This window comes from Hydra viridissima, unplaced genomic scaffold, assembly GCF_058129835.1.
Source record: "Hydra viridissima isolate aposymbiotic clone 2 unplaced genomic scaffold, HvirCarnegie_v1 scaffold_5, whole genome shotgun sequence".
Taxonomy (NCBI): domain Eukaryota; kingdom Metazoa; phylum Cnidaria; class Hydrozoa; order Anthoathecata; family Hydridae; genus Hydra; species Hydra viridissima.
The window spans coordinates 17,634,594-17,778,772 of record NW_028324304.1 but is presented as its reverse complement, the minus strand read 5'-3'; the positions used below and the strand labels follow the sequence as shown (position 1 = coordinate 17,778,772).

Here is a 144,179-nt window from a genome sequence, read left to right as displayed (position 1 = left end):
GGCTTCTTAAAGAAGTTAACGGCTTGAATGTGTCAGATGGAACAGTGGATATTTTGTTGGATGATAAATAAAACTCCCTTAATGAAGTTAATGGCTTGAATGTGTCAGGTGAAATAGTGGATATTTGGTTATTAGATAAAGAAAGGTATGTTAATGAATTTAATGACTTAAATGCGTCAGTGGAAATATTGGATATTTGGTTGGAAGATAAAGAAAGGTATCTTAATGAATTTAATGGCTTGAATGCGTCAGGTGGAAGACTGGATATTTTGTTGGATGATAAATCAAGGTCTTTTAATGAAGTTAATGGCTTGAATGTGTCAGATGGAATAGTGGATAATTGGTTGGATGATAAATCAATGTAGATCAATGATGTTAATTGTTTAAATGCATCAGATGTAATTGTCGCTATCTCGTTGCCCCTCAAACCAAGTCTTCTTAATGAAGTTAACGACTGGAATGCGTCTGAAGGAAAAGTTGGTATTTTACTTCCACTTAAATGTAGCTCTGTTGTAGTAGATGCAATTTCACTCAGTACATATGTGAAACCACCTCTTTGACAATTTACAACCGTAGAATAGCACGTGCATCGTTGTGGACATCTTGATGCGCAAAACATCGTTAATTGAAACCTTAGGAAAATGCAGATTCTTGAGTTTTATAAAAAAAGTTTCATTAGATTAATTCTCGAGCAAATTTATGCGTTTCATTGCATTGTGAAAAAGAGCTCGTTTACAAAAGGACTAGTTTTTATTTTCTTTTATTTGAGTCATAGAATTTATAATTTATTCGTTTTATCGTTTATGTCAATCCACCACTTTTACAATACACAATCATAAAATAGCGCGTGCATGGTAGTGGGCATCTTGACCCAGCTAACACAAAACGTTCGAGTACGTTCGAAAAACGGTAGAAACGTTCTTAGAACGTTCTTAGAACGTGCCCGACCGTTTCTTACGTTCTACGAACGTTTCTTGAACGTTTTGTGTTAGCTGGGAATGCGCAAAGCATCGGCAATTGAAACCTAGGGAAAATGCAGATTCTTGAATTTCACTTAAAAAGTTTCATTAGAATAATTCTCGAGCAAATTTATGCGTTTCATTCAACTGTGAAAAATAACTCGTTTACAAAAGGACTAGTTTTTACTTTCTTTTATTTGAGTCATAGAATTTATAATTTATTCATTCATTTTATAATTTTTTAAATAGTTATAGAAATTTGTTTAAGTTATAATTCGGATTCTATTTAATAATTTGGATTCTACTTAATAATTTGGATTCTACTTAGTAAATGAGATTTAATTTGGATTCTACTTAGTAAATGAGACAAAAGACTTGTTCAGTTTTATCATCCAGAATTAATGCAAAAAATTTATTCACCTTAAGATTGTAAAATTAAAAGGCATCAAACAAACCAGTTTATCAAGAACAGCGTAATTATAAAACTTTCCTGAAAACGCTTCCTGAAACAACTCCTGTCATGAACCACTTTGTGATTAAGGGTTTAACTTTAGTAGTTAAGGGCTTTATTGTTGAAAAAATCAAAAGCGAAAAGATTTAAATGTTAAATAGAAAAAAAGAAATAAACAAAACTTCGTAGAAAGTTTGTTGAATGAAAAGCTAAATACAGTTCTATATTGTTAATAATTATTTAATACAGAAATATTTTCATTGTAATATATCTTTTCTCAGAAATTACTCAAAAAAAAAAAACTGAAAAATTCCAGAAATCCTTGTTTGTCTTGGTTACCCTTTGGCTCTTCACCACGAGTGGCGCCTGGGGTATGACATACTTCAATTCCTTTTCCTTGCTACGCCACTGTAGTTTTCCATTAAAAGAACTTTCAGAGTTTTCTACTTTTAGAAAGGTTTACATTATTTTTTCCTCATGTTTTATTGATGCAGTTATGTTTAATGAAACCTATTGCTATAATTACTAAGTTTACAGCTAAAGCCAAGTAATTTTAATTGATTTTGATTTCACATTATCGTGAATTCATATAATAACTCATCTGCTATTGATTACAAATTGCGATTTCTTAGATTAAGGAAAAAGTGATGCAATAAATTTAAAGAATCAAAAACAAAACTGCTGCATCAAGTAAAAACATAAAAGAAGAAAATAATCGTTCAGTTTGAAACGTCTGATTATTTTTGTTGAGTTGGTAATATATGCAGTTGCGAGCATATCTCGTATTTTCTCACTAGGTTTAAATTTAGCATTTGATTTCTCGTGAGAAAAGTACAAATATAAAAAATATAAAAGATAGCCCTAAGAAAAAAAGTTTTAATTAACCATCATCCTTCATAACCTAGAAAAAGTTCTTCGTGTTCAAAGTAAAGATTTTAAATTATTATTGTAAATATTTTTTACTTCTTAAGTTGAGTAGAAATCACAAAACTCTATACTCTCTTTTTTTGGGAGGACGTAAATCTTTTTGTAAACAAATATTTAAATATCGTCAAAAATACTTTAACTTGTTCGTAATTGAAAAAGCACAATATCTTTTTTTAACGTACTTTACACTGATTTTTATAGTTTCATATATTTAGATTATTTAGACATTGTAACGTAAATCTAAAGTCTAACTTACATCACGAAACAGAAGGTGTAAAGAAGATTCATCTTTAGATCCAAAGTGAACTATGTCAACTAAGTTGAAGTATATATATACATATATATATATATATATATATATATATATATATATATATATATATATATATATATATATATATATATATATATATAATGTATTTTTAAATATATATTCGACACTTTTGCAAATGAGTATTACACGTTATTTGTTGTATTCAATTCATCTGAACAAACACAGCATTTTCTAATGTTAAGTCTTTTTAACAAACCTCTTGAGTCTTGAGTTGTCAAGTTCTTGAGTTGTGTTTGTCAAAAAGACTTAACATTAGAAGACATTTGAGAATGGAGCAAAGTTTATGTGTTTAGAGATTTTGAAAACAAAAGAACTTAATTCTAGCAACACATGTTCTTAGAATTGACAAATTTATGTTATCCTAAATAATTTTCGTTTCATTCAAAGTATTCTTGATTTTGTAGTTGATGGAGTAGTTCTCTATCCTACGTTCTTTAATCGAGAAAGTAACGTTAGGTTTTTACTCCCATGCAGCATGCTCATGAGGAGCGCAATTTAAGTTTATTTTACGCAAAACTTATTTTAAATTAAACTTCCATTCTGCCTTAACGTTTAAGCTGCTATCTATAATAGCACACTCTAAGGCTTTAGACAAACTTTAACAAATGGCATTCTTTTATATGATGTTTGTGACCAAGCATCGCCTTCGGTCTTCTTATATCACTACAGGTAGATAAATCCCTTGTCAAATATAAAAAGATGTGTGTGACGTGTGGTGCGGTATTGACAACATTATGACATTGCTTTTCGTTGCAAAATCAAGTGCTTCTTAATTTTTTGCGATTCATGATTTTCTAGTATTAAAAGTGCATTATATTCTTCAGTGAATTAGAATTGTCTTCTTTTCCGTTTCTTGAAATAATGCGAGAAAAGCTGTAATTTTATTTCTTCAACTGTGGAAAGATGCAACTATTGCGTTTTCAGGCAAAAGTTTCCGTACTATTTACTATAAACTAGAGGGTTTGTTTTGCTCTTAATGAAAACCCTACTGAGATAAATTAACTCTAAGTTGGCTTGTTTTGATACGGTAACTCCTGGTGAGATTCCTATATTTAAGAAGAAACTAACTTTTCCCCACAAAATATTAAAATATAAGAGGGGTTATAGTTAGTTCAGAACTTTATAATTTCTAAGAAATTCAGAAAAAAGACTAAAAAGTCAACAGAAAGAAACCAATTTTACCAACAAAACTTGGACGAAAAAGAAATTAATTCTACTCTAGCACACAGAATGTGACGCCAAGTTTTCTATAATATACACTGGATCCTTTTTTCACTTCTTTAGACTAATGAAATGTTCCAAGCATGGACGTATAAGAGATGGACGTGCAACGAATTGTTTAATAAGACTGTTCAGGATAAAGCAACTACTTCTCGTGTTTGCAAATTACTCAACAAATTACATCTAGGTAAAGGAAATTAGCTGTCGGCATGAACAGATTTTATCCTTTTTTCAAGAAGAACATTTGTAAATTTGGGAACTTTTTTCGTGAAAACAAAGTCTGTCAATGATAAAATAGATCTGTAAGAATAATTTCAAAATGTCTAAAAAAAGTATAACAAAATATTAAAAAAGTTTAAATAAATGTTTTTGTCAAGACCTGGTATCCATTCAATTCCTTGGTCCTTCATTCACCAGCCTTAATTTTATGTATATTTTTTTGTATTTTTTCCGATATGTCGTCATTTTTTGCCTTGACTGCTCTTTAAACTCCATTATATATATTCCACTATGCATTATTTTTTTAGTTGGTGTATTTTCTAATGGGTTTTTTTATAATTCATTTGATAATGCAAAACCTTAAAAAAGTTATTCAAATTTAAAATTATCTTGCAAAACACGGCCAGATGTATCATGCTTTCGTTTTTCATATTTCATATATTGTTTTATTTATCATAAAAAGCACATAATATCCCATCTGTTTTTTTTCAAATAAAAATTAGTTTATATATAGCTGGTAAACCATATTATGTTAATATTAAATACTTAGTTATTCTTGTTATTTCTTTAAACAATAATGTCTAGCTATATAAAATGAAGTTTAAAACTTGGTTCTATTGCTGTTATCTTTAATAACTAAAAGGAAGTTGATGCGACTGGTTAGACAAGACCAAAAATTTTCGACGAATCCGATAGACTTTAAGAGAACTAAATTTCTATTATTTAAAAGATCAGATTTGTTACAATGCGCAACGAGCATGTTTCTCAAAAAAACAATAACGTTGCTCGTCCATCTTTTATTTTTATGTCCATGTTACAAGCAATAGACAAAAACGTTTTCTTCATCATCAACTGATAAAAAGCATTTCTCGTTATTGTTGTCAATGACAGCGGTGGCGAAATCCGTGTTAAATAATTCGCTAAGAAAACTTAATTCATATTATTATGAAAGTTTTCCTGATAAAAATATTTTAAATTTAATCGTGTTGCTAACAAGTGGCGTAATATGTTGTATAATACTTGGGTGTATCGCACTTTTTTTCTTCCAGGTTTACTAATGCGTACTCTAAAAACTTGAAAAAATACAAAAGTTCGCTAAAATAATGTTTCAACCACAAAATCCGAAAAGTTTGAGCTGCTGGGAATTGTGATTTTGTATTCACCCTTATCTCCGAAAAAACTTTTTAAAAAAACAGTTCGTTTTTCCTTGTGAATTGCATGAACTTTTTTACAAAAAAAATTGAAAATAAAAAACATCAAGCTTAATCAACAGGGTCAACTTTTTTATTATTTACTTTTTTTGTTGTACTCAAGTATTTCACCAGCGGCAAATAAAGTGTTTGGAAATTTTAAACCCTAAGCAAACTCTTAACAGTTTTGTTTGATATTGTTATTGGGGGAAGGGATCGGACAGCCTTTGTGGATTTGTTATGTGTTTCTTTAGAAAATAAATTAAATGTTAATAACCATCTATTTTGAAGTGTATAAAGAAACGATTTTAATGTTATTCAATTATCGGCTCTGTCTGCAAAAACATGTTGGCCTTTGAAAGCTGTATGCTTAACGTCAAACTCTTAATGTGAAAATCCCTCGAGTGTGAAAACACGTCACACACGTGTAAACAAAAAACACACACACACACACACACAAAAAAAATTTTCTCAGACTGTCCTTAAATCACCCGAGTTAAAGCTTTTATGAAAATAAACATACCACCTCTTGATGTTATTGCAGCCTGACTGCGACGGGGCAAACTTTCAATTAGCGATCTAATTGTTTCTTGAGGGATATCTTCCCACACGCGGATAAGTCTTTGTCGCAACTCGTCTAGGGTGTTATGTGGTGGATGTTAGCTTCTTCCATTACGTCCCGAAGATGCTCTATTGGGTTCATACCTGTGCTGCAAGCTGGCCACTCCAAAACTTTAATATTAATGTTATTTCAGCATTCAGAAACAATATGTGCCGTTCGTGGTCTAGCATTATCCTGCATAAGAAGGAATCCATCTCCATTATACGGTGCAAAAGGTACCACAAAAGGTTCTAAAGTGTCTGCTATGTATAATTGAGAAGCCAGACGTTCACCATCAACAATAACAAACACTGTGCGAGCTGTTTAAGATATTCCGCCCCATGCCATTAGTTTCGAAATGAAATAAGGGAAACGGAATACATATATATATATATATATATATATATATATATATATATATATATATATATATATATATATATATATATATATATATATATATATATATATATAACTACTAGGGATTGCCAATTCTGGCTCATTAGCCATAAGTGAGCCATTATTTTTTTATTCTGTGCAGGAAAGCAGTGATCATATATCATGTCACATTTAATTATTTTTTCTTGATATAATTCGTGACGTAAAGAATAGAAAAAGTAAAAAACTATATATTTTATAATTTTTCGCCTCATGACGTCTTTTTTTTTTTTCATGTATCTTTTATATAACTTTCATGTAATTTTTTTCAGTTTGATTCAACTGTTTTATTATCATGCGTATATGCGTTCGCTTTGGCGTCTATTTTCGCAAACTTATCAACTCTTTATTATCAACCCATGAGTTGAATGAATCTGGATATCCATACCATTTTACTAATGACTTGTTCTTTTGTTTACGAATAACCTTTTGAATTCTAAATATTTTTAGATTAGTTTTTTGCATTTCCTAGTCATAAAAAGTACCTTGTATTTTTTCACCATTTTTGTCGGTTATTTTATAAGTTGGTGGATTTGTGTACTGAATTTTTGATACTGTAAAAACCTCCTCAGTCAATCTTGGTGTAAATACTTTTTCAAAATTTGACTTCATTTTAGTTATCCTAATTTTATCACCAATGGTGAATTTTGGGCTGGGTGTCTCTGTTTGTACATTTCCATTTTGGTTAAACCAGACAATATTCTTATTCTTTTTATCGCTACCTTCAACTGGAGTTATTTTAATTGAACAGTGTCTTGTGTTGTTGTAGTTGTTTACCATTTCATCTAAAATGTCTATATGTTTTTAAGTATTATTAGCTGAAAAGTACCTGAACATTTATTCTTTCATCGTTCCTTTTTTTCTTCATTTTCAGTTGAGTATAACTGTATGCCCAACGCTTTTACAAGCTTATTATAAAATTCTTTTCCTTTATCCACCCACATTTTAGTGCACCTTCTTTCTTTGAATATTTTACTTAAAGCACTAGCAACATCAAGACCAGTTTTACTTTTTTATCGAACAGTCCATCCGTACTTTGAAAATACATCTATAACCATGAGTAAGTATTTTATACCGTTTTTGAATTTTGAAAAAGATTGCATGTCAACTAAATCAGCACCCCATATTTCATGGATATCATTTACAATTACTTTTCTTCTAAAATGGTAAATAACTTGTTTGTGAAGTTCGTTTGCAACTTGATCAATCCATTTCAGATTTTCATTCTTGTCTTTTTCACTGATCGCTGGTAGTTTTTTTGAAAACCTAGTTCAAACTTTGCTTTGGCGGATATGGTGGGTTTTATAATCTCTTTCCATTTTTTCACTCTGTTGGATCTTTAATAGAGTTCATTTCTTCAATCGTTTCTCATTTTTCTATCTGTAAAGTATTTGTAGGCAAGGTCGTGATGGTATACGGCATTATCCACTCTGTCAACAGGCTTACTCAAGTCTTTATATGCATCAGTAGAAGTGAGTCTTTCATCTAAGTTGGTACCTGGGCCTGCAAAGTTCATAGCAGGAAGGTGCATTTTTCCAGGGAACTTTGCCCATAGAAGTTTGAGTTTGCTAGTGACAGAGTTGATTGAGTTGACCAAGTTACCTCCTTTCTTACTTTCATGAGAAGCGACTGAAATGAATTTGTTTTTTGCTGTTCCGCAAATGGCGAAAGTTCCTTTAAGCAAATTTCTATTGTTTTTGCTTATAGAATTTCTTAAGTTTTGTGTATCTGTTTTTCTTCCACATTTGGCGCAATACATTTTATTTTATAAATAAAAAAATATTTTTCATGGAATTTAACAGGTGAAATTTTTAAATAAAATTTCTTTTCGTAATAAAAATGGACTAATAGATTTGTCATGGAATGTAAATAAGAGGAAAAGGAATAATAACAAGTTTTTACCTAAAAGTATACGAGGTATTATTGTTGGAAAGTCTTGTTGTGGGAAAACTATTTTGCTATTGAATCTGCTATTAAGACCTAGATGGTTGGACTATAATAATTTACAAGTTTTTGGAAAATCTCTTTTTCAGCAAGAGTATAAAATACTGAAAAATTCTTTTGAGAAAAAATTGCCAAAAGATGTCATTCTTAAACTGTTCAAGTGAAATAGAGAAATTAAATGCAACACCTGAACCAGTAATTGAAGTTATTTAAAAAAATTGGAGCGACAAAACTCATAGAGTGTAGTTTTTTTGAGAATGCTGAAGATGTGCTAGATCCTGAAAAACTTGATCTGAATTAGAATAACTTGATGATATTTGATGATTCGCAATTAGAAAAGCAAAACACGTGTGAAAAATATTATACGAGAGGAAGACCTTCTAATAAAGATTACTTCTATCTTGCTCAAGACCATTTTTTGCTTCCTAGACAGACGATCAGAAGAAATTCAAATTTTATTTGTTTGTTTCCTCAGGATGACAAAAGTGTTGGTCATATTTATAGAGATCATGCTTCATATAATAAGAGTTTAAAAGAGTTTAAAGAGTTTTGTAACAATTGTTGTTCTGAACCTCATGGATTTGCAGTTACAGATTTATCATCTAAAAAGTATAATGGCAAATATAGAAGTGGGTTTGATGATTTTTATTTTCCAGACTCAAAAAATTCACAAGTGATTCGAAGACTTTTAAAAAAATATTTGCAATAAAAAATGTTAGGATTTTATTAGGGATTGCAATCCCGCACACTTTTCAATCCCGCGGGATCCGCGCGGATTTTTTTAATTTTTGTCCGGATCCCGCGGGATCCCGCGCGGGATTAGTAGGTTTCTTATGCACATTATAAAAGGCAAAATAACAATTGTATTTTTCTTTCAAGTATTTTAGAAAAAATATACTCAACTTATTAAATTGATAAGATAAGGTAAATAAAGCCAAAAAACGCAATTCATTTGTAAATCAATATAATTCTTAACATTTAATGTAGGGATTGCAATCCCGCACACTTTTCAATCCCGCGGGATCCGCGCGGATTTTTTTAATTTTTGTGCGGATCCCGCGGGATCCCGCGCGGGATTAGTAGGTTTCTTATGCACATTATAAAAGGCAAAATGACAATTGTATTTTTCTTTCAAGTATTTTAGAAAAAATATACTCAACTTATTAAATTGATAAGATAAGGTAAATAAAGCCAAAAAACGCAATTCATTTGTAAATCAATATAATTCTTAACATTTAATGAACAAAAAGATAAGCCAAAGTACTTAGAACATCTTTTAGCTTTACGTAGAACTATTAGCTTTATTTGTTTTTTGAAATATCAAATTGAGAAAATGATTGTAAGAAATGGGCTCTTTAGAAACAGACCCTACTTAAAGTATCATCACTTAATCTACTCCTCAAAGGACTGCATATGTAACCAGCAGCTGAAAAAGCTTGCTCGGCCTATACGCTTATTGGTGGTATGGTCATCAAGTAACTATGCGCTATATCTAGAAACTTACCTCTTACTCCATTACTTTCATAGACAGACATTTCCAGCTTCAATAATTTATCAAAGTCTAAAGAATCTAAATTTGGTCTCTCCTTTACATTTTCTGTCCAGCTGTTCTTGTCTTTCTGTGTTTGATTTTCCAATTCTTTTTTCAGCGATAGAATTGTAGGAATAAGTATTTGGGAATTGTTAATAAAATCTACAGCTACTTTTTCTTCGAGTTCATTTTCTTCGACGGATTTTTTAAGTAAACTAGTAGTCCATTTAAATTCTTATTACGACGTTGTGTAAACCTCACACGAAGTGCCGCGGCTAAATCTATGCTCAAAAGTGATGATTGCTTTCGCAATTTATTTAGCATAAATTGAAAAGTTGTTTCCACCGTGACAAGGTTCGATTCTCTTCTGCATTAAAGTTCGAGACCAAGTTTTAGTGGTGCCAGGCATATAATTAAGTCATTGATTTGGGACCACTCTTCTTGGGTGAAACGAATTTCTGACCAAACATTAATTAAGGCTTTTTCAATACACACTTTTAGTCTATGAAATCTTTCTAACATATCGAACATACTGTCCCACCTAGTTTTACAATCAAGAATCAACTGAAGCTTTTTCCCGTGTTCTTGTAGGGTATCTTTCTGTAAATATGTATTCTTTTTGACAGGAGAGTTTTTAAATATTTTTACAACCTTTCTCACTTTTTTCATGAGATCTTTGTAATTGCTAACCAATTCAGCTGATGCTCGGTCCAAAATCATTGTCAAACCATATTCTTTATTTATAACTTCATCATCCTCAGTGTTACCACATTCATCTTCTTCTTCACAATTTTCATATGTAGTAAAAAATTCTTCGACTTCTCCGCTGTTTTTCTTGTATAAGATATCAATAACTGCAAGTTGTATTCCATGAGCATAACATAGTTGTTGATAGCAAGACATCATTTTACCGACTTTTACCATCACACTTGCTCTATCAGTGGTCATGGCAATAATGTCTTCTTGGAGGTCAATATCGAAGCTATTTAGCCTTTCTGAAACTTACTTGACGCAATATTCTGCATTACACGATCCATGGATTCGAATCAATCCAAGATTAAAGTGGTTCGCCTTCATATGTACATTTAAGCTTAAGTATCTTTGACTATTTTGTGATGCCCATTCGTCAAACGTTATCTAAAACTTTTGATTTTGCTTTTTTAGTGATGTGAATTTTTGAAACTTTTGATTTTGCTTTTTTAGTGATGTGAATTTTTGATTTTTTAGTGATGTGAATTTTTAAAACTTTTGATTTTGCTTTTTTAGTGATGTGAAAAAATGAGCACTCCTCACAAGTTATTCAAGCATAACGGTGCAGAAATTCCGAATTATAATTTGTTACAAATAATTAAACAATAAGAGACAGAATCGAAGCCAAAAAAGACAGAATTAAAGCCTAAAGATAATAAATCGATTGTTTTTAAACATTTAGCTTTAGAATATCCTCCAGTGTTTGCTAATGGGAGATATGAGATATTCGCACAAAAAAACATTAAACTCAATCAACTATCACATCAGAAATTATCTTTAAGGATTGGTCTTCAAGTAACAAAAGGTGCAGCTTTAGTGACGTTGAGGGAGAAGATAAAATCAAAACCGGATTATTTTAAACATGATATTATGTAGCAGACTCAACTGATAATATTATAATGGAAATTCACAACAACAGCAAGTCAGACGTGATTGTTAAAAAAGGAGAAAGTTTATGCTTTATAAATTTTACATGTTTATTTAGTTCCTTTGGATCCACATAAATTAGATCCTTTGGAACTCTGGAAAAATCATTGATTTTTTTAACTTTTTTCTTTACTTTATAAAATGGAATATAATTGTGATATTAATTTCAATAATAAACTGTATCCAGTTCTTCCGAGCGCTCCGGCAGAAGGTGGGCATGGCTATAGGCTTCAAAAAATCAGTGAAATACAGAAAGAGATAGAGAGTGAGAAAGAGAAGAGGATAATGCTGAGCAAAATGTATCACAGAGCTGTAAGAATTATCTCATCTTTGGATAGCGAATTGCAAGCAGGTGGAACTGCACTTGGTACTATTGGATTGGGATTTTTAACAACAATCATTGCAGCTCCAGTTGTGATTGCATGCGAGAGTGTTGCGTTAGGAGCAGGTTTTTTGTCGATTATTGGAGGACAAAGTAACAAAAAGCTGAGCTTAAAAGCAGAAAAGCACGAAAAGGTAAAAGTACTAGCTGATTCAAAGCTAAATACAATAAGCGATTATATTTCAAAGTCATTAAAAGATGGAGACATAAGCAATAGCGAGTACGAGCTGATACTGGGTGAGCTTCAAAAGTTTAAATCCATGCTTGAAGATATTAGAACAAAAGTGAAAGGTCAGATAGATGAAATTACTAAGGAGTCACAGATCAACCAAGGAAGAGAAGAGGCTATTAAGACGTTTCAAAACATTATAACAAAAAGTGAATATTTTTTCCATGTAATCGAAGAATCTAAAAATGATTATGATTTTCAATGAAATTCACAAGTTAAATTTAGCAAAAAACATAAAACATTGATGTTTTACGTTTACGTTTACGTTTTACCTTCACATTTTTTTATTTTTTTTTTGCGATATTATAAAAAATATCGTTTTTAAAAATTAGCGATCCTAAATTAAAGAGATTAAATTGTTAAAGAGCTTTTAGACGTAAAGAAAAGAATATATCAGAATAGCATAAATGATAATATGGCTGACGCAAGCTTTCAAACAGACATAACGAAGATGTACAAGCCGCTGATTGACAGCAATGACATGATAAAAGATAGCTTGAAAAATATCACTGATAAATTTAGTGAAGGTGTGTTAGCAATTAAAGACTATGCTATTCCAGTTAATTCTAAAGAGATGATTGCTTATGATGACGAGATTGGTTCTTCAGACTCACAACTTATGAATTTAGGTACAATTGCTTTACATTATTTGGCAATGTACACTTTAAGAGGAAATCAAGCTGACAAAACATTTGAAATTCATTCGAAGGATGGAAGGCTTTTTATGGGAAAAGATGAGTTGGTGATTAACAACAATGACATCATTATTTGGAATAAGACATATAATGGACCAAGAGGACTTTGAGAGTTGATAACAAAGTTCAATCCGGATGAGAATGTGTATGATGAAGAAGATCTTAAAAAAATCAAGAGTATACTTTTAGAAACGGATGCAATTGTATCTGAAGCAAATCCAAACAAGCCAAAAGCGTCTAGAAACGTGAAGTATAAAAGAATAATAGCTCCAAATTGGAATAGTGGAAAAAAAGGGTCAGGTGTAATCATTCTTCTTGGAGATCCAAACGCGCTTGTTGATAAGTTATCAATAAGCGTTGCTTCATGGAGAGCTGGAAATTCAGGGTGTAGAAATGAGGCTGTAGCCATATGCGATGAGCTTTTAACACAAGGAGTAATAAATAGAGAGGAATATAAAGCAATTCAAAATATTTTGCGCTAAAATATAAAAATTATATGGTTTATAAAAATGATTATTATTAGCAATAACAGGTATTCAAAGAAACGTGTTATTGGTGGAAGTGGTATAATCGATACGATTAAGAATTTCTTAAGAAGAGCAGCAGCGATAAAAGCGTCTAAACCATCACTAGCTTTACTCAATAAAGTTGCTGCTAGTGAGTTGGGAAGAGAATCAATCACTGCTGCAAAATTAGCAGGAAAATAGCTAGCTTCTTCTCCCACATCAACTGCTAAAGTCGTTGCCCTTGAAAAAGGGAAAAAAAGCGATCAATAAAGTGTATTCAAATCTTACTAAAGAAAATAAAGACACACTTTTAGGAATGGTTAACAGTGAACTTACACAAGCGTCAAACACAGAAGCGTCAAGCACACCAACAGAAAGTGTACAGCTAGATCCAATGGCTCTTTTAACTAAATTAATGATTAATTCTTATAAAGCTAAAGTATTTAAAGGATCATCGATAAAACCGTCAAAAAAGATGTTGAAGGAAAATGTCATTAGGATATAAGACCTTGTAAAAATGGGGAAAGAGATCATGAGAACTTTGTGAAATTCATGAAAATTACCTAAAATAGTCTTTTAAACTTTTTTTATACCTCGTATATAAAAAAATGTCAACTTCTGAGGTAATAAATTTTACAGAAATCCCGACTGTCGATGAGGAAATAGAAAAATTTGAATATCACGAATACGAACCAGTCAGTACAAATTTAATTATTGCTGGAAAAATAAGAATCAATGTTGAGCACAAGACTTATTCATGATTCCATCTGAACCATACATTATGGTTGAAGGAAGGCTAACGGAAAGCTGACGGAACAGACTATGTAGATACAGATGTAGTAGCACTTATAAACAACGGTATAATGGACTTGTTCAGTCAGATATGGTATCAATTGTCAAATCAAGAAGTAGAAACAATATTTAGTCCAGGACAAGCAACAACAATGATAGGAGTTTTTGGATTCTGCAATGATTGTGATAAAGTGATTTACGGATTTAAACTTACGCTTATTCTTGTGAGAAAGAGAGATGATAATGCGATTTTTATAAACAGCGCTGCAGCAGCAGGAAAAGTAAATCTCAGCAAACTATCATTGTTTATACCACACGTCATTTCATTTGATGCGGAAAGACTCAATCTTTACAATACCATTCAATCGAAAGTGACTGCACCTCTAGCATTCAGATCTAGACAGTGTGATACAACCGTTGTACCTCAATCCAATACATTCAGTTGATCATCTAGTGAAAAGCCAAGATAGATTATTGTTGGATTTCAAACAAATAAAGATGGATCACAAACTCTCAATCCGTCAGTATTTGATTATTGCAAATTGAAAAACATGTATGTCAATCTAAATAAGGAAAGATATCCTGCTGTTGACTACGACTTATCATTCGAAAACAACCAATACTCAACAGCCTATAGAGATGCTGTTAAGTTTGATAATAATTTTTATGGAATTGTAGATATAACCGCACAGCCTTGCCTGTCTACAGTAGACTTCAGATTTTTTTACCTACTTATGGTTTTTGATGTGAGCAAGCAGTCAGAGAGGTTAAAATCTATAGTTCTGGATGTACAAGTTAAAGCTACATTCAATTCAAACGTTTCTGCAGATACTCACGCCTTTGCTGTTGTTATCTCTGATAGAATGATGCAGTTTCAATCAGATGGAAACAAAATCTATTAAATTTCGGTAGGGAGTTCTTTCAAATTTCACAAGTGAAACCATGTGAAAATTTAAAAAGTTTTTAAAGTTTCTTTAATTCTTAAAATAAAAAAAATGAATTAAAAAAATTTTTTTCTTGACATAATAAAAATGACATATACGAAAAAGGATTTGAAAAATTTATTAAAAGAAAACGTCATTTCTAAAACGTCAGACAGTTTAGTAGCGCTGTTAGCGATTGCTAATGAAAATAATTTGATAGACAAAACATTGGTGATGGAGGATGTAAAAGAAGAGGAAGAAAAGAGACCTGTTGGAAGACCGAGAAAAGAAAAAACTGAAAAAGTAGATATGGAAAAAACCATTTATCCCAAACATGATAGACTAAAATTTATTAGAAAAAAGCCTGTAACAGTAAGACTGATAAATGTTGAAACAGGAGAAGTTATTGAGTACAACTCTTTGTACGAAGCGATTAAAGAGACTAGAAACGGTTGGAAGTACTTGGAGCTTCGAGATGGAAAGGTGGATAATGGATTTAAAATAGAAATATAAAATTCTGAGAAGCTAAAAAACGCAAAAACACATAAAGAGAATTAAAATTTTCGTCAGGAAATTTCTTTTAAAATTTTTTAACAAGAAAAAGTTAAAAAATTAAAATGACATAAAAAAAAAATCTTGCGCTATAAAAAATGGAAAACAAAAATGTCAGAGTCGCGACAAATCGCAAAAGAGAAGAGAATAAAGAATATTTATAAAATGCGTAAAGATGATTTTGTTAGAGCATTCAACAATACATAATCTCAAAGGAGTATACTTTCATGGGCTGCTCCGCGTCCTGTCACTGTAAAACCGTCTCCTGCTCCTAGACCGATGAGACAAAGCATATTAGATTCTTTGAGCCCACATATCTTAGACGAGCCTGTTCCATCATCAGCTTCATTACCTGTATTAGAACCTACTACTCCTGGATTATTTTCAAAGTTGGTGACAGCTGTAAGAAGTGCATCGTCGTTCGTCGTCAACAGTTATAACGATGTGGCAAATTGGATTAAACCATACATCCCAGAACCAAGAAAGAAGAAAAGAGTAGACGAGGCAGGCGTGGAGATTAACAAAAAAATAGAATCTCTAAAGTCTAAAATACTTCATCTGTACAAGACACAAAATAAGATTGAGTTTAAATTAATAAGGCATGCTGTGGATCGTGTCACTAAACAACTTTCGTATGAAGTAAAAGACGAGCAGCATGACGTCTCTTCATTCTTAAACTTTGCGAGAAAGGGAGCAATAAAAATACTGAGAGAAAATAGAAATAAAAAAGTTCGAATTTCTCTGACATGTAAGATGGAATGTGTTAGCATTGTAACTGGAGAGGTAACACCTCGTATTGTTCCTTTTTCATCCAACTCTAGAATTGTATTAGAGTCGACTGTTTTGGAAAAGTTTTATGACCTATTGCAACGCACACAGTTCTGTTAGAATCGAATTTCCTAAAAAGAATTCAGCTATGCAGTTCAGCCATAAAGAAGGATTGATGAGAGTTCCGTTCGTGGTGTATGCTGATTTTGAGAGTTTTATTACTCCGATCAACACATAAATCCCTGATCCTAACAAGTCTTATACTAAGCAGTACCAAAAACATATGCCAAGTTCATTCTGCTATTACATAAAATGCTTTGACGAAAGAGTTTATAAAAGAAACCCAGTTACGTTTACTGCAAGTAGTGAGAATGATGACGTTGCTAAAGTATTTGAGAGTTGAGATTCGTCGACAGTTTTAGATTTATGGCTCCAGTTTAGACAGCTGATCAAAGAATCTGACAAAAGACTAATGCAAGAACATTAGCAGTTACTATTCTGGCAAGCAGTTTGATTTGTTACTAAGAAAAGGTGTGTACCCCTACGATTGGGTTGACTCGATTGATAAACTCTCTGAAACACAATTACCACCAAAAAAGTGATTCTTCTCTAAACTCAACGATGAAGGAATAAGAGATGAAAACTACTTATACGCCAAAACGGTATGGGATGACTTTTATTGCAAGGCATTTAGAGATTATCATGACTTTTACAATGTGTCTGATGTGCTGATGCTAGCAGATGTGTTTGAGAATTTTAGAGATGTTTGTATTAATAACTATATTGAGATCCTGCTTGGTACTCTACATCTCCAGTAGCGGCATGGGATGCAGCGCTTAAGATGAAAAAAATAAGATTGGAACTGCTTTGCAATTTTGACATGATATTGATGATCAAGAAAGGAATACGCGGAGGATTTAGCATGATATCAAACCGATTAGGAACTTCGAATAATAAATACATGGGAGATTCGTTTGATAAAAGCAAAGAGTCGAAGTACATTCAATACTTGGATGCTAACAACTTGTATGGATGCGTTATGAGCAAACCTCTTTCAACGCACAGTTTTGAGTGGATAAGCGAAAGCGAGTTAACTCATTGGAAATCTGTGTCGTGTATATTAGCAGTGGATTTGGATTATTTTTTGTGCACTTTGGTATTAGTATGTCCACTTTGTCTATTGTCATTCTTTCAGGTCCGTTAGCGCCTGAAAGAATGACAAAAGACAAAGTGGACAAACTAATACCAAACTTGAACGATAAGAAGAATTATGTCATTCACTATTAGAATCTTAAACTAAATGAGCGATTTGGATTAAAAATTGCTAAGATACATAGAGCAATAAAGTTTGAAGAGCAAGATTGGTGGAAAGAGTACATTGATCTTAATACAAATTTAAGAACTAAAGCAACAAACGACTTTGAAAAGGATTTTTTCAAGCTAATGAGCTATTCGGTGTTTGGCAAAACAATGGAGAATATTGAAAAGCGAGTGGACGTGAGATTGATTACAAAAAGGGAAGAAGCCATGAAATTATCTTCTAAACCAAATTACGATAGTCACACGATATTTGATGAAAACTTGATAGCGGTGCACATGAATAGAACAAAATTAATTTATGACAAGCCGATTTATTTAGGATGTGCATATTAGATTTAAACAAAACTTTGTTGTTTGAATTTCATTATGATTACATAAAGAAAATGTATTCTGATCGGGCAAAGTTGTTGCTTACGGATACGGACTCTTTGATTTACGAAATCAAGACATGATTTTTACAAAGACATATCAAAAGATATAGAGAGTAAATTCGACACGAGTGAATTTGATAAAGACCATCCAGCAATCAGCAGTGTTGGGTTTAAGGTAGGTGGAAACAAAAAGGTGATAGTGAATTGAAAAAAAAGGTGATAGTGAAAAAAGATGAATGTTTAAAGGCCACAGGAAAACAGATTGAAGAATTTGTTGGACTCAGATCAAAGTTGTATTCTTACAAACTAAATAAAAAAAAAACTACAAAAAATGCAAAAGGTTGAAAAAAAATGTTGTTGAAAAATTCATAACACATGAAGATTACAAAGATTGTTTACTCAATAAAAAAGAGCAGGTAATGAGCATTAGCATTATAAGATCCAATTTACATGAAGTATACACAGAAGAAATTAACAAGTTAGCACTCAGTGCAGATGATGATAAAAGAGTGATACTAGAGGTTGAAATACACATGTTGGTATATGGACATTACAAATTAAAGAAAAATTAAAAAAAAATAAAAATAAAAATGATTAACAAGTTTGTAAATGTAGAGGGAATTGTCTTGCCGAGCGAGCCTCAAACAAACATTTAATTGATAGAGGCAGCAAAAAAACTAAAAATAAAAAACTTTAAAGGCGTTTTTGTAAGAGATGAGCTTAAAACAAAGGTAAGTAAAAAAGAATGTGGAATAGCCAATACAGGAGATTCAAGCACTAGTGGTTTTCATTGAATATGTTGGAGAAAAGATGGGGATGAAAAGTACAGCTTCGACTCTTACACCTAACCTCCTCCCGTCGAGCTTGTTAAATACTTAAAAAGTCCAGTTTACTACAGTAGCGAAAGAAATCAGTTTGGTGATACTTTTTACTGCAACTACTTGTGTCTATACGTCTTGAAAACGCTTGATGAAGGGTATGACTTTCAAAGCGTTGTCAACACTCTTTGGTGGTTTACAAGTAAAATTTAAAAAAATGCATATATAAAAATGATTGATAAATTCGGTAGAACAGAAATGGAAAGACATTTCTACGATATACTCACACCCACACTGGCTAATGATATGTTTATAAGAACATTTATATATATATATATATATATATATATATATATATATATATATATATATATATATATATATATTGTACGGTGGTTCACTTTATAATAAACAAAATAAAATTTGCTTTTTATCATGAGCATTTTCGTTTTCTACACACATATACATACATTAATGCGTGTTATACAAAGATCAAGTTTATTTGTATTTAACAACACAATTTTTGTCCACTTTAAACTAGTGATCTTATGCAAGTTTAAGACTTTACATTTTCACATATTGCAATGCCATTCACATTTAAACATATTGCAATGTCATTTTTTTTGCACAAATAGTCCTCTAAAAATCAATCTCTAAAATGTGGCATATACGGCCCTGTAATAGTATAATAGTAGGCCATGAATATGTCTACGTTAACGAATTGTATCTTCTCTTAACAAAAGCAAAGTTATTTCTTGAATCTTTTCAGCTGTAACAGAAAAGAATAACGGACGAGTTTTTCGGTTTTTTAAAATGACGTTTAGATACCCAAAATGTATTTTACATGTATTTTTTTCCCGTAAAAATATGAACTTAAAATTATAAAAATTACAATAGTAATATTAACAATACTAAAATGTCTACAAATGGAGATTACCAAAATGCAAGTTTTCTTTCAAACACCCCACAACAATTAACAAAATTGTATCGAAAATTGTTTAACTGAAACAAAATAATTAACAAATCACCATTTAGCACCAAAAATCAACAGAATCCACTAATATCTGCAAAGAGTGTCTAAAGTTGACCAAATGAAGGTGTAAACCATGATACTGCGTTCTTTTCCAACAGATTTATGGTAATCAGCTCATTTAGTAAAACTAACTTCAAAACGGTCATACTAGCATTCACCATAAAATGCAATTCCAAAGATTTAAAATTACAAAAAAGTAGGTTTTCATTTGGTGATCATTAAAACTTTAGGTTTTAAATTACATTTTAAAATTATTATTTAGAAATATTAATTTTCAGAGGAAAACTAACCGCTTCATGTCAAATGTTCATCAGATTTAGAAGTGAGCTTGAATTCCAATCCAGGAAATTGATTCCGGAAAGCGAATCCTCATCAAACTTCAGATACAAAATGTTTGAAAGCAATCAAAAGGTAAATCTCAACAAAGCTTTATCCGAAAATAAAACATTTAGAGCCCAGGTTTTCATCCTATTTGTTATTGCAATTTGTGATGCGTAAAAAAGACATAAAAACTGAGAAAGATTGATAGTTTTTCATCACGCAGAAAAATGATGTCTAATGGTTATGAAGGAGAGGAAGCGTGCTCATACATTTAGTTAATTTTTATGTTTTTGCAGAGACGATGGAGTTTTTGAGGATAAGATTCTTTAGAGTTGGGCAACAAATCTTCTTTCAAAGAACTAAAACAAGCAGCATCAGCATTTAAAGTTGTTAGTAATTCTACCCAGAGGGCAGCCACTTTAATGTTTTAATAAAAATTGTTCTTAAAAAAGAAGAAAAGGAACAAATTCAACTGAGTCAAAAAACCAACTGAGATAAGTTCATCACTACGGAAAGACTTTATTTTTCTTTTCAAAGAACATTCTTTTTAACACATTTTACTTACACTTGTTTGAATAGAATTTAGAAACTCAGAAGCTTTTAAACTTACCTTGAGAAGGTTATTACATCTGTGATGCCCCTTCTTTCACAAGCCGACGTTTTTGCTGAGAAAATTGCATTTCCTAAAACATTTCTTCAAGACTTATCCCTCAAGTATCCCTCTTGATATCTTTGCTACTTCAAATGGGAGTTCAAAAGACCCTAAAATGGACACAATTAAAAGGCGTGCTTAAAATAATGCAATTATTGAAAGTGCTACAAACCGCAAAGAAAAGGTTAAAGCAGCAGCTGAGCAAATACAATTATTTATCATCTCATTGTGATGAAAAGATTGTGGAAGAAATAACTATATGAACAAAAAATCAAACAAGGGCTATTAAAAGAGAATCTTAATCTTAATGGTGAGTTGAGCTATTTTTTAAAAAAGTATGTTCACAATACCCGGTGAAGTTCACAGAGCCTTATTGAAGATCTTAAATGCCATGACATTTAAAAGTAATAACAAACTAGTAAAGATAGAGGACTTTAAGGTATTTGCATTTCTGCAACGAATATTTATGTAAGGGCATCTTCTTTATTTGAACATAGTCTATAGCTTCTGAATGGTATTGACAATTACAAAAAATATGGATGCTGCAGTCTCTGCGACAGGTTTTTTGGACATCTGCAGTATTTATCAGAAGAGTTAGTTGCATTAAATTTTTTTGTCGAAGGGATCATATATGAAACTAATTATATAGTTGTTAAAGCATTAGACACTCCAGGAAATCAATTGAAAATCCTTTGAATCGTTTTTTGAGACAAAACTTACTCAAGATCTAACGTTATTTTTTTAACTAAATTAAATTTAACTAAAAATTTAATTCAAACTAAATTTACTTTAAAAAGTTGCTCTCAAAGAACTTGAAACTGCGGGAGTTTTGTCACCATTATTGGACAATAGACAAACTATAGACAAACAATAGACAAACAATAGACAAACATGGAACATTAGACAAACACGAATTACACAAGTGCACGAAAGCATTTGTAATACATATGAAGGTAGCTAAAAAGATTGTGGGTGGTGCATTCTTGGATTGACAAAAATAATTAGCTCCGTGCCAGCAAGAAAGAATTTAAATACATTCTTTTATAAATTGTCCAACAACAGCAATCCTAATTGAAAAAAATTCGAGAAATAAAAAATACAATATAAACTTCTCTTCAAAAACTCATCAAGTGGCATTTATATTGTTTTAATGGACTTGCAAAGTTTTAATTTAAAGGTTTTGATTTATTCAAGGCATATTTAGACATTTTGTGAACAAAGGTGGAGAGTGAAGGAAGTGTTATAGTTATTTGTTATTTTGTCTCAATAACTGAGGCAGCAGTAAAAACTACTTTTTATCAATGTAGTTCCATAAAGCTTAACCAGTATTTTTTATTTCATATACAAACACTAAAATGTAGAACTCAGCCACAATAACTAAAATGTAGAAACCAGCAACAATAACTTAAAACAAAACCAAATCACTAAATCAAAGTAAAAAATTAAAAATCAAAGTAAAAATAACTGATAACATTAATATAAATAATAAATAACATAAAACCAAATAATAATGAAAGTTTTTTTATATCTATTTAATGGCAGAAAAGAAATAAAAATTTGATTTATATTTTGTTTTGTTATAAATTAGTCTATTTTTTAAATTTGAAAACAAATTCTAAAAACACTTTATAATCATTATGTTACAGTTAAAACTAGAAAGTTTGGTAAAAAAAATATAGATTTCTTATAAAAAACTAATTCCATTGACCTTTTATTGCGTCTTGAAAAATAGTCAAGAAATGGCTTACGTGGTATTTAAATTTACGTGAAAATATATACATATATACATATATAATATATATACATGTAGGGGAGGTAGGGGAGCATTGGGCACTTTTTTACATAAACGTTAATAAAACTGTTATTTTTTATTATAATCAAAATTTTATTTCAAATATATCTAGCACACATATTTGGCAGTAATTATTGCTAAGAAGAGTTTTAGTATTATAATTAGTCGCAAAGTTACAAAAGGCTTTTGAACACATGTCCAAAGTGCCCAAACCTCCCGGTGGTTGGGAGGTTTAAACACCCCTGTGGGGAGGTTTGGGCACTGTATTTAAAATGCACAATATTGTTTTAATATACTGCTATGATTAAGTATTATATAGCATTGATATCAAAAATTATAATACAAACATTTTTTCTTATAGACTTTACGAAAAATTAAACAATGTCACTTGGAATCAATACTGCACGATGTTGGGCTTAATAAGACTTATTTTAAATTTGGTATGACCCAAAGAGGCTTATCAAATTTATATTTTAGGCTGCCACGTTTTATCCATGTTTTTGGTGTTGGCAATTTTGTTTTTTTATCCTCCAGGGGAACGCTGGCTACGTCCTCGATGTCAGGAAACATAAACGTATTTCTTATCTTACTTGCTCTCATAAATTTGACAGTTGCCATGGAGTGAATAACCTCTTTGACTATTCCAACATAATGATAAACAGTTTTTTTGGTGTTAAATTTAACCAACACAAAGTTATTGACCAGGAAATTTCTATCCATAACAATCACGTTGTCTACATCAAAATCTTTTTCCGATGAATCGATTTCAACAAGGGCTTTGTCAGAAACGAATACATTTTCTAATTCATCATTACTGTTAATCTTCCTGCTTTTCTCGTTTTTAGGGCACTTTTGATTTTTGTTTAGCTCTTTGATCTTATTTTCTCTTTGTCTTTCTTTTTCTTCCATTTCAATGAGTCTTTTCTCGGGTGTGTCTGTCAATATTCTTGTTTTTCCTTTCTTCCGTTTTAAGCCATCCAATTTCCTAGGGCCGGCTTTCGGGTATGGTGGTACTAAATCAGGTGTTACATTGATAGCGCCCTTAGTCTGGCTTTTAGATAGAGGTTCCGTTTGAGACTTCCAGTGACTTCCATACTTGAACTTGTACGATCCTCTAGACTCTAGATTTTCTTTTGTTGAAGCCTGTTCCATGATAGGTTGGTCTGAAATCAATTTTTCTGTAGCAACATTATTCTCTTCCGGCAATAGAAGAACAAACAAAATCTTCATCAGAAAAAATGTTTGAGTTGAATGGCCAAATGCCAGGTTTTTCAAATCCCTTTTGAATATTTTGCAACTTGAATGCAAGTGGGATGGCTTTTGCTGTTAATTTTGGGATTTCATAAGTTGTTAAAGTTTTGCCAAGATTGCTTACCATCCAATCTGTTACAACAGTGTTATAATAAGTTTTAAGTGGTCCATAGACAGTCAGGTCTAGGGGTTGCAGTTTATGGATGCAGTGCGGTGGGAAAGTCATTAAAACAATGCCTGATTCTTTGCAAAAATCGAGAACTGGTGCTGAAATATGGCTCTCGTGATTGTCCAGCAGCAATAGAACTGGCGAGGAAGGCGTTGGTTTTGCTTGTTTTGCAAAATGGTGTATATATTTTAAAAACATGGTGCTGTCATCCATTCTGAAGGATGTGCCGCTCCATCTGAAGCAACAGGTGCATCATTTAGCATATATATTTTGAAATTAACCCGTGGGAATATGAAAAAGGGTGGTATTGAGTAACCCAATGCATTAATACCACAGCAAACCGTTACAAGTGTCCCTCTTTCAGCTGACATTACTTGCCTAACTTACTTGGTGCCTCTGAGAGCAATCACTTTCTGGGTTCGTTGTACTGTTGATAATCCAGTTTCGTCTTTATTGTAAATATACTCAGGGCCGAAGCGATCCCGTTCATATACAGTTTTAAGATTTTCAAAAAAATCCCCGACATTTTTCTTATTGAAACTTGTGGCACGTGAGAGACTGGTAGCTTCTGGTGTCCTTATTGAAAGCTGAGGTTGTCTTTTAAAAAATCCCCTAAGCCAATCTTTGGATGCAAGTTTTTTCTCTGTCCAGTTGTCTGGTATTTTTTTATTAATGGCAGTAGCGTATTCGTAAACCAATTCGCGTGCCTTCAGTTTTGACATTCCATGGTTTAGTTTAAACAATGTTACAAGGTATTTTAAAATTTTTTCTTCTTCATCTTTTGTGAATATTTGGGATGATACAAATTTAGAAGAAATATCTTTCACAACGTCACCTTGCTTTATGTATCTTTGATGGTTAGACCTGGGTATATCATATTTAATCGCAGTAGTTTTAATTTTTCCTCCTTTAGAAACCTCTTCCAATGCGCGCAAAATAACATATTTAGGGATTTCACGTCGTTTATTTTTCTTTTTAAATGAAAATGGCATTGTCCTGATAAGAAATGATTAACCATTCAATCCAATGGGCATAGCAAAAAAGTACAAACGTATGACACCAAAACACGCTAAAAAAAGAGGAAGCATTGGGTATGCCCAAACCTCCCTCCTAGATGCGTGCCCAATGCTCCCCGCAACCTCACTTTTCAAATAATTTTGAATAAATTTATTTTCATCAAATGTTGAATCCTAATTGCCAGGTAAATATAATGTTCATTAAACGCAAAAGAAGAAGTTAACACAGATACTTACACTTTCTTGCATATTTCTTTTTTATCTTTCTTCAAATCACAAACAAGATATTTACTTTTGTACGCAACAAACCGTTAAGCGCATGTAACTTGACAACCAAGTGAAATGACAGCTGACACTTTTGATGAGCGGTGTTGCCAGTTATAAACTATAGTGCTATGGTAGAAAACAAAAAATATCTATAATAGATTGTGAGAAATGAGGGGGTGCCCAAACCTCCCGACTGCCCAATACTCCCCTACCTTCCCTACACACAATATATACATATACATATACCAAATATACATATACCAAATATACATATACAAAATATACATATACAAAATATACATATACAAAATATACATATACAAAATATACATATACAAAATATACATATACAAAATATACATATACAAAATATACATATACAAAATATACATATACAAAATATACATATACAAAATATACATATACAATATATACATATGCAATATATGCATATAAAATATATACATATACACAATATATACATATACACACATCATATTTACAAATAGTTATTTTTTAAGAAATTATACTTTAGATTTTGAAATGTCAAGAGTTGCATATAAGTTACTCCAATCAATTAGTCTGCGTACGTTCAAATGCTGTATGAAAATAGGCTTTACAACGTTGTTTCAAATATCCTAAAAAAATATATCCGTTAAATATGTTTATAAAACTTAAAAACAAGTAAAGCAGTTTTAACTCAGATATTACATTATTTTAACCACACTTTCACGTTTATGTGGAGGATAGAATAGCAATTAGGTTGATGAAGTTTTGATTTAGCGAGATTATTCTTAGGAGAGGGGGGGGAGGATTTTAGGAACTGTTCCATATAATCTCATCTAAAAACTCAATGGGAACATTAACTTACATATATTACCTGGTAACTTTATTCTTGCTTACGGAGGGAAAGTCGTTAGTAAGGTTTCTGTTGGATGGAAGGTAGCTGGAGGATAAATGGTTGATGAAGTGCTGGTTAAAGTGATGGTTGAAGTGCTGGTTTCATTTAAACAGAAATCTAAAAAGTTAACGCTTGTATGTTATTTTTGTGGTTATTTTTATTACAGTTGTTGTTCTCATTGTTGCTTTCTTTTTGCTTATTATTTTTTTTAATAACAAATCATAAAAAATATTAAAATCAAATTAAAACTTATATTTAGTGACATTAAAAATTTGTATAAAAAACATTTTAAAAAGTTTTCCATGAATGTTTTATTAATAGTATTTGATAAACTTTAATGTTTAACTCTCTTTTTTAAACAAATCTCAGATTTCAGTCAAATTAGTTTCAAATGCAATTTTAAAATTATACAATGGAAAAAATGAAATAAATTTTTACATCAAAAAGTTTTCAAATAAAATAAGCGAATAAAGGAATATTTAGAAAATTAGAATATGAAAATAAGATTGTTGTTTTAACATTAAAAAGTTTATTTTAAAAATTTATTGTCAATTTATCATAAGCTTAGAAATGAAATCAAATCAGAATCTGAAATGAAAAATCAGAAATGAAAAATCAGAAATGAAAAATCAGAAATGAAAAATCAGAAATGAAAAATCAGAAATGAAAAATCAGAAATGAAAAATCAGAAATGAAAAATCAGAAATGAAAAACCAGAAATGAAAAATCAGAAATGAAAAATCAGAAATGAAAAACCAGAAATGAAAAATCAGAAATGAAAATCAAATCTTAATAAGAAATGAAACTTTAGCTCAAAAAGTTTCGAAGAGCTCTTGAAACTATCTTCCGCATTTTGTTAAAAGAAAATTCAAGAATGAATAAAATCTTAGTTTATATCTTCCGTTTAAAAGATTTCACTCATCATTACTTTCGACAATCAAATGCTGTAAATAGATTTTCCTTCCGATAACTTCATCAGAACAAAAGCCAAAAATTTCCAACCTTTTGATAGCTGTTGCAATACTACAACCACATGTTAGTGGATTTCTATGTAAGTAAAGTTTATCTTAGGATGAAGGTAACAACTTAAATGCGTCGGATTGAATCGTGGATATGTTGTTGTAACTTAAATCAAGGGACTTTAATGAAATTAATGGTTTAAATGAGTCAGATGGAATGATGGATATTTGGTTGTTAGATAAAATAAAAGATGTTAGTGAAGTTAATGGTTGAAATGCGTTAGATGGAATAGTGGATATTTGGTTGAAATTTAAAAAAAGGTGTGCTAATGAAGTAAAAAAAAAAACTCTCCCATCATTACCTTTCACATGCGAATAGTTTAAATGGATTTTCCTTCTGGTTCCTTCATCAGAACAATAACTAAAAATTTTCAAACTTTTGATAATTGTTGCAATACTGCAATCAAATATTAGAGGGTTTCTATCTAAATCAAGAATATTTAATGATGAAGGTAACGAGTTAAATGCGTCTTATGGAATCGTGGATATGTTGTTACTACTATGAATTGCGGATTCTGGCTCATTGATACTTTTCCATACTTAAGGAATTCAAGATGGCGTCGTGTTTTTAATTTTCTGCAATCATGAATTGTGTATTCTGTCACATTGTGATTTATAAAAATACCGCATTAGTATTTTTATAATATAGTGATTTGCTATAGTTAATGAATTCAAGAAGGCGTCGTGTTTTTAATTTTTTAATTTTTAATTTCTGCAATCATTTTTGTTGACTTACCTTTTTTTTGTGTCCTCGTGTTCTAGACCAAAGAGTTGATCATAGTCTATAAATGTAAAGCACGGTTTTAGTTTGTAGTGTCCAATGGCTAAGGTGTGAATTCCATCTTCCAAAATGACTCTTTTGTCATCGTTAGCGCTGAGTGCGACTTTGTTGATCTCTTCGGTGTAAATGTTATGCTGATGAGATCGGATAACGTTCATAGCTGCAAGCTTTTCATTTCCACTGAATAAGCAGTCTTTATAATCTTGATGAGTGATGCGTTTATCAACGACTTTCTTTTTAACCCCTTTGCATCTTTTCTCTTCTTTTTCATAGGTTTTGTAAGAGTAGAGCTTAGGACGAAGTCCTACAAACTCTTTAATTAGTTTTCCACCAGCCTCGTCTTTGAACATGCCGATAATCTTATTATTTAACCCTACTTTAAACCCAACGTTTTCAATAGCAGGATGGTCTTTAGAAAAGTTGCTCGTGTCAAATTTGGTTTCAAGATCGTCAGAAATGTCTTGATAAAAATCATCCGTTTCGATTTCATAGATGAGCGAGTCAGTATCGGTCATGAGTAGTTTCGCGCGATCTCCGTATTTAGGTTTGATATAGTTGTAATTGAAATCAAACATCAAAGTTTTGCTTATGTCTAGAACGCTTAGTCCTAAGTAAACAGGCTTGTTGTAAAAGAGTTTTGTTCTTTTCATATGAACTGCAGTAAGGTTTTCATCAAAAATGGTATTTCTATCATAATTAGGTTTTCTTGACAATTTCAAGACTTCTTTTCTTGTTGTGATGAGTTTAATATCAACATGCTTTCGAATATTCTCCATGGTTTTTCCAAAGACAGAGTTATTCATGAGTTTAAAAAATTCTTTTTCAAACTCGTTTTTAGCTTTTGCTCTTAATCCAGTGTTGAGATCGATGTATTGTTTCATGAAGGGTTCTTCTTCAAAGGTGACACCTCGATGAATTTTAGTAGTGACCAATCCAAGTCGTTCATAGAGCTTTAGGTTTTCATGATGAATGACGTATTTTTCTTTGTTGTTTAAATTGGGAACCAGCTTGTCCACTTTATTAATTTTTAGTCTTTCAGGAGCTAAAGGATAGTCGTTGTGTAAATCGTGTAGGCTTTCGGGATAGGTTAAATCGACTTCGAGAATACAAGGCATGGATTTCCAATTTAAAAGTTCATCTTCAGTCATCCATCTGAATCCTCTAAAAGGAAGAGGCTTACACATAGCCCATCCATATAAATTATTTGCGTCTAAATACTGAATGAATTTCGATGGTTGTGAAGGATCATAATCACTCATGTATTTGTTATTAGCAGTTCCATGTCGTTTGCTGATCATGCAAATCCCACCGCGTATCCCTTTTTCTATCATATTAAGCATATCAATATCAGACAGAAGATCTAACCGAATTCCAGTGAGTTTCAACATACCATCCCAACCCAAACCAGGTGAGGTATAATACCAAGCAGGATCAAGCTTGTAATAGGTACGGCACACGTCTCTGAAATTTTCAAAGATATCAGCAAGTATCAGAACGTCTGACTTGTTGTACAGTTCTTGATAATCTTTAAACGTTTTACATCCAAATACATCCCAAACGTTTTGCGCATGCGCATAGTCTTCACAGCTTATTTCCTCATCATTTAGTTTGGAATAGAATGCTTCAATAGGAGGTAATTGCGTTTCGGAGAACTTTTCAATCGAGTTCACCCAGTCATAAGGGTAAACTCCTTTTTTTCTTAATAAATCAAACTTTTCTCCAGAGTAATATTGAGCAACGTTTTTGCATTGATCGTTGTTTAGATTTTTAGCTAGATCTTCTAACTTGAAACTCATGAACCTGTAGCTGTCAATAAACCTTAATTCTTTCCATACTTCACGAAGTTTACCCTTCTTATCAGTAAATTCTCTCACTTTGATGCTTTTTGTGAAGCTGATATATTTTTCTTCATTGTTGGGTATGCATTTTAATTTCCCACCTAATTTCTTGATGAACAAATGACTGTCATAACCGGACAAATTATGTAAAATAATAGGAATGAATTTTGGAAGTTTATAATTCAAGTTGCATTTGTTATGAGCAGCTCCTCGATACTTTCCAGTTAAATGACAGTGATCCCACACTTTGTCACTGTTAAGATCATCTTCGCAAATATGACACAGGGTTGCAGTCTTAAAATTCTTTTCATCCTCATCCGTTACCACTTTCTTTTTTACTATATCAATCTTGTCAAGAATCTTTATAAGGTCAGCTTCAAGCATGGTTATAAACTTTTGAGCTACGTCATCCTCTTCGCTTTCAGCTGTGTACATGACTGGTTCTCCTTTGTAAAGGCTGTCGTCAAAGCATTTGATATAATAGCAGAAGGAGCTTGGTACGTGTTTTTGGTATTGTTTGGTGTACGACTCTTTAGAATTCGGTGTGCAAGTGTTAAGAGGTTGGATGAAACTTTCAAAGTCAGCATAGACAACGTATGGAACTTTCATACTCCTTTGATAGTTTTTAAACCGAACCGTCGTCCCTTCTTTAGGAAGTTCGATTCTTACTGCATCGTTGTCATAGCAATAAGGTTGATGCTGTTGAAGCTTTTCTTCCTGGTCATAGCCTTGCAAGCAATTTCTGCAATAATGTTGTTTTCTTTTACCTTTTGATGTTTGCGTAGACAATAACCGACTCAAACTTTTAATGAGACAGTAATGGTCAGTGTCGTCGTTTGAAATAAACAACAAATCAACACAGTGCTTTCGATCTGTAAAATCAGATACTCGCAAAGGGTAAAGTTTTTCATTTTCATACCCAAAGACGTTCACGCTAATGTCAGGATTATTTTTCTCAAACTTATCGATTTTATTAAGCTTAACAGGAAACTCTATTCCATCCCAATTCAGCTCTTCTGATTTTAGAACCAAGTCTTCATCGATTCTTTCGTTGTTTTTATTTTTTAAATTCAACGCTCGAGCGACTGACCATTTAAAGCATTGATCATCCTTGTTTTCCATGTTGATGATCGCCTTTTTGTCTTTCAGCTCTTTAGACAGTTCAATATAGGAAGAACCGCTGATAGGTTCGTAATCAGTAAAGTTAATGTCCATCCTTATAATCTTAGACAGGATACTATTAGATCCTAAAGCATTGTATTTAACACTATTTTCCAAGACTTTTCCTTCCATTTCACCCATGAGCTCTCTTACATCCGTAGTCGCTAGAACAATCTCTGATCTTGATGAAAAGCTCGCTTCTCGAGTCACTTCTTCACCAGTCATCATGCTTACAGATTTCATTTCACACGTTAAAATAATTCTTACTCTGGTGTTTCTTTCCCCCTCCATGGTTTGAATGGCAGACTCTCTCACCAAATTAAAAAAGGATGCGAGGTCTTGGTATTGAGAAGAAGGTCTATAAGAAAATTGTCTTACAGAACCCTCTGCTGAATGTTCAGTCATTTTAAACTTTACTTTAATTGGTTTTGGCAAGGGCTGTTTATACTCTGTTTTTAATACAAGCGATTTGATAGACTTTATTTTTTCATCGATTTTGGTCGCTGCTTTGCTTACCTGATTCTTGACTACTTCAGGAACGTAAGGCTCCACCCATTCTTTAACATCATTAAACTTAGTTTTAACATACGACGCCACACTTTTTGCAGCCGACGTCAGACTTGAAAAAAATGAAGGTCTAGGTGGAATGACTGGTTTTGGTGTTATAGCAGGTGTTAAATCTGAAACAGGTTCGTCAAGGATAGGCCTTTGCAAATGAGCTGGTTTTGGAGCAATAGGAGGCTTTACCACAGGTCTTGGTGGAATGATTGCTGGTTTCGGAGCAATAGGAGGTTTTACTACAGGTCTTGAAGGTTGCAAAGTCATTATAAGCTCACCTTTTCTCATTTTAGAATACCCTCTTATTTTTTGCTCTTTAGCAATTTCTTTTAATTCTTTCAACGTTTTGTTTTCCATTTTTTAATAGTGCAAGATTTTTATTTAAGCCATTTTCAATTTTTAAATTTGACATATATCAAATTTAAAATTTTCTACCTCCAGAAATCTCATATTTGTAACCATCTATCACTTTTCCATTTCTGCATTCAAAGTACTGCCAGCTATGTCCTGTCTTTTTATGAGTCTCGTAAGCAGACTTGTACTCAGCCACCTCACCAGTATCCACATGAGTTATTTTCAAATGTAAAGGATTATTTCTAATTAAACCAAGTCTAGCATATTTTGGATCGAGAGGTTTCTTTTCTTTTTTCTCATGTATTCTAGGTCTTCCCACTGGTCTCACCTCTTTTGAGTTTTCCAAAATGACATCTTTATCAATCAAGTTGTTCTCAACAGCAATCATCATGAGCGACATTTTATTGTTTGACGTTTTGGAAACCCCATTTTCTTTTAACAAATTTTTCAAAAGTTTTCTTGTATATTTCATCTTTTTTATTTGTAAAGATTTTTTTTAAATCAAATTCGATTTTTTAAAATTTATGTCATTGATGAAAATTATTCTAAAGTTTTCATACACAATGTCATTGGAACCAAGCGAATGATTTAAAATTGCGCTTTTTAGATTTCCAGAAATCTTTTTCTTCTCCTCGAAATCACAATCCAAACCAAGCACATACTTGTCAATCATTCTTAACTTTTCTTCTTTAGGCAAGCCTTTCCAAGTACTGAGATGATCTTTGATTTTCTTTTCCATTCGTGAATATTCAGTCTCACCACTCCATACAAGTCGGTAAAGCTTGTCTCTCTCTCCATCACTGTACTCTTTTGGAATATTAAAATCTCCGTTTTCAGTGACGTAAACAGATTCGCGAAACACACCTGTTTTTCCAAATGCAAGAAGCTCAAGATGTCTTTTTTTATTTATGTCAGTCTCTTTGATACTACATTCTAGAAAAAATGGAAAAAACTGTATCATTTTATTCTTCTTTTAACAGATTTAGATCCTTTTTCGGTCTACCCACAGGTCGATCTTCCTTCACGTCTTTAATCAATATGTTTTTATCAATCAAGTTGTTTTCAATCGCAAGCATCATGAGAGACATTTTATTGTTTGACGTTTTGGAAATTCCGTTTTCTTTCAGCAATTTTTTCAAATCCTTTTTCGTATATCTCATTTTTTATTTAAAAAAAATATTATTTTGAAAACATTTCAATAAACAACATTCATTCTGCTTCCATCTGATTTAAGTCTGAGCAATTTATCGGAAATGAGAACGGCAAAGGCTTGAGTGTTTGCAGGAACGTTTGCATTGAATGTCGCTTTTATTTGTACATCTATCGCTGAAGTTTTTAACCTCTCAGCTTGCTTGCTTACGTCAAAAACAAAAAGAGGACAAATGTATCTATAATTCATAGCAGATATATTGGGTTGAGCTATAATTTCGTTTGTTCCATAAAGTCTATTGTCAAACTTAGAAGCATCTCTATAAGCTCTTGAGTATTTGTTGTTATTAAAGTCTAAATTGTAATCCACAGCGGGATACCTTTCACTGTTTAAAGTGACATATATGTTCTTCAAGTCGCAGTGATTAAAGACTGCAGGATTCTCTGTTTGACTTCCAGATTTATTGGTTTGAAATCCGACAACAACATACCTAGGCCTTTCACTAGCAGATCTTGCGCTTAGCCTCCAACTAAAGTTGTTGGATACAGGAACAGCGATGGTGTCGCATTGTCTAGATCTGAACGAAAATGGAACATCTACTTTTGATTCAATGATTTTGTAAAGATTGTTGCTAGCTGCGACAGAGGGTGTGACATGAGGCATAAACAAAGATAATTTAGTTAGATCTACTTTTCCTGCAGCTGTTGCTTCTGTTCTAAAAATAACATCACTATCGCTTTTTCTCACAAGAGCAAGTGTATGCTTAAATCCATAGAGCACTTTATCGTAATCGTCGCAAAATCCAAAAATGTGTTTTAAAGGGATGCAAAACGAAAACGTTCCTTTTTCTTCAGTTTGCTTGATGATGTAGTCTTGTCTAGCTTTAAATCCAGAGTTGTTGACAAGATCTGCTAAAGCTGTTGTGTCTCTTTGCCACAGCTGATTCATTCCTTCAGACACTGGGAACTCTACTGGATATTTAAGGTATCCAATCATGGTGGTAGCTTGTCCAGGTTCGTAAACGGTCTCCACCTCTTGATTCGACAACTGATAAGAAATCTGACTGAACATAAACATGATACCGTTGTTAACAAGAGTAACGACATCTGCATCAGCGTAGGAAGTTCCATCCGCTTTTAAAAGTCTTCCTTCAACCAAAAGGTATGCCTCAGATGGAAGCGTGAACAAATCTTGCTGCTCAATATTGATTCTTATTTCTCCATCCACGTTTAGATTCTTATTCACAGGCTCGTATTCGTGAAACTCGAATCTCTCAATTTCTTCATCCACAATAATCTCTTCTGTAAAATTTAAAACATCGGAATTTGCCATTTTTTATACATCAAAGAAAAAAAATTTTTACATCCTCATGCAATCAAAAGCCCATTTCCTCTTTTTACCAAGTCTTGTATTCTAATCACGTTGTTCTTCGACAATCCTGATCCAAACATAGAATATTCATCTATAACTGGTGGTGCTGCTGCCGCTGCTTTGTTAACAATGCTTGAAATAATTTCCTTGCTTTTAAGACTGAGATCATTCTTTGCAGCTGGCTTTGGAGTTCCAGTCTTGGCATACAATTTCTCAATGGTTTTTTTACCTTTATCAATAGCAACATCTTTAGCAGTGGAAATGGCTGTTGAAGCTAGCTCTTTCCCTGCAGATTTAGTAGCCATGATGGCTTCTCTCCCCAGTTCAGTTTTTGCAATTTTATTAGCCAAAGTAGATGCTGCTCTTGAAGCGCTTGAAGATGCTGCTCTTCTCAAGAAATTCTTAAGCGTGTCCATGATTCCACTTCCACCAACAATATGCTTCTTAACATATCTATTTCTATAAACGATCATTTTTTATTTCCAAAGATTTTTTTTATTTCATATCGATATACGCCATGATAGCCTTGTACTCGTCTTTATTAATCCTATTCTGCCTCAACAGCTCATCGCATATGGAAACAGCTACATTTCTCGACTCTTTATTTCCAGCATGCCATGCAGCGATGCTCAATTGAAGTTTTTCCACCAACGCATTTGGATCGCTCGGAAGAATAATCAAACCATGACCTTTTTTTTCTTTAAGTCTGCTTTCAATAGGTATGATGAATTTATTGTATTTCTCAACCTCTGTTGCTTTAGGCTTGTTGTGTCTCGCATCCGACTTTACAGCCTCACTCTCTACTAAAATTTTCGAGTAATTAAATACATCTTCTGCTGTCACGTTCTTTGAAACGTTTGGATTGGTCATGAGATCCCAAAGACCTTCTGTTCCTTCATACCTTTCGCCTCCAACAATCATATCGTTTCCTTCAAACATCACCTCCATTTTTCCAATCGTATATTGACCATCGCTTTTGCTCAATTCAAACTTGTTCTTAAAGCTTCTTTTAAATTCAGCTCTTGCGTTCAGATCAAACAACTGATCATCCTCAGGAAAAATAGACGACTCTAAAGGCGCTTCTTGCTTGATGCTCTCCTCCTCCTCTTTTTTAACCTCGTTTTTAACCTCTGATTTTATCTTTTTGAACGTCTTCTCATTGCTTTCAATCAGAGGCTTGTAAAGCTTGCTCAAATCAGTCTGAAGATTAGCATCATAAATATTTTCATTCAAACTATCTTGATAGATTCTTTTTCTTCTTTCAACAAGTTCTTTCACAATTTCATCTCTCTTGTTAGGATCTGTTATTTTAAAAAAGGGCATTTTTTTAAAACGCAAGAAAAAACTTAAACGTAGACTTATATTTGTTTTTTAGATCTTTAATTTTTCTTAGATTCTATGAATCCCATGGAAATCTACGATTTCTTAGATTCGCTTGCGAATCCGTGGAAAATCTATGATTTTTTAAACATGTTGTTGAACGCTTTTATTGCATCTTCTCTTCCTTTTTGGATCAACGACTCTTTAGTTATCTCGTCAATGTTGATTTTTGTTTTAGTTCTTATTTCTTTCATCAGACTCTTAAACTTTTGAAGCTCGTCTAAAATCAATTCATACTCTGAATCGCTCACAATGTTGTCTACTAATGCCTTTGAAATGTGGCTGTTGATGGTATTCAATTTCGACTCGGCCAACACTTTAATCTTTTCATGCTTCTCCGCTTTTAGTGCTAGTTTTTTGTTGACTTGTCCTCCTACAATGGATAAAAACCCCATTCCAATAGCCACACCTTCACACGCAATCGCAATAGGAGCAGCAGCGATGGTGCTCAAAGTTCCAATTCCAACAACTCCAAGTGCAACACCACCTGCTTGCAACGTAGAGTCTACAAAAGAAATGATTCTGAAAGCGCGATGATACTTTTTGCTGAGATGCACTCGCTTTTTCCTCTCGTTGTCCATCTCTTTTTGAACCTCGCTTATTTTTTGAAGACGGTAAATGTGTCCATCATCTGCAGGAGCTGTTGGAAGACCTGGATAAAGTTTAGATTTAGCATCGTAATTGTATTCCATTTTTATTACAAAAAAAATATTTTTTTTCACTCATTAATGAAATTGACAAAGCCTAAACTTTCTCCTTTTTTAATAATAACATCCGACTTGCTGTTACTATAAATATCCATAATCACATTATCCACCGGCTCTGATAGCATCCTGATGTTATTGAAATAATCCAATTTAGATTTTATGCTTTCTTTCAAATTCACTAAAGCTAATCCGCTTTTAAGTTTTATTCCAAACATAAAATCTAATTTCTGATAACTCAGACGAAGTAGTGTGATGTCTTTTTGAGCAAATATTTCATACTTACTTCCCACTTTTACAGGAGGATGCTTCAAATACTTGTCGAAAAAAAGATATGATTTATGACGAGCCTTTCGGTCGTTATTAAAAAAAATTTTTTTATTCACATGATTCTCCATTTTTATTATCACAAAAAAATTAATTTTTTTAGATTCGTAAGATAATCCATCTTGATTTTTTAATTCTTTTTTAAGAATTAAAAAATGTTTAAGCAGCAGAAGCACACACTCTATATTCATCCTTTTGAAAACCTTCAATCAACGCTTCAGTCTTTAATCTATTTATTCTATCCTCCTCTGTAGTTCTGAGTCGTCTAATAATTATTTCACGTGGTCCAATAATATGTTCTCTCTCATCATCATCATCATCATCTCCAATGTAAATGGTGAAGTTGTTTGCTCCCGTTTCATTACGCATATCTTGTAAAAATTCATTATATATATAATCATCATATTCATTTTGTTCTTCAACACTCATCGAATTGTAATCTAAAACTACAGGGTCAGCCAACATAGACTCATTGTAAGGCAAATCTTCAGGATCATCATCATCTTCAGCGTCAACAAATATAAGTCTGTTTGCACTCGCTTCAATATTATTGTTAGGTCTATCCTCTGGATCATCATCTTCAGGGTCAACCAACATATACCAATTGCTAGGTCTATCCTCAGCAACAAAACTATCATCGTCTTCGCTTTCATAGAGATCTTCTAAAAATTCATTATCTGACATACTCATTGTTATTTTTTATATGAAAAGAAATTTATTTAACTCATTTTCAATTTTTTTCTTTTATCTGTACATTAGGCTCATGGAAATCACTAGTGATTTTTAGTTTCTTTGAAACCGTGGAAAATCTGCGATTTTTTAAGCGTAATAATAGGCTTGTCCTAGAAGAAGGTAAAAGCTTCCGGATTGACCGACTTGAGCATCACCAGAGTTGAGCGTGACAACGAGTCTTCTACCAGCTGCGACAGTAGGCATAGAATCTGCTTCTCCAAAATTTCTGTAAAAAGAGATGGTAGATGTAGAGCCGATGGATGAAGTGGATTGATACAACAGTCCAGTCGATTTGTTGTTGAAGGAAGTCACATTTGAGCCGTTCCATGACGACAAATAAAAATCTTCCAGTCCGGATGAGGAAAAGATGCATGTGCTGTCACCGTCATATCCTGGAAAATACGTGTAATTGTTGGTGTTGTACGGTGTCCAAGGAGTGAGTACAGTACCGTTACCTGGAGGTAGATTTCCATCGTACATTCTAACTCTGGACTCCCACCAGTTTCCAGAGGCGCCAATGACGTGCATCCTGATGTATTTCAACGAGGCACCATTTCCTTTTCCGCTGGTGTTCAGCAAAACGTATTCACTGCCATAAGTGGTGTTCAAATATCGAAACGTTCTGCAGTACAGCTTGTAAAGAGGGATGGTTGCAGGAATGGAAGCAAGTGTGGAAATGAACGGTTGAATCCAGTACGTGATGGCTGTTGCATTTTTGTTCACCAGTTGAATGGAGACGTCGTTTCTGAAAGGCATGTCCAACGTGAAATATCCTCCCAAGGAAGTGGTGTTATACATGTTGCATCCCTGCAAAGAGTTGGCGTAAAAAGCTCCTCCCAATGGTGAGAAAAGCAAATCGGTAGCAAGTCCTGTTTGATCCACTCCAATTCCTTCCGTTGTTTCTGCATAATTCCCTACATTGATTTCTCCGTCAGTAAAGATTCGAATAAAAACTTGACCGGGAATATTCGTGCCAGAGGAGCTGTATAAAGCCAGCCACAATCTTCTCAGTACTCCAGATTTTCCAGAAAACGCAAACACTGGCGAAGTGGTTAATGCTGCAACTGTCTGAGACTTGAATCCTAAACTGGTAAAACTAGATCCTGGAACGACACTGGTCAAACTCGATTTTTGTAACAATAAGTCTACATAATTCTTTGTTGCTCCATCTTGCGCGTTGACTGGATCAGTCACATTAATTAATTTGTGTGAGTTCAAATCCAAATCTGCATTTCCAACAGTCGCTCCACTTGAAGCATGCGTGTCCACATAATTTTTCGTAGCCGAATCCGAAGCTGATGTGGGTTCTGCTAAATTAGTTAGTTTATGAGCTGTCATGTTAATGTCAGTGTATGAAATAGTGTTGTAAGAGACTTTGGTGTCTACATACCCTTTTGTCGCTGCGTCTTTTAAAGCGGTAGGGTCGCTCACATTGATCAACTTGTGAGAGTTCATGTCGATGATCCCTGTGATGGTGCTGGATCCGTCTGTTTTAACACACTGGCTCGAACTCACATCAACGTAATTTTTTGTGGCAGCGTCATGCAAATTAGTTGGCTCATTCAAATTGATGGCTTTGTGAAAATTCAAATCCAAGTCTGCAGTTCCAATCGATGATCCTCCTCCTGACGCATGCGTATCTACATAATTCTTCGTAGCTGCATCGTGTGCGTTAGTCGGTTCACCCAAATTGATGATTTTATGAGAGTTGTAATCCAAATCTGCAGTGATGGTGCTGTTTCCATCTGTTCTGACATAGAGATCACCTGTTATAGTTGTTGCTGAATAAGGATCATAAAAATACCTCCCTAATTCAGTTCTTCCAAATTTGTCAATCATTTTTTAATGATGGAAAAAATTTTTTCACCAAAGTGTGTTAACAACGCTTTGAAAGTCATCTCCTTCCTGTAATTTTTTCAAGACGTAAAGACACAAGTGTCCACAATAAGACGTATCACCAAATTGAACCCTTTCACTGTTGTAAAAGACAGGACTTTTCAAATAATGAACTAGCTCGACAAGAGGTGGCTGAGCATAAGAGTCAAAACTGTATTTCTTATCACCGTCTTTATACCAACACACCCAATGAAACCCATCTGTGCTAGAATCCCCCGTGTTAACAATTCCACATTCTTTTTTTCTTGGCTTTTTAGGTAATTCATCCCTCACAAAAACACCTCTAAAGTTTTTAATTTTGAGCTTTTTCACAGCATCTATTAATTGAAAGTTGGTGAGAGGTTTGTTCGGTAGTACAATTCCTTCAACGTTGATCATTTTTTTTAAAATTCAGAAAAATTTTAAAAAAGGTTTTTACATTTCATCATCCTGCTCTATTTCATCTTCTTTCACCTCTAAATTCATGTCTTCACACATCATGATGCTATGAGGTAAAGATGCATTTTTTACGATGACGGCTTCGACCAGTTTAACTTGAATAGACACAATCGAAGGACCAATATACACCCCCTCAATTCTAAGTCCTCCAATAGCATAACATCGTTGGTTGATAAAATCGTGTCCAGAAGAGTTGACCAAATTTTTATTACCACGTTCTCCTTTGACTCCATTTTTTATATCAAGATCTGTTTTCTTTCTATGAAATACAGAAGTAATGAGTATTTCATCTTTCACATTTTTAGTAAACGTCTTTGCATAAAAGACTGGTGCAGATTCAGCATTATCAGCTTTATATTTTAAAATACTCAATTCTTCTGAATTAATTTGCTTTTTTCTTCCTCCTTTTTTAAGTTTGGTTGACAATTTATCTACTTCACCTCTAATGAACAAAGTAATCTTTTCCATTGTGCTAATAAACTTTTCTTCTTGTTCTGTCTTTCCTTTCTTAGCATCAAAGCAAACAAAGGACATGGAATACCCAGTCAATTTTTGTGTTGCTGGATCTTTATTCCCGCATACACCATACGAAAATAAGATGGGAGATCGTAATACAAGAGGACCATCTCCACTTGGATAAGAATATTTTACTGGCACTTTTTGATAGACTACTGGTTTGGTTGCTGCGTAAATTTCTCCAACTGATAATTTACTCTCATCAAAATTTTCAATTGTAATAAAACTCATTTCTTTTATATAGAAAAGAAAATTATTTAACTCGTTTTTTGGAATAATGAAAATCTACGATTTTTTAGATCCGTCCATTTCAGGTTCTCCGGTGCTTTTTTTTAACAGATACACCTAGACCGAATTTAGCTTTGGCTTTGATGATGGGAGTGATCAGTTTTCTTTCGTTTATCTCTTTTTGAGTAGGGTTTGGAATGGAGTTCATTTCTTCAAGCATCATTTGATCTGCTACATTTCTGCTTTTAACATCGTTTAAATATTTGTAAGCTAAATCGTGGTGGTATGCTGCATTGTCTACTCTATCCACCGGTTTGCTCCACTCTTGATACATGTCTGTGGATGTGAGTCTTTTGTCCAAGTTTGTGCCAGGTCCTGCAAAATTCATTCCTGGAATGTGCATTTCTCCTGGAAATTTTGCCCATGGAAGCTTTATTTTTTTTGAAAAATTGTTGATCGACTCCACCAAGTCTCCTCCATTGACTTCATTCGCAGAAACAAACTTGCATTTGCCTCTTCCGCAGACGGCACAAGTTCCTTTAAGCATATTTCTATTGCTCTTGCTTATAGAATGGTACAAGTTGTTCGTTTCTGTTATTCTTTTGCATTTGACACAATACATTTTTTATATTCAACATAATAAAAAATGGAAGTGATTGATTTGTCATGGAATGTAAATAAAAACAAAAGGAAAAATAACAAGCTTTTACCGAGAAGTATACGTGGAATCATTATTGGGAAATCAGGATGTGGAAAAACAACGTTGCTACTCAATTTACTTTTAAGACCTGGATGGTTAGACTATAATCATTTGCAAGTGTTTGGAAAATCTCTTTTTCAACCGGAATATAAAATACTCAAAAACTCGTTCGAGAAGAAATTGCCAAAGGAAGTTATTCTTGATTTGTTTAACATTCAAAGCAAAATTGAGGAATTAAACGTAAGCCCTGAATGCGTTATTAATGAAATTTCAAAAAAATGGGATAACACAGAGGATATGGAATGCCAATTTTTCGAAACGGCTGACGATGTACCTAATCCTGAAGATCTTGATTCATCCAAAAACAATTTAATGATCTTTGACGATTTGCAATTGACCAAACAAAACAAATGTGAAAAATATTACATCCGAGGAAGACATTCTAACGTTGACTGCTTTTACCTCGCTCAAAACTATTTTATGCTGCCTAGACAAACCATTCGAGAAAATGCTAATTTCATTTGCTTGTTTCCTCAAGACTTTAAAAACATAAACCACATTTATCAAGATCATGTATCCAGCGATATGAAAATAGAAGAGTTTAAAAAGTTTTGTAAATATTGCTGGTCTCAACCTCACGGATTTGCCGTCATTGATTTATCCTCTAAAAAGGATTGTGGAAAATATCGAAGCGGATTTGACAATTTTTATTTTCCCAACTCTATATAAAAAGATGAGCGGATTTTATCTCCTTGCAAAAGCAAAAAAAGAAACTCCAACCATAAGAAACAGCGTCATCCAAACCGAGTTTGATAATCCTATCGAATTTGAACCTAATAAAAAGTATGAAATGGCCCTTGTTGGCTTTGACACTATTCACAGCTATACCAACATCAATTCGACAAATAATGTTTTCAGATACAGTCCTAACGCTGGTTCAAACAGCTACACCATTTACATCGAAGAAGGAGCGTATGAAATTAGCGAGATTAATGATTATCTTCAGAAGGAAATGGAAAAACAAGTTGGAACCTTGTATAGAAAGGATGGTGTTGTTATCGGTGCAAACCTAATGACTTTAAGATCTACTCTGAAATTTGGAAAACCTGGAACTACAACAAAATATTGGGTAGATTTCAACGTGAATAACAGTTTAGCTCCTGTTCTTGGATTTAATAAAGCAGAATATACCTATGTAGAGAAAAAAGAAGATCCGACTAATCCGGATAAAGTCACAAGTTATATTGACTATTACGAGTCTGAAGCACTTTCGAGAATAGACGATGTGACCATCATCAGAATCACAAACGATGCGATCGGAGCATCTTATGATAACGGAAAAAGAACATCTGACATTTACTCTTTTCATCCTGACACTCCTCCAGGCTACAAAATTAGCGAAAAACCTTTCCACTTGATATACCTACCTATCGTGGTGGGTAGAATTTCAAGAATGGAAACAAGAATTTTAGATCAAAACGGTAATTTGATCGACTTTAGAGGTGAAGACATTATCCTCCGATTTCACGTGAGAGAAAGAATAACCTCTGTGCTTCAAGATCTTTTTACGAGCAGCGCTGTTCAACGATAATTTTTTTTCTTTTATTTAAAAAATGAGTTACCAAAAAGTAAAATTAAACATTTCACAAAGTCAATCTGATAAAATTAAAAAAGCGATTCAAGACAAGACTGATGTCAATATAAGACTATCTCATCAAGACTTGAACGGTGAACATATTCTCGCTATCACTCATGCGCAATTGAAAAAAATTACAAAAGCGTATGAAGCTGGTAAAGGGGTCACACTAAAACTGAGCAAAAGACAACTTGCACACAACTCAACCATTGAAGGTGGATTCATCGGTGCTCTTCTACCGTTACTAGGTATGTTAGGCAGCACTATTGCTACAAGAGTAGTTCCTGCTCTCGCCACTGGATTGTTAGCAGGAGTAGGCTCTTCTGCTGGCTCTGCTATGGTTGATAAAATTGCAGGAAGAGGAATCGTTTACTTGAAAAAGAATGGAAGTGGAATGAAAATGACTGCTGCAGGATCAGGAGTCTTTTTAAGACCTTGGGTGAAACCTACTATGGGTGAAGGACTCTTTGTTAAAAATGGAAAAGACTATCAATCTATTGGATCTGGATTATTGCTCGGACCTAACTCACCCTTTAATAGCATTCCCTTTTTAGGTGCTATTCTATGAAAAATGTAAATTTTATATATAAAGATATATAAAATTATTCTTTACTTGTATCTAAATTTGCTTTCGCATTACCAACAATTTCTCCATTATAATGCCGATAAATTCTTTTTACCGAGAAAGCATTCGATAACCCTTTAACCTTTGTTTTTCTCATTTCAATACGATTATGTGTATCAAAAGAATTTTTTAAGAGTATTAAAATTTCTTCTAATGGTATTGTTTTAATCATTTCTATAAACGATATTTTAACACACTTTGGAAGCTTTCGAACGTTTTTTTCGAATTTAATATATTGACTAGATTTATCAGTAGAACATTTCACCTCTTCACCACTAAGCATATTAATAAGATCATCTTTATATATCGCATTCATTTTATATAAAAAGAATTTTATTTAAGTCATTTTTAAAAAAATTTTTTTCACTATAGTTTACTGTAGAATAGAAAATACGATGACGAATTAAAAGAATGAACTATCTCTCATTAAAAAATGAGCATTGTCTTATTAAACACAAAAATTATGGACAAGTTTGACAAGGATAATCTTGACGATATAGCACACTTGAAATCCATATCTCTTCTTTTAGAAAACAAACGCGAACTGTCAGATGAAGCTCTTAAACATCTGTTGGAGGCTAAAGAAGAATTGGATAAACGCAAGACCGAGAAAATGACGTTTATCGCCAAGACGGATCACCTCATTCAGCGATATCAAGACATTTTACAAACACAGCTTTCGTTTGAAGATCGCGCTAAATTTGACGAGGAAAAAAACCAGCTTCAACGTCAATATTTTACCATCGCGGAAGAAACGCTTTCTCAACGACAGTGGAACGATATTAAAATCACTCAGACACTTGTCTCGCGCACCAAATGCAAGTTTTGCATCAACAACGATCCCAGCCAGTTTGAGATGGACGACAGCAATAAAAAATTCTGTCTCGTGTGCTCAGAGCAGCAAGAAATGTTAGAAACGGCTGTCCCGTATAAAGACAGCGATCGATCCAACTCGATGAACAAATACACTTACTCACGCATCATTCATTTTCAAGAGTGCATCAAACAATATCAAGGCAAACAAAACTGTAAGATTCCTGAAGAAGTCTTTGAAAAATTAGAGAAAAAATTCAAGGCGTTAAACTTATTAGTTCATTCTGAAAATACGCATGTGAAATATTCTCGCATTACCAAAGAACACATTTTAATCTTTTTAAAACAACTCAATTATACAAACCATTATGAAAATGCCAACTATATCTATTACGTGCTTGTCGGTAAGCGAGACGATATAGAATACCTCGAAGAACAGCTCATCAAAGATTTCAAGGATTTGTCTTTCTTATACGATCTGGTGTACGGAAAAGACAAACCGAAAGAATTAAAAAGAAAAAGTTTTATGAATGTTCAGTACATTTTGTTTCAACTGCTCCAAAATAGAGGTCATCCTTGTCGTGCAGAAGATTTTTCAGTTTTAAAAACCATTGATAAGAAAAGATTTTACGACGACATTTGCTCCCATCTGTTTGCAAAACTCGGATGGAATTTTACCCCGACCTTTTAATTATAAAACCGTGCTTTACATTTATAGACTATGATCAACTCTTTGGTCTAGAACACGAGGACACAAAAAAAAGGTAAGTCAACAAAAATGATTGCAGAAATTAAAAAATTAAAAAATTAAAAACACGACGCCATCTTGAATTCATTAACTATAGCAAATCACTATATTATAAAAATACTAATGCGGTATTTTTATAAATCACAATGTGACAGAATACACAATTCATGATTGCAGAAAATTAAAAACACGACGCCATCTTGAATTCCTTAAGTATGGAAAAGTATCAATGAGCCAGAATCCGCAATTCATAGTAGTGTTGTTATTATTAAAATAAAAGTAAAATATGAATTAAATGAGTCTGATGGAATAGTGGATATTTGGTTGGAAGACAAACGAAGGGTTATTAATGAATTTAATGGTTTGTAGGCGTCAGATGGAATAGTGAATATACGGTTCAAAGAAAAATCTAGGTATGTTAATGAAGTCAATGATTTAAATACTTCAGATGGAATTGTGGATATTTTGTGCAAAAATAAAACAAGAATTATTAACGAAGATGATGGTTTAAATGCGTCAGACAAAATCGTGGATATTCGGTTGGATAGTAAAGAAAGGTATATTAATGAAGTTAATGGTTTAAACGCATGAGATGGAATAGTGGATATTTGGTTGGAAGGTAAATAAAGGTATGTTAATGAAGTTAATGGTTTAAATACGTCAGATGAAATAGTGGATATTTTGTTCGAAGATAAAGGTATGTTAATGAAGTTAATCGTTTCAATGCATCAGATGGAATAGTGGATATGTTATTGGAAGATAAATCAAGTTTTCTTAATTAAGTTAACAACTCGAATGCGAAGGATGGAATTGTAGTTATATTATTTCTTCCTAACAATAGCTCTGTTGTTGCAGATGATGCAATTTCACTTGGTACGTATGTCAAACCACGACTTTCATAATTTACAATAGTAGAAGAGCACGTGCATGGTGGTGGGCATTTTGATGCGCAAAACATCGCTATTTGAAGCCTGAGGAAAATATAAAGCAAAAAATTTTTCTTGAATTTTATAAAAATAGTTTCATTAGCTTAATTCTCGAGCAGCGTTTTGTTTATGGAACTTCAAACAAAAGTCAGTTTTGTCTCAATAAACTTGAGTCAGGTTTGTCTCAACAAACAATTTTCAATTGATCTCCTGGAGTGTCTAATACTTTAACAACTATATACTTAGTTTCATATATGATCCCTTCGACAAAAAAAGTTAATGCAACTAACTCTTCTGACATCAACTAACATACTGTGAGGAGGGAGAACTAAAATAAAAACGACGAACGATAAAAAACGTACACAAGATGATTCATCACTCTTCACATAAAGTGACAAAGGGTTAGAAGAAAAGTTAAATAAAACTGTGAAAAAAACGTAAACACGGAGAGACATAAATTATAAAGCATAAGAAGAAAAGTTTAACAAAACTTTTAAACACAGTAAACGATAAAGGATAAAGTGTTAGAAAAACTAAATTCAACTGGGAAAAGATGTAAACGCGAAGACTCGTCAACCTGCCGAAAAAATAAATCAATCAAAAGATATCGCAACTGGAAAACAAGCGAAAACTATAAAAAGCTCAACAAAAAAATAAAGAAGGTGGATAAGAAGAGAGAGATTAGTGCGACTGATGACTATGGTCGTCTCTTTACAGAGTAGAAGAAGAGTTTTAAACGGAGAAGGAAGATGTAATTTTAAAGAGGAAATTTTAGGAAATTTTTAAGAAAGATTTTGAAAAAAAAGAGAGAATTTTATGATAAGAAGAGTACTCTGATGAACAAGCAGTTTTATAGGCAGTTTAACTAGTAGTTGAATAAAAGAAGAAAAGTAGAAGATTTTAATATTGATTGTTGGAGAATAAACAAAAGATTTAATTAAAGAAGAGATATTTGTAATAAAAGAAGATGTAAAAGAAAGAAGAGTAATTGATATAAATATTATTGAACACTGCAAGAAGCGTAAGAAAATATTATTTGTATTATATAAAAGTTATTAATACAGCAGTGCTAACCATTTCACATTAATAGAACATTTGTTGAATTTTATAACGTTATAGAATATACTGAGGACGGCGAATATAAGTTTAGCCCTTTTAGAATGAACCTTGTCCATTCATAACCAAACTATCCCCAAACCTCGCCCTTACATAACCTAGTACTCTCCAGATTACTAACCTCGATCCCAATCTCCATATACCTAATCCAAACAACCCCAAACCTAAACATTTCCCTTCCCCTTCCCTTTCCCCTTCCCCTTACCTTCACTAAATAACAAACAAACATTAAACAAACATTAACTTAAATAGTTTTATGAAACATTAAAAAAACGCTACCCTCACAATACTAATCAACTAACTGTGAAAAGGAATGCTTTTTCAAAAGGATTAACTTTCATTTTATTTGAGTCATAGCATTATATAAGCCATTTTAACAACATTGTAAGCCTGAGGTGAATTAATGCACTGAGATTCCTCACGCTCTATTCTTCTGCAAAAGAAATACTTAATGAAATGACAACTATTCAGTTTTATTATTTGCGAAAGTTTATGAGTTTTTCTATAATTTAACCGTTTTTGAATTTTATTTATGAGCTGAGACAAAAGTGATATAGGAAATGAGATTGGTTATGTTTTTTTCATTTATGTTAATCACTTTATTTTAATACAGAACTAGTTTGAGCAGATAAACCATGTGAGCAGATAAACCATGTGAGCAGATAAACCATGTGAGCAGATAAACCATGTGTTTGAGCAGATAAACCATGTGTGGAACTTTAACTTTTCTCAAATGTCTGGTACTTCAACTTTAAACTTGGTGACCACTAGAAAAGTTAAATGTTAAATGTTAAAAAATACTCTTAGATTATGAAGATTACTTACTTAATGCTAATACGTTAACTGGTTGTCAGCATTTTAGTTAGATGGAACTGTACAACATGACAAAATTGTTTGACACCCAGAAAACAGCAGAATTGTAAACCTCTAACTAAAAGGAAAAGCACTGTCTGTGCAGCACTGCAAAAATTTTATACAGTCTTTTATATTACAACAAACATTTCTATATTAAAAATGCATTTTTAATATAGAAATGTTTGTTGTAATATATAATGAAATATGTTTTCCAGGAATCATTTAAAACACAAACTGGAAAATTCCGGGAAATCTAGTTTGTCTTGCTGACCGTTTGGCACTCCTCTGCGGGTATACTCCCGGGGTATGACAGACTCCATTTCCACCTCTCATCCCTCTTCCTTGCTTCGCCGTTATATAGTTGTCCATGTTTTTATTGTTTAAAATATCATTAAAAATGATTTAACTTGTTCGCAACTTTAAAAGAAATAGTCAGCTTCAAAAATTAAAATAACTTTTTTATGAAGTGATTTTTAATTTGATTTTCAATAAAGTGATTTTTAAGTTACGACTGCTTTAAGAAAGTTCATCAGACACAGTGACGTAAAACTAAAACTAACTTACATTACGAAGTAAAAGACGTAAAGAAGATACATCTTTAGATCGAAGTGAAACTGTGTCAACTAAGTTGAAATATGTAGATTTTTTAAATATATTTTTGACATGTTTGCAATTGGGCAATACACATTCTTTGCTGCATTCCTATTATCTGAACAACCTCAGTAAATCTCTTGAGTATGCTGTGTTTTTTAAAAAAGACTGAAAAAACATTAGAAATTATTTGAGAATACAGCAAAGTTGTTAGAGACTTTGAAAATAAAAGAATTTAGTGCGAACAACACTTATTCTACCATCTTCTTAGAATTAATCACTTTATGTTTTCCTAAAATGTTTATAATGATTTTTGCTGCATTCAAAGATTTTTTCTCTTCTTGATCTTGTAATTGATAAAAAAAAAAGGTCTCCATACTGAGTTCTTTAATTTGGAAAGTAGCTTCACATTTTACGCACATGCTTTACTTTTATCAGAAGCGCGACTAACTTTTAATCCAAAGTTTAATCTCCGCATAATTTACTCGAAAATAAACTTCATTTTTTCTGTGTGCCGTCGGAATGGACGAAGAGATTCCATTCTACGTTAACTTTTAAGCTGCAAGCTATTGTGAGGAGGGAGAACTAAAATAAAAAAACGATCAAAAAAAATTTACAAAAGATGATTCATCAAAACAACTATTGACATAAATGAGTGATAAAGCTGGGGAAAAACGTAAATATGGAGACGCATAAACGATAAAACGTAAGAAAAGTTAAATATAATTGGGAAAAGGCGTAAACGCGAAGACTCATCAACCTGTCACATAAACGAAAAATGAATAAATATAGCAACCGAAAAAACAACCGTAAACTATAAAAACTAAATAAAGTTAGAGGGATGAGGGAGATTAGAGCAACTGATGAGTACAATCGTCTCTTTAGGAGAAGAGTTTTAAAAGGAGAAGGAAGACGTAATTTTAAATGGAAAGTTTTATGAAAGTTTTAAGAAGAACTTAAAAAAAAAAAAGGAGAAAGACAGAGAATTTTGTGATTAGAGGATTACTTTGATGAACAAGCAGTTTTATAAGCAGTTTAATAAGCAGTTGAATAAAAGAAGAAAAGAAGAAGAGTAATTGATTTAAACAGTATTGAAAACTGCAAGAAGTGCTAGAGAATATTTTTTGTTAAAATTGCTACCATTACACACTAATTGAACATCTGTTGAGTTTTATTATATTATAGAATATACTGAGGACGGCGAATACAATTTTAGCTCTTTCATATTAAACCTTGCCCTTTCTTAACCAAACTATCTCCAAACCTTGCCCTTTCCTAATCAAGTAATCCCCAGACCCTCAACCCTGTTCCCAACCTTCATATACCTTTCCACACAACACTAAACCAAAACCTCCCCTTACTTTCATTTACTAAATAATAAACATTAAGTTAAATAGTTAATTGAGTTTATTAAAAAACCCCATCCTCACAGTATAATAGCATACTCTGGAATTCTGGTAAAGCTTTATGAAACTGTTTTGATAAAAAAAAGTTTCTACTGCTGCCACAAGAAATGAGAGAAATTATAAAATAACTTTAAGACTTCCTTTACTTATTCAGCTTTGCTCATGAAACGTCTAAGAATGCCTTACATAAATGAAAACTCTCAAATGGATAACTTTGGCAGTCCTTTAATGCAACATAAATACCATTTGATGAGTCTTTGAAGAGAAGTTGGTGTTTGCGATTTTTGTTGTTGTTATTTAAATTCTTCGTTGTCGACATGGGACTAACTTTTTTTGTAAACTCTGCTACTTTCAATGCTATTTGCTATCTTCAATTATATTTAAAATGCTTTCTTGGACTTGTGTAATTCATGTTTGTTCAATGTCGCACCTTATCGTCCAATAATGTTGACAAAACTCCCTTAGTTTCAAAATATCTTCAATTTCTTTGAGAGCAACTTTCTAAAGTTAATAGTCTTCAGCCAGTTTTGTCTTAACAAACGATTCAAAGGATTTTCAGTTGATCTCCTGAAGTGTCTAATGCCTTCACACCCGTTTGGTTTCATATATGATCCCTTCGACAAAAAATGCAAATGTAGCTAACTCTTCTGAAAAATACTGAAGATGTCTAATAAACAAGTTAAGACCTATTGCAGAGACTGCTGAATCCATACATTTTGGAACTCTCTATATTGTTTATAAAGACCGTGTCTAAACAAAGACGATGAAAATGTAGCTACAAAAATACCCCTACATATATGTGTTGCAGAAATGCAAATTCCTTAAAGACCTCTTTATTCTCTCTCTTTACCAGTTTGATATCACTTTTTAATGTCCCAATTTTAATGATATTTATGACCCTGCACCTGGCTCTGTAAACTTCACCTGGTGTTTCGATGTGAGCTTTGTGTGTAGTGTATAGTCTTTGAAGATTATATATTTATAATTTTTTAATAAGCAATTCAGCTCCTTTTTAAGATTTTTTATTCTTTCAGCTATTTCTTCCATAATCTTTTCATCATAATGATGACAAATGGTTGTAATTGCTCAAATTCTGCTTTAACCTTTTCTTTGCGGTTTGTAGCATTTTTCAATGATTGCATTATTATAAGCACGCCTTTTAACTGTGTCTAATTTAGCATTGTCTTTGGAATACCCATTAAAAGTAGCAAAGATATCAAGAGCTACATGAGGATAATTTTCTAAGAAATTTTTTAGGAAATGCAAAGAATCTCAGAAAGTTGCCTGCTTGTGAATGAAGGAGCTTTATAGGTGCAATAGCCTTCTCAAGGTTTAAAAGCTTTTGAGTTTCTAAATTCTATTCAAACGAGCGTAAGTAGAATGTGTTAAAAAGAATGTTCTTTGAAAAGAACAATTAGGTCTTTCTCTAGTGATGCTCTTTTCTCAGTTGGTTTTTTATTCAGTAGATTATATTTCTTTTCTTCTCTTTTAAGAAGAATTTTTATTGAATCATTAAAGAGGCTGCCCTCCCAACAGAGTTTTTAAGAACCTTATTTGCTGATACTGTTTGTTTGATATTTTCAAAAGACGATTTGTTGCCCAACTCTGAAGAATTTTTTCTTCAAAATTGTCTGAGACTTCTCTTTTCCATCGGACTAATAAACATCAAAGATACCTTCTTTCTATTTTAAGGATCCTAGTTCTAAGTGAAATAAAATGCTGTTTATAGCAATACAACCACCAAAAAATGACGCAATGACTTAAAACAACAATTTAAGAAATTAGTAAAGAGAACATAAATTAATGCTACCTTATATAGATTTATTTCAAAAGTAAAGAAAAAAACTAAAATAAATGTGGTAGAAATTATGATTCTTTTATAGAAAAAGAATACCAATTGCTTTAAGAAAATCTTAAACCAATAAAAGTAGCCATTTGGTTCTGGAAAACCCCATAAAAATTGGGTGGTCCTTGGAGAGCAAAGGAAAAGAGAAAAAATAAATGTACTAGACGTAAACATCGTTCTATTTTTAGTCTCTGCAAGAATTACACTTTTTAAAAAATGTAAAATGTTTTATTGATCAAAAAATTTAAAGACAATTTGGATAACCTTTCCCTTAACTATGAGTGTAAAGCAAATTCTTGCATTAGAAGTAAATACTAACCTCAGCAATAAACAATGTTAAATGATCAGAAGCTTAGCCCTAGGACACAAATTTATCCCCTTCTTGCACGATGTTTAAGTGGAAAAAGTTTAATACTATCTAAAAAATATTTTTTTCCCCCTGATTTCAGTTTCAACCATTAATTTTTATAAAGCTGTGTTTATATAGATGGTATAACGATACCAATAATAGCAGCAGAAATAAATAATGGTAACTGTGCCAGAAATTCATTTTTTAAATTTCATATTAAGGATTAACTAGTATGTCTTGTTGTGTCTCGTTATGTCCCGTTAAAAAGATGTAAATTCCGGGAAATTGTAAAGCTCCTATTTTGTCCGGGATATCTCGTCTCGTCTTGTTATCGTCCCGGATTTCGACTGAAAATTGAAAATTGTCTCTATATTTATCGCTAATCAGGACAAAGCTTTTAGGATCGTCTCGTCTTGTTTCGAATAAAAAAATAACGAGATGCAGACGCTTAGTTATATTCTATTCATCTGAATAAACACGACACACTTCTTTGGTGTGTTGTGTTTTTTAAAAAAGACCGACATTAGAAAAGAATATAGCAAAGTAACATTTCATGTACAATCTTCTTAGAATTGATAACTTTATTTTTTCCTAAAATGTTTCTAATGATTTTTGCTGCATTCAAAGTTTTTTTCTCTTCTTGATCTTGTAGCTGAATAAATCCCTTGTCGAAGAAGATTGTGCTTTGTTTCGTCATCTGTGGAAAAATGCAGCTGTTGTGCTTTCAGTCAAAAGTTTCCGTACTGTTTGCTTTAAACCAGAAAGTTTGCTTTGCTGTTAGAAAGAACCTTGTTGAGATAAATTGACTTTTTTTGACAAGGTTACTACTGGAGAGATTGCCATACTTGAGGAGATACTAACTTTACCTCACTAAATATTAACGAATTTTAGAGAGGGTAAAATTAGCTCAGACTTTATTATCTCTAGGAAATTCAGAAAAGAAGACTTAAAAGTCAACAGAAATAAATCAATATTATTTAAATTAATCAAAGAATTTAACATTACCATCAAAACCCACAAGAAAAAAGTGTTACTCATCAAAAACTGTCTATTCTAAAAACTTGAAAAAAGTTTGCTAAAGATATGCTTCAACCACAAAATCCGAAAAGTGTTAGCTACCGGGAATTGTGATTTAGCATTCACCTTTAGCCCAGACAAAAATTCTTAAAAAAGCAGCCAATTTTTGCGTGAGCGTTTACATTACATGAACATTTGCATGGAGTGCAGTGCAAAAAGACTTGAAAAGAAAAAACAAAACGCTCAATCAAAAACATCAACTTTAAAATTGAACTTTTGCTGATTGTTTTTATAGCTCTCGAGCAATTTACTAAACAACGGTTCGCAGAAATGTTTGAAAATTTGAAACCCTAATCAAGCTTTCAATACTTTTATTTGAGATGGGTGTTGGGCGAGGGGGAATGACAAGCTTTGTGGATTTATAATCACGTAGCTTACCATTAAACAGAATACGTTCTGAGCAATGATAATAATCGAATGGAAAAAAACAAGTACCACAATATTAGACAAAGCGTTTTACACAAAGTTTTTTAGCCATACTTTTTGGATTACACACTTCAACAGCCTCTTTATCGGGCTTTTAAATTTTAACAATCCTTTGAAACATCACGTGTTACTGTCCTTCCCCCTTCTTCCCCTTCCCCTCTCCCTCTTCTTCCTTATGTGTTTATGATTGACTAAACCAGAGAAATTTATGCTGATTTAGAATTCTATAAAAGCATAGGTCTCAAAATCCAAGTAAACTGCTCTAAGCTGAAGAAGATAAACACATAACCAATCTCAAATATGCACCTTTTTAAAAAATGAGTATTTTTATTTCAAAGATATTTCCTTTGCCCGCAGAACTATCAAGGGATTGATTACAATCAAGGGATTAATCCTAGGATCTATATGTTATATGTAATCGACACAAAGTTAACTTGAAAATTAAAGCCCTTTTTTTTAAAAAATTAACAAAAAAAACTTTTTAAATGAAAGACAATTTGTTATTGAGTATGAAAATTCAGTTTAGAAAGAACCTGCTGGTGCACTAATGAACTGCATTACTACGAGACACTGTCTCTTCCTAACACTTGACAGAGTTATAATTGAAATAATTTTAAGTCAATATTCATTTATGATATATTAAGTTTTATACCTGCCTTGCTGTAAAACTTTTTGAGACACACTAGATGCAAGAGTAATCTCTTTACATCTGCTCTGCTCAGTGTAACACTATATTTAGTCGCTTAGTCTTTTGATGTATATTAGTCAGTGGCTGCACTGCTCTTAGACTGAATATTAAGCTTCAGTATGTGAAATGAAATAAAAAGAAAAAAAAACGATTTCATTTTTTGAAAGCGAAATTAAGTAGAAACTGAAATTAATATTCAACAACAAAAGAGAAACGAAAACTAAAATTAGCTACAAAACGAAAACAAAGCTAAAACTGAAACGAGATAAGCAAAAACGAAAATAAAAACAAAACTGATTAAAAATCATAAAACGAATTTATCACTATTTGGATTGACTAGTTATTGTATTGGGCATGAGCATGAAAATACAGTAGTGGTGTTTTAGTAATTGTCATTAAATGAAGTTGAATTCCTATGAATATGATCTTTATTGTTGGTTTTGACAAAGTCAACGTAAGAAACATTGTTATGGATGATTCTTCTGTTTGATCGTGAACTCTTTAACACGTTCATACTTTTCTACAAAAAATGAATGGAATGTGTGGCTCTTCTTCGTCAAGCATAAGAAAGAATGACATATCTTTTGGAGTAAGAGAAAACACTTTTCACAAATATGAGCATAATTATACATTCTCTGAAACTAACCAATTTAATTTTGTTTCGTTAAGTATGGCCTAACAGAAGGCAACATGCATGCATTTGGCAATCTTATTAATAGCCCCACCTTGCTAATTCTCGGCTTTCATATATTATAAGAATTTTTCAAATATTTCTTTACGTTTTTTAGAGGTTAAGTTCTTCAATTTAGCTCTTCTTCTGCACACGTGATGGTAATTTTGATTAAATTTTTTTATTTCATAAACGCTGCAGGTGTCAATTTTTTTCTTTTTTTTCCAAATAAAAAGGAATGTTTTTCTACCTCCCGCTTGAGATTTATTGAATACATGGTATGTTTTTACCTGGTACTAAAAAACTCGGATTGAAACCGTTAGTTTTGTACTATTTATCGATGAAAATTTTGTTTTGCAACTTTTCATATTTGAATAGCTATCTAAAAAAATTAAATCTCTCGAAGAAGTGAAAATATGTAACTAAATTTTTTTGGCTAGAGTTAGTAAAGATATCAGAGATTCAATTGTGCTTTATATCTCAATTCAACTTTTCTGAACAAATTTTTAAGTGTCCAACAAAAATGAAGTTTAAAATATTTTTTCTTAAACTTTGATTTAACGAGGGAATTAGAAAGATAAACCGAACAAAAAGTATTTTTTAAAAGTGATCATTTAAAACTACTAACTTTGGTTCTAACGATATATAGAGGTCTGGGAGAAGTTTTTTTTTTTTTACCGTACAAATGCTTTTATTTTAAAAATGTCTTTAAGAGTATGATTTACGATATATTTTCGAAATTTTTCACTTCATCACTAAATATCTCCAAAACGATTTTTCTTATCCAATGTATTCCTAATAAAACTCCAGCTTCTATGTACGTCCGTTGTTTTAACTATAAAATAATAGATTTTTAGTATATATTGACATTTCATAAAATAATCCATCAAAAATTTTAACATAAAAAAAATCTTAAAACATTTCAAAAAATGATTCAAAATAATATTTTAGATTTCCCATTAAATTAAAGTTTGTTTTAAAAGTGACAAAAGAGGAAGACCTCAGAGAAAAACTACATACAAGTAATTGGAAAATTTTAATTGAAATTCTAAGCCAACGGCAAAAAGGTAGACGCAGGCCTTATACATAGAGAATGTGCTAAAAAAAAACGGCTTTTGTCATAGTTTTGTAACGGTTCATTAAAAGAGAATAAACCGTTCTAAAATCTAAGAAAAAAGTACAAGAACCCGCTGCAGACAGTTGTACGACAATTTGGTTTATAAAACTTTCTGAATTATTGAGTACGATGGAACCGGCATCATGTAGGACTACTAAATTCCTGGGACTTGTAATATATTGCAAAATATAAAGAAGCGGAAAAGAATTTTAAATACTCAAAACATGATATGTTTACTAAAAAAAACTATTGGTTTAGCAAGCTATTTGCAACTGTGGCAAAAAATCAGCATCTTATGTATAAGTCCACACTTTCTAGTCAAATATATGTAAAAAAGCAATGATGGACCTGTGTTTTGGCCTGATTTCGCTTCAAGCCATTATGATAAATAATCATTTCTATAAATTGGCTTTGGAATGGTTTAAACAAAATGACGTGAATGCTGTTGCCTAAAATAGCTAATCCTTGAAATTGCCCAGAATTAAGAATTATTGAAAAGTACTGGGCAATCACTAAACAAAAAATGAAACAAAAAGATATTACAAAAAACACTTTACAGAGACATCAGAGATATAAAAAATTCTCAGAAGAAAGCATTAAATATTTATGATTGAAGTACTGTGCGCAAACTTACGGGGAACTCAAAAGCAAAAGTTATGCTCCCCTGTTTTAAAATACTGTTCCGGTTTCATTAAAGACCTAGAATAGAAATTTGGACAAAGGGAGTATATTAATTTCATTGAAATATTCCATCTTCATTATTGATGCATTAGAAATATCATTTCGTTTTTAAATAACAACTGATGAGTACTTTTTAGTATTTATCATTTTTTTCGTTCTTCTACTCTCACATTTTCGTTTGATGAGATTTTTTTTGTGAGAACAAAATGAGATTATTTACATGATTTAGCTTTTGAACCAACTGCGAATGATAGTGATGGCTAGACTTGTCAAAAGGTAAACTAGTTCTGCCATCAACGCGATTGTATCGTCAGCCAAAAGGGTACATTTGCAAATTTCGTCTGCCGAAAGATCCCAACAATGTTTTTGACTGAAATAACAATGCTTTCAAATTAAACATGTTTTTTAAAAAGCAAAAATGCAAAAATTTAATTATGAAATAGTAAGAATGATTTTAAACATCTACTTTTAGATACGTTTGAAATATATGAATTTTTAAAATCTTTTTAAACTTTAAAGTTTCGGATTATGGGAAATCGTAACAAAAAATTTTGAAATTTTTTAAAACTTTGAAAAAGATTTCATTGATGACTATTCTAAATATATTTTTTTGACAATAGAAATAAATAATATAAAAACCATGAATTCAGCGTGCCTGCCGAAGTTGCAATTTAAACTTTTAAAAAATAGCATTCTAGTGGAACACATCGCTTTCCATAACTACATTTTGCTTTTTTGCAAAACAAAAATGATAAAAAATAGCAAAAATAAATTTAAAAATTGTAAAACACAATAAAGATAACAAATAATATCAACAATAAAACAAACCTGTCAGCACAAATGCATTTTAGACTTCTAAATTATTACTCAGCAAAATGTTCCAGATCTCTCATCACATCAGATGTTCTTAAAATTTAAACAAATGTTATGTTTCGGGCTGTATTTTCAAAATAGGGAAAGCGGATCAGGGGAAAGAGGAGGAGGAGGAGTAGGGGATAATCTTGATGAGAAAGATTATTATTTTAAATAAGAAGTTAAAACCAGCATCGTGACGCTTGAAAATAAAAAAAAAAGGTTTTAAATATTTTATATAACGGCTGTATTTATAAAATATCAGCAGGTATATATTAACGGCTGTATATGTTAAATTAATAACAGTAACACAATAAATAGTTTAAAAAACTAAAAAATGTAATGTAAATAACAAACACTTACAAAAGTAAATAAGAAAAAAAAAATTTTAAATAAATTAAAAATGTTAGATATTAAAAATATTAGCTAATAGATAACAACAACAAAAACTTAAAAATAAATAATAAAATGAAATAATATTAATAAAAATAAGTAACAGTAACAAAATATTAAAATAATATAATATAATAAAAATATCAAAAATTCTATTAAGAAAATATCGAAAAACTTTGAGTAGAAGTCACCTACATAGAATTTGTTTAAAACATTTATTGCAGCTTTCAAGTTAGACATATCGTCAGGTTAGAATTATTTTGTTCTATCTCCCATTTTAAACGTTGAAAGAAAGTTTTTGATTTTTTCTGTAAGTAAAAGTTATTTAAAACTTTACTATTACTTTTTTTAAGAAATGATAATTTATTCTTTAAATAATTTATATTTAAAGAAACTATTTAGAAAAAAAATTTCAAAAAAAAATTTATTTTAAAAGTAATCTTACTTAGTAAAATTAACAATTCATTTTCTCCCAACGTTTAAAATTGGAGATAGAACAAAATAATTCTAACCTGACGATATTGAAAACAAACCGCTTTAGTCAAAAAAAGAAACACACATCCAGTTTCAAAAGGAAAAATTTGGGAGGAGCTGAATGTTAGAGGTTAAGGTGCCCTGAACTTGAAATAAAATAATTTTATTCTAAAAAAGCTTTTCGGAGCTTAGTCGAAAATAGCCAATTTGAAAATAAATAAAAAAATTTATTTTGATTTTACAGCTTTGTTTTTCTTAGTAATCGCAAACATGTAATATCTTATAACTCCGTTCAGTCAGAAATTTCATTCAGTCATTTCAGTCAAATTTGTTTATTTTTTTTAGTAAAGAATAACTCTTCACCCCAATTTTTTAAAATATGGTATGATAAAACTCTTAGCTCCAATTTTTGACAAAATGATATGTATTCGACTGTTAATTACCAAACCAAAAAAATAAAACGTCTAATAAAACCAAAATGTTTCACAGCCATTTTGAAACATACCCCAAATTTAATTTCTCATTTTCTATATTGCAGATACTTTAACATACTATCAAAAAATCAAATTGAATCTAAATTCTTCAATATGAATTTAAACAAGTTTATAAATAAAGTATCTTAAAAACAATCTTGTAGAGAAACTAAATTAGTTTTGAAGAAACTGAATTATTTTAGCTTATATCATTTCTAAAAAAATTAGCTAACCTTGCTCTCTGACCGACAAACACATGCGTAATTCTTATTACTACAGGATAGAGGTTTGAATATTACTTTTACATACGAAAACAAAATATAAAGAAAGATAAAAAATAAAGATAAAATATAAAGGTAAAATGTAAAGATAAAATGTAAATCAAGATAATTGATTTACATACATACATACATACATACATACATACATGCATACATGCATACATGCATACATGCATACATGCATACATGCATACATGCATACATGCATACATGCATACATGCATACATGCATACATGCATACATGCATACATGCATACATGCATACATGCATACATGCATACATGCATACATGCATACATGCATACATGCATACATGCATACATGCATACATGCATACATGCATACATGCATACATGCATACATGCATACATGCATACATGCATACATGCATACATGCATACATGCATACATGCATACATGCATACATGCATACATGCATACATGCATACATGCATACATGCATACATGCATACATGCATACATGCATACATGCATACATGCATACATGCATACATGCATACATGCATACATGCATACATGCATACATGCATACATGCATACATGCATACATGCATACATGCATACATGCATACATGCATACATGCATACATGCATACATGCATACATGCATACATGCATACATGCATACATGCATACATGCATACATGCATACATGCATACATGCATACATACATACATACATACATACATACATACATACATACATACATACATACATACATACATACATACATACATACATACATACATACATACATACATACATACATACATACATACATACATACATACATACATACATACATACATACATACATACATACATACATACATACATACATACATACATACATACATACATACAATTCCAAAGATCTACAATAACCAAAAGGTAGTTTATAATTACGCGATCATTATAACTCTAGGTTTTGAATTAGATTTTAAAATCATTATTTAGAAATATTAACTTCCAGTGGAAAACCATCAGCTTCATGTCAAACTTTCATCAGATTTAGAAGTAAGCTTGATTTCCAATAAAAAAAAATGATTCTAGAAAGCGAATCCTGATTAGTCTTCAAAAACAAAAGGATTAAAAGCAGTCAAAAGGTAAACCTCAACAAAGATTCAGCCGATAATAAGACATTTAGATCCCAGGTTCTTATCCAATTTGCTGTTGCAAATTCTGATGCGTAAATAACTTTTAGAAACGAGGATGAGTGACAGTTTCTCATCACAGAGAAAAAATGTCTCGTAGATTTGAAGGTGAGGAAGCGTGCTCATATGTTGTGTACATTTTTTTTTGTGTGCAAAGACGATGAAGAATGATTATGATGTCAGAGCAGTAACTTTTTCAAGATGCTCCATTACACATTAGAAAAAAGAAATCACAAATGTTAAAAAGTTTTAACCAAGGCACCTCTACTTCGATGGGATGGTAAGTTGTTGATTTGCATAAATTGCTTTCTAAGCCAAATGGGAACAACATTTTGTAGACAGATATGAAAAAAATGCAGAATTAAGAAGAAAACTCAAAAGCTTTTAAACATAACCTTGTGAACCTGTGATGCCTCTCCTTCATAAGCAGACAATCTCACTAAGGATATAGCATTTCTTAAAACTAATCTTCAAGAATTATCCCTCACGAAGCTCTTGATATCTTTGTTACTTCTATTAAGAATTTGAAAGACTACCCTAAATTAGACCCAATTTAAAGGCGTGCTTAAAACAATGCAATCAGTGAGAATGCTAACAACCGACAAAAAAAAGGTCAAAGTAGTAGCTGAGCAATTACAATCATTTTATCATCTCATTATTTTAAAAAGATTATGGAAAAATTAACTAAAAGAATAACAAATAAAATAACAATCAAATAAGAATTATTCGAAGAGCATGTTAATCTTAAAAGGGAGTTGAATTGCTTTTTCAAAGAATATATAAATGGAATCTGCAATGGACACTATACCCAAAGCTCACACGAGGTGAAGTTTACAGAGCCAGCTGCAAGGTCATTAATGTCATGAAAATCGGGACATTTAGAAGTTATTTCAAACTTGTGAAAAGAGTGAACATTTACGTTTCTGCAACACAAAATAATATAAGAGCTGATTATATATATATATATATATATATATTTATATATATATATATATATATATATATATATATATATATATATATATATATATATATATATATATATATATATATATATATATATATATATATATATATATAGGGGATCATGGGGTAAGATGACGAATGGGGCAAGATGAAAACATATTGCTATCTTCAAAACTCAACTAAATATAAAATCTGACTATAGCTGAGAGGGAAGTAGATTACATCTACTAGATTTATTTATGCTTTCTTTATAAATATTATTTTCGGAATCAAAGATAATTATAAAATGTATTTTCCTATATTAAGGAAAAAAAAATTTATCCACTTGTATTTGATTTATTTCATCATTACATCACCAGCCAAAGGTAAGCAAGAATTTCTCATTTAGTTTCTTCAATTTGGAAGCCATACAAGTAGTATTAAGCTATGATAACTTGTTTATGTAGAACTCTGAGTCATTTTGAAGATTAAGTAGCCTAGGGGCAAGATAAACGGGGCAAGATGACTAGTTTTTCGTTTCGCCAAAGTACATGTTTTACCATAAACCTGTAATGTAATAATTTTTGTGTAGCTTAGTCATTATTACATTGCTTTATTATGCATTAAAATATTTTGTTTGACATTTGCTTTATTTTGTTGTGTTGGAATTTGCTATGAACTGATTAGTAGACTTTTTTTTGCACTGCCCTATATAAATGTTTGATTGTTTAAAAAATTACATAACCATTTTTATTACATATCTTATTAACTAGAATTTATGATACCGTGTTAATTGAGAAGGTAATGGTATAATGGAATTTACTTTTTTTAAAGTCACCATTTTGCCCCGCATACGGGGCAAGATTATAATTTGAGGTGACTTTGGTTAATGAGTTTTTTCCAGGATATTTTTAATTTTTGTATGGTTTTTTTTTATACATATGTGACGCAAAATAATTTTTTTTCCACTTTTTGATAGAGTTTTACTTATTGAAACAGTTATTGAGTAAGGTATAAGTGCTTTTCAAAACATTCGGCATCTTGCCCCATGTTCCCCTATATATATATATATATATATATATATATATATATATATATATATATATATATATATATATATATATATATATATATATATATATATATATATGTAATTATCATTTAAATCAGTTTTTAAATACACCCTAATAATCATTATGCAACAGTTAAAACAAGAAAGTTTGGTAAGAAAAATTTTACACTCCATGTAAAAAACTAATTCTATTGAGTTTTTATTGTGTCTTGAAAAATAGTCAATAAATGGCTTACGTTTTATTTAAATAAAAAATTTTATAAAAAATTTTATTTAAAACAATATACGCATAATCATACACACACACATCATATATATAAAATGTTTCTATCTATAAAACAATTATGCCTTAGATTTAAATTTGGAAACATGATACTCGCAAGCGTCAACAGTTGCATTTAAGTTGCTCCAATCAATCAGTGTGCGTAAGTTCAAATGCTGTATGAAAACAGGCCTAATAATGTTGTGTTCGAAACATCCTTAAAAAATATATCTATCAAATCAGTTTACGAAGCTTAAAAACAAGTAAAGTAGTTTTAACTCAGATATATCGTTTTAACAAACTTTTCTCATTTTGTGCGGAGGATAGAATAGCATTAAGCTAGATTTATTTTTCGGAGAGGGGGTTGGAGTATTTTAGGAACTGTCATATAACCTCATCAGGAAACTTCAATGGTAACCAAAACTTATTGTTAGTACCTAGTAACTTTGTTCTTGCTAATGTAGGACAGGTATTAGGTAATATTTCTGTTGGATGAGCTGGAGAATAAGTGGTTGATGAAGTGGTGATTGAAGTGCTGGTTGAAGTGCTGGTTGAAGTGCTGGTTGAAGTGCTGGTTGAAGTGCTAGTTGAAGTGCTACTTGAAGTGCTGGTTGAAGTGCTGGTTTCATTAAAACAGAAATCTAAAAAAACTTCTTTTATGTTATTTTTGTTGTTATTTCTATTGCAGTTATTGTTCTCAATGCAAATCTTATCTTTACTTATCATTGTTTTTTTATAACAACTCATTAAAAGTCTTAAAATAAGTAAAAACTTATATTTATTGACAAATTAAAAGTTTTTAAAAAATCATATTAAATAGTTTTCCATAAATATTTTTGCAATAGTCTTTTGATAAACTCAACTGTTTAACCGTATTCTTTGAATAAATCGTAAATTTCAGTTAAATTAATTTTGAATACAATTTCAAAATTATACAAAAAGTTTTCAAATTAAATATACGAATAAAGAAAACGAAATTAAGATTTTTATTTTCACCTTATAAAATTTATTTTAAATCTTCTTTGTCAATTTATTAGAAGCTTACGAAGGTAAATAAATCATTTGATAAGAAATTAAACTTTAGCTCAAAAAGTTTTGAAGAGCGCATTTTGTTAAAATAAATTTCAAAAATGAATAAAATCTTAGTTTACATCTTCCGTTTAAAAGATTTCACTCATCAAAAAATGATCATTACCTTCGACAATCAAATGTTTCAAATAGATTTTCCTTCCTATAACTTCATCAGAACAAAAGCCAAAAATTTCCAACCTTTTGATAGCTGTCGCAATACTACAACCACATATTAGTGGATTTCTATGTAAATAAAGTTTATTTAAAGATGAAGGTAACGACTTAAATGCGTCGGATTGGATCGTCGATATGTTGTTGTAACTTAAATCAAGGGACTTTAATGAAATTAATGGTTTAAATGAGTCAGATGGAATGGTGGATATTTGGTTGTTAGATAAAATAAGAGATGTTAGTGAAGTTAATGGTTGAAATGCGTTAGATGGAATAGTGGATATTTGGTTGAAATGTAAAAAAAGGTGTCCTAATGAAGTTAGTGATTTAAATGCGTTTGATGGAATAGTGGATATTTGGTTGGCAGATAAATAAATGTGTGTTAATAACGTTGATGATTTAAATGCTTCAGATGGAATAGTGGATATTTGGTTGGCAGATAAATAAAGGTGGGTTAATGAAGTTAATGGTTCAAAGGCGTCGGATGGAATAGTGGATATTTGGTTTGAATGTAAAGAAAGGTATGTTAATGAAGCTAATGGTTTAAATGCGTCAGATGGAATAGTGGATATTTGGTTGCTAGATAAATGAAGGTGTGTTAATGAAGCTAATGGTTTAAATGCGTCAGGTGGAAAAGTGGATACTTTGTTGGAAGATAAATCAAGTCTTCTTAATGAAGTTAACAACTCAAATGCGTTGGAAGGAATTGTTGATATATCATTTCTTCCTAACAATAGCTCTGTTGTTGTAGATGCAATTCCTCTAGGTACGTATGTCAAACCACGGCTTTCACAATTTACAATTGAAGAAGTGCATGTGCACGGTGGTGGGCACATTGATGCGCAAAACATCGTCAATTGAAACCTAAGGAAAATGTACAGCAAAAAGAGTTGCTTGAAATTAATAAAAATAGTTTCATTGGCATAGTGTTCTCGCAGCGTTTTGTTTGTGGAACTGCCATACTAACATAATGTGAACTAAATGTGAAAAGGAACTTTTTTTTTCAAAAGTACTATTTTTTATTTTATTTGAGTCATATCATTTTTTAACTTTTAGCTGTTTTAACATCATTTTAGGCCAGATGTGAATTAATGCACTGAGTTTGCCCACGCTCTTATTCTCTGCAAAAGATATACGGAACGAAACGATACTAGTTAGGTTCGCGAATATTTATGAGTTTTTTCTATTTTTAACTATATTTGGATTTTACTTAAGAGTTGAGATAAAAGTGTTGGAAATGAGATTTGTTATGTTTTTTCATATATGTTAATTTTATTTTAATACTGAAGTAGTTTAAACAGTTAAACAATGTGTGGAACTTTGGCTTTTCCCAAATGTCTGTTATTTCGATTATCAACTTGGTGACCCCAAGAAAAGTAAGCTCCACATTTAAATGCCAAGAAATGCTCTTAGATTATGAAGATTCGTTACTTAATGATAAGACCTTAACAGGTCGCTAGCATTTTAGCAAGATGCACACGATAGGTTTAGTTAAATGGACATGGAACGTTATTTTACTCCAAGAAAGCAGTCGAGTTGTAAACCTATAACTAAAACAAAAAGAACTCTCTGTATAGCACTGAAAAATTTTATACAGTTTTGTATAATGATAAAGTTTTTTGATTGTCCTAGCTTTTCAGCCGATGAGAACTCATTAATGACAGCAAAATAGTAAATGAATAGTTGGACAGTTGAAATAGTAGATAGTTTGTTGTAACATTGTTAACGCTTAACTCAGAGAAAAATTGTTAAATTAAAAGCTAAATATATTTTTATATAAAAAATAAATTTTTAGTATAGAAATATAATTGATTGTAACATATCATTAAATGCGTTTCTCAGTAATAATTCAAAATATAAACTGGAAAATTCCGGGAAATCTAGTTTGTCTCGGTGACCGTTTGGCACTCCACTGAGGTTGGCCCCCGGGGTTTGACAGAATCCATTTCCTCCTCCCATCTCCCTTCCTTGCTACGCAATTATTTAGTTGTCCATGTTTTTTTTGTTTTAAATACCTTCTAATTAATAAATTTTTACCAATAAATTTTTTATCTTTTGTTTGTAACTTTAAAAAGAAATCGTCAGCTTCAAAAATTACAATATATTTTTTAAATGATTTTTAGGTTTCGGCTGCTTTTTTTAGAAAGTTTTTCAGACATAAAACGAAAAGCTAACTTACATTACGAAGCAGAAGACGTAAAGAAGATTCATCTTTAGATAAAAGTAAAACTGTGTCAACTAAGTTGAAATATATAGATTTTTTAAATATATTTTTGACTGGTTTGCAATAGGGTATTACACGTTCTTTGTTTTATTATATTTATCTGAAACAAACACAGCAAACCTTTTAAGTATGCTGTGTTTGTTAAAAAGACTTAACATTAGAAAACACTTGAGAACACAATAGAATAAAATACTCTCGACACAAAATGTTTCTATTGATTTTTTGCTGCATTCAAAGATTTTTTCTCTTCTTGATCTTGTAGCTGATGAAAAAGGTCTCCATACTGAGTTCTTTAATTGGGAAAGTAGCTTCACATTTTACGCACATGCTTTACTTTTATCAGAAGCGCGACTAACTTTTAATCCAAAGTTTAATCTCCGCATAATTTACTCGAAAATAAACTTCATTTTTTCCTGTGTGCCGTCGGAATGGACGAAGAGATTCCATTCTACGTTAACTTTTAAGCTGCAAGCTATTGTGAGGAGGGAGAACTAAAATAAAAAAACGATCAAAAAATTTTTACAAAAGATGAGGTCTCTATCCTAAGTTCTTTAATTGAGAAAGTAGCTTCACATTTTACACCCAAGCAGTACGTTCAGTTAAATTGCAACTAATTTCAATCTCCGGATTACTTGCTCTAAAATAAACTCCTTTTTTCAGTGTGCTGTTGGAATGGACGAAGAGATTCCATTCTGCATTAACGCTTAAGCTGCAAAGTATCAGATCACTTTTTGAGGTTTTAAATAAATCTTTAACGAAAGGCATTCATTTATTTGGTGTTTGTAACCAAGTAACGTCATCAGTCTTTTTACATCACTCAAGTTAAATAAATCCCTTATGAAATATAAGAAGATCGTCTTCTATTTGGTCATCTGTGGAAAGATGCAGCTGTTGTGCTTTCAACCAAACGTTTCCGTTCTGTTTACTATAAACAAGAGGGTTTGTTTTGCTGTTAGAGAGAACCTTGTTGAGATAAATTGACTTATTTTTGACACGGTTACTCCCGGAGAGATTGCCATAATTGAAGAGATACTAACTTTATCTCACTAAATTTTAACAAATTTCAGTTGTTGTAAAGTTAGTTCAGATTTTACTATTTCAAGGAGTTTCAGAAAAGAAAGCTAAAAAGTCAGCAGAAGGAATTTAGCATTAGCAACAAAACTCACATCACAAAGAAAAATTGTTTTAAAGATGCTCAAGGACATATAACATGTCGTCATATTTTTCATAATACAAACTGGATCTTTTTTTCACTTTATTTTGATTTATGAAATGTTCTAAGCAACAACAAAAAAAAAAAAGAAGTGTTACTCATTAAAATCTGTGTATTCTAAACGCTTGAAAAAATCCTTAAGTTTGCTAAAAAAGTTTGTCAACCACAACATCCGAAAAGTTTGAGCCACCCGGAATTGCGACTCACCCTGATCCATAACAAATATATATAAAAAAAGTATTTAGCATTTGCGTGAGCATTTACAGTACATCAACTCTTGCATGGAGTTAAGTGCAAATAAACTTAAAAAGAAAAAGACTGCAGGCTCAATCAACAAAATCAAAATTAATAATTAAATTTTGCTGATTGTTTTTATTGCTCTCAAGTATTTTACTTAGCAAATTTGAAAAAAATAAAAACCCTGGGAAAACTCTAAATTCTTTTGTTTGATATTGTGTTGAGGGAGTGTTTGTTTGAGATGGGTGTTGAAGGATAGGGTGGGAAAGGTATTGTGGATTTGTTCAGTGTGCCTATGCGAAATTTGTTAAACAATCATCTACATTGGAGTTTATAAAGAAGTTTCGATTGACAATTAAACCAGTTTTCTATAAATAATTTTATTTTACATTGGCTGTATGTATATATATGTGTGTGTGCTTGTGTACGTGTGTGTGTATGCTTGTGTACGTGTGTGTGTGTGTATGTGTATGTGTGTATGTGTGTGTGTATGTGTGTGTGTATGTGTACATAGCAGCCGAGAGAAATTTCGGGCCCCGGAGAGGTTTTCTTAAGGGACCCTCATTATGATCAATTATATACTCAGGACCAAAAGAAGCGTGCTCTGGGCATTGAAAAATAAAAGTAAAAAATAATTAAATCTTTTAAAAGTCAAGGGTGTAAATTTTTTGAAAATTATTTTAAAAAATTTGTTTGTACACACATGGGGACCCGGGATTCTTCACCGTCCACCCTTCCCCCTCTCGGCGGCCACATAATGTGTATGTGTGTGTGTGTGTGTGTGTGTGTGTGTGTGTGTGTGTGTGTGTGTGTGTGTGTGTGTATGTGTGTATGTGTGTGTGTGTGTATGTGTGCGTGTGTGTGTATGCGTGCGTGTGTGTGTGCGCAATCATACTAAATGTGTGCATATGGTCGCTTACTTGTCTGGCAGTTTTCATTACCAATATTTTGAAATTTTCAGCTGAAGTAAGCTTTACACCTAAGTAAACTTAGTATTTGAGACTTGAGTTCTCTATTAAAGTTCATTTTTATAATAAATTGAAAGGCATTTTTTTTTTTAACTTTTAAATTTATTTTGTAGACATTCTTTTTAATACCAAAAATGAAATAAAACAAATGCTAGAAATTTATAAAACGTGTATTTTAGTGTGTATATATATATATATATATATATATATATATATATATATATATATATATATATATATATATATATATATATATATATATATATATATATATATATATATATATATATATATATATATATATATGTTAGGGTGGGTCGATTTTTGGTAAATCTACAATTAAGCGGCCTAAAATAATTTTACATTTTTGCTTTTTGCGCTCTCGTTCGCGGAGACATACATGGGCTATCTATTAAAAGTAAATTAGATAAGTTTCAAAGTAGTTTTTTTAATTACTTTTTTTTTTCTAATTTCGGAACTGTGTACTCTTTATATTACCTTTTTTATTGTTATTATGTTATTTTTATGATATTGTTATTATCTTGTTACTCTATATGCTGTGTGTACATTTGTTTTTGATTAGTTATTCATTATAGTTAAAGAAAATAGGTTAATATAACAATTGTTCATGCTGATGTGATTTTTAAAAGATATGTGGCCCAAGTTAGGCGCAAAAACGTTTTCCCTAACTTGAACAGAAGTTACGTTACCGGAGGTTAAAAAGGAAATAATTTAATAAGAATTTATACAATTTCGAAATCTTGTCAGCCAAATAAACGGGCCAGGTTAGGCGCCCCTAATATGATCCGAAATTACGCTACCGATAACAAAATTAGAATCCACTTAACAAATATTTCTTAAATTCGGAAGCCGGTAAAAAACGAGCAAGATGGGGACTTTATACTTATAAATATTCCTTAGATATCGCTAATTTACACCCAAAAAATCACAAAATGAAATTGAAGAATGTATTTTTTTAAAATTAGAAAGCTTTTTGATTAAAAGTGTTTACCAAAAAAGATGTTAGTCGACGCGCTTAACAAGCCTAACCCTAAACCCGCCCCTGATATAGTAATTTAAAATCAAGCGCGCTGCACAACTTTTATTTTATCAACTTCAAAAGTTTATTTAGTTTTTAAAATCACTCATGCGTGCATACAATTAATCTATTTTAACACATTTCTTTACTCTCCACCGTATTTTTTAAAAGAAAAATTTTAAATTATTTTAGGCCGCTTAACTGTAGATTTACCCAAGTTTTTTTTTAACTTTAAATTTATTTTTAGACTTATAACTTATGTTAGAAATTAACAAAATGTGTATTTTATTATATATATATATATATATATATATATATATATATATATATATATATATATATATATATATATATTCCATGACTGATGAAGTCATGGAATATATATATATATATATATATATATATATATATATATATATATATATATATATATATATATATATATATATATGTATATATATATATATATATATATATATATATATATATATATATATATATAATAAATATAACTTATGCTAGAAATTAACAAAATGTGTATTTTATTATATATATATATATATATATATATATATATATATATATTCCATGACTGATGAAGCCACATCAAATTATAATTGCATTGCATTTTCGTTTATACAATTTGCTTAAGCAATTTTGTCTTATTAAATTTATTTAAATAAAAATTTAATTTCATACTAATATAATTATAAAATACATTCAAAATATAGACTAGAAAAAGACATAGGTTATATTACTTGAAAAATCTATGCATTAGTTTTATATTTTATAATGAAATCGGAAGTTTGAGAAGTGCAATTATAAATTGTTATTTAAGTGTATAAAAAAGTATATAATAAATTACATAATAAAATTATGACACAATTTGTATACAAATATTGTACGCAATGTTGATAAGGTTTGTATTCTGGTTTTGTCAACAGATTTAAGTTTATTATTAAATTAAAACAGTAAATTTAAAAATGTTGACGATTGCGTGCTAAATGAAACATAAAAAATTTAAAAAAGATGTATTTAAAGTTTTAATATAGATTTGATTCAATTTAAATTGGAAAACAAATTACATTTAGATGATATAGTTAAGTTGCTGGTGGAAGTCAAAAACGGAATGATGTCAAATAGCTTCAAATTCAATGTATTTTACAATAATAAAATGCTATTTCAAAGCATTTTGATTTTTAGATTGCAATAGTTAAATCCAAATTGCCTGAAAATATAATTTTGCAATTGCAAACATTTGAACAGGTGCAAAATTTTGAAAAGAAATCGCGAAAGTCCATGCTGAACAAGTTGCTGATAGTGAGTTTTTTGTTTTAATGACAAACTTAAACTATTTTTTCTTTGATTTTAAGTTAGACATTATGTTTAGACACAATATCTTGGTCTTCAAGGAGGTGTTACTTTGAAAGAGACTGTCAGACGAATAATGAAAATGGTCATTACTGATTATTTTGTAAGCAGTTTTAATTTCATGGGCCATGGAAATAAACATGCTTTTTCTGTCCTACAGCTTAAGGATATCGTTTGCAGTTAGTAAATAATTATATGTATATTATTTGAGTAAATTGAAAAAATTTGCTATTATTGTTTGAAAAAGAGTATTTTTGTGAAAAAAGACTTTAGTTTACATGTTGTCAAGTGACATTTGTCTTGCAAAACTAGTATCTTGTGATCAAATAGTTCTGTTAAAATGCTTATCAGTGCTTATGTTCTTTTTTAATAACATTTATCAAAAATAAACCAATAAAAATCTGAATTCATGTGCAAGCAAAGAATCAAAAAAACTTATTTTAGAGGACTCACACCACTGACTTGTGGTCTTTTCAGATATACAAACTATTATATCACAGCTTTATAAATGCTATTGTAAAAATACGATGGTAACAACATAGTAATGAGTCCTAAAGTTTCCACTTTCACAAAATTTGTTAGCTTTAGGGTTATATTTTATGGAAATTATTTATGATCTTTTGGCTGTAGTATGTGTTTTAACCAGTATTGAATATAAAAAGTAATAGAATAATTGAAAGTGGAAAATTTCCTTAGTATAAGTTGTAATTCAGTGGCATATGTAATTTCATATGCTGATATGTGACAAGTTATTAATCTTTTAAGTATTTTTTGAAACGAAACTAGTATTGATATAGTATATTTTGACTGCTTTGCAAACACAAAGGGTTTATAGTATATTTATAAATTATACAGATTCTGTCTGTGCAAATCCCATGACAAAAGAAGCCAAAAACGCTGAAATTGAGTCAGCTATAAAAACATGGCTGCGTGTTTCATCTGATTGAGGTGGAGGTCGTAAAAGGCAAGAGGAGACCAAGAAAGTGTTGCCTGGGATAAATGCAGAGGATTTTTTTAAGCGATAATTATAAAGCTTCGATAAAATTCGCATTTTTTATGTTTGAGGTGTTATTTTTGTTTATTCTTCTAGGGATGCAAAGCGTGCAAAACCTTCAACAAATGAAGCAAAAAATGCATAATACGAAATATCTAAAATTAGCACAATTTGATATATATACACACACATACATACATTCATACATACATACATACATACATACATACATACATACATACATACATACATACATACATACATACATACATACATACATACATACATACATACATACATACATACATACATACATACATACATACATACATACATACATACATACATACATACATACATACATACATACATACATACATACATACATACATACATACATACATACATACATACATACATACATACATACATACATACATACATACATACATACATACATACATACATACATACATACATACATACATACATACATACATACATACATACATACATACATACATACATACATACATACATACATACATACATACATACATACATACATACATACATACATACATACATACATACATACATACATACATACATACATACATACATACATACATACATACATACATACATACATACATACATACATACATACATACATACATACATACATACATACATACATACATACATACATACATACATACATACATACATACATACATACATACATACATACATACATACATACATACATACATACATACATACATACATACATACATACATACATACATACATACATACATACATACATACATACATACATACATACATACATACATACATACATACATACATACATACATACATACATACATACATACATACATACATACATACATACATACATACATACATACATACATACATACATACATACATACATACATACATACATACATACATACATACATACATACATACATACATACATACATACATACATACATACATACATATAAAGATAAATATAAGTGTGTGCTTTTACAATATTTTTGTATTTAGTTCTTTTAACGAAGGAATTAATATCACAGAATTCTCTTTAAAGCTAGTGATCGCTTAAATAATATAATATAGCTATTTTATTTAAATTTTATTTATTTTTACTTAAAGTTTACATTATAAACTTTTTTTGCCATGTCTACAGTTTTAAAAAGTAATATATAAATGACAAAAAAATAAGTAAACAATAATCCTATAAACATACAATACTTATACAACAAACAACCTATATTAAATGTATTATATAGTTATAATTATTTATTTTAATAATATGGTTATTGTTTTCTTATTTGATTGAGTCTATCAAATATACCTTTATTGGTATACCTTACTATAGAATATATATTTTATACATGTCATATATAACTTAGTTGTAATTTTTCCGGACAGTTCATAATTAGCTATTCATCAGCTTATTCATCATAACAGGGTAAATTGCTAACGTCATTTTTACGTCTTTGTTTACGTCATGCCGATGAGCAGCCGCCCATCAAAAATACATAAAAACTACATCTGCAGCCGATTAAATGCGGACCTCGCGCCGATATTATTTTTACGTTTTTGTTTACGTCTTGCCGATGAACAGCCGCCTATCAATATTACATAAAATTTACATCTGTAGACGATTAAATTTGGACGTCGCGCCGATACCGGGCCGATGCTAGTGTGTTTTCTGGGATTTTCTTTCAGGTAGAAACTGAATTGCAACAAATATAGAATCTTCCTGGAGAGACTTCAACTTAACTAAGCTTTTTAGGTTTTCTCTAGAGTTCCAATAACTGATGGATATATTTTAATGCTAATCATTGGTATGAGTTGATTGATCTCACTGCTTCAGACGTTACGGAACCTTCTACTACGCAACGTTTTACAACTGAAGAAATTCAATATAAGAAATTCTCCTTATGAGAGAATTTTAGAGAAGAGATTTTGAGTAATCATCCTTTTAGAGAAAATCATATAAGAAAATAATTTTTGGAGTTTTTAAAGAGAACTTTATGAGATGAATTGTATCACGCTCCCATCAACATCTGCGTTACACATTGACAGCCCAAACTCACCGTATCACGTTCTATACCAGCGCTACTCTCACACTCAGATCGCTGTCGTTACACAATATGCGACACGCTACCATTACATTCTATTCCCGCGCCATTAGCACTTACGTCACGAACGGGACACGACAGAAAATAATAAAACCCAGCTCTCTCAAAATAGTATCTACTAAGTCCTACGTTAGAGTTGTTAAACTTGGTGGGTTTTGCGGTTGAAAATACCCACAACCGAAATAAATTGGACAAACATTACTGGCAGAAAAGGGTATGTCTGGATAAAAACAAATAGAATGGTTGGCAACTTTTTTCACTTCAATGACTGTTATTCTAAGAGACTATATGCCAACTAGTCAGCTTAACCATGTAGCTTTTGTGATGTACATATATCTAATATATAACATTTCTTCATGAAAAGTGATTTTCTTTATTGATCGGGATTTAGGTGGAGAGTAATATTTGAAGATATTTTTGTCTGATAATGATGTTGGTGACTCGATTGCTTCCATGGAACAATTCTTTGTTGATTCTTATCGCCCATTGTAACAAACCTTAGTCTTGCTCATGTGAAGATAGTCGTAGAAGTTGGATCATTTTGGCCAATATGGCTGCATCAAAGAAGCTTTTTAAAGCTCAAAAGTTTTTGTTACCAATATTCCTTTAGGTATATTTTTGGAACTCCTTTGAGTTGGTTTTCGGTAAACAAGCTGCCATTTACCAATAGTTCACTTTACTCTTTTTTTTTTTTTTTTGTATTCCATGAACAGTATTCTGGTAAAAAAGCACTTCTTTTACGGCTTTTATGTGGCTCTTCTTTGTTAAGCATAAGGAAATATGAATGTTTCGATTGTGTTGAGAGAAACTACTCTTCATCAATCTTAATATAAATATATATGCTCTAAAAATAAACGTTTTCAGAAGATTTTTTCTTTTCTTTTAGATGAAACATCTGCGAAAAACTGATCTTCACTACACTGCCTTTCAGCTATTTGCTAAATTTTGCCGTTCAAATACTTCTCTTATAAAGTTGTACCAGTCCATAACGGTTTTTCTGGAGAGCTAAAAATCTCGAATGATTAGTTCTCGTGTAAATTCAAAGCATCGCAACTACAACAACAAAATTAGTGTTTAATGGCGGATAACTTCTTTTAAAAAATAAACGTTGGCGCACAACTTGACTAAAATTGTCTACATTACTGTGACATCTCGATTTGCTTAGTTTTGATTGCAGATGTTCAATGAGGTGGCATGTTGGAGATTGAACAATTTACGTTTGCTTTTACATATTGCGTCAAATACAAACAAGCCTCATAAAGTAGAAAGGATGACAAGCCAACGTCGTAATGAATAAAAAAGTAAATATTTAGGAAAATTGAAATTCAATTTTAGGAAAAAGTTCCATAAAGATAAAGTTGTGTTTTGTATGTGACAAATTTAGTATAAGTTAAAAATCACGTGACCAATTACTAACAATTTTAAGTATCCGGATTCAAATATTTCCCTTCTTACGAAAAAAACAATCTCTTAGTTCGAGATTACAATATTTACACCGCCAAACTCGTATGCTAAGGCTGCAAAATATTGTTGAAAAGAGATGTAATGATTCTCTTGAAATTACAATTTGAAATAAAGAGGAAATGTTTTAAATACCTTACAATTAAAGAATTTTTCTTACCGGATTCGATTGGAATGCTTCAAAGTTTCTTTTATTAGAAAATAACTTTTCTTGTGAAAATATGAGCAAAATAGAAATGGTGATTATTTATTAAAGAGAAACATTTTAATCAGAACATATGGTTTGTGTGATCCCAGTCATCTGCCACACTGTAAATATTAATAATACACATAAGCAGTATTAATTTGAAAATCTCAAACCAATTTTTCCCCTTCAATTTGAAGTATAACAATGAATTTTAAATGATTTCTATGAAAATGTATATATAAGATTTTTCAAATCAATTTTAAAAAATTGAAATTTTTAAGTATTTAAGAAACTTCCCTTTTAAAAAGTGCATCTATTTCTTAAGACATAATTTTATATTTCAATAAGACATATTTTTTAAAGAAGAAACATCTCACAAAATGCTGAAAAGCAGACTTTATGCAAAAGCAAATTATCTTCAAAGAAACTGAACATTGGTCTGGTTAAATAAACAACTTTAAACTTAAATCATATAATCCCTCGACGCTTCATTACTTTAAATTTGTATTATCATTGTTACATTTCCTTCCTACATTTTTGCCGGGTAATAACCCCTGTGTTTGGACAGCACTTGGTGTGCAACTGTTCCTTTTTTTTTTTCTTACGAGATTTACAATGCTAAAATTAACCCTAAACCTGCTCTCCTTGGTTTTAACCAGTTTTCTATGTTCCTTTAAATTAGCTAATCTAATATGAAGTGGACCGGTTGCTTCTATATTTGCTCTTTGTCTAAATATAAAGCTGAAACCTTTTTTGTTAATACTTTTTCCTTTTTATACGAGCAGTCAATGTGGTCATCATATATGCACTCCAACTAATCATCGGTTTTGGTTTTTCCGCTAATTACGAATAATAGCAAATAATAACGAATAATAACGAATAATAACAAATAATAATAACGAATAATAACAAATAATAACGAATAATAACGAATAATAACGAATAAAAACGAATAAAAACGAATATCAGTTAAAGAAAAAAGTTCTACCATGGTCTTTTAAGATAAAAAGATCTTTCTAAGGTTTCTTAAAGCAGAGTTCTTTTTGCGTTTAAACTAGTCAATGTTTCTGTTGTGACATATTTATATTAATAAGAAGTTTGTTATTTTTGAAAAAATAAATTGAACGGGTTTAACCGAAGAGCGAACCTGCCCAATCTTCTAAAAGATTAAAACAAAGTAATATAATGCATCTTAAGTATAGCAACTCTCTTTCTGGATTTTTACAGCTTTGTAGGTTTAAATATAAAAATTCTTTTAAATTCGGTTTTTTCAAATAACTGACATTGAAACTTGATTTCGAAGCTACAAATTTATCATTATCCTTTATACTTAGTAACCAAAGTGGTTACATTCTTTTCGTCCAGCAATGTTGAAGTAATAAAATACTCTATTTAAAAGGCCACGCAAGTAAATCAATGGAGTGACTCATTTACATATCAATCAACATTCAGTACGCATCGTCCCATAAGTTTTTGATTGGAATATTTCCATTGCTTTGGGTGTTAGTTTCTTGTAAAAGAAAAGACCCAAATATATCACATTGGAAAGTTAATTCCAACACAAAAAAATCTTGCCGTGACCTATGTATATTTAGAGAACTATATTACTTTGTTCACTCTTCTACCTTGTTCTTAATTACATTAATTCTGCTGATTAAGTACCGAATTCGAAGGTTAAGTACCGAATATTATACTTTACAAACCGGAATGATTACGACGTAATATCGTTATGAAAATTTTAACCGGTATTGTAGTTAGTTTAAATGTCGGTATATACCGGAACTCTCGTCACTCTGATGATTTTTTTCCGATATTATATCGCAATGATAACGATATGGAAATGAAAAGATACGCAGTCTAAGGTTTTGCGTATCGTATTCGGTATATCGGTATGAACCGATACTTTGAAACGATAACAATATGAAACGAAACGATATCAAACGATATGAGTTTGACTATGGATCGATAGCTAAACGATAACTTATCATTTGAAACGATAATATCGACTGTTTTTTTACTGGTTTATCGGAATACTAATAGTAACGAGAATACCAATATTTATCGGTATAATAACGATATTTTTTACAATATTCTAATTTTTTTTTGTTTTTAAATGCCAAATTTTAGTTCAAATATATAATAAATCTTCAAGTCGAGTCAAGATGTCTTTTTGCCTTTTTGATTAACGTTTATATCATTTGTGATACAAATGTATTTATATTATGATTTTTTTGTAAATGAAATAGTAAACTTAAATGCGTTATTTTGATTACCATAATGGCTGACTATTAAAACTTTGGAAGAAAAAAAGCCAAAAATTATGAGTTTTGATTTTGAAAATATACATATTTAGCACTTAGTTCAGATTTTTCTGACGACATATATTGTGTTTACTAATGCATATGATTGATAAAATGTAAAAAATTCAGGAGTGGAGAGAGTTTCAACCTGGCGGTCAATTTGGAGAACAGTGTTGCTTCACTTTTTCAAACTAGAGTAACCAATAAATATCGACAATATTAAACAATACATTGTTCTATTTCATAATTTATTTAAATTAAGGAGATTTAAATTCATAATAAATTCAGAATTTTTGCTCTTCTCTAAAGTTCCAAACTAATCATTGTCTTCAACTGCTAGATCAACCACATTTGGAGTACTGGCACGAGAGGCAGCAGAAGACAGAGAGGCAGGTCCTTCAACGGCAGCAGCTTCATCGGCTTCTTCTTTAGCAGAAGTGAGCAACCATTTCTTGATCTTAACTTTGCCATAGTTTTGCTGGATGTACAGGAGTTTCTCTACTTGTTCTGGTAGCAACTTGGTTCGTTTGTAGGAGACACTAGTACCTCCAGCACTAAAAGCTCTCTCTGACGAAGCCCTAGATGCAGGCACACAAAGCCATTTTCTTGCAGATTCTGCCAACAACGGAAACTTGTGTTTGTTGGTCCTCCAGAAGTCCAATCCAGTGAATGCAGGTACCTTGAGGTTAATTTCCCATTCAATAGTAATGGAAGACTGATCAGCTGGGTGGAGGTAACTCTAACTAGGACGTCACTAGCCAAATCAAATGAAGGGTCGTCATCAGGATGGGAACCTTGAGATCTTGCCACTTCTAGCTGCCTGGCTTCCATCTCTTGTGTTGCCTAGATCCATTTTTGATGGTTCTGAGATTTTGTAATAAGAGCGTCATAGGCCTCATCAAATCCACCTATCTTTTTCAAAGCCTGTCCCTTGTACAGAGGATTCAATAAGTTGGCGACTGAATAGTGCAAGTTGGTTGCTCCAGATTCTGGAAACCGGAAACCAATGGCTTTAACTAGTTTTTGGTGAAACATCTCAGCAGTAGGAGACAGGCCACCACGAATAGCTTGCAGAAGTCGGTATTTCAATCCATACAGATGAGAGATAACTCTGTGAATGGAAACTTTTTTGTCAGCAGAGAAGCTTTCCGAAATGTCAGAGATTTTCCTTAAAATTGGCAAAGTTTTATCTAAGAGGTCAGACTCATCCTGACTGGGAATAGCGGGTGCAAACTTGTTAGGGCCAGAACCTGGATTATCCCTGATTGAGCTCAAAGGTCTTCTCATCCTTACAATATTGTCAATCATTATTAAAGTGGAGTTCGAGCGGGTTTTGACAGGGGAGATAATTTTCACATACTTTAATTCCTCCTTGTCAACTGTGTCGCTGTCATCAAACATGCTTTGAATCTCCTTCTTGATTCGCTGTTCTGACAAAGTGGACTTGTGGCATAGAGATGACAGTTTAGTGGCTTTTTTAATGGCTGACTCCAGATCCAAACCTTCAACTGACTTGGCTTCTTTAATTGCACCTTCCACAACCAAGTTAAAGTATAAGTATAAGTACTACTATACTAACTTAAAAAAAACTTCAATAAAAGTTTACTTACTGATTCAGTCTATATGCAATAGCTTCTGCAGTATAGCGTCCAGAAAAGGGTGACACACCAATAACAAACATCCGGTAGTTGAAGTCTTCATTGATGAAGTGGAGGGTGATGGCTTGATAGGCGCCATTGTTCTGACTTTGCCAAATGTCAGGAGAAATAGTGAATCCAAGATTTTTTGGCAACTCTTTCTCCAGAACTTGATCCACTACTGCTTTCACGTTTTTGTAAACTAATGGCAACCTAAAAGAAGAAAAAACAAATAAAAAAAACTGTTGTTTAGACTAATTTATAGTTATTTAAAAAAACTAACAAAATAAAATGGCGCAGACAGGTCTAGAAACTAGCAATTTTAAAAAGGGAGGTACTAACTTACTAAAAAGCAAAAATAATCTAATAATGGCGTCATGGGACTTACGGCGTCATTTTCATTGCAGTTAAGATTAAGGGGTTTGGAATTTTAAGTTTGATTTTAAACTCATACAAGTTCTTTTAATTGTTTCCCTCTTAAACCCAATGAAACCATCCCAAAATTATTAATTTAACTAAAAGTACAACAAATTATATCTTACTTATAGCGTGAGTATGTTGTAGCAGACTTGATCAGCATCTTTGGGTTGAAATAAGCAATCAGATCCTGGAAGCCTTTATGCCAAACAAGGCTAAATTGTAAGTTGCATCTGGCTAAGAATTTTGAAATTTCCAAATCACCTTGAAGTTGATCTCTATCTTGTGGTTTGTATTTTAACCAAGTATCAATCTTTTTGTTCTGATTGCCATTTGATGGACTGCCCAGCTTTCTTGACTTTACTCTTCTGTCCATGACCAGAGGAACCTTTTCTCTATGATCCTTTTCATAGGAATCATCTATGTCGTATATCTGTAAAATTTAAAAAAAGTTGTAAAATTTTTATATCAGAATGTACACGCTGTAAAGCGGCTAAAGCCTGCAATACATTGTAGTATTCAAACTTTGAACATTCTAAGTATAGAAATACTCAATTTAAAACTTTATTTGCACACCTCTCATATAATGCCTCTTCAAACTCATTAAAAGCAACATCAGCCTTCCTCTTCTTTTTTGACTTGTCTTGTTCAATCTGGGCAAATTAACCTGGATGCTTTCAAAAAGATGGGACCTTATCCCAGAAGTTTTATGATCTGCAACCTTGACAACTGCCGGAAAGAGCTTGCACTTTGCTTGGAGGACTCTTTCACCAGCTGCACTTTGAGTCACCTCTTCTTCAAAGAAGTTCCAGATTTTCGTTCTTGGACGCGGCATGATGCTGGCAACTGACTCATAAGATCAAACTTCTAAATTAAATAAGAAAAAGAATCTTTTACTTCACAAAAAAAAAATTTAATCTGGACAATAATTCTGTCCAATTAGTCACTTTGACTCTCTCTCGAAAACTAGCCTTTTCCCAAAGAATGACAAAGTTTTTTACTATAAAATTTCTATTGGACATTTTAAATAACTGATATTTCAAGTTTTACAACAATATCAAGTTATTAAAACAATATTTCAAAAATTTATCTTTTCTTTTACTACTTTGAACAACCTGTAGCAATAATAATTTTTGTTATCTATGTTTAACCATATTTCACTTAAAAAGTTTATTAACAAAATAAAAAAGGGCATTTCATACATACTCTATGTTGTAACAAATGAAATAAAACAAAATTTATCATATTTTACCTTCAAAATTGATTAAATTTCAATATTTTTTTGTGGGGAATTATTTAGACTTCCCTGAGACACTAAAGAGTCACTGTTTTCTTTTTGAACTTGATATTATTTTTCCCATCTGACTGCGAATCATACAATTTACAAACTACAATCCCTTTTATACAGTTTTACAACCTCGCCATTTCGAAACATTAAATACATCAAGACATTACATGCGTTAACACCTAGATACATTAACACCGACACATTATTACCTTACATACATTAATACGCTAATTGCATCTTGAAGACGATATTCCCGACATTTTTGAGTTTAGTTGATCAATAAAGTTTTCAGCTGACATCCTATTTAACTGGTCTGGAAGGATCAATGATATCTATCAACTAGATGTCTAACTTTCGCTTCCGCAGTAAAGCAAATTTTTTGCCAGCCAGGTTTGTTTTGCCAGACTGAAATGACGCAATGACAAATTATAGCAAAACAAAAATGAAGTATTGTCAGTTTAAACTTTTAAAACTTGCTTCACTTTTTCTTAAGGAATTTTTGTGAAGTTAGACATCTAGATAATATATTCAATTGGGAAGGATTAACTTATAACACCGGTAAAAATAGGCAAAACGACATCTTGACTCGACTTGAAGATTTATTACATATTTGAACTAAAATTTGGCATTTAAAAACAAAAAAATTGGAATATTGTAAAAAATATCGTTATTATACCGATAAATATCGGTATTCTCGTTATTTTTATGTATTCCGATAAACCGAAAAAAAAGCCGATATTATCGTTTCAAACGATAAGTTATCGTTTTATAGTCAAACTCATATCGTTTAACATCGTTTTCGTTTGATACCGTTATTGTTTCAAAATAATAACGATACGCAGACCCTTAGAATAAACTATAATGCAAGTAATGTACTTTTGTAATAAATTTTAAAAAAGAATTCAATAGTTTTGTTTCCTAAAAGAAGAACTTTTGAAATTTAGTTCATAATCCTTTTATCACATGAAACTGGGTGAATTGAAGAATCGAGTTTTCAGTTAGAAGGAGGTAATGCATTGGTTTACGACACTTTTAATATCTTCTATGGAGTATCGTAACTTTCGACTGCGGACAAAATGGTTCATTCCTGTGATGCCTGGTTGGCAGAGAGCATCATGAATTTCTTATAATTTTACTTTATTGTCACATATATACGAACAAATTGAGTTTAAAAACTTTTCACTCAGAAAAGCGGAGCACGAGGAATGTGATAAACAATCAGGTGCTTGGTTCTACTTACCTGGTCGATACTGTATGTCGTAGCTGTAGCAACCAAGTTCAGTACGCCATTGCATAACTTTATCGTCTTTAATTTTGTCTCAATGGTTCTGATTGAGCATATACGAAACAGCTTGTTGGTCGGTCACTAAGTTAAAATGGCGTCTGGTCAAATAATGTTTCCACTTCCAAAGGGCTTCCACAATCGTGTAAGCATCTTCTTCAACAGCCGGTTGGTGCGTTTCGTTAGACACTGTAAAAATGGACGAATTTTTTCAGAAAAATTACGGATAAACTTTGAGTAGTAGGAGAAGAGTCCTACAATTCTTTGTAATGCCTTACTATTTAGCGGTAAAGGTAAATAAAGTATGGGTTGCAATCTTTCTGGGTCTGCCTTTATGCTATTTTGAGGTACAGTGCTGGATTAAGGGCGTCTAGGGCCTCTGGGCACTTTATGTTTGGGGGCCCCTCTTATATAGAATGCAAGCAATTATTTTTGTTCTACCCACTATCACTACTCATTTCAAAATTTTAAAAAGAAAAAAAGAAAATTGGTAAATATTGTACTTTATTTTCAAACAGAGGTACAGAGTAGGCTAACAATTACACACAGAAAAACAAATTATTCATAAACTATGTATAAGTATTTGGTTTTTTTATATCTACTTTTCTTGCTTTTGCCGCGGCAAATTTATAAATCAATTCTGCATGATTTAATTCTTTTACAAAATCATGTTCAATGCGTATAATGCTTAATGCATTTAATTGATCCTGGCACATAAAAGAATGTTTTTGATTTTTAATTACCGCTTACTTCGAATATGATCTTTTACCTTCGCCAATACCACATGCTATTGTTAAATATATCCTAAAAGCTATTGCCACGTTTGGATAAGATAGATAATATAGATAGAATATCTTTAAAAATTTCAAAAATGTTTACTTCTGCATTAGGTTTGTTCTGACCAATCTGAATGTTTATGTGGTCATGGAAGTGAATCGGTTCATTTTCGAACTCAATTTCTAGATCATTAGGATAATTTTTTTGAAGATGTCTTGCTCGATTTCTTTTATCCAGTAATTTTTTATTGTTGAAATCGAACAAAACTGAAAATTTTAATTGAACATTTTGATAACACGATGAACGTTTTTCCATTTCAACAATTAAACCGTCAACCAAATGCACCTGAGTGTTAAGTTTTTGCTGTGGAGTTTGTGAACATTCTGTATTTCTTTCCCCCTGAAGTAGCTTTCGCCTTAATAAGTCGCCGTTGTTCTCTTTTGTAAGTTGATTTCAAATTCATGAAGATTTAATTATTCTTCAATTTTTGCAAGCATTTCGCGAGCTTCACCTTCATAATACGTAAACTTTTCTCGAATTGTTTTCAAGTATTCTGTCAAAGTTTTCATATGATCAACAACTACATTCAATGTGAGTCTTTCTTTTTGAAATATTACATTCACCCTATTTATTCGTTCCAATATATCATTCCAAAATAAGCACAGAATGCATGTTTCAAGCTCCAGTAATTTGCACGTAATATTTTTTGGCTCATTAAAAATATCAGTGTTTTCTTCATTGTCCTCTGCAATATTCTGTTAGCTTTTCAGAATTTGTATATATTGTTGTTTAAGGCTTTTATAGCATCATGCCTAGCTGACCAGCGTGTTCCAGAAAGCGATTTAAGAACTGGAGCTCACAAGTTCATGATCATTTTTGGAATAACTTTGTTCATTAGATACCACCGGTAGGTAGAATTAGCAAAAAAGCTAAACAATTTTTCTACTATTCCAAAAAACGACACGGCTTCGGAACATATGCTTGCCGCGGTGTGTCTTATAAAATTTAAGGAATGTACACTGCACGGAACATATTCGGCGAGACTGTTAATTTGTTTCATTTTCATTTGAAGTCCGTTATACTTGCCGGACATGTCATTTAAGTCAAGTTTGCATTCAGATAAATAATCTAACACAGTTTCAGCAAAGCTAATATCTTTGTGGTTTTTAATTGTTATAAATTTTAGAAAACGTTCAAATATTTCAAAGCTGGCTGGATTAATATGGCGTATTATTAAGGTAAGTTGATCTACATGTTGTACGTTGGGAGTAGAATCTACTATTATACCGAAATATTTCTGTTTTTTGGCCTCTTTTAAAATCATTTCGGTAATATATTTACCAACCATTTGAATAAATTCATCACTAACTGTTGATGACAAGTGCGATACATTTCCGCGACCACAATTTCCAAATTTTTCTATATAACTTGCAAGGAAAGCATTATACTTTTCCTCTAACTCCAACGTACCTAAATAATTGCCATTATTAACAGAACCGATAATTTCATTTTATTCTCTCAGAGCTAGACCTAGTTCTCACAAAAATAAAATACCTCCTATAATTCTTTGCAAAACTTTTTTCCAATAGTCACATTGAGATTGATATAATTTACAAAAATTTAAACCTTGACTTTTTGATCGAGTGCACCAACTCTGAAAGGAACGAGAATGTAAATGACTATTTTCATGTGATAACAATCGCGATGCCGCATTTTTCCAATCATTAAATCCCGTTATTGACATTTTAGTTGATGTAGGAGAAAATAATTTGCAAACGCCACAATACAACATTTTGGTCTTTGGAGAAAAAATTAACCAATTACGATCTACTTCATCGCCATTTATCATTTTACTGTTAAACATTGATTTTGAAAGAAAATATACATACATACATGATCGATTGTTGACGGTTTAATTGTTGATTCAAGTTCTAATAACAAAGTTTTAATAAATGCAATGTATTTGCATTTGTCGCCTCCTGCATTTCAGTATCATTACCATCACAGTTTAATTCTGGTAAAGTTGAAGATGTTGAAGTTGATGTCGATGGCTTGTCAATAAATCCTAGCAATCATATTTGTCCTTTCGCAACTTCCTTCATCTTCTTTTCATGTAATTTTCTTTTTTCAGCTCCGTTTAAATATTGCCTTTTCATGGTGCTAAAATCCAATTAAGAAAATAATTAAATTTTAGTTTTCATTAAAATAAAACGCTAGTTTTCCTAAAAACATTTTAAATAAATATCCATTTCTTAAGTGAATAAATAAAAAATCAGAAAATATTTTTTAAATAAAAATTTAATATTTACAAAAAATTTTTTTTAAATATTTTTTAATTTTGCGTCCCCTTCTACACCGGGACCCCTAGGCACGTGCCTAATGTGCCTCGTGGGTAACCCGCCACTGATGAGATACAAAATAATCAAAATAACCAAGTAGAATTGAAATTGAACTAAAATAACACTTTTGCTAGTGTTAAAAGTAAGCTTGTTTTCCTTCACTGCTTTGTATAATTTCTTTAAATTAGAGTCGTGTTCAGCTTGAGCCATACCGCAATATTATCTAAATACGCTAGGTGTTTTTTAAAGAGTTCTCAATTATAAATTCGGCAATTTTCCGTTGGAAAACAACAACGGCATTTATTAGTCCGAACGGCAAGCGAGTATACTGATACAATTTGCTATCAGCTTCAAATGCTGCTTCAAATGTCTTCTATTAGAAGTGGTATCTGATGATAGGCGCTTGTAAGATCAAGAGCACTGAAAAAGTGATACTTGAACAGTTCATTTATCTAATCTTCTATTTTGGGTAGAGGATAAGCATTGAGGTAAGTAAACTTGTTTATAGTTTGGAAAAAATCAACTCATATTCGTTTTTTGTGCCGCTCATTTGTAGTGATTAGAATTTGTTCCCTCCGAGGTGAGTTACTTGGTTCTATATTTTTGTTCTTTAATAGCTTTTTAATTTCAAATTTAATGAAAAGCTTATCAACGTGCCTGGATCTTCGGGATTTAGTTGCTATCGGTTGACAACCTTTGGGAAGATTTATGTATTTATTCACTAATAATGCAGGTTATATTTGTGATTTCTTAAGCTACAAACTGACGAATGAGGTAATATTCCTTCAAAAGGGATTGTTATATTGCTATGCTGTTTTATAAAAGCTTGATAGAGGATAATATTAGCACATAAGTTAGGTAAGGTTAAGGAGGTGATATCAGCATACTTTTGGTTTTCGAAAATCATATTTATCCTGCAGTAGCATTGGACTTTTGTAATGAGTGATGATGATGCCACCGATTCGCTGCCGCTACTTTTTGCAAATAGGATTTGGTAATTATCTACTATGTATTTGTTGATAAAGTTATCCGAGCTTCCCGTATCTATTAATGCAGAAAATTTCCACCCATTTATTTCCACTTTCCGAATTGCATACGAAAGGCAATTAGCTGTCCCAGCACTAATAATTGCAAGTATATCATCGGATATGGTAACAGCTAATGATTTATTTGATTTACACATTTTTGGAAAGTGTCCTCGTTTCTGACATGTTAATGCTTTAAAGTTGCAATCTTTTGAAAGAGTTCGGAGATCTTTTATAAATTCGTCTAGTGTTTCGCCAGTTTGTTTGCTTACGTGTTGCTAACTGATGCCGAGTGAATATTTCGTTTTTCGGTTTAACGTACAACGTTAAACCGAAAAACGAAATATTCACTCAAAAATTAGTGAATTGGTTCATAAACAGTTGGCGATACGATGTTTATTATTAGTTGGTGATATAAGTTTATTTAAGTTTATAAGTTATTTTAAAGTATGAGTAATGTCCCACTTCCTATATATATATATATATATATATATATATATATATATATATATATATATATATATATATATATATATATATATATATATATATATATATATATATATATATATATATATATGAGAGAGAGAGAGAGAGAGAGTTTGTATGTAATAGCAAAATTTTTATCCACTTTAAACCAGTAATCTTAAGTAAGTATAAAACTAATTTCAATATTGCGATGTCACTTACTTTTTTTGCTCAAATAGGTCTCTAAGAATCGGCCTCTAAAATGTACCACATGCAGTCGGGTAATTTTGTAGGTCATGAATATGTCTATATACACGAATTTTATATTCTCATAACAAAAGCAAAATAATTTCTTTTCAATTTTAACTGAAAAGAATAACAGACGAGTTTTTTTGTTTTTTTGAAATGAAATTTAGATACCTAAACTGTATTTTGAAAATATATTTTTTTCCTTAATAATATGAACTTAAAACGAATAAAATTACAATAGTGAAAGTTACAATAATAAATGTCTACAAATAGAAATTATTAATAAGTTTCTTTTCATGTCACACAATATATAACAAAATTGTATTGAAAATTGTTTGACTGAAACAAAATAACAAAGCCAACATCCTCCCACAAACCACCATTTAACACAAAAAATCAACAAAACCCAGCAATATCTGCAACGATAGTCTAAAACTGACTAAATGAAGGTGTAAACCATGATACTACGTTCTTTTCCAACAGGTCCGTGGCAGTCCGCCGATTTCGTCAGGTCAACTTTGGAACGGTCATACCAGCATTCACCATAAAATGCAATTCCAAAGGTCTAAAATAACCAAAAGGTAGTTGATCATTACGCGATCATTAAAACTTTAGGTTTTAAATTAGATTTTAAAATCATTATTTAAAAGTATTGACTTCCAGTGGAAAACCATCAGCTTCATGTCAAACGTTCATCAGATTTAGAAGAGAGCGTGAACTCCAATCCTGAAAATTGATTCCGGAAAGCGAATTCTAATCAATCTTCAGATACAAAAGGATTAAAAGCAACCAAAAGGCAAACCTCAACAAAGATTTGTCTATGAAAAATAGCCGGAAAAAAAAAAGACATTTAATGCACAGGTTCTCATCCTTCTTGCTATAGCTATTTGTGATGAGTAAAAAAAACACTAGAACTGAGGAATATTGACAGTTTCTCATCACGCAGAAAAATAATGTTTCATACATTGTGCACATTTTTTTGTTTGTGCAGAGACGATGGAGCATCCTCATAATGTCAATGCAAACACTTTTTCAAGATGCTCTGTTTGCGTTTCATGAAGGAGATTGGAAATGATAAAAAGTTCTCGTTAACGCCCCCCACCCCACCCCTTGTAGGTAGACATGAAAATATAAAGTAAAAAATGAATAATTAAGTTAACTGCTGGTACCATTGATCTTCATCAATCTGATGGAAAAGAGAGGTCTCAAATGTTTTTTAAGGAAAATATACTGCAGAGTTTGGCAGCAATTCTTTTTTTGAAGAACCTAAACAAGCAGCATCAGCAAATAAGGTTGTTAATAATCCTGCAAAGAGGGTAACCGTTCTAATGTTCAACACAAGTTCTACTTCAAAAAGAAAGAAGAAAAGAAATATATTCTACTGAATCAAAAAACCAACTGAGACAAGAGCATCTCTAAAGAAAGACCTAATTGTTCTTTTCAAAGAACATTCTTTTTAATGCATTTTACTTACCCTCGTTTGAATAGAATTTAGAGAAGTCAATCCAAGAACCAACTCAGAAGCCTTTAAACTTAACCCTGAGTAGTCTGTTATACCTGTGATGCCCCTCCTTCAAAAGTAGACATTTTCGTTGAGGGTATAGTATTTCCTAAAACATTTCTTTAAGAATTATCCCTGACGTAGCTCTTTATAACTTAGCTACTTCTAATTGGAATTTAATAGACTACCCTTAATTAGATACAATTATAAGGCGTGCTTGAAATAATCCAATTAGTAAAAATGCTACAAACCACAAAGAGAATGTTAAAGCAACAGCTGAGCAATTACAATCACATGTCATCTTATTATACTGAAAAGTTTTTAGAAAAAATAAATTACTGAAAGAGCAAAAAACAAACGAGAGCTATTCAAAGAGCTCATCTTAATCTTAAAAGCGAGTTGAATTTTTTTTTAAAAATACTATATAAATAGAATCTTCAATGGGAATTACACCCAAAGCTCACATTAAAACACCAGATAGATTTCAAAGAGCCAGGTGGAGGGTCATATATGTCATGAAAATTGGAACATTGCAAAGTAATTTTAAACTAGTAAAGAGAGAGAGAAGAAAGAGGTCATTAAGGCATTTGCATTTCTCCGCCATATATATATTTGTATGAGCTTGCAGCTACTTCTACATCTTTGTTTAGGCATGGTCTGCAACTTTTGAACGGTATTGAAAATTACAAAAAGAATAAATGCAGCAGTCTCTGCACTACTTCTTAACTTGTTTCTTGGACATCTACATTTTTTGTAAGAAGAGCCAGTTGCATAAGCATTTTTTTGTCGAAGGAATCATACATGAAACCAAGCATACAGTTTTTAAGGCATTAGACGCTCCAGGAGATCAACTAAAAATCCTTTGAAGCGTTTGTTTAGACAAACTGACAATTTTAGAAAGTTGTTGTCAAAGAAAGCATTTGTAATACATATGAAGGTAGCAAAAAAGATTGAGTGAAGCATTTTTCGATTGACAAAAATAGTTAGCTCCATGCAACCAACAAAGAATTGAAATAGATTCTTTTATCCAACACCAACAACAATCTTAATTGAAAAAAATTCGACAAAAAAAAGACAATATAAACTTCTCTTCAAGATTTGGCGTGTATGTAGCTTTGAAAGACTGCCAAAGTTATCAATTTAAGAGTTTTGATTTATATAAGACATTCTTAGACATTTCTTGAACAAAGGTGATTTGTCTCATTACTTGAGGCAGGAATAGAAACCATTTACTAACGAAGTAGTATCATATAGCCAATTTAAAAAATTAGCTATATAATACTACTTCGGTAGCCATTTTAATCAATCAGTTTGAAAGTAAACTCAAAAAAAAATTAAAAATCATTATGTTACTGTTAAAATTAAAAATTTTCGTTAGAAAAATCATACATATAAAAAACTAATTCTATTTAGCTTTTATTGCGCCTTGAAAAATAGTCGAGAAATGGCTTACGTTGTATTTAAATTTAGGTGACAATATATGCATATACATATACATACATCATATATATATAAAGTTATAATCAAAAAGAAAGTTTACTTTAGATTTAGATTTGGAAACAAGGTAATTGCAAGTATCAACAGTTGCATTTAAGTTGCTCCAATCAATCAGTCTGCGTACGTTCAAATGCTGTATGAAAACAGGCCTAACAACGTTGTGTTCAAAACATCCTAAAAAAATATATCCGTTAAATAAGTTTACAAAACTTAAAAACAAGTAAAGCAGTTTAACTCAGATATTACATCATTTTAACCACACTTTCACATTTTGTGAGGAGGATTGAATCGCCATACGCTTGATGAAGCCTTGATTAAGCGAGATGATTCTTTGAAGAGGTGAGGGGGGGGGGGGGGGGGAAGAGGATTTTAGGAAATATTTTAAATAACCTCATCAAGAAACCTCAATGGGAATCAGAACTTATAGCTATTACCTAGTAACTTTATTCTTGCTAATGGAGGACAAGCAGTAGGTAACGTATCTGTTGGATGAAAGGTAGCTGGAGAATGAGTTGGTGCAGTTTTTGTGTTGGATGTTGAAGCTAGTGATATAGTGGTTGCTGAGGTGCTGGTTGAAGTGCTGGTTGAAGTGCTGGTTGAAGCAGTGGTTAAAGTAGTGGTTAAAGTAGTGGTTGAAGCTGTAGTTTTGTTAAAACAGAAATCTAAAAAGTAAACTTTAGTATGTTATTTTTGTTGCAGTTTTTATTGAAGTAATTGTTCTAATTTCAACTTTTTCTTTACTTATTGTCGTTTGTAATAAATTATTAGAAAGCCTAAAGTAAATAAAAACTTATACTTGGTGACAAATTAAAAATTTTCAAAAATAAAAAGGAACAAAAGTGTTTGTGTTCCATATATATTTCATCAATAGTCTTGATAAATTTTAATTTTTATCTGAAATTCTTCGAACAAATCTTAGTCAAAACTATTACAAAAATGAATTGAAAATTATACAATGAATAAAAGAAATAAATCTTGAGGTCAAAAAGTTTTCAATTAAATCAACAAATAAAGGTAATAATAGAAAATAATAAAATGAATGTTAGATTTATCTTTTTTCTTTTATAAAATTTATTTTACCTCATTTTAATTTATTTAGCTTATTTTAATTTTTCAGAAAGATAATCACCCTAAACATACATTTAAATTAAGCATGAATTTCCTTCTCAAGATCTTAAAAATCAAATATACTCGTTTTTGCATTAGACTCTTCTAAAAAGCACATTTTCAAATTTAGAAATATTAATAAGTTTATTTTGTTGTTATTTTATTCTAAGTTTACATAGGTAAATATTTAATCATTTAGTTAGAAATAAAATGAAAGTTGAGCTCCAAAAAGTTTCAAAGCTTGAAATTACCTTCCATATCTTTTTAAAAGAATTTTCAAAAATGAGAAAAATCTAAGTATTTATCTTCTGTTTTAAAGAATTTACAATTTATTTAATTTAATTTAATTTTTTTTAACAGCATCTGGACCATTCACAGATTAACAAATGACAAACCTTTGTTAATGGTGGAAACAGCGGAGACAACAATTGATACTAATTTGATGCAATCTGAAACAACTGTAGAAACTGAAACAACTTTATCATTGGTTGCAGTTGACAGTTGTGGTAGGTAATAATGATACTCATACTTATACATTTAAATTAAAACAAGGTTTATAGCCTAAAACATAATGGTTGAATGATTCAAAACTTATTTACCTTCATTTTTTACATCAGCTTTGATAAAAGTAATTTTTAATATAACATTTTAAAAATGTATTATTTGTTCCATATAATGATGATTGCTGAGAAGTTTGATTTACAAAAAAGATTGTGCAAATTTTTTGTAGTACATGTAGAGCAAGTTATTAGTAGTATTATAGTATAAGTATCATCATTACGTTATAGGTTTAGTATCATCATCATCATCATCATCATCATCTATATATATATATATATATATATATATATATATATATATATATATATATATATATATATATATATATATATATATATATATATATATATATATATATATATATATATATATATATATATATATATATATATATATATATATATATATATATATATATATATATATATATATATATATATATATATATATATATATATATATATATATATATATTATAGGTAAGTATAATCAACCATCATTACCTTTGATGTGTAAATTTTTTAATGAAATGTTCCTTTCTCCGGTAGCTTCATCAGAGCAAATACCAAAAATTTCCAACCTTTTGATAATTGTTGCAATACTGCAATCACATAATAGTGGGTTTCCATACAAATAAATAGCAGCTAATGATGAAGGCAATAACTTAAAATTGTTGAATGGAATAGTAGAAATGTTGTTGTAATTTAAACTAAGGAACTTTAATGAAGTTAATGAACTGAATGGCTTGAATGCATCATAATGAATAGTGGATATTTGGTTGGAAGATAAATCAAGGTTATGTAATGAAGTTAATGTCTTTAATGTGTCAGATTGAATAGTGGATATTTGGTTGTGTTTTAAATCAAGGCTTGTTAATGATGTTAATGGCTTGAATTCATTAGGTGGAATAATGGATATTTGGTTGGAAGATAAAGAAAGTTGTATTAATGAAATTAATGGCTTGAATGTCCCAGATTGAATAGTGGATATTTGGTTGTAAGATAAGGAAAGGTATGTTAATGAATTTAATGATTTAAATGCGTCAGAGGAAATATTGGATATTTGGTTGTAAGATAAATCAAGGTATGTTAATGAAGTTAATGATTTGAATGTGTCAGAGGAAATATTGGATATTTGGTTGGAAGCTAAAGTAAGTCGTGTTAATGAAGTTGATGGCTTAAATAAGTCAGATGGAATAATGGATATTTTGTTGGATGATAAATAAAACTGTCTTAATGAAGTAAGTTGCTTGAATGTGTCAGAGGAAATATTGGATATTTGGTTGTTATTTAAATCAAGGTATGTTAATGATGTTAATGGCTTGAATGTGTCAGGTAGAATAGTGGATATTTGGTTGGAAGATAAGGAAAGGTATGTTAATGAATTTAATGATTTGAATGCGTCAGAGGAAATGTTGGATATTTGGTTGGAAGCTAAAGTAAGTCGGGTTAATGAAGTTAATGGCTTGAATAAGTCAGATGGAATAATGGATATTTTGTTGGATGATAAATAAAACTCTCTTAATGAAGTAAGTTGCTGGAATGCATTAGAGGAAATATTGGATATTTGGTTGTTATTTAAATCAAGGTTGGTTAATGATGTTAATGGCTTGAATGTGTCAGGTAGAATAGTGGTTATTTGGTTGGAAGATAAGGAAAGGTATGTTAATGAATTTAATGATTTGAATGCGTCAGAGGAAATGTTGGATATTTGGTTGGAAGCTAAAGTAAGTCGTGTTAATGAAGTTAATGGCTTGAATAAGTCAGATGGAATAATGGATATTTTGTTGGATGATAAATAAAACTCTCTTAATGAAGTAAGTTGCTGGAATGCATTAGAGGAAATATTGGATATTTGGTTGTTATTTAAATCAAGGTTTGTTAATGATGTTAATGGCTTTAATGTGTCAGGTAGAATAGTGGATATTTGGTTGGAAGATAAGGAAAGGTATGTTAATAAATTTAATGATTTGAATGCGTCAGAGGAAATATTGGATATTTGGTTGGAAGCTAAAGTAAGTCGTGTTAATGAAGTTAATGGCTTGAATAAGTCAGATGGAATAATGGATATTTTGTTGGATGATAAATAAAACTGTCTTAATGAAGTAAGTTGCTTGAATGTGTCAGAGGAAATATTGGATATTTGGTTGTTATTTAAATCAAGGTTTGTTAATGATGTTAATAGCTTGAATGTGTCAGGTAGAATAGTGGTTATTTGGTTGGAAGATAAGGAAAGGTGTGTTAATGAATTTAATGATTTGAATGCGTCAGAGGAAATATTGGATATTTGGTTGTAAGATAAATCGAGGTATGTTAATGAAGTTAATGATTTGAATACGTCAGAGGATATATTAGATATTTGGTTGGAAGCTAAAGTAAGTTGTGTTAATGAAGTTAATGGCTTGAATAAGTCAGATGGAATAATGGATATTTTGTTGGATGATAAATAAAACTGTCTTAATGAAGTAAGTTGCTTGAATGTGTCAGAGGAAATATTGAATATTTGGTTGTTATTTAAATCAAGGTATGTTAATGATGTTAATGGCTTGAATGTGTCAGGTAGAATAGTGGATATTTGGTTGGAAGATAAGGAAAGGTATGTTAATGAATTTAATGATTTGAATGCGTCAGAGGAAATATTGGATATTTGGTTGTAAGATAAATCGAGGTATGTTAATGAAGTTAATGATTTGAATACGTCAGAGGATATATTAGATATTTGGTTGGAAGCTAAAGTAAGTTGTGTTAATGAAGTTAATGGCTTGAATAAGTCAGATGGAATAATGGATATTTTGTTGGATGATAAATAAAACTGTCTTAATGAAGTAAGTTGCTTGAATGTGTCAGAGGAAATATTGGATATTTGGTTGTTATTTAAATCAAGGTTTATTAATGATGTTAATGGCTTGAATGTGTCAGGTAGAATAGTGGTTATTTGGTTGGAAGATAAGGAAAGGTATGTTAATGAATTTAATGATTTGAATGCGTCAGAGGAAATATTGGATATTTGGTTGGAAGCTAAAGTAAGTCGTGTTAATGAAGTTAATGGCTTGAATAAGTCAGATGGAATAATGGATATTTTGTTGGATGATAAATAAAACTCTCTTAATGAGGAAAGTTGCTTGAATGTGTCAGAGGAAATATTGGATATTTGGTTGTTATTTAAATCAAGGTTTGTTAATGATGTTAATGGTTTGAATGTGTCAGGTAGAATAGTGGATATTTGGTTGGAAGATAAGGAAAGGTATTTTAATGAATTTAATGATTTGAATGCGTCAGAGGAAATATTGGATATTTGGTTGGAAGCTAAAGTAAGTCGTGTTAATGAAGTTAATGGCTTGAATAAGTCAGATGGAATAATGGATATTTTGTTGGATGATAAATAAAACTCTCTTAATGAGGAAAGTTGCTGGAATGCGTCAGAGGCAATATTGGATATTTGGTTGTTATTTAAATCAAGGTATGTTAATGATGTTAATGGCTTGAATGTGTCAGGTAGAATAGTGGATATTTGGTTGGAAGATAAGGAAAGGTATGTTAATGAATTTAATGATTTGAATGCGTCAGAGGAAATATTGGATATTTGGTTGGAAGCTAAAGTAAGTCGTGTTAATGAAGTTAATGGCTTGAATAAGTCAGATGGAATAATGGATATTTTGTTGGATGATAAATAAAACTGTCTTAATGAAGTAAGTTGCTTGAATGTGTCAGAGGAAATATTGGATATTTGGTTGTTATTTAAATCAAGGTTTATTAATGATGTTAATGGCTTGAATGTGTCAGGTAGAATAGTGGTTATTTGGTTGGAAGATAAGGAAAGGTATGTTAATGAATTTAATGATTTGAATGCGTCAGAGGAAATATTGGATATTTGGTTGGAAGCTAAAGTAAGTCGTGTTAATGAAGTTAATGGCTTGAATAAGTCAGATGGAATAATGGATATTTTGTTGGATGATAAATAAAACTCTCTTAATGAGGAAAGTTGCTGGAATGCGTCAGAGGCAATATTGGATATTTGGTTGTTATTTAAATCAAGGTTTGTTAATGATGTTAATGGCTTTAATGTGTCAGGTAGAATAGTGGATATTTGGTTGGAAGATAAGGAAAGGTATGTTAATGAATTTAATGATTTGAATGCGTCAGAGGAAATGTTGGATATTTGGTTGGAAGCTAAAGTAAGTCGTGTTAATGAAGTTAATGGCTTGAATAAGTCAGATGGAATAATGGATATTTTGTTGGATGATAAATAAAACTGTCTTAATGAAGTAAGTTGCTTGAATGTGTCAGAGGAAATATTGGATATTTGGTTGTTATTTAAATCAAGGTTTATTAATGATGTTAATGGCTTGAATGTGTCAGGTAGAATAGTGGTTATTTGGTTGGAAGATAAGGAAAGGTATGTTAATGAATTTAATGATTTGAATGCGTCAGAGGAAATATTGGATATTTGGTTGGAAGCTAAAGTAAGTCGTGTTAATGAAGTTAATGGCTTGAATAAGTCAGATGGAATAATGGATATTTTGTTGGATGATAAATAAAACTCTCTTAATGAGGAAAGTTGCTGGAATGCGTCAGAGGCAATATTGGATATTTGGTTGTTATTTAAATCAAGGTTTGTTAATGATGTTAATGGCTTTAATGTGTCAGGTAGAATAGTGGATATTTGGTTGGAAGATAAGGAAAGGTATGTTAATGAATTTAATGATTTGAATGCGTCAGAGGAAATATTGGATATTTGGTTGTAAGATAAATCGAGGTATGTTAATGAAGTTAATGATTTGAATACGTCAGAGGATATATTAGATATTTGGTTGGAAGCTAAAGTAAGTTGTGTTAATGAAGTTAATGGCTTGAATAAGTCAGATGGAATAATGGATATTTTGTTGGATGATAAATAAAACTGTCTTAATGAAGTAAGTTGCTTAAATGCGTTAGAGGAAATATTGGATATTTGGTTGTTATTTAAATTAAGGTTTCTTAATGAATTTAATGATTTGAATGCATCAGGTGGAATAGTGGATATTTGGTTGGAAGATAAATCAAGGTCGGTCAATGAAGTTAATTTTTTTAATCCATCAGATGTAATTGTCGATATCTTGTTGTCCCTCAAAACAAGTCTTCTTAATGAAGTTAACGACTGGAATGCGTCTGAAGGAAAGTTTGATACTTTATTTCCGATTAAATATAGCTCTGTTGTGGTAGATGCAATTTCACTCGGTACATATGTCAAGCCAAGATTTTGACAATATACTATCGTAGAATAGCATGTGCATGGTGGTGGGCATCTTGATGCGCATAACATTGTCAATTGAAATCTAAGGAAAGTGCAGATTCTTGAATTTTGTTTAAAAAGTTTCATTAGATTAATTCTGGAGCAAATTTATGTGTTTCATTGCACTGTGAAAAAGATTACGTTTTCAAAAGGACTAGCTTTTATTTTATACCTTTTTATTTATTTGAGTCGTAGAAATGATAATTCATTTATTATTTTATCGCTTTAAAATTTTTAAAATAGTTATAGAAATTTGTTTAAGTCATAGAATTAATTTTGAGAAGATTAAAAAAGTTAGTTCCCCTGAAGCCCCAGCATTTTAATATTATTGTACAGGGTGACCAGAAAGTTCTGTCAGTACTTCACAATCAATTTATTTTCAATGTAATATACATAAACTACTGAAATTACAGTAACAGATCGAGTAACATATGTAGTGTAAGTGTACCAAGAATTATTCAAATCGGTCTCCTATTTGGTCTACTTTCGATGATAATCGATGATGCCATGATTGTATGGCGGCACAAATTGTTTTCATAGGAAAGTTTTCCCATTTGCGGATCATCATTCATTTCATGGAGGCCAAGTTGTGATGTTGTTTAGCATTGACCTTGGACCTCAAAATACCCCACATGCAAAAATCAAGTGGATTCAGGTTGGGAGAGGACGAAGGCCACTCATTCATCATAGGAAAAATTTCCTATGGAAACAATTTGTGTCGCCATACAATCATGGCGTTATCGATTATCATTGACAGTGGACCAAAAAGGAAACCAATCTGAATAATTCTTGGTATACTTACACTACATATGTTACTTGATCTGTTACTGTAATTTCAGTAGTTTATGTATATTACATTAAAAATAAATTGATTATGAAGTACTGACAGAACTTTCCGGTCACCCTGTAAACCCAAGGTGAATTAATGCACTAAGGTTCCTCCATTCTCTTCCCAAGTAGCAGTGCTTGTATGGGCCAGTGCCAGCTACGCCAGTTCTGGCAATCCATTTACAGGACATTAGAGTTCTATGAATGGCATGCTAAAGCCGATATGAACCATTGTTGTACCGTAAAAGATTCACCAGAGCTGGTTGACCAGATAGCAACTGCCATGTGGTCCTTTTGCGGCATCCCAGTCCTGGGTATCCAATAACGGGCTGATATATATACACAGATGGCATGCCAGAGCTGGTTAGCCACAACTGGACCATTGCTCTAAAACATAACTGAATAGCGTATACGGCAATTTTTTTGAAGCCTGTTTTGGACTCTCAAGATGGCGACAGAGGAAACAAACGCTTATGTGAAAATTATGAAACTGATTATAATGAAGTTTTATATCTTGAGTTCAAATATTGATAAATTTTTAAGTTTCAAATAAAAAATCTGTTTTTTTGTTTAACATAACATTTTTTTTGCAAATATATTTACTTAAATTTCAAATATAAATGCATATTTTTTGGTTAACAAAACATATTCTTACAATAATTTGTTGTATGTTATCTTTTCTGTTTTTTATTTTTTAGAATAAATATGATGAAATAAGGTACAAGTTCTCAGTAAGACAAATTATAATTTTTTATTTTTTGTTTGTTTAAATTTATTTCGTTAAATAGTAGTGAAGAAAAAGTATCTAAGTTTTAAATTTAGACCAAAGAAACCTAATTATTATGTAGGTCTAAAATGATAATTGCTAACCAACTTACAACTGTTGGGAGCTGCCAACATAGTAATTTGATATATGCTTGTGCAGAAATCTTAAATTTCAAATAATAGTAAGTATAACAGTATATAATATTAATAAAAAAGTATAGTAGATGATTTAAATATATCTTTATTCAAAAATTTATTATATAATACATTATGAAAAAGGTTTTTAAGGTGTTTTTACATGTATTTATATGTTAAACTAGAAGGGATTATTCCTAAACTTTAAGGGATAATTATTAACATTTAGATATGTAAACTCATATGTATTATACATTTTTTGATAACATACATAATGTATATTTTATTCTTAGTATTGTGTTTAGTAATAAGTAATGTGTTGTATTCAACTACAAAGGATGATGTATATTCACAGGAGCATTAAGAATAAATAGTCCAACTAAAGATGCATCTGAAAGTGATATCCAAAAAGCCGCTGTTCACTATTTCGCAGGAGCTACTGATCATAAAAAATCAGTAAATCAAACGGTGGCAGAAAACAAAGAGCCATAAGAAAGTCTGCTGAGATAAATAGCTTTAAACATTTTTAAATACCAATCGTTGGTAGTATGGTTGCTATAATTGCAACCTGGCATAAATTATGAACACGAATTGATTTTACATTTTAGTTCTAAATGTTTCTTAAAGGGATTTTGATGATGACACAAATAATTTATCAATAATTATAAGAAAAATTTTAAAATAGGTTGCCCCTTATAAAATATTTCTGAAGAAATTTAAATGTATATAAATCAAATCTTTTTGCTATTTTTATATAATAATTTATATTATATATTATAGTTGTATCATAATTTATATCATATATTAATAATTTTCATTATATATAATATAATAATTAAGTCAAAAATAGTTAATTTTTAGTAACGAATTCTTCTCTATAAGATTTAAAAATAGCATTTGTTCGTTGGATTTGGTTTTATTTTGATGAAGCAATTTATATTTATTTTGTTTTAAATTTACAAATCGAAAAGAGTGATTTAACTTAATGGTATTTTCTCTATTCCATTAATAAGGAACATTAAAATGAAGGTTTTAATAATTTAATTAAAATAAATTAGAAATCCAAAACTTTGTTTTCATATTTGAGTAATATGTACATGCAATATAAAACTGATGAAGAGGAACGTTATGATAATAGCGATTTACTGTTTTCGGCCCGTCACCGATTCGGCTCTGGTGAATCTATGGGCTTGCATAGGACCTTTAAGCATTTGCCAGAGGTGGCCCGTTGAAACCCCAGAGCCTGCAATGGCTAGCCAGCCCTGGATCATAATTAAGCCAATGTGCATGGCGGCACTCCGCCAGGCCCGGTCATGTTCCGCAGCCAGAACCGGAATGTTGTCGGGCCATATAAACGTTGCTAATTGGGTTTTCTTTTGAAAAACTAAAATGGTATCAAACGACAATAGTTCTGCTTAAAAATTCGCGAGAAACGATGAGTCATTTTTACTTTTAATTATTTTTGGATTTTACTTAGTAAATGAGACAAGTGGATTCACCTTAACATTGTAAAATTAAAAGGCATCTAACAAACCAGTTTATTTGTAATCAGGAACAGCGTAATTATAAAACTTTCCTGAAAACACTTCTTGAAACAATTCCTGTCATGAGCCGCTTTATGATTAAGGGTTTAACTTTTGTATTTAAGAGCTTTACTGTTGAAAATATCAAAATCGAAAAGATTTAAATGTTAAATAGAAAAAAACAATAAACAAAAATTCAAAGAAAGTTTGTTGAATGAAAAGCCAAGCACAGTTCTACATTGTTGATATACATTTAATTTAGAAATATATTCATTGTAATATATCGTTTCCCAGAAAATAATGAAAAAACAAACTGAAAATTTCCAGAAAACCTTGTTTGTCTTGGTTACACTTTGGCTCTTGACTACGAGTGGGGCCCTGGGTATTACAGACTCCCATTCCCCTTCCTTGCTACGCCACTATGTAAATTTCCATTAATAGAGCTTTCAGAATTTTCATGTTTTATTGAAGCAATTATGTTTAATTAAAGCAATTGCTACAATTACTAAATTCACAGTTAAGCGAAGTAATTTTTAACTAACTTTGATACCAGATAATCGCAGTACTAACTTCAACTGCTACTAATTGCAAATTGCGATTACTTTGATTTAGGAAAAAAAGATGTAGTAAATTTAAGGAACCGAAAACACAACAAACAAAAACGTAACTGTTGCTTCAAGTAAAACCATAAAAGAAGAAAGTATTCGTTCAGTTTGAAACGTATGACTTTTTGCTGAGTTGGTATCATATCTAGTTTTTTATTCTTATATAGTTATTTATAGTATTTTATTCATATATAGTTATTTATATCTCGTTTTTTAGTCACGAATTTGATTTCCCGTGAAAAGCACAAATATAAAAAAGTAGCGCTCAGAAAAAAAGACTTATAGATGGTCGTTTTTGATGAAACTCGAAAAAGTTCACGGTGTTCAAAGAGAACATTTTAAATTGTGAACATTTTTTACTTCTTAAAGTTGAGTAGAAATCACAAAACTCTATGCTGTCTTATTTATGGGAAGACCCAAATCTATTTGTAAATAAACTTTCAAATATCATCAAATTGTTTGAATTTGAAACAAAAAAAGTGCGAAATTCATATTTCGAACAAGCGATAATGATAGACAACACGATACTGAAGAAGTGGTTTTAAAATGAGAAGAATGATAATACACCTTCAACAACTAGTGCAAAAAATTTGAAAAACCAAAAAACGAAACCAAAAATAAACCTAAATAATTGAATTTCGGTGTCAAAACGCTACAATGTTTTAAAAAATAATGAAGTTGACAATGTAAAATATCTAAAAGTTTTTTTTATTTAGATTTTATTAGTAATTATAAGGAAAAGTTCTAGACTCAGAAACATGAAAAATGCATTAAAGAAAAAAGACCTGAGTACCAGGATCATCAAATCAAAATGTTTTATTTTCTTTGTAACTTTAAAAGAAATTCGAAACACACAATATCTTTTTTAAACATACTTCACACTGATTTTTATAGTTTTATACATTATATTGAGATATATTGGTTTTAATGTTGGTTGCTTTAAGATAAGTTATTTAGACATTGTAATGTAAATCTAAAGTTTAACTTACGTCACGAAGCTGAAGATGTAAAGAAACTTCATCTTTAGATCCAAAGTGAACTTTGTCAACCAAGTTGAATGATATATGTATTTAAATATATATTCGACACGTTTGCAATTGAGTAATACACGGTATTTGTTGCATTCTATTCATCTGATTAAACACAGCAAACTTCTTGGGTATGCTGTGTTTTTGTTAAGAAGACTGAACTAACATTAGAAAACAAAATAGAGTAAAATTTAAGTGTTAAGAGACTTTGAAGACAAAAGAATGATAGCAGCAATATTTCAACCATATTCTTAGAATTAACAACTTTATGTTTTCCTAAATGATTTTTGTTGTGCTCAAATTTCTTTTCTCTTCTTGATCTGGCAGCTGATGGAGACGTTCTCTATCTAACGTTCTTTAATCAAGATAGTAGCGTTATATTTTTAACCCAAGCTGCATGCTCATAAGAAGCGAAATCAAGTTTAATCTCCTAAAAATTTGCTCTTAAAGAAAACCCTTTAGAGATTAAATAACTCGTTTTGATGCGGTTTGATCCTGGAGAGATATTCATACTTAACGAGAAACTAACTTTACCCCACTAAACTTCAAAAAATTTCAGAGGAGATAAAGTTTTTTCAGAATTTTATAATTTCTAAGAAATTCAGAAAACAAGACTTAAAAGTCAACAGAAAGAAACCAACATTACCAACAGAACTCGCACGAAAAAGAAACTAATTCTAGAGATACTCTAGCACACAGAATGTGACGCCATGTTTTCCATGATAGACACTAGATCCTTTTTTCACTTTCTTTTGACTTATGAAATGTTCCAAGCATCATCAACTGATATAAAGTGTTGCCCATCAATTTTGTCAATTACAACGCTGGCCGAATCCGTATTAAATATTTCGCTAAGAAAACTTAATTTAATCTTTTTATTATGAATGTTTTCCGGACAAAAATATTTGAAATTTAAACGTGTTGCCAACAATTGGCGCAGTATGTTGTTTATACTTGGTTGTGTCAGACTTTTTTTCTTTCAGATTTAAAACTTTGTATTCTAAAAACTTGCAAAAGTACATAAGTTCACTAAAAAAATGTTTTAACTACAAATCTGAAAAGTTTGAGCTGCTGGGAATTGTGATTTAGCATTCACCCTTATCCCCGACTCAAATTTCTAAATAAAACAGTTCGTTTTTCCTTATGAATTGCATGAAGTTTAGTACAAAATAGTTGAAAATAAAAAACAAGTCTCAAATCAACAAGGTCTCGTTGTTTTATTGTTTACTTTTTTTTTATTGTTCTCAAGTGTTTTACCAGCGGCAAGCGAAATGTTTAAAAATTTAAAACCTTAAGCAAACTCTCAACACTTTTGTTTGATATTGTTGTAGGGGGTGGGAGAGAGACAAGCTTTACTTAGATAATTACACTTATTTATATACTAGAATATCTTGCATACGTCGAAGATTGATTCATGCGACAAAGCCTTATCATTAAAAAGAATTACGCTCGAGGCTAAGTAACATTAACAGCTTCAATTTCACTTTAAATTGCTTCTCTCTCGGTTGAATAATCTCCTCCCCACCTTTACAAATTTGTTTTCCACCTTTATCCTCTAAAATTTGCAATCAAAGTGGTTACATTCCCTTCGTCCACCAATGTTGGAGTAATGTAATGCTCTATTTTAAAGGCTACGCAATTAAATCAGTGGTGTGACTCATTTACATTTCAATCAACATTTAGTACCCATAAAAGTCATTAGTAATTAAAATAAAAGATTTTAATACAAGAACAGTGTCTTAAAATAATTGTAAGCTTAGAGTATGTTACTACACACTCTTCTCTTATTGGACAACAGTGAAACACATCTTTATTCATGGCTAACATATATTACATAATATTACATAATGCATGAAATTCTTTTTTTACTATTTAAATTTCAGGTAAAATTGAAATAGTTTACTCACGCGATACAAAATGATTTTCAAAAGGAAATGCATTATTACACTTATTCAATATTTGTAGAAGAAAAAAAAATTAACACAGAACTATGTTCATATAAATATTAGTAAGATTAAAGAAATGCATAAATACAAGTGTTCTAGAAAAATACAAAGGCAAAAACCTTAAACATTTACTTCATTAATATTCAAACAACGTTTTTTGACAGTAAGAAAAAGCTGAAACTTGCTTTATTTCAAAAACGGACAGAACTTTTCGGTAGATCTAAAATATAACCAAATTAATTTAAAACACATTTAAAAAAAAAATAATAACACTAACATTTTTAAATATTTTTTTAAAAATTCAAAAATAAAATAACAAACAACAACAATACAAAGAATTTAAAATTTTAACAAACGCAAACAATAAAAACGATTAACAACAATAGCAAGTAGTAGAAGGAATTTAACAATATTAACAAAAAAACTTAACAATAAAACAAAGATAATATACAAAAACATAAATAATTTAAAAGTCGTGAAATATAATTAAAAAAGTAGATGAGAGCAACAATCTAAAAAAAACCCTGCCAACACAAGTGGATTTTAGAACTTTGAATCTTATAATCACTTAGGGGAATGTTATAGATCAAAATCTCACATAGCATTTAAAAAACTGTATTGTTTAGGCCTTAATTTTGGCACAGAGGAAGGGATGGAGAGCAAGAGGATAATCTTGATGAGAGGAATTATTGATTTGAAAACAGCATCTTGATGCTTGAAAAACAAAATAAAAAAGCAACAGCTGCATAGTTAAAAAATAATTGAACACTCATAAATAAAGTAAAAAATGTAAAAATAAAAACAAAAATAATAAACAAAAACAATAAAAACCAATAAAAAAATTTCAAAATATATTGAAAATAATAAACAATGACAATAATGAATTGAAATAAAATTAAATATATAAAGAATTTTCAACATTAAAAATAATAAATAATAATACAAAACTTACAAATACCAAAATATTAACAAATAATAGCAATAATGTAGTTTATAAAAGACTGAAAAATTAAAAGCATAAATAAAAACAACAGTAGCACAAATAATTTAAATACTATAACAAAAGCAATAGACACTAAATATAATAATTAATAACAACAATAACAAGTATTAAACACAACTTAATAATATAACCAAGTTAATTTCAAAATATAATAAAAATGATAAACAAAAACAATTATAATTAAACTTAAAAAAACAAGAAAAAATATAAAAAAACACTAATAATACAACGAATTTAATTATAACGAAGGCAATAAAAGTAAAAATAATAAACTTGTCTGCAACAAAAATATTCCCAGAGGTATCTAACATCGTTCTAAATGAATTTTGCCTTCTGAATCCATATCAAGCATTCTATTATTCAATCAGGTCTAGTTTTTGTGGCTTTAATGCGCTGGTGTTAGGGCTTAACAGACTGTTTGCCACTTAGTGTTCTGTACAAAAACTGTGAATTTTCTTCGAATGAAAATTGTGTTAAAATTATGGAAACAGGGGTCGGCTATACTAAAAATATGTAAATCAAGTATGTGAAACTTTTTTTCAGGTATCAAAAAGAAAAAGAACAAGCACATTGTTGTCCATCCTGATAGTCCTTCTGCCACTAAACTTCACATCCTTTTACACCTGAAAAAACTGGCCAAGAAGAGGATATGAAAGTTATAGAAGGGGAGGACACTGACACATCTGTGAGATATGAACCTTTGAATAGCATGACTTTGCCAAGACCACTCATTCAAAGTTAGCTAGAGAAATTGATCAGAGATCTTGGTCTTTCTAAAAAGAATGCACAACATCTTGCTTCCTGATTTAGTCAGAGCAACCTCCTCTCTAAAGAAACTACATATTTTTGTTAAGAAATGGAGAAGAAAAGTTCGATTCAAAAAAAGTGATTCTTCTAGCTCTTTGGTATATGGCAATAATGTAAAAGGCTTAATTGAAATACTTGGCATTCCATACCAACAAAGCAAATGAAGGATCTTTAGTGATTCTTCTAGCACAAGCTTAGCGGCAGTACTCTTAGATATTGGCAATGATAAGGCATCTGTACCTTTTGGTCATTTGATTCAGTTAACAGAAAGCTACAAGAATATGAAAGTATTGGTTAATGCAATAAAGTACTCCATCCACAACTTGCTAATATATTATGTCCTCTTTTGGATTAAGAAGCTCAATTTTTTTTGGGATTACCTAAGAAATCCGAAGAAACAGAATTTATTTTTCAAAAGCAGGCCAGTATAATGAATTAAAAAAAGAAGGGAAAATAAGTAGTTAAAATGATAATTAATGAAATATATTAATAACAAAATATGTTAAATAATAAAATGTATTAAACAAAAAAATATATTGAATTAAAAAACAACAAAAATTTAAAAAAACTAAAAATTTACAAATAATTCAGTTCTTCATTTCTCTGGCAAAAAGTTTACAGATTATAAATTGCATTAGCTATCATTAAAGTTGATTCTCAGTCTAAAATAAAGCATATGTACCAATTACAACTCTCCATTACCCAGACATTTCTTATATAACTTTCTCCCACTGCCTTTCGTATTCATTTTATATTGAAGCTGTACAGAAAACACGTTTTTGGTTATTGTTGAGGTTGCATCATCGCTATCTACCTTCCCAACTTGAGATGGAAAAAATACCTGCATAGAAAAAGCCATAGCAAACTAGTATTTATCTTTAAAAGTTTTTTAGCTATTTGTTAAAAAAAAATTCAATTTGATAACTCATTCAAAACACAACATCCATGAAATTACCAAATTTTTTGGAAATTCAAATTGACTTCTTCTCAATACTTGAAAAGAATTAAGTAGAAAACACCTACACATATTTCTTTCCTAACAAAATAAATTATATTGAAAACAAACTGTTTTATTCAAGAGCTGTATGCAAGAGGTTAAGGTGGTCTTGAACATTGGATAAATAACACATCACCACAGTTTAACACATCATACATAGTTGAATGTGATAAAATTGAGTTAAGTTACCTGTTGGCCACAGAGGGTCTTGACTGAGAGTGTGATGGTTCTCTAAAACTTTGTCATGATTGAGTGGTTTTTGAAGATGACGCAGTAAAAGAAGATGGAGGAGCTAGAAAAGCTGTAAAGTTGATTTTGTGAGGAGCAGAAGACAGTATAAATGAAATGTCTAAAAACCACAATCATCTTTAGAAAAATACCAATCTGATAGTTTACACACTTTGATATCATCTTTAACAAAAGCATTTTTTTTTTTTTTTCAAGTAAGATATCTTACTTAGACATAAACAAAAAAATAGCAACTTAAAAAACAACAATTGTTGAGACTGTGAATGTTTAAAAAACCTACCATTTTTATATTTCTTTCTTATCATTCTAAACTGTTTCTATTGAGAACTTGGTGTAGAATCATATCTGTTTGTATAAATCTAAATCTTTTGGCCAATACAAATCTTTTTTCAGTGGTGATCCATTTTTAAAAAACCTCATTTACTTCCACTTTGTTCATCTACCTTAGCTAATCAACCTAATAAAGAAAAAGCCTAATAAATTAAAATGAGAAAAAGTCTAGTTAAAGAAAAATATATTAGGGTGATTACTATTATCACAAAAAACTGTTTTTTGTAACTGGGACGTATTACAAATTTTTTATAAAGTATTGATAAACTTAGAACGAAACTAAAATGATCAGAAAACTGTAATTATTAAAAACATGAAGTATTATTCAAATACTAAGACCAGCAGATAAAATTGAGAAAGTTCAGATTGCTTAGAAGGGTGATACTGTGGTAAAAAAAACAAATTGGTTTTGAAAAAGAAAACCACAGTCTAAGAATAAAGGAATAAAAAGAACAAGGTGCACAAAACCATTTACTTTTATTCAGAAGTAGAAAACTTAAAAATGGCTTTATGAAGTTTGAAGTTTTAAAAATATTTTGCAATTCAAACTGACGCTTTACAACTTGTGAGTTGGATTCCTTTAACTTGCCTCTTTAATTTATTTAATTTATGTGGAAAAAATTTCAAACAGGAAAACGGATAATTCATAAAGAGAGCAGGCTTGATTTTTACTATCTTCTAAGAGATGAACCAAACTGAGATGTTAAAAATCACAATGGTTTCACCATAAAACATGGCAGCATTTTCTTCAAAGCAGTGAAGCAAGTTCATAGCATAAGATAAGGATTCACCCCTCAACTCAGTATTAGTATTCAACAATATAGAAACAGAAACATGCAACAAATGAAGATGTTTATAGATGTCTCTATAAAGCACAGATTCAAATACAATAGGACCAGCATTAAGTAAAAACTGCCTGAATTTTGTTATTTTCAACCTGTCAAGTTCAGAACACGAACATAGCTAACAAGCAAAGTCTGACAGTAACTTGTCATTTAACGATAGTCAATTACAAACATTACCTATTAAAAAGTTTGACAGACTACATACTCTAGGACTCTGCTTTAGGAAAATCAAAAGTCATATTGTTGAACTGAAACAAACTAGATGCACTCAGTCTGAAGCAAAATCATAGATCAGAAAAGGTCAATTATCGTGACCATTTAAATAGAACAGCTGATCAAAAATTACATCACACTTTAAAAGATGTTAGAAACAGGTGAGCAGCATGCTCTCCAACAATCTCATAAGTTTCAGCTTTGAAGTGTGTCTGACTACTTGCTTCAAAAATCCTCTGGTTGTTGCATTACAAATAAAGACACAAAGACCAAAGTCTTCCTAGACAAATTTTCCCGCGTTTCACCAAAACTTTGAGTTTCAATGGTGAAAGCGATTTATTTTTCGAAAGCGATTCATTTTTAAGAACAAATTTTCGAAAGAAATAGAAAATTTGTTCTTTAAATGCGAAAAAAGTTGAAATTGGTTTGAAATTTTTAAGTAGTTCTTTATCATTCCAAAAAACTCTAAATACCTGAGGGTACAGGTTTGCCGAATTCAAAAATTCACTTCTTTTACTAAATAACACAATGAACTCAAGATTAAGAAATCAACTCAATGAAAGCAACAATTAAACAAAGAAACTTTTTAACCAGGACCGTGTGCATCACAAATTTTCAACATTCTATATTCTGAGAATGGATGGATTACTTTTTTCAATAAAGTTAAAAAAATGTTATGGGCGGAAATTTTTTTTATTTGTCGAAAATAGTCTTTAGAAAAAAAATTAAACTTTTATGCGCCTTCTGTTGCAAAAATGGTTTGGGAAGCTTATGGTAATGACGAGCTAATTTGCAAGCAGTATGGTCGTATATTTTAAATTACCAATGAAGTGTGTTTTCAGAAGCTTCGTTTTGAATTTGCATGGCTGTATAACCACCTCTAAAGATATATCCTAAACGCCCCGAGGTGGATTAATCGATCTAAACAAGGATGTGACACTTTCCCCATGCCTAAATTTTAATAATGATAAACTGATATCATATAATATTGTTTTGATATTATTACTAAAAATGAATTAAGTAACATAAAAAAAAAACATATTTAGTGGTGCGGCTAGGTTTATTACTACCTAAACACCCTAAAACGGATTACTTAATACAAAATAGAAAAAAATGCAAATTCAGTAAAATCAATTTCTGTTATTTGCACTGTTTGCATAAACTTTGCAAAACAATTTCCACAAACGAAACAAAAGCAAACAGATTTCTTACAACAGATTTCTAATTGATCAAAGGATTTAGTCCAATCAAATATACAGAAATATACAGAAATGAAATCACGTTTGTGTAATAATTCACAAACTTTCGAAAACTGTTTTTAAATCGAAAACGGAGGAGCGGGTGTTGCATTTGACAAAACTATATAGGAATCTATTCTGGTATTGAAAATTAGTACTGAAGTATTGAACTGGTTAGTAATTCACATTGTGAAAAGATTTTTATATTCTTATTTTTTTAGTATAAAATGTATTTTTTTTTTTTTTTTTTTTTCTGCGTTAAAGATTCATAACGCGCTTTGTAACGCGTCTGCGCGCGTTTGGCAAATTCTTTAGCGCTAAACACGTACCCGAGCGTTTGTGTATTTATGTAATAATATAATATTTTGGGTCAAGGAAGCTAAATTTTTTACTAAAAATAGTATTTAGAGTTTTAAAGTTTGCTAACGCGCGTTTTAACGCATACATAAGCGTTATACGGGTAATTAGTACATTTGAAAATAATTTTAAGTTCCTAATTTGAATTCCTTGACCCCAAAAACCCCTATTTTGATGGGTAGTATATGTCTAATGCACATATATTTAATAGTTGGGTAATTTTTGCCGCTTTTAACTTAATCTGGGTCACTGTGCGTTGCTTAGAAAAATGATTTCAGGAAGCACAAGACATAGGATATTTCATCCCCATTTTTCACAGAAAATAAATGAGGTCTTTTTAAATAATCCCCTACTTTTTCAAAAAGTATCGTTACTTATTCTATCTTTAAAAATAAAGTCTCATATCAAACTTGCTGGCGGGTTTTCCTTCTTTACCAGCACGTCTGAGTTCACCTTCAATATTCAAAGAATTACTTGCACACTTCGATACTATTTCATGGGCCTCGGTTACATCCTCTATGAATCTATCCTTGAAAATCTCAAGACTCCTGTTTGTTTTATTGATCATATCCAGCATAACTCCTTCTTTCTCACCAAAACGGCAAGTTTCTCAGAAACAATAATCAACAGCAACAATCTTTTTTAGTGGATTGCTTAGGTTTTTGTGCACTGCTTTACTTGTTTGTTTTGATGTTACAAAAGGTGGAATATTCTGCCTGTTGAGACATTTTTTGTAATAGATATATTTTAAGTAAAATTCTATTACTTATGAAAATTATTTGTCCATCCACGTGCGGATTTTGTTGTAAGATATATTTTTGATTTAAATGCTCTTACTTTGAAATCTTTGCTTTAGATGCATTTTAATCAATCTTGCTATTTCATTACACTTTAAGCTTCTCAAACATCAAATAGCAACATTAAGATCTATGCCCATAGTGGAAAAAAACTGCTAAAAAGATATTTAAAACCATGTATCTTCGTTTATCTTTGTTTTCAATATATCTGAAACATATCCAGATAATATGACAGGATTACGCGAGTTAGTTCTATTTACATTTGTGACTATTTTATGAGGGGCATCTACAGTAAATGATGTGATCACGTGGAATATTTTACAAAACAAGTTCCTGAATGGAGAAAATTTACTGTTGTGTTTAACGGCTCTAAAAAGTGATTCAAAAAGAAAAAAAGAAAAACTATTTGTGATTTGTTCTCATTAAAATCTTCAAGATCAAAAAATCAAAATTTAAAAACCTTCAAAATCAAAATCTTCAAGAAGGTGGTTTCACTTGTTATCTGGTTTGCAGGTGATCTGCTAATGTGTGCTTTGACAGGAAGAGCTTTTCCAACTGAAGCAAGATTCATGTTCAAGCTGTTACCAAACGAACAAACGTTTTTTTTAGCTCGTGAAAATAAACATTCTGCACAAAGAATTTGAAATATTGCTTTCTTGTAGAGAGGGTAGCGAATAACAGGAATGTGTTCCATTTTTGTAATAGAATTTTTCTAATTTCTTTACGGGTAAGTTTAGAAAGATTCAGTTTTCGACAACTTCTTATACCTCAAATAGAAAAGGAGTAGCTGCCCTCTTCTTGGTTGATTTCATTCAACTCTTTAAATTGCTGACATCCAATAAACTAGGGAGTCTTTGCAGCTCTACTTAAAGCTTTATCTTTCTGATTAAACTATAGCTTTGTCTTGCGGCTTTTTTAACAGAAGGAAAACTTATGTCTAAACTGAGTCCAGATTCCATTATGTCCTTTATTCCTTGAACAAACGTAATGTTTTTTTCCAAATATAGATTTACCTATCTCTGTTGACACAACTAAAACATGGCATCCTTTAGATTCTAAATGAACTCAAGTTCATTTTTCATTTTTTCTTCTAAATAAAGAGATAAATAAAAATCCAAGAATTGAGGCACCTGCAAGTTGGTTTAAGAACTAGAATCAAAATACTCAAATTAATGTTTGAAAAAAAGATTGTGCAATCTTAAATCAGATCAAATATCATAATAAGATTTCAAATTTCATCAAAATCAATTTCCTTACTCAATGAGTAATTCCACAAACTAGATTTTTTAAATATCCTAAGTTGTTTACCGTGAAGAATAATATGGTCGGCAAGTTTAAAAATATATAAGTAATAAAAATTTAAGAATATATAAGTTATATAATTTGGATGAAGAATGAGTGTTTGCTTTCAGAGTTACTTTCTTTTTAAACTGCAATAAATTGGGGGCATTTTAAGTTATTTACCGTGAAGAATAATAATAAAGTCGGCAAGATCATTTTAAGCAAATAAAATAACATTGAAAACAAACTTCTTTGTAGATATTACTATCCTCTAGTCCTTGCTTCTTTCAACAGAAACAAAAACAAATGTTACTGCAAACAAATTTATGCCATCTTTCTTCAGGCAAGACCTAGCGATTCAACACAATCATTTTTCTTACAGGTGTAAGGTAACGTAATAAGAGTATAAAAATAAGGTAATAGATGGTAACAGATACACTTTTCCTTGAATGCTTTTGCAATTTTCTTGTTTCATCACCATTAGGCCGAACTATGCTGAACATAGAAGGCACAAACCAATCAACTCTGAGATTAACCTCACACCTCATTCATCCTGAAACTTACCGACCACATTTTTATTCTTTACGGAAATCAATTAAAGATTTTAGCAGTTTCTGACTTTTTGGCATTACTTATCAATATCAAACATATGTTACATCAAAACTTTTCATTCTGAAAGAAGTCACGTTGCCTCACGTTTTTACCAAACAAATTTAAGCAAACTCCATAGATATACACAAGCTTTTAATGGTTTTATTAGTTTCCAGAGTAAAGAGAGTTTCTAGTCATATAACATTTGTTATACCTCAGAGGTTTTGAATATTTCTGATATAAATGAACACTTTTGACATATATTACATGTTTTGCTTATAAACGAGTCAAAACTAATAAAATTTGTAAATGTATATACACACTTCCCACTTCATTCATAACTCTACTTTATATATGCTAAAAAGTTCTAGAAGGCTCTAGAAAATATGAGAAAGTTCCAGAGATTTCTAAATTATCCAAAGGATTTTAGAAAATTCCCTAAAAGAGTGCAGAAAGCTATATTTTAACCACTCTCTAGCATTATTTAGATGCCATTTTAGAAAAAAAGTGTTCTGCGTGACCTTTTTAAAAACAAAACAAGATTAGAACCCGTTTTTGCTTTCTTTTAGCAAAAGTGAATTGATTCATGACATCGAAAGTTAATCATTTTACAAAAAACTAAAAAGTCAAAACCCTATAAAAAACGCTATAAAAAACGCGATAAGCGGAAATAAAAATTTTCAAATTTGAGAATATGTTAAATGGCGTTTTCTAAACGACTTTTTTAAAATTTATGATTCTAAATTTATAAAGAGTTGTTTATCTAACTTAGTAACTTTTTGAATTTATTCAAAAATTTATCTTGTTGTCACCATCTTTAACCATAGCATAGAAAATATTTTCAGGTCTTAGGCAGAATGCGTTATTTTTAATGTTCTGCTTCACAATGCATATTACATCATTAAATCGGAGAATTTTTAGTCGAACGAAAGCAGAAAAAAGAAGAGGAGGAGAGTCGTGCCGCTTAGATGACGTCTTTATTTCAAACCATGCTGAAGCATAAATCTGAACAATAAAGTAGACCAGTTTTTTAAAGACTGGTTTGGTTGATTGTCTCTTGCATAAAACATGGTTAAGTGGGCTAATATTATGAGCAGCCCATTTATCAGCAATTTTACGAGACCTTACTCCTTTGCAATACTCAAACAAAAGTCTTTAATCTCTACTAAGGTCTTTCAGTACTTCTTTTGGAATATACCCATCAACTGTAAAATTTGTGACAGGTTCAAACAAAACTTAATGTGAATCCTGAATATTTTCAGCACAACTTTTGCCAAAAAAGCCACTAAAGCTTCCCGGTCTAGTTGTTACACCATCTAATTTTTTAAAACGAGCTCTTAAACGAAGTTCGTTTTGATGTAGCGCGCACCCAATGAAGTGCAGTTTTCTTTTTAACAACTCTCCAAATTTTACCACTAAACCACTTATTGGGCCAGTATTGGTAGCAGTATTATCAAGAAGAACTGCCTGATTACTATCATTTTGCAAATGAGATGTTTAGTGTTTTACAAGAACTTAAAGGTGTTGCGCCAATAATAGGCAGTGTTCTATGAGTCAAATAGGTTCCAATAGACTTTCCATCTTCATAAGTAAAGGTGAGGTGATGTTAAGGTTCACTAGATTTTTTGAGGAATTCTCCTTCAGGTGAGTTTATTATGCAAGAAGTTCGAGTGGTCTGATCAAGTTTGCTATCCACACCAAGGCAAATCAACTGATTTTTTTTTCCAGATCTTTACATTCACTATCTTTACTTGTGCTTTAGCCCTATCCAATTTGCACTCGTCAATCAATATGTGATTGATATCAACATCTTTTCTCAAAATATGTTTAATGTCATGTTGTAAAGCATTTGCAAGAGCTGCACCTAAGTTTGACGAACACTCATTTCTGATTAATTCCATAGCAAACCTGGGAAGTTTAAATAAGTTGTAGTCTACAGGAAATTTCTTTATTGGTTGCCATTCAGCTTCTTCCTGAAAGAAATTGCAGCATTCAAAACTTTCGTGTACTTAAAAAAAATATATCAATAAAAGTACAATAAGTTTACCTCAGTTTCAGTTGAATAGCTAATTACTTCAGATGACTTTGTATGTTGTATGAGAGATTCTGCTTTATCAACTACCCTTTGAGATAGTTGTTATCTTTCATTATCAATCCTTTTGTTTCTTTTGAAAGCTACTTTATCATCGGAAGAAAGTTGATATGCTCCTTTTGGACCAGTTTTCTGTCTCTGTCCTCGAAGATAAACTCTATCTTCAAGAGGTACTTTCGCAACTTGAAGGCAAATACATATAATAAGTCCTTCTGAAAAGTTGCCTTTATTGCACAATACTTTTCTATTACTGCAAAGCAGTATATACAAGAGCAAGAACAAGCAGAAATATCGAAAAGCTTATCTAAACTTGCATCAAGATTTCGTTTGGTACTTTCTCTGCCGTGCTTGCGATTAATGTTTTTCACTAGAATGAGAAGATCCTTTACCTTTCTAGCAATAGATTTGTCAGTTATTAGAGGTAGATTAGGATTCACTGCAGCCCTATTTGATTTTAAATTAGTTTTAATTTGCTCAGTAACTTCTATGATATCTACAGTCGGCTTTACATGAATAAGGTAGTCCGTCATTAGTAATTCACATGGACCACCACCATACTTCTTTCCACTTGTTTTTCGTGTAATAGGTGTAACTATAGTTTTCGGCATTATTTTATTGTTGCTAATGCTTGTAATTTTTGTTGAAGTTTTTATTTACAAATTTATATTTATCTGTTTATACTTTTTACAAATGCCGGATGCGCTAAATTTGATTGGCTGCTGTAACTTAACAAAAGTTTTATTGGTTGCATTATCTATTCAAAACGAGATATTTTAAAACGAGATAACTTGTTTGGAATTTAAAATTTCAACAATTGAAATTCCAAATATTTTAGAAACTAACAAATTTATTCCATAATTGAGAACTTTAAATTAGGGATTGCCTGTTACAGTATACGGTATTAACTAACTTTACGATATACTTTACGGTATACTTTACGGTATACTTTACGGTATACTTTACGGTATACTTCACGGAATACTTGGTATACTAAAAGTTAGTATACAGATTAGTATACCTGTTTACTTTTATTTGTGAAATATTTTTGAACGGGCTTGAAAATTTAATAATTATATTTTGGTAATGAATTAAATTACTGGACCATATCTATTATTTGACTAACCATGATTAAAGCGTTTTTTGTTTTTTTTAATTCAATTTTTATTTCATAGGTTTATTTAGTGAAAACTTTAATTTGTTAAGTTGTAATATTTTTTTACCAGGCTGTTTGTGCTGCTTTTCAACGTTTTATAATTTAAGATTGTTTATTCTATAGATTTCTATATATATATATATATATATATATATATATATGTATATATATGAATATATATGAATTACACGTGGCTTTCTATATTTCTCAATTGTAGTGGAACTGAATAACAGGTTTTTTTCTTTTTTAGATTTAAAATTTACCTACCCAAAAAGTATTTTGCAAATATATATTTTTTCATAACAACAAAAAGTCAAAGTGATTAAAAATACAACGGTGAAAGTTACAATACTACAGTAAAATGTCAATAAATGGAGATTTTTAAAAAACTTCTATTCTTGCAAATACCCTACCACATTTAACTATATAAAGGTGTAAACCATGATACTGCGTTCTTTTCCAACAGGTCCGTGGCAGTCGGCCGATTTATTCAGACCAACTTCGGAACGGTCATACCAGCATTCCCCATAAAACGCAACTCCAAAGATCTAAAATGGCAGATAGTAGTTTTTCATTCAGCAGTCGTTAACACTTTAGGTTTTAAACTTTATTTTTAAGTCTCATTACCAAAGCTCGTTTAGAAATTTTAACTTCCAAAGGAAAACTAAGTGCACTCCAATCCAGAAAATTGATTCCGTAAAGCGAATCCTCATCAATCATCAGAAACGAAAAAATTAAAAACAACTAAAAGGTTAACATCAATAAGGATTTGACCGAATATAAGATATTTAGAGACCACCTACTCATCCTTTTTGATACCACTATTTGTGATGCATAAAAAAAAATGAAACTAAAGAAGATTAAGTTTCTAATAGCGCAGAAAAATGATGTCTCATCATGTAGCATGGTAGACGTCGATGTTCTATTGGCTATGAAAGAGAGGATGCTTGATCATACATGGTGTACATTTTTTGGTTTGTGCGGAGACAATGGAGCATGGTCATGATGTCAATACAATAACTTTATCAAGATGCTCTATTAGATGTTCACGTTACAAGAATCGTAAGCAGCAAATCACAAATGTATAAAAGTGATCATCAACGCATCGCTACTTTTTTAATGGACGGCAAGTTGTTTTTTGTTATTATCAACTCTATGGAAGTCCGATGGAATTAATATCTTGTAGATGGATATGAGAAAAAAAAAAAGGGAGGGGGAGGGAGTTTAAAACCTTTTTGAGGAAAAGATTCAACAGAGTTGAGAAACAACTCTCTTTTTGAAGACCTTTATCAAGAGGAAACATTCGCTCTGATGTTTCAATACAAGATCTAGTTAATAAAGAAAGAAGAACAGAAACAAATTCTACATAAAGATCATTAAATTATGCTTTAAGTTAATTAACCAAAAAAAGCGTGCCGGTCTTTTTTATTTCATATTGATGAAAATTTTCTAACTGTTAGAAGCTAGAAAGTTATGAGATGTTTGATATTTTATTCTCTTCAGCATGATTTAATGATCTTTACGTTATTTTGATTCTTTATATAATTTCGTTATACTCTAGCTGTAATCTGTGGTATTTATTACAGTGAAACTTCGCGAATATTGTTTATATTATATAAAATATATTTTTATAATTATATAAAAATATATATTAAAAACCTGGCTGCTTTGTAGTAAAACTTAGTTTTTGTTTCAAGTTTTTGTTTCTTATTTGCTATTAAAAGGAAATAAAAACAGGCTTATTTATTTGGCTTTATGTTATTTCCTTATCATTTAGCATTATTTATACACAGTTATATGCACGTTACATATATTTATATATATATATATATATATATATATATATATATATATATATATATATACACACACACACACACACACACACACACACACACATATGTATACGCATCATATATATAAAAAGTATCACATATTAAAAAATCATACTTTAGATTTAGATTTAGAAACAAGATAACTGCAAGTATCAACAGTTGCATTTAAGTTGCTCCAATCAATCAGTTTGCGTACGTTCAAATGCTGTATGAAAACAGGCCTGACAACGTTGTGTTCAAAACATCCTAAATAAAACATATCCACTGAAAAACTTTGCAAGTACAAGTAGTTGTAAACAGTTTTAACTCAGATGCTATTTTATTTTAACAACATCACATTTTTTGTGGAGGGTTGAAATAAAATTTATAGTTTTAGTAACAAATTAAAACTGTAGCAATAGGAACAGAAATAAGTGGTTGAAGTGCTGGTTGAAATGCTGGTTTCATTATAGTCTAAAATGTTAATTCCGTTTTGTTATTTTTATTGTTTTTATTGTTCACTTTGTTGGTTTCTCTTTCCTAATTATTGATTATCATAACAAAATAATACAAAACTCAAAATAAGTAAGAAACTGTATGGAACTTTTTGTTTTGTGACGATTTAAATAGGAACAGCAGTAAGCTTAATGAAAGCTAAATTTCTCTAGATTAATCTTTGGAAAGTTTGGGAGTATTTTAGGAAATATTTCATATAACCTCATCAAGGAACTTCAACGGGAACCAGAGCTAATAGTTATTATCTAGTAACTTTATTCTTGCTATTGAAGGACAAGCAGTAGGTTGCGAGTCTGTTGGATAAAGGGTAGCTGGGGAATGAGTTGATGTAGTTTCTGTGTTGGATGTTGAAACTAGCGATATAGTAGTTGCTGAAGCGGTGGTTGAAGTGCTGGTTGAAATGCTGGTTTCATTAAAACAGAAATCTAAAAAGTTAATTCTCCGTTATTTTTAGTGTTATTTTTATTGAAGTTGTTTTTCTCATTGTTGCTTTTTCTTTATTTATTATTGTTTATTACAACAAAACGTTACAAAACTTTAAATAAATTATATGAAACTTTTCATTTAGTGACAAAAAAGTTTAAAAAATCATAATGAACATAGTGCTTTAAAAATACTTGATTAAATAAATACTTGATTCTTTTCATAATTTTTAAAGTTTATCTTCTTATCGACAAAAAAGTTTAAAAAATCATAATGAACATAGTGCTTTAAAAATACTTGATTAAATAAATACTTGATTCTTTTCATAATTTTTAAAGTTTATCTTCTTTTTAGTCCCATAATTTTGTCAAAACAATTTTAAATGTAAATTAAAAGTATAGAAAGGAAAAAATGAAATAAATCTTGAGTTCAAAAGGTTTGCAAATAAAATAAACGAATAAAGGAAATCTTTTAAATAGAAAAAATATGGTTATTATTTTTACTTTGTAAATAAGTTATTCCATTTTTGTTGTTATTTTATTACAAGTTTAGAGGTAAATAAATCACTAAATAAGAAATGAAATGAAAGCTGAGCGCAAAAAAAATCTAAGAGCGCTCGAAACTATCTGCAAAATTTAACTAAAACAAAGTTCAAAAGGAAGAAAAATGCTTCCCTTTTTATAGAATTGAGCATTCATTACCTTTTGCTTGCAAATCTCTTAACAAAGTGTTTCTTCCTCCGGTAACTGTATCAAAACAATGACCATAAATTTTTAGCCTTTTGATAAATGTCGCAATACTGCAATTACATAATAGTGGATTTTTCTGTATATATATTGTAGCTGATGAGGGTAATGACTTAAATGCATCGGATGGAAAAATAGATATTTTATTCCAATTTAACCAAAGGTATGTTAATGAAGTTAAATGCTTGAATGTGTCAGATGGAAAGGTGGATATTTGGTTGGAAGATAAATAAAGGTCTGTTAAAGAAGTTAATGATTTAAATGCATTAGATGAAATAGTGAATATTTGGTTGTTTTCTAACCAAAGGGATTTTAATGAAGTTAACGACTGAAACGCGTCGGTCGGAATTGAAGATATTTTGTTGTAAGTTAAGAAAAGTACTGTTAACGAAGTTAATGGTTTAAATGCGTCAGATGGAACAGTGGATATGCTGTTGTAATGTAAATTAAGGTCTGTCAACGAAGTTAATGATTTAAATGCGTCAGATGGAATAGTGGATATGTTGTTGTCAGATAAATCAAGGTATTTTAATGAAGTTAATGTTTTAATAGCGTCAGATGGAATAGTGGATATCTGGTTTGAACCTAAAGTGAGCAAGACTAATGACGCTAACGACTTGAATGCGTCGGATGGAATTGTGGATATTTTGTTCCGGCTTAATCTAAGCATCGATAATAAAGTTAATGGTTTAAATGCGTCAGATGAAATAGTAGATATCTGGTTGGAATCTAAAAATACTTCTCTTAATGACGTTACCGACTTGAATGCGTCGGATGGAATTGTAGATATTTTGTTGTGGCTTAAATCAAGCCTAAATAATGAAGTTAATGGTCTAAATGCGTCAGATGGAATAGTGGGTATTTGGTTGGAATTTAAATAAAGCTGCACTAATGAAGGTACCGACTTGAATGCGTCGGATGGAATTGTAGATATTTTGTTGTGGCTTAAATCAAGCCTAAATAATGAAGTTAACGGTCTAAATGCGTCAGATGGAATAGTGGGTATTTGGTTGGAATTTAAATAAAGCTGCACTAATGAAGGTACCGACTTGAATGCGTCGGTTGAAATGGTGGATATGTTATTGGAAGATAAATCAAGTTTTCTTAATAAAGTTAACAACTCAAATGCGTCGGATGGAATGGTAGATATATTGTTTCTTCTTAACAATAGCTCTGTTGTTGTAGATGCAATTCCACTTGGTAGGTGTGTCAAACCACGGCTTTCACAATTTACAATTGTAGAAGAGCACGTGCATGGTGGTGGGCATCTTGATGCCCAAAACATTGCCAATCGAAAACTAAGAAAAATATACAGCAAATGAGTTTTTTGAATTTTACTAAAAAGTTTCGTTAGCTTAATTCTCAAGTAGCTTTAGGCGTTTTAAGGAACAGCCATACTGACGTCAGCCAATACTGACATTAACTGTGAAAGTGAACTTCTTTTTAAAATTTACAATTCTGGATAGTAATTTAAATTCATTTTATAAAGTTTTTCAAAAAATTGTTTTTAAGTCATCTTAATGATCACCTTAATAACTAATTTTAGTTTATATTAAGACTGATAAAAATAATTGGTATAAATATTTTCCATTGCTATTTAAGAAATTCTCAAACAACACTTGTTGATACTAATTTAGCTATAGTTATACTTTTAGTTATTAATAAACCGATTTGTTGCAATTTTCAGTTTTTGATCTTCATAAATCAACATGGCGGATGAAATTTTCTGATAAATCAACATGGCGGATGAAATTTTCTAAATAACTTGGTTAAATTTTTTTTGAGCTCAATTAAATTTGGTCAATTAGTTGCTCAAGAATAAAAAACAGTTGCTTTATGACATTTTTGATATTTTTTACAGGCATCATGAGTTGTATACCTTTGATGTTTGAAGAATTTATTGTTTTAATTTTTATTTTATTTTATTTGAGTCAGAGTTTCATAATTTTCTAAATAGTTATAAAATGTAGAATTAAATTTCTTATATTTGAGTTATAGAATATCGTTTGAGAAAATTTTTTTTTGGCAGGCGGAGAGATAAGACAGCCATTTAAATATGATTAATGCATTGTCGCTATTGTCTGAGCTATTGTCATTTTATTCAACTTTTTATTCTTTCCTCTACAAAAAAAAAATGTTGAATAAAATGGCAATAGTTCGACAATAGTGACAATTGATTTTTTTTATTTTCATCTACTTTTTTTGAATTTTGTTAAGGAGTTAAGACAAGGAACTTGTTGAGTTTTATCATTTAAGTTTATCATTTGATTGACAGCACATCAAATGGAACATATCTGTTTCTTTTATTATATGAAGTTGATAAAACTAAATTAGTTATGAATTAGTGATCTTGTTACATTTCGTTTTTTTCTTTAAATGATAAACTTTATTTTACGCGATTTTTGTTTGGTTTCTTTGATGACACTTTTACAGATATTTTACGCGATTTTTGTTTGGTTTCTTTGATGACACTTTTACAGATGTTAATGCGTTCTTCGGTAATACTTTCATTTTCGATAGTTCTAATCAAATAAATCTTTCTTTGAACAAAAATAAATCGGCCAGTGGCGTACCGAAGGTGGGGCGGGGAGGGCGGTCCGCCCCAGGCCCCGTCTGGGAGTAGGCCCCCAAATGTTAATACAATTTATATTTTTTTTACTTTCAAAATTTTTGTTCTGTAATCATAATTGTTTACAACAAAAATGAACCTGAAACATGATCTTATCTGCTTGCCAAGATAATAAACATCCACAGCAAACAAACCAAGATGTAAGAAATTGAAATGACATCTTGGCCAATAACAACCACCGTGACTGTTTTGGAGGCCCTCCGCGAAGCTTCCTCCCCCACATCCGCGAGTACTAATAAATAGATTCGCCCGCCCTACCTACGAGTCTATAGTTCATGATGGTTCAGGCAGACACATAGATGGGAGGTCCTAAAAGAAACCGTTGTAGTGACAGTGAAGAGACTTAATGATACCAGGTGGAGTGCTCATCATGATGCCGTGAAACCAATCTTCAAATATTTCGAAAAGTTGGTTAAGGCTGTGGAAAAGCTTTGTGATGCTTCTGAAAACCTAGATACGAGAGGAGCAGCGGAGGTGTTGATGACAAACATTTGTAATTTCAATTTCCTTTGCTTCTTGCATTTGTGGTACCACATTCTACTCGAGGTGAATCATGCCCAAAAATATCTTCAAATTGTAGGTATTAGCTTGGAAAAGTGTGTTGTGAAGCTGAAAAGCTTGAAGACCTTTTTAGTAGAGAGTCGAGAAGTTCTGGTCCATAATGCTGTAGAATATGCGACCCAGACTTGTGCTGAAATGGGCATTTATATTGAAAGCAGAAAACGCAAGCGAGTGAAAAAGATGATGCCAGGAGAAACTGCTAAGGATGCAGGTTTAACTCCACAGGAAGAATTAAAGCGTGCTATGTTCGAGTGCATTGACCACTTTCATGTAGAATTAGAAAAACGTTTGACCTCGATGAACACTGTGTATGAAAAGTTTGCTGTTGTACACACAGGTAATCTTTTGAAGGCAACTGATGAAGAAATTGTAACCTATGCCCATCAGTTTTCAGAAACTTTCAATGATGTAGAGGAGGAAGAAATGCTGCCTGAAGTAAAGAGACTAAGAAAGCATCTGAAGGCTTCTGGCATCAAATTAGACATTGCAGCTGCATGGACATCCTTGAAAATGCTTCAGTTTATCATCGAGATGGAATTTCGTGAATCGTTGCCAAACGTGACTGAAGCTCTTAAACTGTTTCTAACTATATGTGTGTCCGTGGCTTCTTGTGAAAGGAGTTTTTCAAAATTGAAATTAATTAAAATCTCCGCTCTACAATGAGCCAGTCTCGTTTGACGAGCTTGGCCATAATATCAGTAGAAAACGAATTGCAAAGCATGTGAATTTTGATGAGTTAATCAAACGACTTGCAGAAGTCAAGGCTCGCAAGAAAGCATTTTAATGTGTTTCTAGAGGTAACTCTTTGCTGTAAATCTGTTTTTTTTACTGTACATTGTACATCATTTTATTATCATTTAAAATAAATAATCAAAACTAATGTTTTAGTCATTTGTGTACATGAATGAATTTCTATAAGTGAGAAAATGGCGTTAATGGATATATATATATATATAAACATATAAACTGATAGATAACGATAAAGATGGTATTTGCTAATTTTTGTTTATTACAAACGTTTTCAAGAAAGTGGAGAAAGATAATGTGTTATACATACATTCATTAATGTAGTCTATATATATATATATATATATATATATAGAGAGAGAGAGAGAGAGAGAGAGAGAGGCCCCGTTTACCAAGTGCCGCCCTAGGCCCCAAAACATTTTGGTACGCCACTGAAATCGGCAAATCTTTTCAAATGTAAAACCTACTTAAAAACTGATCGTGTTTTGTTACGGACACTCCGTCTTTTTACGGACACTCCGTCTCCGACTTTTCGATCTATCTAGCTACGTCACTTTTTGCTATGTCACTGCTCACAACCTTTGATGATCATTGAAAGAGAAAATCCCGCTCTCGTTCAAAAATCATAATAAAATAATGATTACGTCAAATAATGTAACATTATTTAATCCGAAAACAGCAAATAAAATATAAAATAAACAACTTTCTTTATTTCAAGTTTCAATAAATATCTTTTTAATAATTAAACATTTATTGTAATATATCATTAACCACATTTACAACAGCGAAATAATTTTAATTGATTTCACAGTGCAAAGGATCATGCTCTAAGACCTCTCAGCCATTTTTTCAGACCCCCCAGAAATTTTATTTTGATTGTCATCAGAAAACATTTCCTCATTCAAAAAATGTAAAAGTCAACTTTTTTTAGTTGATTTCAAATTTCATCAAAAAATCTCTTTTTTCGTTTAAGATTTATAACCATGCAAAGCTTAAAATTACCTCCAATTACCCCACGAAATAACTTTAAATGGTCTTAATTTTTGAACGAAAAACTTTTTTTGATGTAATTTGAAATCTGTCGATGAATTTTGATCTAGTTTAGTATAAAACAAACAAAAAATTGAAAAGGGTTTTTAGGAACCAAACCCTTGGGGGGATTCGGGGGATCGTTTCGAACACCACAAAATCATGCCCACACACCTGTATTCAGATTTTTAGAAATGTTTGGGATAGATTTTTCAATTTTTCTTTTAAAATATTTTAAAATGTTTGTTTAACGTTGAAATTTACAACTGGATATGTAATTTTCATTACTTTCTCTTTACATTTTTATTGAAATAAAAACAAAGCAAAGCCACCTCTAATTATTAACAATTAGTGAAAGCTAGCAGTTGCTAATGGTTATTAGTTGCATAATAACTCCTCACATGTGTTGACATACGAACTGAAAGCATGTTTTTGGCAATTATATTGACATTTGATTGATATGACCGATATATCATGCTAATATTATCAATCCATGTTAGAAGTTTTCATTTGAAGCATTCATTTAAAATGCCTAAACATGCAAAAAAAACATGTCGATTTTGTTAAAAAGTTTTGCATTTGCTGCTTCAGGAAAGGTAAGGGTTTGAGACCAATAAAAAATGCTGAAACAACTTATTTAAATCTAAATGAAAAGATAAATGACTACTCAAACCTTATCAAAACTATATTCTGGAAAGATTATTCAGCGGCTAACCCTGACCTTCCTTTGGAAGATGCTTTGCTCGAAATGTATAAAAAAGCTTGCAGGGACTGATCCTTACTTCACTATGCGGCAGTGTTATGAAGGTAGTTATAACTATATTGATGTTTAATTTACTTTAGTTAATATACAGTTACGTTTTTTCGGTTATAATAGTTGCTGTACATATGCTGTAAAGTTTTGATCTGAATACAAGAGTTATTAGAGGAGAAAATGTGAATGTTTTATTTGTGAAAATGAGCGCAAATCAAAAATGGAAAAAATATTGGCCTTTATGATTGAATGTGTGTCGGGAAAATTATTTATCAAGGCGCTGATGTTCCAAATAAACCTGAAGAAAGACTTATTGTTTAAGATTGCTATGCCGCTGTCGGAAAGACTGAGGTTAAGAAACCTTTCTTTTCTTTAGATAAATTGAACAAACTTCAATTAAAACTACATTCCAGGTAGTTTTTGTTGCTTAAAAATAATTTTAAAAATAATTTTTTTATGTGTTTAAAGCCAATTTTTTAAGGAAAAAGATACTCCTATTGTGTATTGAGGTGACATTGAAGAGCTTGTAGCAATGGTACTTCATCACAGAAGTCAAGGAACAAGTGATATTTCTATTAAATTAGGTGTAGATGGCCAGGGATTTCTTAAAGTTGCTCTGTCAATAGTTCTAAGACCAGAGTTAAAAAATAATAAAATTCCAGAGAAACTGAGCAACTGTGACGGATATGCGTGTAAAGAATTTAAAGATTCAAGTGTCAACAAAACTATTATATTGGCCATTTTGCCTTCATTGAACGAAAAATACCATAGTTTGTGGTTAACATTGGATAAGTTGAACATTTCATCCTTAGATTACACAGTATCTGAAGATCTAAAGGTTTGCTTCAAATGGTTGGAATACAAACTGCAACATCAAAGCACCCTTGTCCGTATTGAATGATGCCATCTCCTGACTTTCAAAAAGCTGATCGTTATACTCTCGAATCTTTGTGTAGATTGTACGACCAATTGATGGCTGACGGTGCAAATTTAAAAAAAGCAAAAAAGTACACAAATTTTGTTAATCCCTTTTTATTAACAGGCAACAAAAGCAAAAAAAAATAGCAGAACTTGTAAATATACCAGGTCTACATAAACAGCAAGGTATTGTACGCAAAATTTAAAAAGAGATTGAAAAAATTTGTTTGAAAACAAGGAGTGTGGGTTACACTTTGTTAACCAATATCTGTCTAAGATAAACATCTGCAGAGTATCCTACCAAGGGAAGCATGGTTTGGAAGACAATGCTTGCAATAAGTTCCCTAAAAACATATACAGCATTAAACTTTTTTTCAGGAGTCTAGTCTTAGAGTTTCCGCTGCCAAATACATTAAAGTACTTAGAGGTTTTGATAAAATAGTCCATGGTTGTTTTGGAAAATCATTTAGCTCCACATATGTCAAAGATTTAGAGGAGTTCTCTACGAGCTATAGAAATCTAAGGGCTACAATTCCTTTGAAGGTACACATAGTTGAGCAACATGTAATTGAATTCATTGAGATGAAAGGTGGAGTCTTCGGTATGATAAATAACTTTTAAATTTGATAAAAAATAACTTATAATATAGTAACTATATAATCTATTTCAACAGTTGAATTGTAAAATTTGCATAAATTACGACAAATATTTATTAAATAAATTTGCATTTTTTTTGTACTTCTTTTATTCTATAGGCTTAGGTTACTGGACCGAACAAGGTCTCGAATCCATTCATCAGGATTTCAATCAGTTTTGGCGAATAAGAAAAGTTGAGATGTCCGTCGATGAATTTTGATCGAGTTTTTGATCGAGGATCAAAAAAAAATTACGATTAAAGGAGAGGTAGACGCCGGAAGCGGGGCGGTTAGGGGTCGAGGTGGTGTTGGTTTAGCTCCAATTAACCTAATTCTTTGCAAGTTTGAATATGCCCCATGCCTCTTAGTTACCTATCTTGAACAACAAAATTCCTGGGCACTCCCCTAAAATATGTGATTTTTTCCCAGACCCCCACAAAAAAAAAGTTGTCTTTTACATTTTTTGAATGAGGAAATATTTTCTAATGACAATCAAAAAAAAATTTTTGGGGACGTGCTGCGAGGTCTTAGAGCATGACCCTATGCACTGTGATTTTAATACCAGATAATCGCAATACTTTTGATCTTTTTACAACTCGGGCAAAGCAAATTTTCAATATTTCAACTAACATTTTTTAGTAAAGATTCCTTTATTTTAACTGAATTTGCGTTTGTTTGGATTAAGATAAAAATTAGGGAAAAAGATACGGTAAATTAATTGAACCCAAAGAAATAACTGTTGGTTTAAGTAAAATTATAAGAAAAGAAATTGTTCAGCTTGTAACCTGTCTGTTTTCTTGTTGATTTGGAAACATATTTAGTTTTTTATTCAGTTGCGAGCACATCTCGCATTTTCTCACGAGGTTTCAATTTTACATTTGATTCCCTTGAGAAAAGAAGAAATATAAAAAGTTGCCCTCAGAAAAAAAGATTTTAATTTGTCATCGTCCTTGTTCACCTCATAAAAGAACACGGCGCTCAATGAAAACATTTTAAATTTTCATTGTAAATATTTTTTGCTTCTTAAAGTTGAGTAGAAATCACAAATCTCTAAGTTCTCTTACTTATGCAAAATCGATTTATTTTTTTCATTACTTTACAAAAATCTATTTGTAAACAAACTTTTAAATATCATCAAAAATGTTTTATATTTTTCGTAACTATAAAAGAAATTTAAAAAAACCATTATCTTTTTTTAACATGATTTTTTAAAAGTAATTTTTGAATTTCGGCTGTTTTTAGAAAGTTATTTAGGCATAGTGACGTTAAAATGAAATTTAACTTACATCACAAAGCATACGGTGTAAAGGAGATTCATCTTTAGATCCAAAGTGAACTGTGTCAACTAAGTTGAAATATATCTATTTCAAAATATATTTTCGCAAGGTTTGCAATTGGGTAATACACGTTAACTGCTGTATTCTATTCACCTGGTTCAACACAGCACACTTCTTTGGTGTGCTGTGTTTATTAAAAGAGACTGAACTAACATAAGAAAACATTTTAGAATAGAGTAAAGTTTAAGTGTTTAGAGACTTTGAGAAAAAAAAATTTAATGCTAGCAACTTCTACCATCTTCTTCGAATTGACAGCATAATGTTTTCCTAAATGATTTTCGTTGCATTTACAGTTCTTTTCTCTTCTTGATCTTGTTGTTGGTGGAGAAGTTCTCTCTCCTAGGTTCTTTAATCAAGATAGTAGAGCTATATTTTACACTCAAGCTGCATGCTCATGCGAAGCGTAATTAAGTTTAATCTCCGCAAAACTTGCTTTTAAAGAAAACTCTGTTGAGACAAGTTAACTCGTTTTGATACGGTTACCCCACTAAATGTTAAAAAACTTCAGAGAGGGTAAAATTAATTTAGAATTTTATAACTTTAAGAAATTCAGAAAAAAAGACAAAAATGTCAACAGAAAGAAACCAACATTACCAACAAAACTGGCATAAGAAAAAAAAAATTAATTCTAGAGATACTCTAGCACACAGAATATGACATCATGCTTTCCATAATAAAAACTGGATCCTTTTTTCACTTTCTTTTGAGCTATGAAATGTTCCCAGCAATAAACGAAAACGTTTTCCTCATCATCAAACGAAAACGTTTTGCTCATTTGGATTAGCTACCTATTAAGTATTGCTCATTTGGATTAGTTACCAGTCCGAAAATAAGATTACGGTACACATTAATTAATTTAAAAGTTTATCTACTTTTGCTCTTTATTCAAGAATAAAACTCAAACCTTTTTTACAATTACTTTTTTTTTTTTCGTACGAGCAGTCAATGTGGACATCATCAATACATTCCAACAAATCATCGGTTTTGGTTTTTCCATTAGCAAGGAATAATAACGTATAAAGCACAGAGTTCTGTCACGGTCTTTTGAATAAATACAGTGGGTTGCATAAATATAGAGTCACTACTTTTTTTAAGCGAAATATATGTTTTTTTCAAAATTATCATTGAAACCAACTAATTTGTACGATTAAAAGCGTATAAATTTGTCAATTAGTTAATTCTCTATCGAATGGTATATAACTCGAACTCGTTAGATTTACTAGTGTTGAGTAAATATTAATCCAATTAGAACACACCTGTATTTCTAATGTAGCAAAATAATAGTCAGTTAAAATTTAACGACTTAAGTTGAAATATCTCAACAAAATGTTATCCGAACAGTCTAATGTTCGGTGGTTGATTTCTTTCGAACTAAATAGACGTTCTTGCGAAAATAAAATTAAGTTATCATTTTTATATCTTGATTTATTCGCATTGGTAATTATTTGGTAAAGTAAAAACGGGCAAAAAAGCTGTTTCAGGCAATGTATGATGGCAAATTGTAGGTCTGCTAAAAGATAAAACAAAAAGCCAACGGGAAATAGCTCGTAGAACATTTGGGCCTGGATAGACATGAGATTGGTCAAACAGAGCATAACCAGTGTTGAGCAATTACAGCAGGCCTTGGAAAGAATTTCCAAGAGAATTATGCATCAGGCTATTTGAATCTATGCCTAGACGTGTTCGTGTATATGTGAAAATTCGTGGTGCGCATACAAAATACTAAAATGCACCCTGACTATACTTTTGCTCTATTTTTTTGTTTGTTTTTTTTTAACAGTAGCAACAAAAATAAATTTTATATTTCTCATAAAAAAGTATCTTAATTTTTTTTTGAAAAAAAAATTTTTTCTTACTTTGTTTTTAATACCACTGTTAATAAAATTTAAAACAATTTAAATTATTAACTTTTTTGTTTGCTTTAAATTTTAAAAAGTCATAAAAAAACCATATTAAAAATCAACTGACTCTATATTTATGCAACCCACTGTAGATCTTTCTTAAGTTTTTTAAAGTAGAATTCCTAGTGCGTTTAAACCAGGAAATGTTTATGTTGTGATATGTTTTTATTGATAAGAAATTTTAAAAAATCTTTGAAAAAATCTTTGAAAAAATCTTTAAAAAAAAGTAAGTTTAACGGATTTAATCGAATAGCAATTCTTTCTAAAAGATTGAAACAAAGTAACATAATGTATCTGAGGTATTGCAACTTTTTTTCTGGATTTTTATAGCTTTGTAGGGCTAAATATAAAAATTCTTTTAAGTTCGGTTTTTTTAAATAACTGATATATAAACTTGATTTAAAAGCTACAAATCTATCTTTATGCTTTAAACTTGACAACCAAAGTGGTGATATTCCCTTCCTCCACTAATGTTGAAGAAATATGTTCTATTTTAAAGGCTACGCATTTAAATCAGTGGTCTGACTTGCTTCTTGTAAAAACAGACCCAAATATATCACTTAAGGGTAGTTTATTCCGACACAAAAAGATCTTACCGTGACCTATATATATATAGAGAGAGAGAGAGAGCTTTGGTTCACTTATCTACTTTGTTCTTGGTTACATTGACTCTTCTATGATTAAGTACCGAACATTATAGTTTTCAAACCTTTTGCGAAATTTTTGTTATATTGACGAAACATTTTTTGCAACTGTGCATAGTATATAATGACCGCTAGTCGTTTCACTTTTCTCGAATAAAATTAAATGTGAGTGGGTGTAATTTAAAATATGCAATTATAAAACACATGTAAACAACATAGAACGCGTGGTCGAAGCTTATTAGGAAACGTTCACCTTAAATATGCACTTTTCATGCACGTTTTAAATTTCATGCATGTTTTGTATTTAACCTAGCCGGCACAGAGACGTTTAAAAGACGTCAATAAGAGGTTTTTTTGCCTTCAAAACGTACTAACCCAGCCGGCACAAAGACGTTTAAAAGACGTCTTAAAGAGGTACTTTTTTAGTTTTTAAAACGTCTCTGTAGACGTCTAAAACGTGAGACGGTAAGACGCATTTATAAAGTTATCTGAAAGAGTTCTTTTTATTGCGTCTTTTAGACCTTTTTTTCGAAGCTTACCTTAAACGCTTTTCTTTATGATCTTTTTTTTATAATTATTATCAAGTCAATATTACGAAAAGAAAATTAATAATAAATTTTATTTCTAATTTTCTTTTAAGAATATAAAATCATTTATAATAAATAAAGATTTTAATACAAGAACAGTGTCTTTAGATTATTGTAAGCTTTGAGTATGTAACTACACACTTTTATCTTACATATATTACATATTGATGTTAAAAGAGAAATTCTTATTTTACTATTGACATTTTAGGTAAAATAGAAACAGTTTTCTCACACGATACATATTGATATTCAAAGGGAAGTGCATTATTACAATTATTCAATATTTGTAGAAAAATAAAACAAACACAGACCTATATTTATATTTATATCAGTTAGATTAAAGAAATGCATAAATACACATGTTTCAGAAAAATACAAAAACAAAAACTTTAAACACATTTATTTCATTAATATTCAAACATAGATGCATGGTCAGTTTCATAATTATACGTTAATTTAAAAAAGAAAAAAAACAACCAACACAAAACAATAATAACACTTATATCAGTTAGATTGTTATTTAAAAAATAGAATTCAAAAATATCAAACAGATAGTAAATAATAACAACACTAATATAAAGAATTTAGAAAGAAGGGTAATATGGATATTTAGAATTTTGGATATTTTTATTTTTGGTATGAAATTTTTTCTTAGTTAATGACCACCATAAAAACATTTCTTATTTTTCTTTACGTTCAGGGCGTACACAATAACTTCACAATTAGTGGAACATTGATATATATTTTCAATAAGTAGCTAACTAATCCTTTTTTAACAACACCTTTCATATATCCACATTATCCCACTGGTAGGGTAATATGGATACACATTTTACATTTCATATATGTATCACATTGTCGTAGTACTTGTATACGATGTAAAGAATTTTATTTTTTATTTATAACTAAGCGTGCTAGAGCGGTCTTTATTTCTTGTAAGAGAGAGAAAAGTAACAAAATGCTCGTTTTTATATAACAACTAAAAGGAAGCGTAAGAGGCTTGAATGACTGCGCGATTGCACGCAACATTACCCGCCCAACATTAATTTTTAACTAAAAGTTCAATGTCATCTTCATCGCAAAATTTCACTTGAACAACCTTTTCGTCGATTGTTTTATATGAGGCTTCTAATAAATATAGCTTGTTTAAAGGTCGTTCGATGACAATTGGTTTTCCATTATTAACGTACCTAATTTCTGCTGCTCGAATTTGCTTGTCATGTGATTTGATTAATTTCTGTACCATTCCAGTTTTCCACAAACCGCGTTTAGTATTTGGGTCATGAATTAATACAAAGTCATTTAATGCAATTTGATTTGTGCCATTTCTTTTTCTTTGTTTGTGATGTTCTCTTAGCTCTGTGAGGTACTCTTCTCGCCATTGCTTCCAATAATGATTTAGTACACTCTCAATATATTTACTACATGAATTTAAATTGTACTCTATTAGGTCTTCCTTATTTGCTTTAAAGTTCATTGTTCTACCATATAACATGTGATTCGGTGTTAATGGGGTGTCTCCAGGCATTTCGTATGTAAATGTAATTGGGCAATTATTAATAACGGCCTCAACTTCGGCTAATATGGTCAGAAGTTCTTCTTATTTAAGGCGGGCATTTGCTATTACTTTGCGGAGGCAACGCTTGGTCGAAGCAACAAGTCTTTCGAAGAATCCTCCCCACCAGGGCGCAGCGGCAGCGTTGAAATGTCATGATATACCACGAGATGAAATGAAATCTTGAGTAAATTTAGATATGAATTGTGAGCCGTTATCGGAAATGATTTTAGTAGGCGCGCCTCGTTTCGCTGCTGTTTTTGATTGAATTTGATTGGCTACTGTAACTTAACAAAAAATTTATTGATTACATTATCTATTCAAAACGAGATATTTTAAAACGTGATAACTTGTTTGGAATTTAAAATTTCAGCAATTGAAATTCCAAATATTTTAGAAACTAACAAATTTATTTTATAATTGAGAACTTTAAATTAGGGATTGCCAGTTACAGTATACGGTATACTAACTTTACGGTATACTTTACGACATACTTGGTATACTAAAAGTTAGTATACAGATTAGTATACCTGTTTACTTTTATTTGTGAAATATTTTTGGACTGGCTTAAAAATTTAATAATTGCATATTTTCTTAATGAGTTAAAAAAGCCTATCCTTATATATATATATATATATATATATATATATATATATATATATATATATATATATATATATATATATATATATATATATATATATATATATATATATATATATATATATATATATATATATACAGTATTGGACAAAACATTTGCAACCAAATAATGCTAATTTAGTTTCTTTATATAAAAGTGCTGCATTTTTTCAATTTAGAGAGATAACTATGTAACTGTTTAGAGACAAAGTTCTTCAAGTTTTATTCATCACAAAGTTCAATATTTGTACACGAAAATTAATAAATTAATCAAAAGTATTAATAAAGTTGATTTCCTTCTGGACAAAACAAGTGCAACTCGACAAAATGTTGACCAAGCTGTATTTCGCTATCAATATTTCGTGGCGAATCCTTTGTTGTCGATCACAGCCTTGCATCTTCGAGGCATAGATTCGATCTGGTGATCAATGAAACTTTGTGGAATCGCTGCCCAGGCCTTTTGGATTTGTTCAAACAGTTGATCCTTATTACGAACACCTTCACGATTAATTCTGCGGTTGACGATCTCCCACAGGTTCTCGATAAGGTTGAGATCCGGAGATTGAGGCGGCCAATCCATCACCGATAGGTTGTCTTGAAACCACTGCTTGACTACTTTTGCAGTGTGTTTCGGATCGTTGTCTTACTGAAAAACCCATTTTATTGGCATATTCCATTCAGCATGAGGTAACATAACATCTTTCAGGATATCTTTATACATGAAACGATGCATTATTCCATCGTTTCAATGTATTGGACCTAAACCGTTAGCAGAAAAACACCCCCAGACCATTACGTTGCCTCCACCATGCTTCACGGTCTTATGGCAGTAACATAAATTGAGGCGTTTTCCGGCCGGTCGACGTACACGGAAAATGCCATCGCTCCCAATGATGTTGAACTTCGACTCATCACTGAACAGGACAGTTCGCCATTTCTGCACATTCCAGTCAATATGAGATGTAGCAAACAGGAGTCTTTTCTTCTGGTTTTTTAGTGAAATCAGCGGTTTCTTTGCAGGGCGTCGAGAAAACAATCCGGCTTCAACAGCACGTCGTCTGATTGTTCGGTCCGATACAGGCAGCTTTAATTGTTTTTGTATCTCGACTGATGATATCCAGGGATCCTTCTTGACGATCCTTCCATAGAATCCTCTCTAGAAGTGGTGGAACGCGGTCTTTCACCTTTGTTATCTGCTGCCAACTTCCCCGTAGAACGATATTTGGAACATAGTCTTGATACGGTCCATTTTTTCACGCGATATTTAACGCAAATACTTTTTTGTGACATTCCACTTAAGTAATCGCCAATAATTTTCTTTCTTAGTTCCAATCCAAGACTGTCGGGAGCCATTTTTGCACTTGAAGTCATAGAAATAATAAATATTTCTGGATGTTACTGGATGCTTCCAGATGCTTCTTCTGGAAACTTCTAGAAGCTTCTGCATGCTTCTGGAAACTTCTGGATACTTCCTTCAATTATTAAAAAACTTCCGTGGCGTTGACAAGGACCAGACTTAAGAAAATGAAACAAACCAAAAAAGTTGCACTTGTTTTGTCCGCTGCAAAATGGCACTTGTCAACGAAATTCTGCCTGTGTGTTGTCATCTGTCAGCTGATTGCTCATGTCATGACATGCTATGACTCCAGACTCCTGAACTGTTTGCTGTGGCGGTATAGTTCGTTTCGTTTTTAAGACATGTAAAATTAGGAACACTTTTTAGCATTGTTCGATGTTGGTTGCAAATGTTTTGTCCAATACTGTATATGAATTACACGTGGCTTTCTATATTTCTCAATTGTAATGGAAATGAATAACAGATTGGTTTTTTTAGATTTAAAATTTACCTTCTCAAAAAGTATTTTGCAAGTATATACTTTTTCATAACAACAAAAAGTCAAAGTGATTAAAAATACAACGGTGAAAGTTACAATACTACAGTAAAATGTCAATAAATGGAGATTTTTAAAAAACTTCTATTCTTGAAAACACCCTACCACATTTCACTATATAAAGGTGTAAACCATGATACTGCGTTCTTTTCCAACAGGTCCGTAGCAGTCAGTTGACTTAGTCAGACTAACTTCGGAACGGTCATACCAGCATTCCCCATAAAATGCAACTCCAAAGATCTAAAAATGGCAAAAAGTAGTTTTTCATTTGGCGGTCGTCAACGCTTTAGGTTTTAAACTTTATTTTTAAATCTCATCAACAAAACTCGTTTAGAAATTTTAACTTCCAAAGGAAAACCAAGTGCACTCCAAAGCAGAAAATTGATCCCGTAAAACGACTCCTCATCAATTTTCAGATGCGAAAAGATTAAAAACAATCAAAAGGTAAATATCAATAGGGATTTGACCGAATATAAGATATTTAGAGACCACCTACTCATCCTTTTTGATACCACTATTTGTGATGCATAAAAAAACATGAAACTAAAGAAGATTAAGTTTCTAATTGCGCCGAAAAATGATATCTAATTATGCAGCATGGTAGACGTCGATGTTCTATTGGCTCTGAAGAAGAGGAAGCGTGATCATACATTATGTACATTTTTTTATTTGCTGGAGACAGTAGGGCATGGTCATGATACCAATACAATAGCTTTATCAATATGTTCCATTAGACGTTCTTGTTACAAGAACCGTAAGCAGGAAATCACTAATGTAAAAAAGTGATCACCAACGCACCTCTACTTTTTCATGGGGCGACAAGTTGTTTGTTGTTATTATTAACTCTATAAGTCCGATGGGATGAACATCTTGTAGATAGATATAAAAAAAAAAAAAAGGGGGTTGGGGGAGGAGTCTAAAATGTTTTTGAGGAAGATTCACCAGAGTTGGAAAACATCTCTTTTTTTTTGAAGACCTTAAACAAACGTCATCAATAAATAAAGTTTTTAAAATTTCTGCCAAGAAGGCATTCGCTCTGATGTTTCAATACAAAATCTTACTTAATAAAAAAATAACAGACACAAATTTTAGATAAAGGTCATTAAATTATGGTCTAAATTGATAAACAACAACAAAAAAAAGGCGCCAGTCTTTTTTATTTCATGTTGAAGCCCATTTCCTAACTGTTAGAAGGTAGAAAGTTATAACGTGTTTGATTCTCTATGGCATGATTTAATGATCTGTACGTAATTTTTATTTTTTATATAATATCGTTATACGCTAGCTGCAATTAGTGGTGTTTATTACAGTAAAAATTCGCAATTATTGATTATATTATATAACATAAATTTTCATATTTATATAATTATATATATATATATATATATATATATATATATATATATATATATATATATATATATATATATATATATATATATATATATATATATATATATATATATATATATATATATATATATATATATATATATATATATCAGGCGCGGATCCAGGAATTTGTAACTGTGTAGCCAAATTTTATTTTCACGGTTGAAATTTTGATAAAAGATCCATATTTTAATATTTTTTCACAGCATTCATTGATTGAATAAAACGTCGGTAACGTATAGTAAGAACCGTTGTGGCCATAGCAGGAGTTTCTATAGCCGAAATCCGTAAATTACAGCAGACAAATATTCCTTAAGCGAAAAAACCCAAAACTAACGTGGCTACCGTTAAATTTAATCTATGTGGCCATTGCTACAATGGCCACCCCTTAGATCCGCGCCTGTATATATATATATATTAAAATCCTGGCTGCTTTGTAGTAAAACTTAAATTTTGTTTTAAGTTTTTGTTTCTTTTTTGCTATTAAAAGGAAATAAAAATTTGCTTAATTGTTTGGTTTTGTGATATTTCATTATTATTTATTTTTATTTTTACACACATATATGCACATTATATATAATAGTAATATATATATATATATATATATATATATATATATATATATATATATATATATATATATATATATATATATATATATATATATATATATACATAAATATATACATACATAAATATATACATATATAAATATATACATCATATATGTAAAAGGAATTATATATTTAAAAAAGCATACTTTAGATTTTGATTTGGAAACAAGATATTTGCAAGTATCAACAGTTGCATTTAAGTTGCTCCAATCAATCAGTTTGCGTACGTTCAAATGCTGTATGAAAACAGGCCTAACAACGTTGTGTTCAAAACATCCTAAAAAAATATATCCGTTAAATAAGTTTACAAAGCTTAAAAATAAGTAAAGTAGTTTTAACTCAGATATTACATCATTTTGACAACATTTTCACGTTTTGTGAGGAGGATTGAATCGCAATAATAGAAATCAAGGCTTGATGAAGCCTTGATTAAGCGAGATTATTCTTTGAAGAGGTGGGGAGGGGGAGGGGGGAGGATTTTAGGAAGTATTTTAAATAATCTCATCAAGAAATTTTAGGAAATATTTTAAATAACCTCATCAAGAAACTTCAATGGGAATCAGAACTTATAGCTATTACCTAGTAACTTTATTCTTGCTACTGGAGGACAAGCAGTAGGTAACGTGTCTGTTGGATGAAGGGTGGCTGGAGAATAAGTTGGTACAGTTTCTGTGTTGGATGTTGATGCTAGTGATATAGTAGTTGTTGCAGTGGTGGTTAAAGTGCTGTTTGAAGTGCTGGTTGAAGTACTGGTTGAAGTGCTAATTGAAGTGCTGGTTGAAGCAGTGGTTGAAGTGTTGGTTTCATTAAAACAGAAATCTAAAAAGTTTATTCATCTTTTTTGTTGTTTTTATTGCGGTTGTTGTTCTTAATGCTGCTTTCTCTTTTCTCATTATTGTTTATTATAACAAAATATTACAAAACTTAAAATAAATAAGAAAATATACAAAACTTTTATTATGTGACCATTTAAAAGTTTGTAAAAAAATCATAATGAACATAATGTTTCATAAATACTTGATTAAAAGTCTTTTAATAAATTTTAATGTTTATCCATTTTCTTTGGTTTCCTTGGAAAAATCCCAGGATTTTGTCAAAACAATTTTAAGTTATGAAAATTATGATAATTTATGATATGTGATTAATTATGACCAAATTATGATATGTGATTAATTATGATTAAATTATGATTATACAAATGAAAGAAATGAAATTAATCTTGAGGTCAAAAGATTTGCAAAAAAAAAAATTAATGAATAAAGTAAATCGTTTAAATACAATTAATTAGGTTATTTTTTAGCTTTATAAATTAGATTAAACATTTTTAAGAAAAATCTTGTTTTTTAGCATCTATTTTTATAGAATTTAGCACTCGTTACCTTTTGGTTGCAAATATTTTAAAAAAATTTTCCTTCCGGTAACTGGATCAGAGCAAAAGCCAAGGCTATTTAACCTTTTGATAATTGTTGCAATACTGCAATCACATAACAATGGGTTTCCATGTAAATGAAGAACTTGTAATGATGAAGGTACTGACACAAATGCGTCGGATGGAATCGTGGATATGTTGTTGTCATTTAGATGAAGGTTTTTTATTGAAGTTAACGACTTGAAAGCATCAGATGAAATTGTAAATATTTTGTTTTTATATAAAAAAAGGGATATTAATGAGGTTAAAGGTTTGAATGCGTCAGATGGAATAGTAGATATTTTGTTGTAGCCTAAAAAAAGGTATTGTAATGAAGTTAATGAATTGAATACGTCAGTTGGAATGGTGGATATTTGATTGGACTCCAAATTAAGTTGTGTTAATAAAGTTAACGACTCGAATGCGTTGGATGAAATAGAAGATATTTTGTTTCCAGATAAAGAAAGGGCTCTCAATGAAGTTGTTGACTTGAATGCATAAGGTGGAATAGTGGATATTTTGTTCAAAGATAAATCAAGGTATGTTAATGAAGTTAACGACTCGAATGCGTCAGATGGAATTGTAGATATATTGTTTCTTCTTAACAATAGCTCTGTTGTTGTAGATGCAATTCCACTAGGTACGGATGTCAACCCATGGTTTTCACAATTTACAATTGTAGAAGAGCAGGTGCATGGTGGTGGGCATCTTGATGCGCAAAACATCGCTAATTGAAATCTAAGGAAAATATACAGCAAATAGTGTTTCTTGAATTTTATTTTAAAAAGTTTTATTAGCTAAAATCTCGAACAGCTTTATGCGTTTCATGAAACTGTCATACTGTGAAAGGAACTCTTTTTCAAAAGGGCTAATTTTTGTTTTATTTTATTTGAGTCATAGAGTTTCATGATGTTTAGTCGTTTTAACATCATATATGCCTGAGGCGAACTAATGCATTGAGGTTTCCACGCTCTTTTCCTCTACAGAAAAAATATTGAATGAAACAACATTAGTTCGGTTTTAAGATTCATAATTATATATAAACTTTTTCTATTTTGAACTATTTTTGGATTTTACCTAGGAGTTGAGACAGTTGGATTAATTTTTTAGGATCTGTATTTATAGGCCTTTGAAATATTCTATTATTGCAGAATTCTGTAAAATTTTATTGGAAAACATCGTCCAGCGATTATTTTATTAAAAAACACTCTTGTCATTTACTAAAATATATAAAAATATTTAAAATGAAAGGCTACAGAAATAAAATCTTTTTCGAATGTAAAATTCTATTTTTTTTAAAAAAGGAAATGTGGACACCTGTGGGTTTTCCCCTGACTGCTTACAATAAAGTTCATCATTTAGATAAGAAAACGGAAACGCTTAACGTTAAATGGGAAGCCTTTTTACAACCACTGATGTGCTGTCAATTAAATAATAAACCTAAATGATAAAACTTAACAAGGCCTACAACTACAGGAAGACGATTTTTTTTTATAGAACCAGATCCAAAGTTCTTCATTCATTTCAGTTAAAAGTTTGTAAAAAAATTTGCCCAAATGCGAAATAGAACTTTAGCTGAAGTACGATGAAGATACTTCTTTATAAAAACTACAAGAACACGTGCAACAGAGTGCACGATTACAAGAACACGTGCAACAGAGTGTACGATTACAAGAGCATGATAAAAAAAGAATAACCAATGATTTTTGCAGAGAAGCAATTTCTGAAAATTTATTTCTTTAAGATAGCTCCATTTGGAAAGCGGATCTCATGCTGCAAGGCAACAAAACGTTCTAAATCGTTAGGTTTCGAAAATAAACTTGAATATATATTTTACTTATCGATAAAACATCGAATATACTTATCGATAAAATATCGAATTTACTTATCGATAAAACTAGAGACCGGAGACCTGAACTCGGATCCGGGTAGTTATTTCGGGTATTACCCAAATTTATAAAACACTCGTTCTTTTTTTAAATCAGATTGTTTTTAATACCCGATATTTGAAACTCATAGAATACCCATACAAATACCCGAAGAAGAGAAAGCACCCCTAACAGTTCAACTAAATTCATTTATTAGAAGTAGCCTGGTCATTTTAAATTAGAAGTAGCCTGGTCATTTTAAATATCAAATTTCATTCAGTAATTTAATTTATAACCTTGTAAGCATAGGGTATTTGCTTGCATATATATATATATATATATATATATATATATATATATAATTTTATAGCAAAGGCTTTAACTAGTCATAATTGAATTAATAATAATAATAATAAAAGATAACTTCTTAAAATAGTCATAAATAATAAATAAAAAAGTATAAAACTATTTTGCATATTTTAAAGGAATGCTATGTAAAATGCAAGAGATATTCGATTTTATTACCCGACTAGCGAGTAGTTCCGAAATACGGGTAGTTCCGATGATCGGGTAACAAAAGCGGGTAGCGTATTAAATAAAAAAGTAAATAAGCTAAAAAAAAAATTATTTACTTATATATTTAAGAGGTGATAGCATTATTAGAAAGCACTATTAATTCCACGCACTCCATGTAAGTTTAATGTCGTAGAAAAACAGAAATAAACAAAAAAAAGCTTCAAGAAACTTTACTCAATGAAAAATAGAAGACAAATTTTGAAATTGTTAAGGGAAATTGAAGAGGAAAAATATGTGTACATCAAGAACAGATCAAGCTCTGATTACCTTTAGCCTAAATGTTATCATGGTGATTGAAGCGGTACAGCAAAAACCAGTGAAGTATGTCGTTTTTCATACGAGGATTTTAATATATCATTTACCACGTTTCCCATAAATCGTTCAAAATACAAACTGAGAATTTCCAGAAAAGCTTGCTTATCTTGGGGACCGTTTGGCACTCTTCTGAAAGTGGCCCCCAGGGTATGTTAGACTATTTCCTCCAGCTATTGCCATTCCTTTGCTATGCCACTATATAGTTGTCCATTCTTGTTTAAAGAAACTTCGTAGTTTTCATTATTTATTGAAAAATAAAGGTTTACTATTTTTACCTTCCTGTGTAAATGAAGTATTTTTGTTTAATTGCAGCAATTGCTACAATTACTAAATTTATAGTCAAGGCGAAGTAATTTTAATTAATTGATTTTGAAATTAGATAATTGCAATACTGACTGCAATCAGGGTTTTTTAGCTTTATGATACAAATGAAAAACAAACCAATCATTGAGTTTAGAAGATATGGTAATAAATTAGCAAAGTAGAATAGGGAAAGTATAGATTGGATTTGATACACACGTGTTTTATAAAGTTAAATTAGAATACTAATAGAAATTTTTTCGACACGCTCGAACAGTTTTGGACACATTCGGACGTTTTTGGACAAGTTCGGACATTTTTGGACAAGTTCGGACACAAAAAAGCAAAAACAAGAAAGTAGCTAAAAAAAAATCCTGATTGCGGTCAGTATTACAATTATCTAAAAAAATTATATAAAAACATTTATGACTGAGCATACTTTTATTATCTTAACTAACATTTTTTTTTTACTTTAAATAAAATTTCGTTTATTTGGATTAAAGAAAAAAGATGCAGCAGTTTTAAAAAATCCAAAAACATAACTGATGCTTCTAGTAAAACCATAAAAGAAGAAAATATTGGTTCAGTTAGTAACATGTCTGATTTTTTGTTAAGCTGGTTACATATTTAGTTTTTTATTCAATTGCAAACAATCTCGTTTTTTCTCACGAGATTTCAATTTCACACTTGATTTCTCACGAGAAAAGTACTAATATAAAAAATAGCCTTCAGAAAAAAAGATTTTAATATACCATTGTCCTTGATTACTTCGAAAAAGTTCACGGCGTTCAAAGTAAACATTTTAAATTACTAATGTTAATATTTTTTACTTCTTAATGCTGAGTAGAAATCACAAAATCCTAAACTCTCTTATTTATGGGAAGACGCAAATCTTTTTGTAAATAATCTTTCAAATATCATCAAATATGTTTTATAGTCCAATATCTTTTTTAAATATATTTTTTTAAAAGCTGAATTTTGAACTTCGGCTGCTTTATGAAAATTCTTTAGTCAAAGTGACGTTGATCTAAAGTTTAACTTACATCACGAAGCAGAAGCTGCAAAGAAGATTCATCTTCAGTTCCAAAGTGTCAACTAAGTTGAAAATATTTGTGTATATATATTTTTAAATATATATTCGACAGATTTGCAATTGGGTAATACACGTTAATTGTTGTATTCTTTTCACCTGATTAAACACAACAAACGTCTTGGGTATGTTGTGTTTGCTGAGAAGGCTGAAGTAACATTAGAAAACATTTGGTGGAGCAAATTTTATGTATTTAGAGACTTTGAAAACAAAAGAATTCAATGCTAGCAACACTTCTTCGACCATCTTCTTAGAATTAACAACTTTATGTTTTCCTAAATGTTTTTTGTTTTATTCATCTTTCTTTTCTCTTCTTGATCTTGTGGTTGATGGGAAAGATCTCCATCTTAAGTTCTTTAATATAAACAGATCTTTTTATGCCACTAAAGTTAGATAAATCCCTTGTCAAACATAAAAAGATCGTCTTTTGTTTCGTCATCTGTGGAAAGATGCGGCTGTTGTGCTTTCAGTCAAAAGTTTCCGTTCTGTTTACTATAAACCAGAGGGTTTGTTTTGCTCTTAATGAAATTAACTCGTTTTGATACGGAAACTTCTGGAGAGATTTCCATACTTTAGAAGATGCTAACTTTACCCCACTTAATGTTAAAAAACCTCAGAAGGAATAAAGTTAGTTCAGACCAATGTTAGTTTGACTAATGGAATGTTTCGAGCAATAGACAAAAACACTTCTTCATCAACTTTGAGTTTCGAGCAATAGACAAAAACACTTCGTCATCAACGGTGAAAATGCGTTGCTCAT

General features: G+C 31.0%; 5 protein-coding genes, 3 long non-coding RNA genes and 2 pseudogenes across 22 annotated transcripts in view; 3 read left to right on the top strand and 7 right to left on the bottom strand.

Annotated features, from left to right (window-relative positions):
• LOC149889087 (uncharacterized) overlaps positions 1-2,918 on the bottom strand; it is a 9,174-nt pseudogene extending 6,256 nt beyond the window's left edge. Inside the window, exons 1-3 of the transcript XR_016453020.1 lie at positions 2,868-2,918; positions 2,594-2,652; positions 1-632 (exon numbers count right to left, since the gene is read on the bottom strand). The exon at positions 1-632 is cut by the window's left edge and continues 1,450 nt beyond it. The product of XR_016453020.1 is annotated as an uncharacterized LOC149889087 (transcript). The remainder of the gene's footprint in view (positions 633-2,593; positions 2,653-2,867) is intronic.
• Positions 2,919-12,518: 9,600 nt separating this feature from the next.
• LOC149889086 (uncharacterized) lies at positions 12,519-13,280 on the top strand. The gene is made up of 2 exons (XM_090089182.1): positions 12,519-12,845; positions 12,924-13,280. The coding sequence occupies exons 1-2, from the start codon at positions 12,519-12,521 to the stop codon at positions 13,278-13,280; spliced, it is 684 nt and encodes a 227-aa protein (XP_089945308.1).
• Positions 13,281-23,072: 9,792 nt separating this feature from the next.
• On the bottom strand, positions 23,073-24,329 carry LOC149889085 (uncharacterized; annotated as a pseudogene).
• An 8,827-nt stretch (positions 24,330-33,156) lies between these two features.
• On the bottom strand, positions 33,157-34,188 carry LOC149889084 (uncharacterized). Its single transcript, XM_090089181.1, has one exon. The coding sequence runs from the start codon at positions 34,186-34,188 to the stop codon at positions 33,157-33,159; it is 1,032 nt and encodes a 343-aa protein (XP_089945307.1).
• A 21,837-nt stretch (positions 34,189-56,025) lies between these two features.
• LOC149889083 (uncharacterized) lies at positions 56,026-66,444 on the bottom strand. 3 transcript variants are annotated; one of them, XM_090089304.1, is made up of 6 exons: positions 66,324-66,444; positions 64,098-65,008; positions 63,340-63,543; positions 62,989-63,119; positions 57,802-57,879; positions 56,026-57,343 (listed from the first exon to the last, which is right to left on the bottom strand). In XM_090089304.1, the coding sequence occupies exons 1-5, from the start codon at positions 66,353-66,355 to the stop codon at positions 57,871-57,873; spliced, it is 1,287 nt and encodes a 428-aa protein (XP_089945430.1). In that variant the 5' UTR covers positions 66,356-66,444; the 3' UTR covers positions 56,026-57,343; positions 57,802-57,870. The 3 variants fall into 3 exon arrangements, with proteins under 3 accessions (XP_089945430.1, XP_089945432.1, XP_089945431.1); XM_090089306.1 differs by lacking the exon at positions 62,989-63,119; XM_090089305.1 differs by lacking the exon at positions 56,026-57,343 and having other exon boundaries at positions 57,804-57,879; positions 62,989-63,078.
• Positions 66,445-73,420: 6,976 nt separating this feature from the next.
• LOC149889082 (uncharacterized) lies at positions 73,421-75,727 on the top strand. Of its 2 annotated transcripts, XR_016453028.1 has the most exons (3): positions 73,421-73,960; positions 74,039-74,986; positions 75,263-75,727. It is a non-coding gene; the product is annotated as an uncharacterized LOC149889082 (long non-coding RNA). The 2 variants fall into 2 exon arrangements; XR_016453027.1 differs by having other exon boundaries at positions 73,421-74,986.
• A 12,256-nt stretch (positions 75,728-87,983) lies between these two features.
• LOC149889080 (uncharacterized) lies at positions 87,984-103,472 on the bottom strand. Of its 2 annotated transcripts, XM_090089302.1 has the most exons (5): positions 102,589-103,472; positions 92,976-97,786; positions 91,239-91,466; positions 90,848-90,978; positions 87,984-88,371 (listed from the first exon to the last, which is right to left on the bottom strand). In XM_090089302.1, the coding sequence occupies exons 1-5, from the start codon at positions 102,618-102,620 to the stop codon at positions 88,246-88,248; spliced, it is 5,328 nt and encodes a 1,775-aa protein (XP_089945428.1). In that variant the 5' UTR covers positions 102,621-103,472; the 3' UTR covers positions 87,984-88,245. The 2 variants fall into 2 exon arrangements, with proteins under 2 accessions (XP_089945428.1, XP_089945429.1); XM_090089303.1 differs by lacking the exons at positions 87,984-88,371; positions 90,848-90,978; positions 91,239-91,466 and adding exons at positions 92,451-92,472; positions 92,693-92,732.
• On the top strand, positions 91,340-100,225 carry LOC149889081 (uncharacterized). 6 transcript variants are annotated; one of them, XR_016453025.1, is made up of 4 exons: positions 91,340-91,473; positions 92,272-92,417; positions 99,270-99,302; positions 99,420-100,225. It is a non-coding gene; the product is annotated as an uncharacterized LOC149889081 (long non-coding RNA). The 6 variants fall into 6 exon arrangements; XR_016453024.1 differs by having other exon boundaries at positions 99,270-99,518; positions 99,827-100,225; XR_016453026.1 differs by having other exon boundaries at positions 92,272-92,421.
• Positions 103,473-104,519: 1,047 nt separating the features above from the next.
• Positions 104,520-109,626, bottom strand: LOC149889079 (uncharacterized). Of its 5 annotated transcripts, XR_016452495.1 has the most exons (5): positions 108,982-109,393; positions 107,910-108,086; positions 107,570-107,729; positions 107,066-107,224; positions 104,520-104,793 (listed from the first exon to the last, which is right to left on the bottom strand). It is a non-coding gene; the product is annotated as an uncharacterized LOC149889079 (long non-coding RNA). The 5 variants fall into 5 exon arrangements; XR_016452497.1 differs by lacking the exons at positions 104,520-104,793; positions 108,982-109,393 and adding an exon at positions 109,491-109,626 and having other exon boundaries at positions 106,889-107,224; XR_016452496.1 differs by lacking the exon at positions 104,520-104,793 and having other exon boundaries at positions 106,889-107,224; positions 107,570-107,681; positions 108,982-109,398.
• Positions 109,627-116,801: 7,175 nt separating this feature from the next.
• Positions 116,802-143,532, bottom strand: LOC149889078 (uncharacterized). The gene is made up of 16 exons (XM_090089180.1): positions 143,373-143,532; positions 139,242-140,008; positions 138,442-138,681; positions 138,009-138,139; positions 135,972-136,096; positions 133,817-133,824; positions 133,487-133,609; positions 132,822-133,345; positions 128,871-128,981; positions 128,729-128,759; positions 128,585-128,643; positions 126,612-126,721; positions 119,981-121,323; positions 119,105-119,281; positions 118,477-118,610; positions 116,802-117,074 (listed from the first exon to the last, which is right to left on the bottom strand). The coding sequence occupies exons 1-16, from the start codon at positions 143,402-143,404 to the stop codon at positions 116,949-116,951; spliced, it is 4,041 nt and encodes a 1,346-aa protein (XP_089945306.1). The 5' UTR covers positions 143,405-143,532; the 3' UTR covers positions 116,802-116,948.
• Between the last annotated feature and the right edge of the window lie 647 nt (positions 143,533-144,179).

Bases quoted from the DNA above. Each gene is read 5' to 3' on its own strand.
- LOC149889086 (XM_090089182.1), top strand. From the start codon at position 12,519: ATGGCTGACGCAAGCTTTCAAACAGACATAACGAAGATGTACAAGCCG. The intron at 12,846-12,923 runs GTGATTAACAAC...TTGATAACAAAG, and splicing joins TTATGGGAAAAGATGAGTTG to TTCAATCCGGATGAGAATGT.
- LOC149889084 (XM_090089181.1), bottom strand. From the start codon at position 34,188: ATGTTTATGTTCAGTCAGATTTCTTATCAGTTGTCGAATCAAGAGGTG.
- LOC149889083 (XM_090089304.1), bottom strand. From the start codon at position 66,355: ATGAATCTTCTTTACGTCTTCTGCTTCGTAAT. The intron at 65,009-66,323 runs GTAAGTTAGCTT...CATTTTCCTTAG, and splicing joins TACGTCTTCTGCTTCGTAAT to GTTTCAATTGACGATGTTTT. The intron at 63,544-64,097 runs GTAATGATCATT...AAGTTTTTTTAG, and splicing joins GAAACATTTGATTGTCGAAG to ATTTCTGTTTTAATGAAACC.
- LOC149889080 (XM_090089302.1), bottom strand. From the start codon at position 102,620: ATGAAGTTTCTTTACATCTTCAGCTTCGTGAC. The intron at 97,787-102,588 runs GTAAGTTAAACT...CACTTTCCTTAG, and splicing joins TACATCTTCAGCTTCGTGAC to ATTTCAATTGACAATGTTAT. The intron at 90,979-91,238 runs GTAATAGCTATA...ATATTTTTTTAG, and splicing joins AGCAAGAATAAAGTTACTAG to GATGTTTTGAACACAACGTT.
- LOC149889078 (XM_090089180.1), bottom strand. From the start codon at position 143,404: ATGAATCTTCTTTGCAGCTTCTGCTTCGTGAT. The intron at 138,140-138,441 runs GTAATAGCTATA...ATATTTTTTTAG, and splicing joins AGCAAGAATAAAGTTACTAG to GATGTTTTGAACACAACGTT. The intron at 119,282-119,980 runs GTAATGAATGCT...TTAACTTTTTAG, and splicing joins AAGAGATTTGCAAGCAAAAG to ATTTCTGTTTTAATGAAACC.